The sequence below is a fragment of the Bombina bombina genome, chromosome 4 (genome assembly GCF_027579735.1).
Source record: "Bombina bombina isolate aBomBom1 chromosome 4, aBomBom1.pri, whole genome shotgun sequence".
In the NCBI taxonomy this organism is placed as follows: Eukaryota; Metazoa; Chordata; class Amphibia; order Anura; family Bombinatoridae; genus Bombina; species Bombina bombina.
In genome coordinates this window covers 269,739,525-269,883,703 of record NC_069502.1, presented here as the reverse complement: position 1 = coordinate 269,883,703, position 144,179 = coordinate 269,739,525, and the positions used below count along the sequence as shown (strand labels likewise).

Below are 144,179 nucleotides of genomic sequence, written 5' to 3'. Positions count from 1 at the left end.
TATTTTAGGGGGTTTGGTGGGTTTTACTGTTGGGGGGATTTAGTCATTTTTAAATATAAAAAAGCTGTTTAACTTAGGGAAATGCCCTACAAAAGGCCATTTTAAGGGCTATTGGTAGTTTAGTTTAGGGGTGTTTTTTATTTTGAAGGTTTTTTTTATTTTCATAGGGATTAGGTTTATTTTTTTTATTTTTGATTATTTTTTTGTAATTTAATGTTAGGTTTTATTTAAATGTAATTTAGTATTGGTGTTAATTTAGGGGTGTTAGGTTAGTAATTAAATTACAGCTAGATTACGAGTTTTGCATTATGAGGGGTGCAGTGCTAACTTGCACGTTATTGTAACCGTTCACTTACCTACAGCGCTGGTATTACAGGTTTTCCTAAACCCGGCGTTATTAGGCAAGAAGTGAGCGTAGAGAAAAATTGTGCTCCATACCGCACTACATTACCAGCGCTGCTTAAGTCAACGGTGAGCTGGTTTTACGTGCTCGTCCATGATTTCCCCATAGACATCAAAGGGGAGAGCCGGCTAAAAAAAGCCTAACACCTGCAAAAAAGCAGCGTAAAGCACCCTAACGCAGCCCCATTGATTTCTATGGGGAAACTAAATTTATGTTTACACCTAACACCCTAACATGAACCCTGAGTCTAAACACTTACACTTATTAACCCCTAATCTGCCGCTCCAGACATCACAACACCTACATTATATTTATTAACCCCTAATCTGCCGCTTCAAACATCGCCAACACCTACATTATACTTATTAACCCCTAATCTGCTGCCCCCAACATCGCTGACACCTACATTATATTTATTAACCCCTAATCTCCTGCCCCCAATGCCGCTGCAACCTACCTACACTTATTAACCCCTAATCTGCTGCCCCCAATGTCGCCGCCACTATAATAAACATATTAACCCCTAAACTATTTTAACTAGGTAGAATAGTTACTAAATAGTTATTAACTATTTACTAACTACCTAGCTAAAATAAATACAAATTTACCTGTAAAATAAAACCTATCCTGAGTTACACTAACACCTAACATTACACTACAATTAAATAAATTACATAAATTAAATACAATTACCTAAATTACAAAAAAAAACCCACTAAATTACGCAAAATAAAAAACAAATGATCAGATATTTAAACTAATTACACCTAATCTAATAGGCCTATCAAAATAAAAAAGCCCCCCCAAAAAATAAAAAACCCTAGCCTAAACTAAATTACCCATAGCCCTTAAAAGGGTCTTTTGCGGGGCATTGCCCCAAGGAAATCAGCTCTTTTACCTGTAAAAAAAAGAATACAAACAACCCCCCCAACAGTAAAATCCATTTAGCTCTATTGCTGCCCAAACCCTAACCTAAAAATAAAACCCGCCCAATAAACCCTTAAAAAACCTAACACTAACCCCCCGAAGATCCACTTACAGTTTTGAAGACCGAACATCCATCCTCAATGAAGCCGGGAGAAGTCCTCAACGAAGCGGCAAGAAGTCCTCAACGAAGCCGGGAGAAGTCTTCATCCAAGCCGGCAGAAGTGGTCCTCCAGACGGGCAGAAGTCTTCATCCAGACGGCATCTTCTATCTTCATCCATTCGGCGCGGAGCGGGTCCATTTTCAAGACATCCGGCGCAGAGCATCCTCTTCTTCCAACGTCTAACGAAGAATGAAGGTTCCTTTAAATGACATCATCCAAGATGGCGTCCCTTGAATTCCGATTGGCTGATAGAATTCAGCCAATCGGAATTAAAGGTGAAAAATTCCAATTGGCTGATGCAATCTATAGCATCATTGACCAAACTTCCTTTGGCTCTTTCTTAGGGAACACTCCCAAAGGAGAGATCACTAAGTTTGGCTTTAGACACTCATGAAAAGGCCCGGCCATATGCCCCAAATCCATTTCCTTTTTCAACTTTTCCCAAACTGCTTCTGGAAACTGGTAAGCTAACTTCAGATTTGTATGCAATGTAGAGTCAAAGACAAATGAATTACCCAGGATAACAAAACCTTTCCCGTAACCCAGCAAGAAGCACTGATGGAGCTTGATTATCCAGGTACAATGCCAGCCAAAGATTAAGAGCGCCCACCCTCAGTGGGGTGGGTACTCTTGTACTCATCCTTCTTCCTCTACATCTGGATCCTGAAATCACTAAAGACTCATTCCAGAACCTCTTGGGATGGTGAGAAGAATGCCTGTAACAGTCCATGAAGATGACCACGGCACAACAGCAACTTGTCTCAACAGCAACATGTCTTGAACAGGAAGCAAAGAGGACTAGGAGCTTACTGCAGCTCCTTATAAATGAGCAGGTACGTCCCACCCTTCCGCCTGCAACATTGTTGCCACCAACACTCCATACAAACACACACCATTTCACTACATCCCTACCAATCATTAACCCTTAAAGGTGTTACAAGCCCATGAGGGGCTCTCCACTAACAGTTTTTCAACCCTATTTATGTACCATTTTACAAAGTGAAAAACCCCTTCCTAGAAATATCCAGATTTGCCCTCAGATCATCCATCAATGCTCCTGGACCACTTAAAATCTGCCCCAGGTCTCACTGATCACACTTCCCAGCCTTATGGAAGTTATTCATTAGTTCCAAATCAAGGAAGTTCAATAATTTATAGGACTGTTGGGATATATGATTAATTAACCATCAATGTAACAAACAAAAAAAACATTTATTCTAATATTTACCACACAAAACCTAATCTTGCAAAAGCAGTTTAATATTAATTTGCTTCTTTAATAACTACATTTGATGACCAGCCTGGCTTAACACCTTTCTTTCATAATTCAGATAAAGTATGCAATTTTAAGCAACTTGCTAATTTCTCCAAAGCTTACATTCCTGCTTTTTCAAATTAAGATATGAAGAAAAATTGATAATAGGAGTAAATTAGAATGTTGCTTAAAATTGCATGCTCTATCTGAATCATGAAAGAACAAATTGGGTTTCAAATCCCTTTAATATACTCAACACTCAGATATTGCTATTTCAATATTCTATTGAGATAATCATATATCAAATCTATTTTCTGCCTGCCCTTTAATTTTAATATCAGTTTTATTACACTAAAACAACAGTTCCCTGAGACAACCCCTCGGAATTACTGCACTAATATAGCTATCCTAAAGACAACATGTACCTTATATATAGTACATTGTACCAGCATTTTATTTACTGGTAAGTTGTATAACATCATGACAAAATCTCCAAAAGTTTAGTTATATTATCTTAATAGGGAACCATTTACTCATTTAGGTGTGGAATTGCAAAACACAGCTGCCAAAAGGTGAGGCATCCCCCAAAAAGGCAGTGTGTCCATGTATTAAAATATTTATGTAACCCTTTCTGACCTGCCCTATTTCACCCCCCTCATGCTGACATCTCAATAAGTGTGGCTGACGAAAAAGAGTCTGCTGTTTTTATTCTGTTTATAGCACTTTCCCTTTGGTTGTCTTCTTATCAGATTGCAGCACCAGGGTCCAATGCTGGCAAGTTAACCCATGCAATTCTGGGAAATAGTAACTGAAAGTATTTTTTAAAACTGCTAGAATCAGTCTGTTTCATGACAACAAAAGCTGAGCTATTGTGAGTGGGGCTTGCTCAGGTATATCCTGGATAGTATTATAGAAGGTAGCAAGCAAACCTCCTCTCACCTGAGCTTTACACTTGAGGCCTCATGATCATAAACTCATCGGCATGAGAGAAATCATGAAAAATCTTCAGAGGCTTTTTTGAGTATTACTGTATATTGTATGGTAAGCAGAGGCGTAAGTAGAAACCACAGGGCCCAGGTGCAAGAATCTAAGAAGGGCACATACATTTTTTTTTTTAACATTTAACACAGAAATAAAAATGTGAATCAGATTACATGTCTGCAAAAGGAGGTACCTGTGCCCACAGTCTGTGAGATAGTCTGACCCCTATTACTGTATATAGTGACACTGTTTAACCCACCAGTACTGTATATAGTGAGTTAGTGACAGTCGGTAATCTGCCGGTGAGATGACTGGCCTGACCCTACCCGTCCCAGTACTTTATAAAGTGACCACAGTAGTATGTGACATGGTCCAGCCCCCCCCCGTACTGTATATAGTCGTACTGTATAGTGACACTGTTTACCCACCGCCCCCCCCCCATGCCCCATGCTGTAGTAACAAGGTCTGTAATTTGCTGGTTCAACAAACATACACACACACATCACACACACACACACATATACATGCATAAATACACACACAGTCACATACATACATACACACATACATAAATGCATAAATACACATACAGTCACATACATACATACATACATACATACATACATACATACATACACACATACACATAAATACACACACAGTCACATACATACACATACACACACACACATCACTCACACACATAAATGCATAAATACACACACAGTCACATACATACACATACACACACACACATACATGCATAAATACACATTTTGTCACATACATACACATACACACACACACACATGCATAAATACACACACAGTCACATACATACACATACACACACACACATGCATAAATACACACACAGTCACATACATACATACACACATACACACATAAATAAATACACACACAGTCACATACATACACATACACACACACATCACACATCACACACACATATACATGCATAAATACATACACAGTCACATACATACACACACATACATGCATAAATACACACACAGTCACATACATACACATATACACACACACAAACATACATGCATGCATAAATACACACACAGTCACATACATACACACACACATACATAAACACACACACAGTCACATACATAAACATATACACATACACACACACACACACACATACATAAACACACACACAGTCACATACATACACACATACACACACACACACATACATGCATAAATACACACACAGTCACATACATACACACACACACATAAACACCAATGGGTAAAACAGAAACACTATCCCCTGTAGTCAGAGACACTAGTGAAGCATCATGCCACACTCACATGATATCAGTGCAGGCAGTGGCAGGTCAACATTTTTTATTGAAACATTTTTTTATTTTTTTTAAGATGGGCCCCACCCTCGGGGGCCCGGTCGTAATTGCGACCTCTGCTCCCCCTGTAGTTCCGCCCCTGATGGTAGGTGTCTCTTCTTCACATATAGTACCCATATCAAGATAAACAGCTCACAAGGTAACATTTGCCTTTTCTAAAATTCTATGATGGAGCTTGCAGTACTGACAAGACTCCTTTGTTAAAGAAACATGAAACCCAGAATTATTCTTTCATGATTCAGATAGAGGATATGATTTTAATCAGTTTTCAAATTGACTTGCATTATCAAATGTGTTCATTCTCTTGATATCCTTTGTTGAAGGAGCAGCAATACACTGCTGAGAACAAGTTCAACACATCTTAATAACTAATAAATAACAACACAACACAGTTCTGTGGGTGAAAGACCCGTGGGTCGCATTTATTGGTACCAGCCGTGGAACTGGCAGGTAACTTATCCACGGGTGGCAGCAATCGGGGCCTACATCTAACTATGAATAACCCCTTCTAGAAAATGGCCAAGGGACACCGCTGCAGACCACAAGGCGGAGATACTCACGCAGCTTTCATAATTAGGGGTTTTCCGGCCCAACAATAATCAGCCCGAGCACGCCCAAGCATACCAAGCCTGTGACGTCACCCTGACCGCAATGGCCATTACTCAAACCTCCTTCCAGTCTGCAGCCGTGATCCTGACCACCCGCCAGAGTAGGGTGCAAGCATTATTAACTCCAAACCTGTAGGTCCAGCCTTGACTTGACGAACAGCATGTCAATAACTGGGGAGTTCAAAATTGCCGTCCTTGGTCTTAAAGGGACAGTTTACTCAAAAAAATTCTCCCCTTTAATTTGTTCCCAATGATCCACTTTACCTGCTGGAGTGTATTAAATTGTTTACAAGTAGCTCCTTTACCCTTATATTGGCATTTGAAATTGTTAATTTAGCATGTGGTATCCCCACCTATTCTGAAAGTTTGTGGCCGCGCGTACCAGCTATAGATAAGCTTTGTAAACACAGCCAGCAGAAGAAATTACACTCCCAGTGTGATAAAGCAGAGATAAGGTAATAAAATGTTGATTTTCCATTGTTCTCTCAAAGTTTTGGTGATTGTTTTAAGGACAGATATAAGATAAAGAAGCAGGTATATGTACATAATGTGATACAGTAATGAGATCTGATTATACCTACAAGCTCAACCTATTTTATTAGGTTGTGGCTTCAAAACACAAAATCAGAGCTTTAATATACAGAAATAAACCTTAAAAGGCTAATTTTCATACATTTTTTACTCTGCAGTTGGTAAAAAAAGCAATTGTAAACACATTAAGGGAAAAACTATTTTACAGTATACTGTCCCTTTAAGGAAGTAGTTCGAGTAACCCTCTTCCTGCCTCAGACACCTAGTCTCGAATAGAGACCTAATGACAAACCGATTGCCGCCTGTTATTTCTTTGACTGAATCAATAGAGCATTACCAGTGCCAATCAGTAATGCCTATCATCGAATCAATAATGCATTACAAGTGCCAATCCGTAATGCATAACAAATCCATCCGGGTGGATGACAAAACAAAACAACAGTGCATAACAAATTCAACAACAGTGTATAACAGGGCTGGGAGGGTGGGGAAAAATCTTCTGGGAGTCCACAGGAACAAAGAGGAAGTAGAATCCCTGTACATCCTTCTTATAAGGTTAGTAAACCCCTCCCAACACAATGCAACATTGTAACTAATACACACACACAGCAGCACTCACTCCTCCAGGCCTTAACCCTTAGCTACGCTCCGGGCTATTTGCCCTGCACTTTCTTAAGGGATTAAATGCCCTACATCTCCTGAGTTTCTGCTTGTAACTTAACTTAACTTAACTTAACACTTAATATAACTTAATAACTAATAAATAACAACACAACACAGTTCTGTGGGTGAAAGACCCGTGGGTCGCATTTATTGGTACCAGCCGTGGAACTAGCAGGTAACTTATCCACGGGTGGCGGCAATCGGGGCCTACATCTAACTATGAATAACCCCTTCTAGAAAATGGCCAAGGGACACCGCTGCAGACCACAAGGCGGAAATACTCACGCAGCTTTCATAATTAGGGGTTTTCCGGCCCAACAATAATCAGCCCGAGCACGCCCAAGCATACCAAGCCTGTGACGTCACCCTGACCGCAATGGCCATTACTCAAACCTCCTTCCAGTCTGCAGCCGTGATCCTGACCACCCGCCACAAGAGACTGACCTGCATATACAATGGTCCTGACTCTTGCCGCCACCCTATACTCTTAGGAGTAACTCCTGCCTGATGTTCTGCAAGAACAAATCTACTCCTGCCGGTTCTAAATGAACCCCATCCTGCCTCTACAAACCCTTATGGGCTGCCGAGATGTTCCCGTGCTCTACCACAAAACCCTCGAGTTCAACTACCTGCTTCCTCAGGTCCCTATTGATCTTTTTCCTGACCTGGAAAGCTGCCTTATGACACACCATGTGCCTCCATCTTAATCTAGGGATCACATTCGACCACCCGATTCTCACACCTGGAAACCAGAGTTTGAACTGCCTCAGGTCTGACTGCATTGCCCGGATTAGATCCAATGTGGGAATGGCCCCCACATCATTGCCGCCAGCATGAATTATCAGAATGTGAGGTTTCTCCCACCTTTTCGCTGCGGTCTGGAGCAATGCAGGCAGATCTGACCAAGCCAAGCCTCTGCGCCCTAGCCAACGTAACACAGCCCTGGACGATTGAAATCCTAGCTGCTGTCCTCCTGGCATGGCTGCAGCTCTAATTGCGGCCCAGTGCACATATGAATGGCCGACGATCCACACCCGTACAGGACCTGGACGTATTTCTGAAACAAAGGAAACAAGAGTTAGCCCGCTTGCAGTAGACCAGATCCACACAACCTTGGCCCATAACCTTCTGGTATCACCCCCGCAAGCCCCCCAACTCTTGCATGCATGACCCTTGATCCCCGATCTCAAACATACAGCGGCCTAACGTAAGACTTATACCGCTGCGACCTCCACCGCCCCAATGAGCGGATCCGATCCGAGGACCAACCCAGCTCTGCTGCTGTCGTCGCTGCCCCCACCCTAAAGGAGTGTGGGGCAATCCGAGACCCGTCTAGACCAGCCTTTTGCGCTGCCTTATCCAATACCTTTCCAAACTGGTATCTGGTCAGCGGGTCTCCATTAGCATGTATCAAAAACCTGGAGGAGCCTCCTGGCCGTACTTCCAGGTAAGATGACACTAGCCGCACGGGGCAACAGGCAACACCCTGCTGCCCCGGCAGGGAAAGCCAAGCTCCCCGGCCCTCCTGGTCCGTTTTGGACCTGGGAATGAACAATAGCACGGAGTCCTCCACCAGCCGAACATGACTGTGCATGACCCCCCCTGTGGCCGCCGTTCTGGCTCGCGGTACCAACTCACCCACCCTTAATGCACCATGAAACGCCAAACCAAAGGCTGCCCGAAGAGGCGAGCCTCAAAAGGTGAGGAACATACCTCTGGCAGCACGTCCAGTAATTTTACTAGCCGTTCTGCCGTAATGGGCTCCCTTGTGTCCCGTCGTGGAACTTCCAGACGGTCCCAGCCCCTCAACAGCTGTTTAACGAGAAAGGATCGCGACTCGTCTTTAAAGGCGTATAGCCTGCAGAAAAACGCCACAGCCGATAGTCTTGCTACCACCGCCCCCTTCGTTGCTCGCTTACCTCTCAGCTCCGCCAGCCAGCGCAACAGAAACCCTTGTTCACCCTCACAAGAGGGGAACTCACGAAGGTCGCAAAAACCTACCCATTCACTCCAGTACCTCACATATGCCGACCATGTGTTGGGTGCCAACAATGCCCGCAACACCGGGATCAGTTGCTGTAGTCCTTCGCCATCTGCCACAATAAGAGAGGGCAAGAAAGACCATTAGGAGCCGCGGCAGGCGCCGCAGCCCTAAATGCCCCCCACTGGAAGCGCGACAGTGCATCCGCGACTATATTCTGCCCCCCTGGCACATGCCGGGCCCTAAAGTCAATGTTCAGTTGCAAACATCTCAACACCAGGTGTCGCAAATAATGTACGACCACAGGCGATGAAGCAGAAAGCCTGTTAAACGCAAACACCACGCTGAGATTATCCGTCCAGAAAATCACAGCCCTGTTACTAAACAGGTGACCCCACAATTCCACCGCAACCAGTATAGGAAACAATTCCAGAAAGCAAAGATTGCGTGTAAGCCCTCTGGTCGCCCACTTGGTCGGCCAGGGCTCCGCACTCCAAGCCCCTTCAAAGTAAGCCCCATACCTGGATGCTCCTGCAGCGTCCGTGAACAGATGTAGTGCCTGGTTAGATATCGGCTCCCCTCGCCACATGCAGACGCCGTTAAAGTCCTGGAGAAACCTCTCCCAGACCTGCAAATCCGCCACGAGGTCCCTCGTGATGCGAATGCGCGATGCCGGAGCCCTACCTCCGCCCAAACACCACTCTAGCCGCTTGCTAAACACCTTCCCCCACGGGATCACTCTCCCCGCAAAGTTAAGGAGGCCAAGGAGCGATTGCAGTTCCCGCAGTGAACATGTCTGCGTTGCAACCATGGCCCGTACAGCCGCCAACATCTTGGCGACCTTCTCCTTAGGCAGCCTACATTCACCTGCCACTGAATCGATCTCGATGCCAAGGAACGTCAAGCACATGCACGGCCCCTCCGTCTTATCCTCTGCCAGAGGAACCCCAAACCTGGCCATCATGAACCTCATGACTTTCATTAACGAGGCACATTCTTGCGAGTTGGCCGCCCCTACCAGGAGAAAGTCATCCAAGTAGTGCGCAACTCTATCACTCCCAGCCACTGAGACCACCGCCCAGTGCAGGAAAGTGCTGAATGCTTCAAAGTACGCACAGGATATCGAACAGCCCATGGGCAGACAACGGTCGACATAATAACCCCCTTCAAACCAACACCCCATCAGCCCGAAGGATGATGGGTGAATCGGGAGTAGCCTAAACGCGGATTCAACGTCTAATTTTGCCATTAATGCTCCCGGGCCCCGTTCTTTAACCAGAGCCAGCGCGTCGTCAAACGACTGGTAACGGACCGAGCTCAATTCCTCCGGAATAGCGTCGTTTACCGACCGCCCTTTCGGATAAGAGAGGTGTTGTATGAGCCTGAACTTACCCGTCTCCTTCTTGGGGACCACCCCTAGCGGGGAGACAACTAAATCCGGTAGTGGCAGGTCCCTAAAAGGGACTGCAACCCTACCCAAGGCCACTTCCTTGCCCAGTTTCTCCCTGACTGCCTCAGGGTATTGGGAAGCCGATTTCAGGTTTTTCCTGTCACATGCTCCCCCTACCCGGCCAACTACCGGGATCACAAAGCCCTCACGCAACCCGCTATCCAGAAGCTGAGCAGCCGCCCTATCTGGGTACCTACGCAGCCACTTACAAATGACCTGGACTCCTTTGCCCCCAAACCGATCAGTTTGGGTGTTTCGCTTTTTGGAGCAATCAGCACCGGGGTGCTGCCCGCTGCAGAACTTGCAGACATGCTTGAACGTGCATGATGTGCCCCGCTCGCACGCCTTGTCCTGATATCGCCAGCGTACACCCCCTTGTCGCCGTCCAAAGCGCAAAATCTGCCTACCCCCGGGAGATGCCGCTATGGCGCCCCCTCTCGCCCTCCTTTCCGCATCAAGATGCACCCAGAGGTGCAAATCCATCGTACCAAAATCAAGCGAATCGGCAAACTTTCTGTGTATTGCGTCGATGGTGTCAACGTACTTAAAGAGGGCAGTCCCCTGATCGGGAAACCTCTCCAAGTAGCAAGTGGCGTAGACCCGGAAACACCGATGCCACTCCTCAAGGGTATCAGGCCGCCTAAATTTCTTAGGGCCCGTACCATCCTCCGCCATCTCCTTAAACTTAAAAGCCTCTGCAGACAGCTCAAACATATTTACATACTTACCGTCCTGGATACGTTTCACAGTTTTAGATTTAAGGTGTACATGCAAACTGTGTACCTGGCACGAATAAGTATCCCCGTGTACTGCTGCCTTTCTGTTCACCGCCTGTGGTGACCCCCCAGCAACCCCTAAGAGTTGAGATGACTGCGCCCCACTACTGGCATTGCCATCCCTGTGATTGCCCTTACTCATCTTCCTCAACATTCTATACATCCTCCTATGCCCTTTCGTGTGCAAACCCAGGGACCTTATTCGCAGTCTTAGCCGCGGGGGCCTTTCCTTTACTTTGGGCCGCGGCGCGTGCGGGGGCCGCCTTAGCTTTGCCCCCTCCTAACGTAGGCCGCGAGCGCGAGGAGGGTGCCCTGTCGGCATCCCCCCCCTTATTACTGGGTCCAGCTGCGGCTCTTGTGCGCACACCCTGCTGGACGCCCCCAGCCCTCCGGGGGCCCCTGCTGCCCCGCTGCCACACTCACAGTTGCCCCATGATTCAGCATCTCTGCCCCTCTGTCCGGCCCACCATGCACCCCCCCAGCCTCCTGGGCCCCATCGTTCTTGCCCCCAAGAGCGGGTGTGTCCCCCCGAGGTGCTCCCTTCTTACCTTCGGAGCCCGGGGGGAACGATCCGCTCTGCTCGCTGTCCAGATTGCGACTGCCGCGAGCAGAAATGACGTCACCGGAAGTGACGCGGGAGCGCGCAACGCCGCCGGAAGTCGACGCGGCGGCCATTTTAGATGCCACGAGGGACGATGAACCAGAGGCCCAGAGGCCTGTACATCACCGTAGGCCGAAGCCGGGGCCTCAAGTACCGCCGTACCCGACGACGCACCCGCGAGGACCGATGCCAAGGACTGGAGGAGAGCCACCGCCACCGCCACCGATTCCCCGGAGAGGACCACTGCCGCAGGTGAGGCCGCACTGCTCCCACTACCCGCGCCAACGACACTCTCCCCACTACAGGCCCCTGCCTAAGGCCGACACCGGAACCCCCGGCTATAGAACCGGGACCCCCCGGAGCCGAACCCAGAGCTCCCCTGGGACCCCCTAGGCCCTAAAACCGACCCGCCGAGCGCTCCTACTCGCCCCTCAGGACCAATCTCCCCTGAGGGCCTACATTCTGACTCACCCGACTGATAAGCTGTACCGGGGCCACCATCCCCCTCTAAATTCTCCCATGCAGGAGAAGAGAACAACAATGGGCTACCCCCCCCCCCTAAGGGAGAAACAGGCAGACACAGCCCAGACCCATGGCCCAGACCCACCGTGACAGTTCCAGATGGGGATGGTGCGACCCACTCCACGTCCTCTAAATCCATTTCTTCCCATTCTCCAGATTCGCCTTCCATTGGAAAATGCTGCAAACTGCTAAGCTGAAAAATCTTCTGGGAGTCCACAGGAACAAAGAGGAAGTAGAATCCCTGTACATCCTTCTTATAAGGTTAGTAAACCCCTCCCAACACAATGCAACATTGTAACTAATACACACACACAGCAGCACTCACTCCTCCAGGCCTTAATCCTTAGCTACGCTCCGGGCTATTTGCCCTGCACTTTCTATATGTGCTGCCACCAATAACCAGCTTGCTCCTATTAGTGCATTTCTGTTCTTGCACATACCTAGGTATTATTTTCAACAAAGGATACCAGGACAAAAAAAGCTAATTAAATAATAGAAGTAAATTGAAACTTTATTTAAAATTGCATGCTCTACCTGAATCATGTAAGATTCATTTTTACTTTACTATTCCTTTATTTATCGCTTGAGCTTTAGATTATTAGGCCCTTAACCTCTTAAGGACACATGACGGAATTTTTCCGTCATAAAACAATTGAGCAAACAGAAAGCTGTGTCCTTAAAGGGTTAATAACAGTGCAAGAGCAACAAGTGTCATTCTACAGCACATATTTTATGAGTGAACATTGGAGAATTGTGGGTAATTATACTCTGCAAGCAAACTAAATCCACCCATATAGATTAAATGGCTCTGTGCGCAGTCCCTTAGATTCAATAGGTCTCACTAATACCCATGTTACTTTATGTAACCTTTCACTCTCTCTATTCTTTACTTAGCAGCCTGCAGTGATACTCTGTTTTAAGGAGGGTGGCATCACTTTGTTATACCTGTTTTCAGTTATTATAAGAGATCATTGGGCTCTATTAAAGGGACATTATACAATAGATTTTAGAAAACTGGGTATGGGTGTACCTAGGTACACACAAGCCCAAAAGGGGGCGCTTCCCAATACTAGAATTACAAACAATAAAAACTAGAAATAAAAATTGAAATATAAAATATATATTATAGTAGTGTATATATAAAAACCATACACCAGCAGAACACAAAAGTCCAATGTAATCCAAAAGGCGGCAGCACTCTGTCACAGGACGGTCAAATCCTGGTGTGTGATGATCTAAAGAAAAAAGAAGAAGGAAGAAGAAAGAAGAAGGAAGAAGAAAGAAGAAAGAAGAAGAAAGAAGAAAGATGTATACTATGGGCTTTGTATACATGACATATATAAGTCATTTTGGGTTAAGAGGTAAAAGAGACATTGTAATGGAAAAGTGCCAAGCTGTAATTCATTAGGGCAGACATTTTTGCACTTCTCAACCCTAGAACTCTGTGTTTAAACTCTCCTAAAGGGAAAGGCATTGACAGTCCATATCAGGAAAAAGCAGTGTTAAGAAGGCTTCCCCAAGGGATTTCTGACCGGACACCATTGCTGGTTCTATACAGTGAGCTGGACCACCGCGTAGTTCCAGTCTGCCCTATTAGCACCATTGGGTGCTTCACCTTTGTGAGTATTATTTGACATCTTGCAACTTTATCATACTGTGCCGGTGGTACTAGGCCATGGTGGTGCCTCTGTTCTTCTTTTTTCTTTATACAATAGATTTTTATTTGCATAAATGTTTGGTAGATGATCCATTTATATGGCCCATACAAGTGTCTTTTTCTTCATAAAAATGTATAGTTTTGCTTATTTTTAAATAACATTGTACTGGTTTTCATACTCCTAACCAAGCCCCAAAGTATTAGGAGTATACCGATGTGTACATACTAGAGCTTGCTCCTGTTTGTGTAAAGGGTCTTTTCATATGCAGAGGAAGGGGGAGGGGTGTCTGCTTTCACTGGATGTTCCAGTCAACCTAATCAAAAAGTACTAAACTGGGAGCTTCTAAGTAAGTTTTTAAACGGTTTTACACTGGATTTTTAAATCAGCATCTGTGCATATTATTCTTTATAGTAGTGTCTATTGCAGGCAGTTATATGAAAATTGGTGTAAACTGTCCATTTAACTGATAAAATGTTTAAAGGGACAGTAAAGACTTTGAGGCATATTTATCAAGCCCTGTACGGAGCTTAATGCCCCGTGTTTCCGGCGAGCCTTCAGAAGTTATGAAGCTGCTTCATAACCTGTCCGCCTGCTCTGAGGCCGCGGACAGAAATCGCCAGAAATCAACCCGATCAAATACGATCGGGTTAATTGATACCCCCTGCTAGTGGCCGATTGGCCGCGAATCTGCAGGGGGCTGATAAATGCAGACAGCGTATGCTCTCTGCATTTATTAATGTGCAGCGGACATGATCCGCTATATCGGATCATGTCCGCTCGCACAATCCTAAATATGTCCCCATGAGTTTTTAATATAACATGTTTAATTATGAACTACTTTAAATGGACAGTCAACCCAAAATGTATCCTAAGTTATTCCTATAAAGTAGCAAACGCTTATTATTGCTAACTATAGCCCAAATTTTTAACATATCTCGTTTACAAGTAATAGTACTTACTTTTTGCGCCTCTGTGGGTTTAAAATGTCCGCCTACCCCCTCCCCTTATCTGTCATCAGTGTCGTCATCAAACGTGATTGCAGTTACTTTTCGATCTTACACGTTCCTGTGGTTTTTTTGCGCATGCGCAATGCGCCGATGTTATGGACAGTGTTGCTTGCTTGGATAGTGCTTTTATTTTTGCCCGGTCTAACCTATGTACATGATGTGCTTTACACAAGGTGCAGTTCGCTTTCATTACTGCACAGTCTAACCTATGTACATGATGTGCTTTACACAAGGTGCAGTTCGCCTCTGGAACATATATTACTGCCCGGTCTAACCCAGGTACATGATGTGCTTTACACAAGGTGCAGTTCGCCTCTGGAACATATATTACTGCCCGGTCTAACCCATGTACATGATGTGCTTTACACAAGGTGCAGTTCGCCTCTGGAACATATATTACTGCCTGGTCTAACCCAGGTACATGATGTGCTTTACACAAGGTGCAGTTCGCCTCTGGAACATATATTACTGCCTGGTCTAACCTATGTACATGATGTGCTTTACACAAGGTGCAGTTCGCCTCTGGAACATATATTACTGCCTGGTCTAACCCAGGTACATGATGTGCTTTACACAAGGTGCAGTTCGCCTCTGGAACATATATTACTGCCCGGTCTAACCTATGTACATGATGTGCTTTACACAAGGTGCAGTTCGCCTCTGGAACATATATTACTGCCTGGTCTAACCGATGTACATGATGTGCTTTACACAAGGTGCAGTTCTCCTCTGGAACATATATTACTGCCTGGTCTAACCCATGTACATGATGTGCTTTACACAAGGTGCAGTTTGCTTTTATTACTGCCCGGTCTAACCCATGTACATGATGTGCTTTACACAAGGTGCAGTTCGCCTCTGGAACATATATTACCGCCCGGTCTAACCTATGTACATGATGTGCTTTACACAAGATGCAGTTCGCCTCTGGAACATATATTACTGCTCGGTCTAACCTATGTACATGATGTGCTTTACACAAGGTGCAGTTCGCCTCTGGAACATATATGACTGCCCGGTCTAACCCATGTACATGATGTGCTTTACACAAGGTGCAGTTCGCCTCTGGAACATATATTACTGCCCGGTCTAACCTATGTACATGATGTGCTTTACACAAGGTGCAGTTCGCCTCTGGAACATATATGACTGCCCGGTCTAAGCTATGTACATGATATGCTTTACACAAGGTGCAGTTCGCCTCTGGAACATATATTACTGCCCGGTCTAACCTATGTACATGATGTACTTTACACAAGGTGCAGATCGCCTCTGGAACATATATTACTGCCCAGTCTAACCTATGTACATGATATGCTTTACACAAGGTGCAGTTCGCCTCTGGAACATATATTACTGCCCGGTCTAACCTATGTACATGATGTGCTTTACACAAGGTGCAGTTCACCTCTGGAACATATATTACTGCCCGGTCTAACCTATGTACATGATGTGCTTTACACAAGGTGCAGTTCACCTCTGGAACATATATTACCGCCCGGTCTAACCTATGTACATGATGTGCTTTACACAAGGTGCAGTTCGCCTCTGGAACATATATTACTGCCTGTTCTAACCTATGTACATGATATGCTTTACACAAGGTGCAGTTCACCTCTGGAACATATATTACTGCCCGGTCTAACCTATGTACATGATGTGCTTTACACAAGGTGCAGTTCGCCTCTGGAACATATATGACTGCCCGGTCTAACCCATGTACATGATGTGCTTTACACAAGGTGCAGTGCGCCTCTGGAACATATATTACTGCTCGGTCTAACATATGTACATGATGTGCTTTGTACAAGGTGCAGTTCGCCTCTGGAACATATATTACTGCCCGGTCTAACCTATGTACATGATGTGCTTTACACAAGGTGCAGTTCTCCTCTGGAACATATATTACTGCCTGGTCTAAGCTATGTACATGATGTGCTTTACACAAGGTGCAGTTCTCCTCTGGAACATATATTACTGCCCGGTCTAACCTATGTACATGATGTGCTTTACACAAGGTGCAGTGCGCCTCTGGAACATATATTACTGCTCGGTCTAACATATGTACATGATGTGCTTTGTACAAGGTGCAGTTCACCTCTGGAACAAATATTACTGCCCGGTCTAACATATGTACATGATGTGCTTTGTACAAGGTGCAGTTCGCCTCTGGAACATATATTACGGCCCGGTCTAACCTATGTACATGATGTGCTTTACACAAGGTGCAGTTCGCCTCTGAAACATATATGACTGCCCGGTCTAACCCATGTACATGATGTGCTTTACACAAGGTGCAGTTCTCCTCTGGAACATATATTACTGCCCGGTCTAACATATGTACATGATGTGCTTTACACAAGGTGCAGTTCGCCTCTGGAACATATATTACTGCCTGGTCTAACCTATGTACATGATGTGCTTTACACAAGGTGCAGTGCGCCTCTAGAACATATATGACTGCCCGGTCTAACCTATGTACATGATGTGCTTTACACAAGGTGCAGTGCGCCTCTGGAACATATATTACTGCTCGGTCTAACATATGTACATGATGTGCTTTGTACAAGGTGCAGTTCGCCTCTGGAACATATATTACTGCCCGGTCTAACCTATGTACATGATGTGCTTTACACAAGGTGCAGTTCGCCTCTGGAACATATATTACTGCCCGGTCTAACCTATGTACATGATGTGCTTTACACAAGGTGCAGTTCGCCTCTGGAACATATATTACTGCCTGGTCTAACCTATGTACATGATGTGCTTTACACGAGGTGCAGTTCGCCTCTGGAACATATATTACTGCCTGGTCTAACCTACTGTATGTACATGATGTGCTTTACACAAGGTGCAGTTCGCTTCTGGTACATATATTACTGCCTGGTCTAACCTATGTACATGATGTGCTTTACACAAGGTGCAGTTCGCCTCTGGAACATATATTACTGCCCGGTCTAACCTACAGTATGTACATGATATGCTTTACACAAGGTGCAGTTCGCCTCTGGAACATATATTACTGCCCAATCTAACCCATATACATGATGTGCTTTACACAAGGTGCAGTTCGCCTCTGGAACATATATGACTGCCCGGTCTAACCCATGTACATGATGTGCTTTACACAAGGTGCAGTTCGCCTCTGGAACATATATTACTGCCCGGTCTAACCTATGTACATGATGTGCTTTACACAAGGTGCAGTTCGCCTCTGGAACATATATGACTGCCCGGTCTAACCCATGTACATGATGTGCTTTACACAAGGTGCAGTTCTCCTCTGGAACATATATTACTGCCTGGTCTAACCTATTTACATGATATGCTTTACAGAAGGTGCAGTTCGCCTCTGGAACATATATGACTGCCCGGTCTAACATATGTACATGATGTGCTTTACACAAGGTGCAGTTCGCCTCTGGAACATATATGACTGCCCGGTCTAACCTATGTACATGATGTGCTTTACACAAGGTGCAGTTCGCCTCTGGAACATATATTACTGCCCGGTCTAACCTATGTACATGATGTGCTTTACACAAGGTGCAGTTCGCCTCTGGAACATATATTACTGCCCGGTCTAACCTATGTACATGATGTGCTTTACACAAGGTGCAGTTCGCCTCTGGAACATATATTACTGCCCGGTCTAACCTATGTACATGATGTGCTTTACACAAGGTGCAGTGCGCCTCTGGAACATATATTACTGCTCGGTCTAACATATGTACATGATGTGCTTTGTACAAGGTGCAGTTCGCCTCTGGAACATATATGACTGCCCGGTCTAACCTATGTACATGATGTGCTTTACACAAGGTGCAGTTCACCTCTGGAACATATATTACTGCCCGGTCTAACCTATGTACATGATGTGCTTTACACAAGGTGCAGTTCGCCTCTGGAACATATATTACTGCCCGGTCTAACCTATGTACATGATGTGCTTTACACAAGGTGCAGTTCGCCTCTGGAACATATATTACTGCCCGGTCTAACCTATGTACATGATGTGCTTTACACAAGGTGCAGTTCGCCTCTGGAACATATATTACTGCCCGGTCTAACCTATGTACATGATGTGCTTTAGACGAGGTGCAGTTCGCCTCTGGAACATATATTACTGCCTGGTCTAACCTACTGTATGTACATGATGTGCTTTACACAAGGTGCAGTTCGCTTCTGGTACATATATTACTGCCCGGTCTAACCTATGTACATGATGTGCTTTACACAAGGTGCAGTTCGCCTCTGGAACATATATTACTGCCCGGTCTAACCTACTGTATGTACATGATATGCTTTACACAAGGTGCAGTTCGCCTCTGGAACATATATTACTGCCCAATCTAACCCATGTACATGATGTGCTTTACACAAGGTGCAGTTCGCCTCTGGAACATATATGACTGCCCGGTCTAACATATGTACATGATGTGCTTTACACAAGGTGCAGTTCGCCTCTGGAACATATATGACTGCCCGGTCTAACCCATGTACATGATGTGCTTTACACAAGGTGCAGTTCGCCTCTGGAACATATATTACTGCCCGGTCTAACCTATGTACATGATGTGCTTTACACAAGGTGCAGTTCGCCTCTGGAACATATTTGACTGCCCGGTCTAACCCATGTACATGATGTGCTTTACACAAGGTGCAGTTCTCCTCTGGAACATATATTACTGCCTGGTCTAACCTATGTACATGATATGCTTTACAGAAGGTGCAGTTTGCCTCTGGAACATATATGACTGCCCGGTCTAACATATGTACATGATGTGCTTTACACAAGGTGCAGTTCGCCTCTGGAACATATATGACTGCCCGGTCTAACCTATGTACATGATGTGCTTTACACAAGGTGCAGTTCGCCTCTGGAACATATATTACTGCCCGGTCTAACCTATGTACATGATGTGCTTTACACAAGGTGCAGTTCGCCTCTGGAACATATATTACTGCCCGGTCTAACCTATGTACATGATGTGCTTTACACAAGGTGCAGTTCGCCTCTGGAACATATATTACTGCCCGGTCTAACCTATGTACATGATGTGCTTTACACAAGGTGCAGTTCGCCTCTGGAACATATATTACTGCCCGGTCTAACCTACTGTATGTACATGATGTGCTTTACACAAGGTGCAGTTCGCCTCTGGAACATATATTACTGCCCGGTCTAACCTATGTACATGATGTGCTTTACACAAGGTGCAGTTCGCCTCTGGAACATATATTACTGCCCGGTCTAACCTACTGTATGTACATGATGTGCTTTACACAAGGTGCAGTTTGCCTCTTGAACATATATTACTGCCCGGTCTAACCTATGTACATGATGTGCTTTACACAAGGTGCAGTTCGCCTCTGGAACATATATTACTGCCCAGTCTAATCTATGTACATGATGTGCTTTACAAAAGGTGCAGTTTGCCTCTTGAACATATATTACTGCCCGGTCTAACCTATGTACATGATGTGCTTTACACAAGGTGCAGTTCGCCTCTGGAACATATATTACTGCCCGGTCTAACCTATGTACATGATGTGCTTTACACAAGGTGCAGTTCGCCTCTGGAACATATATTACTGCCCGGTCTAACCTATGTACATGATGTGCTTTACACAAGGTGCAGTTCGCCTCTGGAACATATATTACTGCCTGGTCTAACCTATGTACATGATGTGCTTTACACGAGGTGCAGTTCGCCTCTGGAACATATATTACTGCCTGGTCTAACCTACTGTATGTACATGATGTGCTTTACACAAGGTGCAGTTCGCTTCTGGTACATATATTACTGCCTGGTCTAACCTATGTACATGATGTGCTTTACACAAGGTGCAGTTCGCCTCTGGAACATATATTACTGCCCGGTCTAACCTACAGTATGTACATGATATGCTTTACACAAGGTGCAGTTCGCCTCTGGAACATATATTACTGCCCAATCTAACCCATATACATGATGTGCTTTACACAAGGTGCAGTTCGCCTCTGGAACATATATGACTGCCCGGTCTAACCCATGTACATGATGTGCTTTACACAAGGTGCAGTTCGCCTCTGGAACATATATTACTGCCCGGTCTAACCTATGTACATGATGTGCTTTACACAAGGTGCAGTTCGCCTCTGGAACATATATGACTGCCCGGTCTAACCCATGTACATGATGTGCTTTACACAAGGTGCAGTTCTCCTCTGGAACATATATTACTGCCTGGTCTAACCTATTTACATGATATGCTTTACAGAAGGTGCAGTTCGCCTCTGGAACATATATGACTGCCCGGTCTAACCTATGTACATGATGTGCTTTACACAAGGTGCAGTTCGCCTCTGGAACATATATTACTGCCCGGTCTAACCTATGTACATGATGTGCTTTACACAAGGTGCAGTTCGCCTCTGGAACATATATTACTGCCCGGTCTAACCTATGTACATGATGTGCTTTACACAAGGTGCAGTTCGCCTCTGGAACATATATTACTGCCCGGTCTAACCTATGTACATGATGTGCTTTACACGAGGTGCAGTTCGCCTCTGGAACATATATTACTGCCTGGTCTAACCTACTGTATGTACATGATGTGCTTTACACAAGGTGCAGTTCGCTTCTGGTACATATATTACTGCCCGGTCTAACCTATGTACATGATGTAAAAGAAACAAGGGGTGGAGGCGGCGCCAAAAGAGGCGATCTAGCACTTTGAAAAATTTTTTTTTAAAAACCTGGGTAGGTATCGAATCTAAATAGTCTAATAATAACTATATCTGTTATACATATCCCCAATAAATCAGACTGAATACAATTAGACCTTATGATTAAAATAATTCAATATGTATTTCTCTGGACTAACCCAAACCACTTTTATCAGATTTTGAACTTCTTAGGAAATTCTTAAAAAATTCTTAAAAAAATTCTTAAAAAAATGCAAGGTGCTGCAGGTTTCAATATCAAATAACAAATTTTATTACACAAAATCCTGATAATTCTAGAAAAATTCAGAATATTCAAATAAGTATAAAATCACTTAAATACTGTGACACCGGTGTCCATTAATCTAAAAAATGAAAAATAAAAAAATAAATGAGAATTTAAAATTACTAATGTCCTTAAAAGACTTTCGAGCAAACTTTAAACAAATAAATAAATGTAACGCTCTAATCAGGTTCTAGAACAGTTTCCAACCACTATGTATAGCTGTTAGCAAAAAACCAGTATTTGGAACTCTGTGCATTAATACTCAATGTTGACTGTGAAAAAAAGCCTTAAATAAAGCTATTGTGTTGTTATAAAAACAACCAGACTGGTTAACAATTGCGGTAACTTCTTATGGCAGTAACACAGTTCTTTATATATAAAAGCGCTATTGGGAGTCTGTTTGCAGCAATGTTAGTTTGATCATATAAGTGCTGTTTTATAACATTCTTCCGTGAGGGCTTTTAAAATCTCCTAGGTGGCAATGGCTGTAATAGCTTCCACAGGTGCAAACCAGTGCTTCAGCACCTCAACGGCAATCAGTGAGTCTTTTGAAAATACATTCAGAGTACCTTTAATAAGTGCTGGTAGTCTTCTCTTGGTATCCTTAGTGTGCACACTAGTAGAAGAAACGGTTGATCTGTACTCCTACCGTATAGCCAGGTCCTCCAAGTCTTACTGGCGTGACGGTTCTGGGAGTGAATGTGAATGTGTCTCTGTAGTCTTTTTCCTTTCTGCAGGGCTGGATAATAGACAAGTCTACGCGTTTCAGCTCACCAGGGAGCCTTTGACAAAGGCTCCCTGGTGAGCTGAAACGCGTAGACTTGTCTATTATCCAGACACATTCACATTCACTCCCAGAACCGTCACGCCAGTAAGACTTGGAGGACCTGGCTATACGGTAGGAGTACAGATCAACCGTTTCTTCTACTAGTGTGCACACTAAGGATACCAAGAGAAGACTACCAGCACTTATTAAAGGTACTCTGAATGTATTTTCAAAAGACTCACTGATTGCCGTTGAGGTGCTGAAGCACTGGTTTGCACCTGTGGAAGCTATTACAGCCATTGCCACCTAGGAGATTTTAAAAGCCCTCACGGAAGAATGTTATAAAACAGCACTTATATGATCAAACTAACATTGCTGCAAACAGACTCCCAATAGCGCTTTTATATATAAAGAACTGTGTTACTGCCATAAGAAGTTACCGCAATTGTTAACCAGTCTGGTTGTTTTTATAACAACACAATAGCTTTATTTAAGGCTTTTTTTCACAGTCAACATTGAGTATTAATGCACAGAGTTCCAAATACTGGTTTTTTGCTAACAGCTATACATAGTGGTTGGAAACTGTTCTAGAACCTGATTAGAGCGTTACATTTATTTATTTGTTTAAAGTTTGCTCGAAAGTCTTTTAAGGACATTAGTAATTTTAAATTCTCATTTATTTTTTTATTTTTCATTTTTTAGATTAATGGACACCGGTGTCACAGTATTTAAGTGATTTTATACTTATTTGAATATTCTGAATTTTTCTAGAATTATCAGGATTTTGTGTAATAAAATTTGTTATTTGATATTGAAACCTGCAGCACCTTGCATTTTTTTAAGAATTTTTTTAAGAATTTTTTAAGAATTTCCTAAGAAGTTCAAAATCTGATAAAAGTGGTTTGGGTTAGTCCAGAGAAATACATATTGAATTATTTTAATCATAAGGTCTAATTGTATTCAGTCTGATTTATTGGGGATATGTATAACAGATATAGTTATTATTAGACTATTTAGATTCGATACCTACCCAGGTTTTTAAAAAAAAAAAATTTTCAAAGTGCTAGATCGCCTCTTTTGGCGCCGCCTCCACCCCTTGTTTCTTTTAAATCTTTTTAAATCAATTGCACAATTGTGAGAGGTGCAATTAGGAGGTAGGCAAGTCTGGTTATTCTACCATTGGTCTACACTAACCTTGAAAGTAGCTATGTACATGATGTGCTTTACACAAGGTGCAGTTCGCCTCTGGAACATATATTACTGCCCGGTCTAACCTACTGTATGTACATGATATGCTTTACACAAGGTGCAGTTCGCCTCTGGAACATATATTACTGCCCAATCTAACCCATGTACATGATGTGCTTTACACAAGGTGCAGTTCGCCTCTGGAACATATATGACTGCCCGGTCTAACATATGTACATGATGTGCTTTACACAAGGTGCAGTTCGCCTCTGGAACATATATGACTGCCCGGTCTAACCCATGTACATGATGTGCTTTACACAAGGTGCAGTTCGCCTCTGGAACATATATTACTGCCCGGTCTAACCTATGTACATGATGTGCTTTACACAAGGTGCAGTTCGCCTCTGGAACATATTTGACTGCCCGGTCTAACCCATGTACATGATGTGCTTTACACAAGGTGCAGTTCTCCTCTGGAACATATATTACTGCCTGGTCTAACCTATGTACATGATATGCTTTACAGAAGGTGCAGTTCGCCTCTGGAACATATATGACTGCCCGGTCTAACATATGTACATGATGTGCTTTACACAAGGTGCAGTTCGCCTCTGGAACATATATGACTGCCCGGTCTAACCTATGTACATGATGTGCTTTACACAAGGTGCAGTTCGCCTCTGGAACATATATTACTGCCCGGTCTAACCTATGTACATGATGTGCTTTACACAAGGTGCAGTTCGCCTCTGGAACATATATTACTGCCCGGTCTAACCTATGTACATGATGTGCTTTACACAAGGTGCAGTTCGCCTCTGGAACATATATTACTGCCCGGTCTAACCTATGTACATGATGTGCTTTACACAAGGTGCAGTTCGCCTCTGGAACATATATTACTGCCCGGTCTAACCTACTGTATGTACATGATGTGCTTTACACAAGGTGCAGTTCGCCTCTGGAACATATATTACTGCCCGGTCTAACCTATGTACATGATGTGCTTTACACAAGGTGCAGTTCGCCTCTGGAACATATATTACTGCCCGGTCTAACCTACTGTATGTACATGATGTGCTTTACACAAGGTGCAGTTTGCCTCTTGAACATATATTACTGCCCGGTCTAACCTATGTACATGATGTGCTTTACACAAGGTGCAGTTCGCCTCTGGAACATATATTACTGCCCAGTCTAATCTATGTACATGATGTGCTTTACAAAAGGTGCAGTTTGCCTCTTGAACATATATTACTGCCCGGTCTAACCTATGTACATGATGTGCTTTACACAAGGTGCAGTTCGCCTCTGGAACATATATTACTGCCCGGTCTAACCTATGTACATGATGTGCTTTACACAAGGTGCAGTTCGCCTCTGGAACATATATTACTGCCCATTCTAACCTATGTACATGATGTGCTTTACACAAGGTGCAGTTCGCCTCTGGAACATATATTACTGCCCGGTCTAACCTATGCACATGATGTGCTTTACACAAGGTGCAGTTCACCTCTGGTACATATATTACTGCCCGGTCTAACCTATGCACATGATGTGCTTTACACAAGGTGCAGTTCACCTCTGGTACATATATTACTGCCCGGTCTAACCCATGTACTTGATGTGCTTTACACAAGGTGCAGTTCGCCTCTGGTACATATATTACTGCCCAGTCTAATCTATGTACATGATGTGCTTTACACAAGGTGCACTTTGCTTCTGGGCGATTGTGGCTTTCTAGCTTCACTTCTCTGGGACTGTAGTTACACTGAGGGACTTGCTCTTTGTACACTTTGGGGCATATGTATCAAGCTCCGATTGGAGCTTGATGCCCCGTGTTTCTGGCAAGCCTTCAGACTCGTCAGAAACAGCAGTTATGAAGCAGCGGTCACAAAGACCGCTGCTCCATAACCTGTCCGCCTGCTCTGAGCGAGCAGGAGAAGTCCTCATATCTGCCCCACTTGCAGGGCACAAAGTGCTGCTCCATGTCCTTGTCCTCCCCAGGCATGGAGCTTTACCCATAGCCCAGCTGGGGATACCTGCACTTTGGTGTAGGACAGGGGCTAGGGACAGATGGTGGTACACTGGGCAGCGCCGGGACCCCTTGGCACGGGCACTGTGATGAAGCACAACAGTCTTGGTGCATGTAGCCATTATACACTGTGGTTACAACGTGGGTGTCAAGGTCCAGTACGGTGGTCTGGCTGCAGTGTACCCCACTAGCAGCCCAACCAAAATCCTTAACAGGGAGAGGGGTGTGCGCGCAGGGATGCAGCTGGGGCTTCACTATCAGTGATGACACTGATATCAGGACTTGCAAATAATTTGTTTTTATATTGAGACAAAGTGTATATAATCCTAAAGAAATGTATGTTGGACTTTATTTTTACAAAGAAAATTAAAATGCACCGGGCAGTAATATATGTTCTAGAGGTGAACTGCACCTTGTGTAAAGCACATCATGTACATGGGTTAGATTGGGCAGTAATATATGTTCCAGAGGTGAACTGCACCTTGTGTAAAGCACATCATGTACATAGGTTAGACCGGGCAGTAATATATGTTCCAGAGGTGAACTGCACCTTGTGTAAAGCACATCATGTATATGGGTTAGACAGGGCAGTAATATATGTCCCAGAGGCGAACTGCACCTTGTGTAAAGCACATCATGTACATGGGTTAGACCGGGCAGTCATATATGTTCCAGAAGCGAACTGCACCTTGTGTAAAGCACATCATGTACATAGGTTAGACCGGGCAGTCATATATGTTCCAGAGGCGAACTGCACCTTGTGTAAAGCACATCATGTACATAGGTTAGACTGGGCGGTAATATATGTTCCAGAGGTGAACTGCACCTTGTGTAAAGCACATCATGTACATAGGTTAGACCGGGCAGTAATAAAAGCAAACTGCACCTTGTGTAAAGCATATCATGTACATAGGTTAGACCAGGCAGTAATATATGTTCCAGAGGAGAACTGCACCTTGTGTAAAGCACATCATGTACATAGGTTAGACCGGGCAGTAATATATGTTCCAGAGGCGAACTGCACCTTGTGTAAAGCACATCATGTACATGGGTTAGACCAGGCAGTGATATATGTTCCAGAGGCGAACTGCACCTTGTGTAAAGCACATCATGTACATACAGTAGGTTAGACCGGGCAGTAATATATGTTCCAGAGGCGAACTGCACCTTGTGTAAAGCACATAATGTACATAGGTTAGACCAGCAGTAATATAAGTTTCAGAGGCGAACTGCACCTTGTGTAAAGCACATCATGTACATAGGTTAGACCAGGCAGTGATATATGTTCCAGAGGCGAACTGCACCTTGTGTAAAGCACATCATGTACATAGGTTAGACCGAGCTCATTTCTTTGGGGCAATACCCTGCAAAAGGCTAGGGTTTTGTATTTGATTAATTTAATTTATATTATTTAATTGTAATGCTAGTTTTTAGTGTAAGGCAGGTTAGGTTTTATTTTACAGGTAACTTTGTATTTATTTTAGCTAGGTAGTTATTAAATAGTTAATAACTATTTACTAACTAGTCTACCTAGTTAAAATAAATACAAACTTAGCTGTGAAATAAAAATAAAACCTAAGATAACTACAATGTAACTATTAGTTATATTGTAGCTTGCTTAGGTTTTATTTCACAGGCAAGTTTGTATTTAGTTTTAAATTGGAATTATTTAGGTAATAATTGTAAGGTTTATTTAGATGTATTTTAATTATATTTAAGTTATGGGGGTTAGGGTTACGTTAGGGTTAGGTTTAGGGGTTAATATATTTATGTAGTGATGTGGGAGGCCAGAGGTTTAGGGGTTAATAGTTTAATTTAGTATATTTCGTGGTGGGGGGTTTGCGGTTTAGTGGTTAATAGGTTTATTATAGCGGCGGTGTGGGCAGACGGCAAATTAGGGGTTGATAATATTTAAATAGTGGTTAATAGGTAGTTTATGGGTGTTAGTGTACTTTGCGACAGTTTAGTTATGAGTTTTATGGTACAGCTGTGTAGCATAAAACTCATAACTATTGATTTTAGATGGCAGTACGGATCTTGTCATTTTAGGCTGTACTGCTTACTTTTTGGCCTCACCGCAAAACTCGTAATACCGGCGCTATGGAAGTCCCATTGAAAAATAACTTTTTTAGAAGTGCGGTATTGACATTGCGTGACGGCCAAAAAGGTGTGCGGTACACCTATTCTGACAAGACTTGTAATAGCGGCGTTAGGAAAAAAGCATCGTTATGAAGCATAACAATGCTTTTTGAGTCATAACGCAAAACTCGTAATCTAGCTGTAATTTAATTACTAAGCCCCCTAACCTAACACACCCTAAATTAATCCTTCCCAATTACATAAACTAAATTACAATTAAAACCTAACATTAAATTACAAAAAAATTATTTAACATTACAAACAATAAAAAAGTCTAAATTTACAGAAAAAAATAAACTAAATTATCAAAAATAAAAAACATTAAACCGAATCCCTATGAAAATAAAAAAGCCCCCCAAAATAAAAACACCCCCTAATCTAGACTACCAAAAGCCCTTAAAAGGGCCTTTTGTAGGGCATTGCCCTAAGTTAGACAGCTCTTTTACATTTAAAAAATACTAAGTCCCCCTCTAACAATAAAAGCCTCCCACCCACCAAACTCCCCAAAATAAAAAAAAACTAATACTGAAAAAAAATGAAACTACCCATTGCTCCTAAAACCTGTGATTTTACACTTGCAACGGTAAATGCTGGTTGCGGCTGTAAAACTATTTGCAGGATGGAATTACGTGATTGCATTAGTATGAAGTTTCAGCAATAGCCATTGGTTTGTGTTTGTTATGTAATTTCATGACACTATTGCAGAATTCATTAATATCAGCCGCAAACAGCATTTACCGTTGCAGATGTAAAACCACAGTACATGGCTGCCTATTAAATAATCGAGCATACCTAGCAGACACAGTATGCACAGGCAAGCTAACCCCAGTGCAGCCGAACTCCCGCCTAGTGAGAGCAGACAACCCGCTTAGACACTGGCGATAAAGCAAAGGCATGTACAAGTCCTGCAGGGAGAGCTGTGAGCATTATGCTGCTATCTGTAAAGCACACATATTATAGCCCTATACCGCACTGTAACCTGCCGCTCGGTGCGATGTGTCATTAGTCCCACACATTAAATATAGGTATTGGCTTTTATTATCCCTATGAATCACTCATAGCGCTCACAGCTGTCCCTGCAGGGCTTGTACTTGCTAGGGAGTGAGGGACAAATGCTTGCTCTGTAGCCTAGTCGTGTTACGGACGTATTCTTATGTAGTGACATCTCTTCAAACTTTGTTATCATTTTAAGGAGCTTTAGAGGCTAAATTGATAATACATTTCAATGACAAAGTTTATTTTCTTTATATGCTTTATTTAAATACCCATATTGTTTTGAGTATATATTGTCCCTTTAAAGGGACATTAAAGAGACAGTCTACACCTTGGTCATCTTAAAGTCTTACCTTAGATTAAGCTGCAAATAGCCTCCTGCACCCTTTCTATATCATGCAGCAGGAACGGTAAAAAAGTTATTTAAAAAATTAATAGTGTTTCTGGCCAGTTTGAAATGGCTGCCAAGCTTCTCCCACTGATGACAACATGATCTGGGCTGCATATGGCATCCAATCACAAAAGGCTCACTAGTTGAATTCAACAGACTGTCAATGCTATTCAGCGGAGTGCATAGATGCAGCCCAGATCGTGATGTCAGCAGTGGGCTGAGCTTGTATATATATATATATATATATATATATATATAGATGTATAGATATATACTGTACCAAAATACCATCATATATATATATATATACATATACATATATATATATATATATATATATATATATATATATATATATATATATATATATATATATATATATATATATATAAATATTTATTTATGAATAAATAGAACATTCTGCAATGTGAAGAACATTTCAGTGGGAAATATTTATATTTTGGTTTGGTTAGCGCACATGAAAATATGCAATCAGGTTTGTGTGCTATTAATGCGTTTTTTCCCACTTTTTTTGCTTTATTTACTTTTATGGGGGATCACATGAATGCACACGGGGTATACTAAGCTTTGCTTTTTGCGCTCATCGGGTTAGGACACAAGCAAAAACATTTTACTTTCGGCTCATGATGGGCTAGATTACAAGTGGAGCTCTAAGTTATTGTGCGCCGCAAAGTCGTCTGTTTAAGAGCGTGCAATAAATAACCAGTACAAGTGGCTGGTTATTGCTGCCGCGAGCTTGCGGTAGCAATTAGCGCTCATAAAATTAATCAGGGATCAGATCTCTGGTTAATTTTATAAATGTCCTCCAATTGGCCCCAAAATACAGTGGTGTGTAGTATATAAACATATTAACACATAAATATATATGTATATCAGGGCTTGAAATTTCCACTCACCCACTAGTCATTGGCGAGTAGAAATTGCACTGTGGCGAGTAGTTAAATATAGTGAGTGAATGTTAAATCAACATCTATACACTACCAAATGGACAGCAAATGTATATATTTTTAATAATTGTATAAAAATGAATTAGTTATGGTTTAAAATAACAATTATTAAAAAATTACTAAACAATAAGGTGTTTCAAAATGACTAAACAAATGTAAAGAGGGGGTGGGGTCATGGGTGTGTAGTGGGCAGGTTGATAGGTGGGATCAGTGGCGAGTAAAATTTTGGCCTGGCTAGTCGTTTAGGACTTGAAATTTTGAGCCCTTATGTATATATTCATATACATATATATTTATATTTGCTGCCCATCACTGAGTGATTTACCCTCTTTACTGTGCTAGTTCTCGTGCCGTGTATGACAGCATGAGAACGAGTCTACCATTGGAACCTATGGAAGCACACTCTCGTGAGCACAATGCTTCTGTGCAATGCAAACTTGACGTTGTGTTTGCATTGCACTGTACTTGTAATACCAGCGCACGCAAGCGCAACATCGAGTTTACTAAGTTGAGCGCAAATTTCGCTTTTGTGTAATCTGGCCCGATATGAGCGCAACCCGGTAGGCAAAAAGTGCTGAACTTCTAGCACAGTTAACTCTTAAACGGGAGCAAAATTAGTACTCCACTTGAGAATCGCATTCATTAGAGATGTGCCTGGAATGTACAAAGGTAGTGAGTCCTATACTTTCCTATGGTAGCCACATCACCAGTTATCTGTACAGCAAAGGTAAGCCCACTTTTTTAGACCATTTCACCTGTCAAGAGCTTTTTGAGACTGATTAGGCAGAAATCAACATTTCTTGGCGGACACAGTGATCTTTTGAATACCTGGCCATAAGAAAGGGAAACACCAAGTATGAGATACAGGGAGTGCAGAATTATTAGGCAAATGAGTATTTTGACCACATCATCCTCTTTATGCATGTTGTCTTACTCCAAGCTGTATTAGGTGATGTGCATCTCTGTAATGAGAAGGGGTGTGGTCTAATGACATCAACACCCTATATCAGGTGTGCATAATTATTAGGCAACTTCCTTTCCTTTGGCAAAATGGGTCTAAAGAAGGTCTTGACAGGCTCAGAAAAGTCAAAAATAGTGAGATATCTTGCAGAGGGATGCAGCACTCTTAAAATTGCAAAGCTTCTGAAGCGTGATCATCGAACAATCAAGCGTTTCATTCAAAATAGTCAACAGGGTCGCAAGAAGCGTGTGGAAAAACCAAGGTGCAAAATAACTGCCCATGAACTGAGAAAAGTCAAGCGTGCAGCTACCAAGATGCCACTTGCCACCAGTTTGGCCATATTTCAGAGCTGCAACATCACTGGAGCGCCCAAAAGCACAAGGTGTGCAATACTCAGAGACATGGCCAAGGTAAGAAAGGCTGAAAGACGACCACCACTGAACAAGACACACAAGCTGAAACGTCAAGACTGGGCCAAGAAATATCTCAAGACTGATTTTTCTAAGGTTTTATGGACTGATGAAATGAGAGTGAGTCTTGATGGGCCAGATGGATGGGCCCGTGGCTGGATTGGTAAAGGTCTGAGAGCTCCAGTCCGACTCAGACGCCAGCAAGGTGGAGGTGGAGTACTGGTTTGGGCTGGTATCATCAAAGATGAGCTTGTGGGGCCTTTTCGGGTTGAGGATGGAGTCAAGCTCAACTCCCAGTCCTACTGCCAGTTTCTGGAAGACACCTTCTTCAAGCAGTGGTACAGGAAGAAGTCTGCATCCTTCAAGAAAAACATGATTTTCATGCAGGACAATGCTCCATCACACGCGTCCAAATACTCCACAGCGTGGCTGGCAAGAAAGGGTATAAAAGAAGAAAATCTAATGACATGGCCTCCTTGTTCACCTGATCTGAACCCCATTGAGAACCTGTGGTCCATCATCAAATGTGAGATTTACAAGGAGGGAAAACAGTACACCTCTCTGAACAGTGTCTGGGAGGCTGTGGTTGCTGCTGCACGCAATGTTGATGGTGAACAGATCAAAACACTGACAGAATCCACGGATGGCAGGCTTTTGAGTGTCCTTGCAAAGAAAGGTGGCTATATTGGTCACTGATTTGTTTTTGTTTTGTTTTTGAATGTCAGAAATGTATATTTGTGAATGTTGAGATGTTATATTGGTTTCACTGGTAAAAATAAATAATTGAAATGGGTATATATTTGTTTTTTGTTAAGTTGCCTAATAATTATGCACAGTAATAGTCACCTGCACACACAGATATCCCCCTAAAATAGCTATAACTAAAAACAAACTAAAAACTACTTCCAAAACTATTCAGCTTTGATATTAATGAGTTTTTGGGTTCATTGAGAACATGGTTGTTGTTAAATAATAAAATTAATCCTCAAAAATACAACTTGCCTAATAATTCTGCACTCCCTGTAGTTTAAGAGATTATGGCACAAAGAGGAAAAGCGTGACACAAAGGAGTGAAAGTTGCACTAACCCTCAGAAAACCCTTTGGAGTTCCAACTAAGGCTGGAGGGTAGTATTAGTGGGAAGTTATCAGTTGTCTAACAAGGTGGCATAAACTAATCAAATGCAATATGTGTACTCCATGAGAGTCTTCCAGTTGCTTTGTTTAACTGGTCTGGTACACATACCAACATTAAAGTCCACTACATTTACCAAAAATGTTGTGTTCAACACTTGAATAAAGCAATCAGAAATGTCCTTCAAGTGTTGGAGGGGGACTGCAAATATATAATTATATATTAAATAATACATCAGTATCTTTTTTTTTCAAATCCACTGTTTTCATTATTTTTAATTGATGAATTGCAATTTAAAATGAACTGATACAAACATTAAAACCCATAAAGTCTGTAATTGTTTTTGTTTTTAGCCATTTAATTCATTACAATTTCAGTAATAATAACTTTTTAAATTTAAAGTTAAGTTAATGTATGTTTTGAAATTGGAAAGTCTGCTAAACATATAACCGTGGTAACTAAAGCATCTAATATATTTGTGTTTAAATATGAAGACCACAAGGGCACGGGCAGTATTAAAAAAAAAAAAGATCTGAAATATTTCCATGAAATAAAACTCTTTAATTTCCCATTGATTTGATTTGTGCTTTTTGTTTAGAAGTTATGCAAGTGATGTTTTACAAGAGGTGAGATTAAAGGCCTCACTCAAGAAACGCTATTTATTTGCTGGAATGAATAGGGCTTCTTTACAAATCCTTCTTTATCGTCTCACATTTTTCCAACCATGCAAATCATAATGTGTTATCAGGGAAAAAGTCAGTTCAAGACAGGGTCAGAAGCCAAATTTTTACAATTTGGACATGTTTGGAGCCACTGAGAAATGTAACAAATAGCAACACAGAAAGTGGACTTCAAGGTTCTGAATCAACCTCATTGTGTGTTTTAATATCATGCTGCCAGCAACAGTTTTTTTTCTGCTCTTAATGTCTCCTTTCATATCAACTCTGGTAATTTCTAGTTTATAGCTGACAAATTGCACCACAAATCAACAGGAAAGTCGCCCCCTCATATGAAAAAAGTTACAGCTTAAAAAGAATTCCCAGGTCCCAAATACTCATGAAGCTCTCATGACCGATCAACCAGATCAGTAAATACAATATAGCACAGAACCTTCTAAGGCAAGGGCTTTGCCTTCACAGCACCTATAGAGAAATTTCTTCCATCCGAAAAAAGTGTGATTTACATGACTTACGGATTTTATTGAGAGGAACTGGATGGATTTTCTCCCAGTGCCGTCTGAATTTTATTAGTGTGCTGTTCCTTTTGTGCTCAGCTGTCTAGGTAGACACAGGCCAAAATGTTAACTTGTACAGTGCTGGAGTGGCTGCATGAGGCAAGAACTGACTAAAAAAAGAGGTTATTCACTACCTGTAATTATATGGTGTTCCATTCTCTGACTCTCGGTGCCTGGGAGTTGTGAGAAGATGGAATGAATAATGTGACTTTTCTAAAAACCTGTCTGGCATGGAGAATAATGGCCATTCAATGCCAAGCCTGGGAAAAGTCCCCCCAGACTTCACTGCAGCAGTGTGATTCAAGGCACAGCCCGCTGTCATAAGCACCTACTGCAGACATTAGATATGTTCTTATGCATTACAGACCTTTCCTCTACTCAAACCTCTATATACATTACAATTTATAAAATATGTCACAATAAAGAAGAGGCTACTTTTTGTTGATTATTGTTTTTGTTTGTTTGTTTAAATGTATATGTATTAAATACTTTGAACAAAAAAATATGCTACTGTTTCACACATCTCAGATATTTCATATGAGTAAAGGTATTTTTAATTCAAACTGCTGAAACAGTGAAAAAATTATTTAAAAAAAAAAAACAGATTAAAAATGCCTATCCACTTATTATTATTTTATTATATTTATAACTAACCAATAGGTAAACAATTTTTTATTAGATAAGAACTAGTATTTATTTTGGCTACTAAAATGTTACAGAAGTAAAATTAACTGACTTTCACCAAGATTACAAGCTGTGCGCTAAACCCCGTGCGTAAATAACGCAAAAAAATTAGCTCTGCCGCACATTCAATAGCGCTGCCATTACAAGTTACAGAAAAACCTTCTTTTGTTGTGTGGTATGGTACGTTAAGCTCCATACCGCACAAAAGCCAAGGCCTGACTTGATGTGCTCGTGCACGTATCCCTCCATAGACATAAATGGAGAGAAAGTGCTAGAAAAAAACTAACACCTGCGATCGTTGAATGTCGATCGCTATAACGCAATCCCCATTAATGTCTATGGGGACAAGAAGGTTATGTAAAAACCTAACACCCTATCATAAAACCCTAGTCTAAATACCCCTAATCCGCCGCCCCCCCCCGACATCGCCAACACTAAATAAAGTGATTAACCCCTAAACCGCCCCCCAGCATCGCTAGCACCTAAATAAACCTATTAACCCCTAAACCACTGGCCCCCAACATCGCTACTATTGTAATAAAGCTATTACCTCTAAACCGTCGGCCCCCCTCATTTGAACTACTATAATAAAGCTATTAACCCCTAAACCACCAGCCCCCAACATCGCTACTATTGTAATAAAGCTATTACCTCTAAACCGTCGGCCCCCCACATTTCAACTACTAAACTAAAGATATTAACCCCTAAACTGCTGGCCCCTAACAGCTTCCTAACTTTAAATTAAAGTTACAAAATAACTATCTTAAAATAAATAAAAATTACCTTACATTCAATCTTCAGTGTGAGGCAGAGATTGCATGAAGAGGAGCCTCCACGCCACACCACCGCTGAGAACCGCCGCTCCGGATCCGCGCATCGGGGACGACCACTCCGCACCCCCGGGAAGAAGATGGTCCCGTGTTGGATGAAGATGGAGCAGCCTGTAAGAAGACCTTTACCGCCGGACGTCAGGAACTGTGAGTATCTATTTCGGGGTTAGACTTAGGTTTGTTTGTTTTTTTGGGGGGGGTTTAGATTAGGGATTTTTTATTTTAAAGGGCAGCAAAATAGCTGATTGCCCTTTTAAGGGCAATGCCCATACCAATGCCCCTTTAGGGCCAATGGGTAGCTTAGGTTTTTTTTAGAGTTAGGTTTTTTATTTTGGGGGTTGGTTGGGTGGGGGGTTTTACTGTAAGGGGGTGCTTTATATATTTTTTTTAAGGTAAAAGAGTTGTTTAACTTAGGGAAATGTTTTACAAAAGGCCCTTTTAAAGGGACAGTCAAGTCCAAAAAAAACTTTCATGATTTAAATAAGGAATGTAATTTTAAACAACTTTCCAATTTACTTTTATCACCATTTTTGCAACATCGCAACTCCTATAATAAAGCTATTAACCCCTAAACCTTCGGCCCCCCACATCGCAACTACTAAACTAAAGCTATTAACCCCTAAACCACCGGCCCCTAACACCCCCTAACTTTAAGTTAAAGTTGCAATATAACTATCATAAAATAAATAAAAATTACCTTACATTCAATCTTCAGTGTGCGGCAGATATTACATGAAGAGGAGCCTCAACGCCACTACAAGACCGCCACCACTGAGGACCGCTGCTCTAGATCCGCGCATCGGGGAAGACCACTCTGCACCTCCGGGAAGAAGATAGAAGATGGTCCCATGTTGGATGAAGATGGAGCCGCTTGGAAGAAGATCTTAGCCGTTGGACTTCAGGAACTGTGAGTATCTATTTTGGGGTTAGACTTAGAGTTTCTTTTATTTTTTGGTGTGTTTTTTTTTTTTAGATTAGGGATTATTATTTTAATAGGCAGCAAAAGAGCTGAATGCCCATACAAATGCCCATTTAGGAGCAATGGGTAGATTAGGGTTTTATTATTTTGGGGGGGTTGGTTGGGTGGGGGGTTTTACTGTAAGGGTGTACTTTGTAAAAAAAATTAAGGTAAAAGAGTTGTTTAACTTAGGGCAATGCTTTACAAAAGGCCCTTTTAAAGGGACAGTCAAGTCCAAAAAAAACTTTCATGATTTAAATAGGGAATGTAATTTTAAACAACTTTCCAATTTACTTTTATCCCCAATTTTGCTTTGTACTCTTGGTATTCTTAGTTGTAAGCTAAATCTAGGAGGTTCATATGTCGGATTAGGGTTTAATAGGTTTATTATAGTATTTGCAATTTGGGGGATGGTGGTTTAGGGGTTAATAGTGTAGATTATGGGTGTTAGTGTACTTTGTAACATTTTTGTTATGAGTTTTGTGAAACATTTTTGTTTCAAAAAATCCATAACTACTGATCTCTGATTGCGGAACGGCAGTATAAGCTATAACAGACTGTGCAACCTGTAACACAGGCACAATGAAAATTCCACACTTAAAAGCCATTTTTTGAGTGCAGAATGGAGAGTTGCGGTACAGGCTAAAGCGTTTGTGATATAGCCATACCGTCGCAAATTGGAATACGGGAGACCTGCCATTCCGCGAGCAAAGGTCAATTTTTCAGCGGTATAGCCGTACCGCAAAACTTGTAATTTTGCTTTGATTGTAAAGCTGCAGCAAAAGACCACTATAGGAGCACACATTACTCTTTCATAGTGTTACTTGAAATATATGTTTATCAAAATCATAATAATACAGGTATAAATTTACACTTACATCTAGGACCTGCTGAATCATTTCCAAGACAGTCAATCCCTGAGGAGGCCAAGTGCAAATGCCTAGAGCAAATTACTTTCTTGCGGAAGTCAGGCTATCAAAAGACAATAGCCATTCTGTAAATGTGCTCTAAGTATTGAGCTCTAGGGGTAGATTTATCAAGTGCTGGGTGGACATGATTTGCTGTAGCAAATCATGTCCACCTGACATCACTAAATGCGAACAGCATACGCTGTCGGCATTTATTATAGCACAAGCATTTCTTGTGAAATGCTTGTGCAATGCCGCCCCCTTCACATTCGTGGCCAATCGGCCGCTAGCAGGGGTTTTTAATCATCCCTATTGTATCGGATTGAGATGATTGCTGTCTTCCTAAAAGGTGGTGGACAAGTTGCTGCTTATTAACTTACGTTTCCGGTGAGCTAGACACTTCGGCCGTAGAAAGCAGCATTCGCTGCTTGTTAAATTGACCCCTAGTATCTTCATAGGAGTCTGTAAGATCTTTAGACAGTCCGCTAGTCCTGGAAGAGTAAGACATTTACCCTTTTTTCATATTTATAACTTTAAATGGAATTGTAGCTTTTTCCCTTTTGCTAGTAATTTTTCTCCCCTGACTAGTAAATATTAGATTTTATATATATATATATATATATATATATATATATATATATATATATATATATATATATATATATATATATATATATATACAGGGAGTGCAGAATTATTAGGCAAATGAGTATTTTGACCACATCATCCTCTTTATGCATGTTGTCTTACTCCAAGCTGTATAGGCTCGAAAGCCTACTACCAATTAAGCATATTAGGTGATGTGCATCTCTGTAATGAGAAGGGGTGTGGTCTAATGACATCAATACCCTATATCAGGTGTGCATAATTATTAGGCAACTTCCTTTCCTTTGGCAAAATGGGTCAAAAGAAGGACTTGACAGGCTCAGAAAAGTCAAAAATAGTGAGATATCTTGCAGAGGGATGCAGCACTCTTAAAATTGCAAAGCTTCTGAAGCGTGATCATCGAACAATCAAGCGTTTCATTCAAAATAGTCAACAGGGTCGCAAGAAGCGTGTGGAAAAACCAAGGCGCAAAATAACTGCCCATGAACTGAGAAAAGTCAAGCGTGCAGCTGCCAAGATGCCACTTGCCACCAGTTTGGCCATATTTCAGAGCTGCAACATCACTGGAGTGCCCAAAAGCACAAGGTGTGCAATACTCAGAGACATGGCCAAGGTAAGAAAGGCTGAAAGACGACCACCACTGAAGAAGACACACAAGCTGAAACGTCAAGACTGGGCCAAGAAATATCTCAAGACTGATTTCTCTAAGGTTTTATGGACTGATGAAATGAGATTGAGTCTTGATGGGCCAGATGGATGGGTCCGTGGCGGGATTGGTAAAGGGCAGAGAGCTCCAGTCCGACTCAGACGCCAGCAAGGTGGAGGTGGAGTACTGGTTTGGGCTGGTATCATCAAAGATGAGCTTGTGGGGCCTTTTCGGGTTGAGGATGGAGTCAAGCACAACTCCCAGTCCTACTGCCAGTTTCTGGAAGACACCTTCTTCAAGCAGTGGTACAGGAAGAAGTCTGCATCCTTCAAGAAAAACATGATTTTCATGCAGGACAATGCTCCATCACACGCGTCCAAGTACTCCACAGCGTGGCTGGCAAGAAAGGGTATAAAAGAAGAAAATCTAATGACATGGCCTCCTTGTTCACCTGATCTGAACCCCATTGAGAACCTGTGGTCCATCATCAAATGTGAGATTTACAAGGAGGGAAAACAGTACACCTCTCTGAACAGTGTCTGGGAGGCTGTGGTTGCTGCTGCACGCAATGTTGATGGTGAACAGATCAAAACACTGACAGAATCCATGGATGGAAGGCTTTTGAGTGTCCTTGCAAAGAAAGGTGGCTATATTGGTCACTGATTTGTTTTTGTTTTGTTTTTGAATGTCAGAAATGTATATTTGTGAATGTTGAGATGTTATATTGGTTTCACTGGTAAAAATAAATAATTGAAATGGGTATATATTTGTTTTTTGTTAAGTTGCCTAATAATTATGCACAGTAATAGTCACCTGCACACACAGATATCCCCCTAAAATAGCTAAAACTAAAAACAAACTAAAAACTACTTCCAAAAATATTCAGCTTTGATATTAATGAGTTTTTTGGGTTCATTGAGAACATGGTTGTTGTTCAATAATAAAAGTAATCCTCAAAAATACAACTTGCCTAATAATTCTGCACTCCCTGTATATATATATATATATATATATATATATATATATATATATATATATATATATATATATATATATATTCATACATTTACACACACACATACACATGCAAAGACACATACACATATGCACACACATACACATGCAAAGAAAAACACATGCAAAGACACACACACATACACATGCAAAGATACACACACATACACATGCAAAGACAAACACACATATACACACACATTCAAACACACATACTCACACACACATACACACACATGCAAACACACACTCATACACTCACATACACACAAACACACGCTCACACTTACACATACACACACAAACACATACACTCACACACATACTCACATACACACAAACACACACTCACACTTACACATACACGTGCAAAGACACACATACATATATACACACATACATATACACACAAATACAGGTAGATTACGAGTTATGCACGTTAGAGGGTATTTAATGAATGCAACAAAAGTTGTGTTATTTCGACCTCCATAGCGCTGCCATTACAAGTTTTTCAACAGCCGCCTTGTGTATGTGATATGGTTGCGTTGAGCTCCATACCGCATAAAATACAAGCGCTGTTTTGAGGTGCTCGTGCACGCTTTCCCCAAAGACATCAATGGGGAGAAAGTGTTAGAAAAAAACTAACACCTGCGATCGCGGAATGAAAAGCTCCGTAACGCAGCCCCATTAATCCTATCCCCATTGTCCTAACACCCTAACATAAACCCCACGTCTAAACACCCCTAATCTGCTGCCCCCGACATCGCCGACACCTATATAAACTTATTTTTATATATTGCCACCACTATACTAAAGTTATTAACCCCTATTCACCTGCACCCCAACATCGCCCACACTATAATAAATCTATTAACCCCTATTCCGCTGCTCCCCGACATCCCTATCATAAATAAAGTTATTAACCCCTAAACCTCTGGCCTCCCACATCACTACCACGAAATAAACCTATTACCCCCTAAACCACCAGCCCCCCACATCGCAAAAGCCTAAATTAAACTATATTAACCCCTAAACCTAACCATAATCCTAACCCTAAACCTAACCGTAACCCTAATCCTAAACACCCCCTAACTTTAACATAATTAAAATAGAGCTAAATTAAAGTTACAATTATTAACTAAATAATACCTATTTAAAACTAAATACAAACTTACCTGTGAAACAAAACCTAAGTTAGCTACAATATAACTAATAGTTATATTGTAGCTAGCTTAGGTTTTATTTTTATTTCACAGGTAAGTTTGTATTTATTTTAACTAGTTAGATTAGTTAGTAAATAGTTATTAACTATTTACTAACTACCTAGTTAAAATAAATACAAACTTACCTGTGAAATAAAACCTAAGCTGCCTTACAACAAAAACCTAACATTACAAAAATATAAAAACTACTATTATATAAAATAAAAATCACTTAAATTACCAAAAATAAAAAAACTTACCATTACAAAAAATAACAAACAAAATTATCCAAAACAATAAAAATTATTCCTATTCTAATACCCTTTAAAAAAAAACAAAAAAAAAACCCTAATCTATCTTAAAGTGCCTTTTGTAGGGCATTGCCCTAAAGATAACAGCTCTTTTCCTACAAAAGAAAAACAAACACCCCCTAACAGTATACAAACCCCCACCCCCCCAAACCCACAAAACAAAAATAAAGGGCATAACAATTATTCCTATTCTAATACCCATTTAAAAAAACAAAAAACTAATCTATAATAAATTACCAATAGCCCTTAAAAGGGCCTTTTGTAGGGCATTGCCCGGCCTAAAGAAATCAGCTCTTTTCCTAAAAAAAAAAATACAAAGACCCACTAACATTATAAACCCCCACCCCCCAACCCACAAAATAAACAAAAACTATCTAAAAAAAACTAATCTGCCCATTGCCCTCTTTTTCTTGTCCTTAAAAGGGCATTTAGCTCTTTTAAGAAATGCCCCCTAACCTAACACCCCCTAAGTTAACCCCAATTAAACTATCATTATATAAAATAAAAAATAAAAAATAACTATATTTAAAAATAATAAACATTTACCAAAAAAAATAAATTACCCTATCATTACAGAAAAAAACAAAACCTACCCTTACTCAAAATAAAAAAAACTATGTTTAAATAAAAATTTATCCAAAAATATTTTTTTTTAAACCTAATCTAATACCCCTATAAAACAAAAAAAGCCACCCCAAAATAAAAAAAAAAACCAAGATGACACTATACTACAAATAGATCTTAAAAGGGCTATTGATAGTTTATTGTTAGCTTAAGGTTTCTTTTTTATTTTGGGGTGGCTTTTTTGTTTTTATAAGGGTATTCGATTAGGTTTAAAAAAAATATTTTGGATAATTTTGTTTATTTTTTTCTGTAATCTTAGATTTTTTTTATGTAATCATAGGTTTTTTTATTTTTATGTAAATTTAGATTTTTTATTTTCATGTAAACTTAGGTTTTTTTTATTTTTGGTAATTTTAAGTAATTTTTAAAGGTAGTCTTTTTATTTTATGCAGTTGTAGTTAATTGGGCAAATTGGGGGTGTTGTTAGGTTAGGGGGCTTATTGATTAGATTGATACTTTGTGTTGTTGGGGGTTGGTGGTTTAGGGGTTAATAGATTAATTAGGTAGATTGCGTTGTGATTGGTTGGTGGTTTAGGGGTTAATCACATTCAGCTAGATTACAAGTCTGTGTGTTCGTCTTTTAACAATGAAAATATGGTAATTTCAGCGTTAAAACAGCACCGCAGCCATTACAAGTCTTGCCGGTATAGGTGTACCGCAAGCCTTTTAGTCAGTACCGCACTCTTAAAAATGACGTTTTTTCATGAGTTTCCCATAGCGCTGCCATTACGAGTTTTGTGTTCTGGCTAAAAAAAAACGGCGTTACAGCATAAAACGACAAGATCCATAATGCCATCTAAAAGCAGTAGTTATGAGTTTTACGCTAAAAAACTGTTACATAAAACTCATATCTATACTGCTACAAAGTGCACTAAACACCCATAAACTAACTATTAACCCCTAAACCGAGGCCCTCCCGCATCGCGCACACTATATTAAACTTATTAACCCCTAATCTGACGGTCCCGACAACGCCACCACTAAAAAAAATTATTAACCCCTATTTCCCCGCTCCCCAACATCGTCACCACTATAATAAACTTATCAACCCCTAAACTGCCGCCCTCCCGCATCGCAAAAACACTATTTAAATATCATTAACCCCTAATCTGCCGTCCGCCCACATCGCCCCCACTATACTAAAGTTATTAAGCCCTACACCGCCGCCACTATAATAAACCTATTAACCCCTAAACCGCAAGCCCCCCACAATGAAATATACTAAAGTAAACTATTAACCCCTAAACCGAAAGTCCCCCACATCGCAATAAACTAATTAAAATAGTAACCCCTAAACCTAACGCCCCCTAACTTTAGATTAAAATTACAATTTCCCTATCTTAAATTAAATTAAAACTTACCTGTCAAATTAAAAAAACTTTTGTTTAAACACATAAACTACTATAACTATTAAACTAAAATTAAACTAACTACCAATTAAATTAAACTAAACTACACATTAAAAAAACACTAAAGTACGAAAAATAGCAAACAAAATTATCAAAAATAAAAAAGAATTACACCTAATCTAATAGCCCTAGGTAAAAAAAAAAACTAGTGAAAAACAAAGTGTGTGTAAGCTGTAGATATGTAAGTTTCAGATTGGCCAACCTCCTGATTGCACTTTTCACCACATATGCAATCAATTCGGGATGTCCAAAAATACAAAGTGGGGGGAGGTGGCGCCAAATCAAGGCTATCTGGTTAATATAAAAAAAAAAAACTAGCCTACAATAAACTATCAATAGTCCTTAAAAGGGCCTTCTGTAGGGCATTGCCCTAAGTTAAACAGCTATTTTACCTGTAAAAAAAATACAAAGACACCCCAACAGTAAAACCCACGACCCAACCAACCCCCCAAAATAAAAACCTAACTCTAGCAAAAACCTAAGCTACCCATTGCCCTACACTATTCTAAAATAAAAACCCACCCATAAAACACTTAAAAAAAACTATTACTAACCCCGAAGATCCACTTACAGTTTTTGAAGTCCCGCTTGAACAATCTTCATCCAGGCAGCTGAAGTCTTCATCCAGACGGCCTCTTCAATCTTCATCCCGGTGGCAAAGTCCTCATCCAAGCAGCGAGAGGCCCTGGTATTTCTGAATCTATTTATTTTTGTTTCAGTAGAAAAAAAGAAGGGAAAAAAAGCTTGTGCTTACTTTTACTGTAAGCACTCGGCCTTGAAAGATACTTAGTTCACAATCATTTTTTAATTCCTTCAGAAGAAAGACCCTTTAGCAACAAGATCCTGCTGCAATATTTGCCTACAGAGTTTGTCAAAGAATGATGAAGTTCCTCCTCTGTGTAACTGCCATGATTACTGTGAACTACCTATCTGCCAGTGTTTGCTACACTAACTGATTGAAGCTAATTACTGCTGAATGTATAATCATTGCTTTGTTTGAGTATAAGTTTACAATAACAAAGTGATATTGTGATAAGAGTGGGAGGTGACGTCACCGGATGGGGGCGTGTCTTTTAGCAGTTATAGTCTATGTCGCAGTTACTAAGTTAGATGTGTTGTACAAGATGTTTACTTCTATGCTCTGCAATAAAATAGGGTTGTCAGGTCCGGATTGGGCCGCCGGGATACCGGGAAAAAATCCCGGTGGGCCGGCAGAGGCTGGGCTGGGGCAGCTGCAGAAGTGTGTGGAGCGATAACTCCGTAATGACTCGCGTTCTGACCAATGATAATGGAGCATGCAAATAAGCTTGCACCTAAACCAGCAGCCCGCACCAATGATCATAGCTCTGCTTCTCTACTGCACACGGACTTGCTACCACAACACAGTTTGCCTGAAGTCACAACATTTATTCACTTCACTGCAAGTCACAGGACTGACTCACTACGCCTGAAGTCACAGTGTTGTCTCCTGTGGGGCTGCAAACGAGTATGCGGGTGGCCGGTGACAGTGAGCAGCATGGTTAGGCAAGGATAGCGCAGAGAGCCGTTTCTGGGAGATGCTGAACCAGCATGGAGGATGGGGACTGGAGCAGGTAAGGTTCTGCTAGTTGGGAAACTCTGGGGCCGGACAGGAAAGTCACACATTATTACTGGAAGAGTAAAATTTTGCTGCCCAAAAGCAGCAGTATATGTTGAGGGAGATCCTGCGGGATTTGAGGGTTCGCCACTGCTGAGCATTAGTTGATGGGTCAAGTGCTGAGCATTGGTGTATGTTTGTAGGTGAAAGGTGAGCATTGACTTTGTGTAGGTGAGTGCTGAACGCTGGCATTTGGCAGTAGAGGTTTCGCATTAGTATTTGGCAGGGGGGCTTTGCATTGACATAACTGATGATTGATTATGGAATGTTGCAGACTTAATTGAACCACAATCATTTGTATAAAGGCTAAGTGTTGCAGGATGCTGGTTGCTGGCTTGCTTGAGAAGCTCCCTGCACTGTTTGCTTTATACATGCCCCCCTTCACCGTCTGTGTGTTAACGTGAAGTGGCCTTTTCCCTCCCACATGCACTATTATGCACTCATTATGTGTTAGGAACTAATATGGTTAATATACCAGCTATATGTTCTGCTCCAGCTACCCCTCTACCCACATAGAGGAGGCTGCAGACTGCACAGAGCACACAGACTGACAGGATCCCAAGGGAATAGTTGGCTGGGCTGGGCTAGAGGGGGCAGGGCTGGAGAGGGCGGGCTGGGCCAGTCTATACAAATTTCCAGGGCCGATCTGATTTCCCATTCCGGCCCTGAGCATTTGTACCTTCTATGCTGTGTCCTGCATCTCATGACATGCTGTCAGAAGTACTTGCCTGCGATTCTGTTTCCTGAGTAGTGACCATGTTGAAGTTTACCCCACCTGAGCCTTTTCATTTCTCTCAGCCTGCAGCTTGGCCCACATGGCATCAGTGGTTTCAACGCTTCAGGATTGCTTCCAAGCTGGACAAGAAGAGTGGTGAAGTACAAGTTAAATCTCTTTTACACTTTTACACTCTATGAGGAAAGATGTGGAGCCAGTGTTTAATGCCTTTACATTCCAAGAATGGGAAGAGTTTGACTTTGAAATAGTCATGAACAAACTCAGTGCTCACTTTTTTCCCAAAAGAAATGTGATTCATGAGAGGGCTTGTTTTCATAAACGTGCTCAGCGTGTGGGAGAATCTGTGGAGTCTGTATGAACTAGCTGAATTCTGTGAGTTTGGTGTTGCTAAAGAAGAGTAAATCAGAGTCAGAATAGCCATAGGAATTGCAAATGCTGAGGTCTCACTGAAGCTACAGTTGGAGGCTTAATTAAAGTTAGATGGGGCTATTAGGATGGCCCGCCAGAGTGAACTGGTAAAAAAGCAAAGTGTTGATTTGAGGTCTGAGAGTATTGTGGATAAAGTGCAGCAGTTCAGGAGAGCTGCAGGTGAAAGGCACAGTGTGAGTGGTAGACCAAGGGCAACAGATAGGCCCAGAAGCGGATGGGCGCAGAAGGCTCTCTGCACGTGGTATAAGCATAACCATGATCAGAATGTAATATGCCCCGCTAAAGATAAAAGATGTAGAAAGTGTAACCGAATGGGCCATTTTGAAGTGGCGTGTAAATGGTCTGGTTCAGATGAAGATTGGCTGGTTACCCTTATTGTAATTGGAGCCAAGATTGCCTTCTTGACACGGGAGCAGACATCACTTTAATGTCCCTTGCAGCATTCATAAAACTGGCTTGACAGCCTCAGCTGGCGAAAGTTACAATGAAACGTTCATAGTCCTGGTGGCTGCATCGATTGTGCAGGGAAATCTCTTGCTAGCTGCGAGTACAAGCAGAGGAAATTAGAGGTCAGTGTGTTAACAACCTATTGAGCAGGAAAGCAGCCTGTGGTTTGGGCCTTGTCCCCAGAGTGAATGAGATTTCGGAAGACACGTTTGGTGAATTGGGCCTACCGAATTCCAACCCAGTCCGAATATCACTTAAAAGTGATGCAGTCCCATACAGCATTACCACTCCTCGTAGAATTCCATTCCTGCTCATGCCTAAAGTGGAGAAGGAACTTCTGCGTATGAAGAATATGGGAGTTATTGAAGAGGTTGTTGAAGCAACTGACTGGTGTGCCCCCACTGTGCCTGTTGCAAAGAAAAACGGAAAGCTACGCATCTGTGTAGATTTGAAAAGGCTGAATGAGGTGGTGAAGAGAGAGAGATATGTGCTGCCGACGCATGAAGACATAGCTCCGAAACTGGCTGGGGCAAAGTGCTTCTCTACACTGGATGCTTCCAGTGGCTTTTGGCAGATACCTCTAGATACACAGTGCCGCAAACTGACTACCTTCATTACACCGGTAGGTCAGTTTTGCTTCTGTAGACTCCCCTTTGGGATATCTTCTGCTCCTGAAATCTTTCAAAGAAAGATGAGTTCCCTCCTAAGGGACCACGAGGGCATGGCAGTTGTCATGGACGACATTTTAGTTTATGGGTCTACATTAGAAGAACATGATCAGCGATTGAGCTATGTGCTGCAGACCATTAGAGAGTCCGGGCTGAAATTAAATAAAGAGAAATGCCATTTTAGAAAATCTGAGTTATGTTACTTTGGGCATATCATCAATGGAGATGGCATCAAGCCGGACCCTGATAAAACCCTTGCTATTGAACAAATGAAAAGTCCTTCTGATGTACACTAGCTGAGACAAATATTGAGCCTTGTTAATTATGTGGGCAGGTTCCTTCCAGATTAATCCACAGTACTACACCCTATCACCGAGTTGTTGAAGAAAGATGTTGCCTGGGTCTGGGGTCCTCCACAGGAAGAAGCTTTTGTACAGGTCAAGTCCTTGCTGGGGTCTGCCCCAGTGTTAGGGTTCTATGACCCTTCTAAAAAGACTGTGGTTAGTGCTGATGTGAGCAGTTATGGACTAAGGCCGCCCTCACACAGCTGAATGAAAACAAACTACAGCCCATGGCCCACTGTTCCCATATACTGATGGCTGCTGAGAAGAAATACACCCAGATTGAGAAAGAGTGCCTAGCTGCAGTTTGGGCATGTGAGCCCTTCCAGCGTTACCTAGTGGGTTTGGAGAAATTTAGTCTGGAGACTGACCATAAACCGCTAGTCCCTCTAATCAACTCCTATGATATTAACAAAACACCCCTAAGATGCCAGAGACTTCTGATGAGGCTGCTCAGGTTCAACGTTCAGGCAGTGCATGTGCCGGGGAAACAACTGGAAGTGGCAGATACACTTTCCAGGCTCCCATTGGCTGCTGCTGAAGAATCTTCAACGGAATTAGATGTGAAGGTGTATGTGGATTCAGTTCTGGCATCCAAATCAATTTTGTCAGGAAACTTAGCGCTAGAGAGGAGACACTTTAGATACAGATCTTCAAGAAGTTACTAAGTACATAAAAGAAGGTTGGCCCGAGAGCCGGGCACCCTGGATGTCTTTAAGTTCTTACCAGTCAGAGAGGTCACAGCTCACAGAGCTGGATGGGTTAGTGCTGTTCCAAGATTGCATTGTCATTCCTGTTAGCATGCAACAAGAGATGTTAAGCAGGATTTATGATGGCCACTTGGGCATAACAAAGTGCAGAGAAAGGGCTGCTACGGTGGTATGGTGGCCTCTGATCAGTTCCGATATTGCAAGCCATGTGTCAAAATGTGCCTTTTGTTGGGAACGCCGGCCTACTCAGAGAAGGGAGCCATTGATTTCTACCCCGCTGCCTGCAGGCCCGTGTGAGAAAATAGCTGCAGATTTGTGCGAACTGCATGGGAAAAATTACCTAGTCGTGATTGACTACTATTCCAGGTATTTGGAGATTGCACCCTTGAATGAGATCACCAGTCAAGCTGTTATCACTCGTCTCAAGAGCTTGTTCGCCCGGTGGGACATACAAATGAAGTTAGTGAGTGATAACTGAATGCAGTTTGCTTCCATGGAGTTCAGTTCTTTCAGCAATGAATATGATTTTGTCCATTCTACATCAAGTCCACATTACCTGCAGGCCAATGGAATGGCTGAAAGGACAGTTCAAACAACAAAGTTCATTTTGAAGTAATCTGAGCCATACCTAGCTATCTTGGCCTATAGGATGACTCCCATCCAAGCCACAATCTTTAACCCGGCACAGTTGATGCTAGGATGACAGATCCACACTACACTACCCTCCTACCCTCTGTGGGTGTTTTCCAGTCAGTCCACTCTATTCCTCGGGACAAGGTCCTTAGGAGGGATGAAGAGGCAAAATGGGGCTACCGATTCTTCTACAACAGTGAGGCCCTTGCAGGAGCTGAATGTGGGCAAAAATGTCAAAGTTAACCTGGATGATGAGAAGAAATGGAAGACACCTGCTACGGTAATAGGATACTCTCCAGAACCAAGGTCTTATGTAGTCCTTACTGAAGGAGAGAGTCACACGTTGAAATCGAAGTACCTGAGAGTTTGGGACTCAATGCCTCAGAGCCACAGCCGGTGGTACCTTCCTCTCAGCAAGACCACAGCAGGGATACTTCTTTGCTTCCAGCAGACTCTCAATTACCTTCTTCTGTATCAGAGGACAGTTCATGTAAAATGACATCAAGTGGAAGAGTTGTGAAACTTCCAGCCCACTACCGGGATTAGCACTGTAGTTAGAGCAGTGACCAGAAGAATGGGCAGAATAATAACATGGTCACTGTGGACTAGGGTAGTCTACATCAATTTTCAAGTCAGGATTGTATTTCTTGTTGTTCATATAAATTATCTATACCTTTTTATTTTTTGTATTCTAAATGTATGCTTTGTCCTTTGAAAAAGGGGAATATGTGATGAGAGTTGGAGGTGACATCACCGGATTGGGGCGTGGCTTATAGCCGTTATAGTCTATGTCGCAGTTTTTAAGTTAGATGTGTTGTACAAGCTGTTTACTTCTATGCTATAAAATCACGTTGTACCTTCTATGCTGTGTCCTGCATCTCATGACAGATATTATTACAGCATTTCAGTATCCTCCCTTTTTCTGTACCAATAGATATATTTAGCACTCTCTGTGGTGCAAACATACAATATTTACAATATGTAATATGTTTGTATACTGTGTGCAATTTACTTGACATGTTTTGTGGCAGAACAGAGTGGGTGGAGCTATGAAAACAGTCAGTGAGTGTGGCCAATACACCCATAACCTGTTTTCTTGATTGCTCTGATGGAAAGTTTTTCTAATATTTTTTCTTCAAATGTGGTCAACTATCTCTAATATGCATATGAATATCCTAAAGGATTAATTAAGATAATCTTTACAATAAGAACATAGAATGAATAGCCTCTGGTATTTATCTGCAGCTAGTATCAAAATGTATGTTACAGTGTTTTACATCCACTGTGCTGTTATTTTAATAAGGTCTTAATACACAGCTTGCAATGTATGTATCAATAATATCATGCAGTCATATGCAGCATTGCTGGAGTATTACATCATGAAGCAGACTATATTCAATCCCAGATGAGTTATTACTAGGTCACACTCTATGTACAAGACTTAACTTGCATTAACCCTTGCTTCAAATGATCTGCTACATTTGCCCCCCCCCCCCCCCTTTCTTTTGTTCTTGTTTTCCCTTTCTTTTTTTCACAAGTTGCATTGTGCAAAGGACAGGAAAACAGAGCTCTGTGTTTCTGGCTCAGAAGTGCTTAGATGAGCTGATATCAACAAGGCTTTTGTCTGCTGTCATCAATATAAAATAATGAGATGAATGAGAAGAATTTGGATTCTAAAGATTTAGCCAGATGCTCTCAAGGAAGTTGTAAAGTAGTTTAGCAAAAAGAAACATTGCCTTAAAAATAACTTTCTTCAATGGTAGAAAACTTCCAGATTTTCTACTATGCAGTTAAATGTGTGCTACCTAAAAAATACATTGCCTGAATAAAAAGTGAATGTTTTCTGTAGCACAGTCATGTGTTTCTATTGCTTGAATGAAACATTCTATTATTATTATAATTATTATTATTATTTTTATATTCACCAGTATTACAGTTTGTGGTGAAGTTGGTGACACAGCATTGTTGTAACCTGCATTGATCTATGTTACACAACTGGAGGCGAGCAATATAACTTCAGACACAGTTGACAACAGTCCTTGATTTCCAGGGACAGTGCCTGGATTTTGCTTTATGTCCCTGGAAATGTCCCATCCAGGAGATTTGGATGACTGCAGCTAAGCTGGGGCATGTGTGACACAAATTAAAGGGACAGTCTAGTATAAATTAAACTTTCATTATTCAGATAGGACTTTTAATTTTAATCAACTTTCCAATTTACTTTTGTCATCAAATTTGCTTTTTTCTCTTGGTATTAAACTAAACATAGGTAGGCTCATATGCTAATTTCTAAGCCTTTGAGGGCTGCCTCTTATCACATGCTTTTTAAATCTCTTTTCAACACAAAGAGACAGAAAGTACACATGAGCCATATAGATGACACTGTGTTCAGGCACAGGTGGTTATTTAAGATCTAGCACAAAACAATGCTAAATTTAAGACAATAGATAATAAACAGTCACAGTCATGTGATCAGGGGGCTGGAAGAAGGTTCCTAGATACAAGGTAATCACAGAGGTAAAAAGTGTATTAATATAACTGTGTTGGTTATGCAAAACTGGGGAATGGGTAATAAAGGGATTATCTGTCTTTTAAAATAATAACAATTCTATGGTAGACTGTCCCTTTAATGGCGAGGGGCTGCTGGTGAGGCTCTGCTTGATAACTCAGGGCAGGTCTAGACAGGGACTCCTTGCTGCACCCTCTCTGAGTGTTCAATGTTTAAACTGCTACAAATCAGAAGAAAAAAACACTTACAAACAACTCTTCCACTATAGGTAAGGAGTTGTGCCGATTTCTTGTAAAAGAGGTGGGGGGTTACTAGGCTACTACTGTAGATAATTGTTTGCTTCTTTGCATTATTTACTCTGATAGTAATCTTCAAATTTTAGCACTCATATAATCTACAGCTTACTGATTTTAGCATGAGTTTTAAACATACACCACTTCCTACACACAGTGCAAAAATATGAAAATTGTTGTCAGACTAAATAATACAAAAATATATTTTCCCCCAACAGCTCACCCAGTCCGGTCCTGTACATAATCACATAAGATCAGCTGCATTGAGTGTTTGCTGTGTCTCTCCTCCTGTTTATAGTAATTTGACACACTGCAGCCTAGCTCCTGCCCTGCACTTCTGCCCTCAGAGTGTCATTTGGAGTCCAGGGTAACTTAGGACGAATTGCTGCTGGCTATTACGACAGTAGATCTAAGGTAGTTTTGTGTAACTTCAGTTATGGGTGTCTTTAAACACTCAGCCGAGCCCTGCAATAGTGTATTATATAGGGGAGTGGTAATATATAAGAGCTGGACAGTTACAAATAATTGATTAGGAGAGGGTTTATGTTTCATTACAACTTTACTGCAATAGTGCAAAAATGCTTCTATTTTTATGGCCTTTTGGAAGAATTAATGACTGTTAATAGTAAAAGTTTTGTAAATATATGTGCACATGTATTATTTATTTAAATTAGACACTTTAATTCATTTTGACTAGTGATGCAGACTGTTTTCTATTTACTTGTACAATTAAAGTAAAGGAATTATTTTTTATTCTTTAAACCCCTTATTGCTTGCGTGCAAACGTTTGAACTCCACTCACAATCTGGCCCATAGTGTATTATTTAAATATAGTTAACTCTTACTAGAATATTGCTATTATAATTAAATGAGTTCACATATTTGTCTGCCTAATTGTGATGCTATGTTGTAACAATAACCATATGCCCAGAATGTGTTCCAGAGTCTGGTATTGTCAATATTATAGGGTAGGTGTAAGAGCTTTTTTGCTGTAATCTGTATAATAAGATATGGATATGTCTAAATTATACTATCATTGTCAAATGGGTGTGTTTTGATTGCAGAAATGAGTGGGTGGAGCAGCTGAACAGTAGGTTGTCAGTACTCCGGTAACCTGCTTGCTCTGCTGCAAAGTGTCCCCAGAATAATTTTTTTTCAATGTTGACTTCTTACTATATACAGTATATGGCATGTTTTATTATATAGCAAGCACCTTGTAGGGAAGACAGTGGTAGGGGAGGGGTAAGTGAATGCAGTCAAAGGTACCTCACATGGAACTCACTACATGCTCCACAAACCCATCCAACTACCATGTAATGTTAGGGGACATAATGAAGCAATAAGAAAGCAATCTAATGCTTTAGAGCATTTTCTTATTGTATTGTTTACCTACACGGCACACATAGGTTTAAAGAGACAGTTGAGTCCAAAATAAACTTTCATGATTCAAATATGGCATGTAATTTTAAACAACTTTCCAATTTACTTTTATCCCCAATTTTGCTTTGTTCTCTTGGTATTCTTAGTTGAAAGCTAAACCTAGGAGGTTCATATGCTCATTTTTTAGACCTTGAAGACAATTAATGTATTTTGACAGTTTTTCACCACTAGAGGGCGTTAGTTCATGTGTTTCATATAGATAACATTGAGCTCACGCACGTGAAGTTACCTAGGAGTGAGCACTGATTGGCTAAAATACAAGTCTGTAAAAGAACTGAAATAAGGGGGCAGTTTGCAGATTCTTTAGATACAAGGTAAATACAGAGGTAAAACATGTATTATTATAAGAGTGTTGGTTATGCAAAACTGGGGAATGGGTAATAAAGTCTGGTGTTGGTTCTCTCTTTAACTGTCACTAAGGGCTAGATTTATTAAAGCTGAGGTGGACAGGGGCGTGTATACGTGCCCCTGTATGCCTCAGCTCGCCTGTGGCAGGGCAAAATTACCCACAGGTATTCGCCATTGCACACAAGCGCAATTTTGCGCTCGCGTGGAATCCCGCCCCCTGCCCGCGCACAGCCAATCAAGCGCGGCAAGGAGCTGTCAATCTCCTCGGTCTGACTAGACCAAGGAGATTGAATTTCGCCACCTTAGAGGTGGCGAAGAGGTTAGGGAAGCGGCGGTCTGGTGACCGCTGCTTGATAAATTACGGAGAGCAAGTTCTTGTGAGAACTTGCAGCCGTAGGGCTTTAATAAATCTAGCCCTAAGGGCCCAATGATCTAAAGGGCAGACAAGATTATTAAATAAACTTTTTCTGTAAAGATTTTTACACTGCAGATCTCACAGCTTTTTCTCTCAAACTAAAAGGTGCCAAGCTTTTCTCAAAACACTCAAAATTCGTATAACCCTAATAGAAAAACACATGCTTAGGAAAATATAGGCGAGTGTAAGATGCTATACACAGAAAGCAGCATAATGTAATCTATATTTGCTGCAGGATTTCATTTTTAAAGTGCACCCCTTGCTCACTGCAAGATTCGCTCTATGGAACAAAGTGTCCCTTTCAAGCGAGTTACATTACTTTCAATAGGAGACATTTCGCAACATGCAGGGACTGCCCCTTTTTTAAATGATAATTCCACCAGGGCAGCCCCTGCAAAGGGTCAGAGTTAAAAACCAAGTCTGATCTGGCAAAGTTTAGATCATGGGGCCCTATATCAGCTCCAGAGGGGCAATACACTGATAATCCTGAGCTGCACACGGCTAACTGTACATACACCGCCTCTGGTTGGCTCAGCAGTCATGGCCAGTTATGCATTGTTGGTTCAGAGCTTACTTTAGCTATAGGCCCCAATTTATCAAAGTCAGTCGGACCGGATCCGACAGTGTGGATCAGGTCCGCCAGACCTCGCTGAATACGGCGAGCGATATGCTCGCCGTATTCAGCATTGCACCAGCAGCTCACAAGAGCTGCTGGTGCAACGCCGCCCCCTGCAGACTCGCGGCCAATGGGCCGCCAGCAGGGGGGTGTCAATCAACCCGATTGTACTTGATTGGGTTGATTTCGGGCGATGTCTGTCCGCCTGCTCTGAGCAGGCGGACAGGTAATGGAGCAGCAGTCTTTGTGACCGCTGCTTCATAACTGCTGTTTCTGGAGAGCCTGCAGGTTCGCCAGAAACACGGGGCATCAAGCTCAATTCGGAGCTTGATAGATAGGCCCCATAGTGTGGGTATCCACTTTAAAGGGATATGAAACCGACATGTTTTCTTTCATGGTTTAGAAAGAGTATGCAATTTTAAACAACTTTCTAATTTACGTATGTTTTCTATTTTGCTTCATTCTATTGATATCCTTTGCTGAAAAGCATATCTAGATAGGCTTAGTAGCTGCTGATTGGTGGCTGCACATAGATGCCTTGTGTGATTGGCTCACCTCTGTGCATTGCTATTTCTTCAGCAAAGGATTTCTAAAGAATGAAGCAAATTTGATAATGGAACTAAATTGGAATGTATAAAATTGTATTCTCTATCTGAATCATGAAAGAAATATTTTGGGTTTAGTGTCCCTTTAATAAGCGGCAATAGTGCAATAAGAAAATGCATTATCTCATGATAGTTGTATTTTTGGTACATTGTGCTTCTCAACAGTGCATTAGAAAGATTCCTAAAGAGGGGGCATCTGTCAGCTTGCAGACTTCAAGGAAATCTAATAATTCAATGCCAAGATGTATTAAAGGGACATAAAAATTATAAAAAAAGAATATGTTAGAGCATTTTTTTACTGCATTATTACTTGCACATAGAGATGCAAAAGGATTAAAGGGACAGTAAATAATTACAATTATTATTATGTGATATCTGAATCATGGCCTTGACTTTCATGTGCCTTTAATTCCATCCAAAGTGTTTTTTTACGTGACTCTCGAACCAGTACAGCACTCGAGTACCAATGACTTGCAATAAACTAAGAGCAGATAAATATTGATGTTTGTTTCCTATTTACAGGCTGAAATATTGATTATATATTCTATATCAGGGATGGCTAAATTGTGTTGGACCATAATTCTACAGGAAACCAAATAACAGATCTCAGTGCAGCAATTTTACAAATTAGCCATTTATTTTCATTGGTGTAAATAGGTAAAGACCCTCTTTATTCATTGGTGTTAGCAGGTATATTTCTAAAAAATAAAACACCTCTTTTTTTCATTGGTTTCAAAGTATAACTTTACAACTAAAAGCCCCTCTTGTTCCATTGTTGTCAGTGGCTATATCATTTTTTAAAACCCAAAGCCCCCACTTTTTTCATTGGTGTTAATATTAGAATCTCTCATAAAAGGCTCCTTTTTACATTGTATTGGGGTAAGTTGGTGTCTCTGTGTTAAAAACAAAAAATCACCTTTTTTAGTTGGTGTCAGGAAATTTGGTATCTTGTTCAATGTATACTGTTTCCTGGGTCTGTATCATGGATGATTCTTCCTTTTAGGTCCCCTCCTTAAAAAGCCATGCACATATATTTTGGTCCTTCTTAGCTCCAGCATATTGGGAATTGTAGTTTCCCAAGCATGGAATAGAAGAGAGAATGAAGCTGTCGGCAATTAGTTGTTAGTTTAGCAGCAGGACAGGGGTGGCACCAGACAGGACATGCAATTGGCTGCTCTTGTGAGTATAGGTGTTTGGTAGTTGTTGGGGCTGCAGGACAAGGAAAGGTAGGATCTGTTTTGGTGGTGTTAAAGGGATAGGAAAGTCAAAACTAAACTTGAATGATTCAGATAGAGCATGTCATTTTAAGACACCTTTAACTTCACTTCTATTTTCAATTATGCTTCGTTCTCTTGGTATCCCTTGTTGAAAAATAATATGCACATATCCTACACTAGTGTAAGCTAGATGTTGACTGGTGTCTGCATACATTTGTCTCTTGTGATTGGATAGCTAATCTAGCTGCAAGTAATGCAATGTTGCTCCTTCAGCAAAGGCTAACAAAATAATGAATCAAATTTGAAAAAAAAATGAAAAGTAAATTGGAAAGTTATTTAAAATTGTATGTTCTATCAAAATTATAAAAGGAAAATTTGGGGTTTCCTGTCCCTTTAATCCAATTGTGCTTTCCCATAGTTGATCAGGATGCAATGGACGGTGGGTATGGGGTATTGTCCTTCCTGGTGGAATTTATAATGTACAGGAAGTTGGAGATTCCAATTTTTTACAGTATTACAGAGTTGGTTAGGGCAAATAAGAGGGGTAGTAGAGACAAAAAGTTCTCTGATGTAGTGGAGGAAAATGTAATTTATTTGCACCGATCTGAAACTATTAGGTGTGATTTGGCAGTGTGTTTGTGCTAGTGGTGGTGGCTTTTGCCCCGGTTTCAGTTGTAGCAAGGTTTTCAGAAAAGCATCCGGTTGTCATGGGGCCTATTTTAATTCATGCAAATAAGGAATCTTACTACCAATTTATTTCAGTTTTTAGTATGGATTTGAATTTATTAGGCTTTTCCTGCCTAGTTTGAGTCTCTCGTTTAGTATTGGGGCCACTACTGAATCTAGAATGAAAATCATGGATGAAAGGATAAAGGTAATTGAGAGGTAGGCCTCAGGAAGGTTTAAAGGGACAGTCTACACCAGAATTGTTATTGTTTTAAAAGATAGATAATCCCTTTATTACCCATTCCCCAGTTTTGCATAACCAACACAGTTATATTAATATACTTTTAACCTCTGTGGTTATCTTGCATCTATGCCTCTGCAAACTGCCCCCTTATTTCAGTTCTTTTGACAGACTTGCAGTTTAGCCAATCAGTGCCTGCTCCCAGATAACTTCACGTGCACGAGCACAGTGTTATCTATATGATAGTATGGCAAGAAGAATTTACCTTTGTTACAATTGACGTGGTCTCCTTATATACTTGTATCACTCATGACAAAGGTGGTTTGGCCATTAAATTCTTTTTGGATACATTTTCTACTTATGATGATGCTATTAAGTGGTTCATTGAGGCTTCTGTTGATTATCTGTTGACCCACAACTATTTTTTTTTGAGGGGGATTACTATCTCCAGAGGCGTGGGACAGCGATGGGGGCCAAGTTTGCCCCCTCCTATGCCAAACTGTACTTGGGTTGGTGGGAGCTGTCTCACGTCTATGGAGATGTGAACCCCTTCAGAGAATATATACATTTTTTTGGTCGCTACATCGACGATATTTTGTTGATTTGGAAGGGTCCAACAGACCTCCTTGAACCATTTTTAGCCTATTTACAGAACAATTCCTTAAATCTAAAATTTACCATGGAAAGCAGTAAACACTCAATTCCTTTTTTGGATGTTGAATTACATTCTAACGTTCAGAAATCTTGCATTGATGTTGAATTGTTCCGTAAACCTATTGCTGGGAACACCATTTTAAATGCCAAATCGTGTCATCCCAAACATGCCATCAATTCTATCCCAAAAAGTTAGTACATTAGGGTTAAACGAAATTGTACTAGTCTTAAGAGTTATCAAAGACATTCCAGTGACTTGACTGAGAGATTAGTCCAGAGAGGGTATCCACGCACAGCCTTGGATGAAACAAAGAAAGAAGTTGATCTTTTGGACAGAAAGGATCTGTTTTTGCCCAAGAGATCACAAGAAGTTAATAAATTTAACAAACTTAAATTTATCACTTCCTACAGTTTAGAATATGGTAGGATTTGCAACATTATTAGGAAAGCACTTCCAATACTGACCACGGATGACAGTTTGGCAGAAATTGTCAAAGAGGGAGTTTGTTTTGTGTCTCGTAAGGCACAAACATTAGGGAACATATTATCCCCTTCTATGTTGCCACGGCTACAGTCACAAAGTAATTGGCTCTCTATAAAAACTGGATTTTTCAAGTGTGGTAGTAGAAGGTGTAAGTCATGTGCTTATGCTTGTTTTGGAACCAATTTTGTATCTACCAAGAATAACAAGAATTTTGAGATTCGTGAACATATGACGTGCAATTCTTGCTATGTCATATACCTTTTGACCTGCAGGGGGTGTTTGAAACAGTACGTAGGTCAAACGACGCGTGCTGTAAAGGATCGCTTTCTTGAGCATTTACGATCAATTGAAGATCCGGAGTCTACTACACCCATTTCCCTGCACTTCAAAAAACAACATAATTCTGACAGTTCACTGCTGACATTTCAGACTATCCAACTGATTCCCAGACACCCAAGAGGTGGCAATAGAGGCATTGTTCTCAGTAAAAGAGAAGTGTATTGGATTTTTCAGTTGGACACCAGGGTGCCAGCAGGTTTAAATTTTGATTGGGATGTTAAGTTATACTATATACTATAGTATATATTTTTTAACTCACTTATTTTTAAGTAGTTTTTACACTACATCTATATGCTTTTTGCTAATGGGACTTTATTAATTTAATTATATATTTTCTCATATAGCTTATTTAAAATTTATGCATATATATATATATTTCAAAAATTATTATTTTTTATTTTCATATTTATTTTTTCAGTTTTTTTATCAATATAAATTTATTTTTTCATTTTATATATATGGATAAAATATATATATAATTTATTTATATTGATGTTCCATTTTGACAATTTAAGTCCCCTTTAAGCCTTGCCCACATTACCCTGCCTTATAGGTAAACTTTTACCTTGATTGGAAATTTAATCGCTGGGAGTGACCAGTTTACAGGTTTATAAGGCAGTGCATTGTGGGTAGTAGGCATGGTCACTGAAGATTATCATGCATTAACATGAGGAAACGCGTCTGACCCTGAAATTTTTTCCTTTCTGCTGCCTGTCATATGCTGCTACAGCCTTTTCCTGTTGGATTTAACTGTCAATGATGGTGTGTTTAACCTTTGCAGTATACTACAATAAACAGGTATTTAATTTACTCTGTTGAGTCCTGTGTCTCTCTGCTACTGGGTGCAATAGAAGCTATTGGGACATTATCTATATGAAATACATGAACTAACGCCCTCTAGTGGTGAAAAACTGTTAAAATGCATTCTGAAAAGAGGTGGCCTTCAAGGTCTAAGAAATTAGCATATGAACCTCCTAGGTTAAGCTTTCAACTAAGAATACCAAGAGAACAAAGCAAAATTGGTGATAAAAGTAAATTGGAAAATTGTTAAAATTATATGCTCTATCTGAATCATGAAAGTTTATTTTGGCCTAGACTGTCCCTTTAAGTTAAATGATGTAATTAATTTGTGCTTTGGTTATCTTAAGCAACATTTATAAATAACAGAAAATGTTATAATATTGCAAAGTTTTACTGTAACCCTACAATACTTTATAATGCATATTGGCTGGCAATTCTTTTTGTGGAGAACACTGCCAATGTCCTTAATAGCTGCTGCCTATCTAACTCAGTTGATGTAGGAATGTGTGCTGACCCAACAATCAACAGCACCTGAAAAGTAAACAACAACGAAATCATAACTGCAAGAATGACTGAAGAATTCTCAAGAATGACTTAAAGCAACAGGAAACCCCAACATTTTCTTTCATGATTTGGGTAGAACATACAATTTTAAACAACTTTCCAATTTACTTCCATCATCAAATTTGCTTCATTCTCTTGTTATACTTTGCTGAAGGAATAGCATTGCACTACTGGCATCAAGATGAACACATCTAGTCAGCCTATGACAAAAGACAAATTTGTGCAGGCACCAAATAGCAGCAGCTCCCACTGGTGTAGGATATGTTCATATTATTTTTCAACAAGGGATACCAAAAGAACAAAACACATTTGATAACATAAGTTAATTTAAAAGTGTCTTAAAATTACATGCTCTGGCAAAATCATGCAAGTTTAATTTTGACTTTCCTATTCCTTTAATAATTAGTGAATTAAACAATAATTATATTTAATTTTAGCTTAATACTGATTTTTAGCAGTGTGATCAGTAAAATCAGCTGGGTGATGTGCCCATTAAGGGCTATATTACAAGTGGTGTATTAACTGTTGCACACAAATGAAAAGGGCTTTATCGTAGCTTTTTGCGCACGTCAGAAGTCGATCATATATTACGAGTTGAAAGTAAAATTGTCAAAATGCATTCAGATAAGAGGCAGCCTTTAAAAGTTAAGAAATTAGCATATGACCTACCTAAGTTTAGCTGTCAACTAAGAATACGAAGAGAAAAAAGCAAACTTGATGATAAAAGTAAAATGGAAAGTTGTTTAAAATGACATGCCCTATCTGAATCATGAACGTTTATTTTTTACTAGACTGTCCCTTTAACCCTTTAGTGACCAGACCATTTTTTAATTTTCTTACTGTTAAGGACCAGGGCTATTTTTACATTTCTGCAGTGTTTGTGTTTAGCTGTAATTTTCCTCTTACTCATTTATTGTACCTACACATATTTTATACTTTTTTCTCGCCATTAACTTGACTTTCTAAATATACCATTATTTTCATCATATCATATAATTTACTATAAAAAAATTATCAAATATGATGACAAAATTGAAAAAAAACAAAAATACTTTTTCTAACTTTGATCCCCAAAACCTATTACATATCTACAACCACCAAAAAACAACCATGCTAAATAGTTTCTAAATTTTGTCCTGAGTTTAGAAATACCAAATGCCTCCCTCGTATCCCTCTCACGCCACCAACGATCAGCACCAACGCTGGCCGATGTACAGAGGGCCACAGAGTAGCCCACTCTGCATCGTTGTGCTTAAAAAGGGTATTGCACGATGCCTCAATATTGAGGCATCGCTGTAATACCCTGAAAGCAGCTGGAAGTGATCACGATCGCTTCCACTGCTTGAAACCCCTTAGGACGTGCAGGGTACATCCTTGATCATTAACTACCAGTTTTTGTAGGACGTACCCTGCACGTCCTTGGTCATTAAAGGGTTAAGCCCCTGATCACATGACTATTCATGATCTATTGACATGCATTTTAGCCAATTAGTGCTGTGTTGTGCACAACCCATGGGTGTGAGCACAATGTAAGCTCAGAAGCAACAAATAATCTAGGTTTCATGTCCCTTTAATCATTATTTTGTCAGAGACTGAGGCTAGGGTTGTCTAAAGGGTTGGAAATTGAATGTTTCACAGGAGATTATTAGTAGTTTTGTTACACAATGTGGAGGAATTTCTTTAAGGCACTTTGAGTTTGGATTTTTTTTTTATTAAAAGTGGCCTTCAGCAGGGACACTGACAGCATAAGGACCAGGCTCCCATTAGAGCCTATAGAAGTGCGCTCTTGTGATCACAAAGCTTCCGTGCAATGCAAACGTGAGGTCGCATTTGCATTGCACCTAACGTGTTCTACCCGCGAACATTTGCGTGCTCTGTTATTACTAAGTGAAGGGCAAATATCAGAAAATTTGGGTTAGGGTTATCATCTTGAAATTTGAAAGACTTACAAAATATATTTTTAAAACATATTTTTGTAGGGTAACAGTAACAAGTACAACAAATATCTCCTAAAAGGTAGTGGACAGGTTAAGGAGCAGCGGTTTTATGACCCCTGCTTCTTAACTTTTCAGGCGAGCCGGTAATGATCGGCCTCTGAAGCAGCATCCACTGCTTAATAAATGCAACCCTAGGACACTAGTCTAGATGAATTGCAGGTGAATTGTAGGTGATTTGAAATATTTCATTAACTATGCATTAGCAAGGGCCAAACCCAGTGAGTATCTCCTGCAAGTCTGCGTTAGCCCTGCACAATGCATAGTTAATGCTGCATGCAATTCCCCTGCAAGTCTCCTATTTTAGGTGAAAAGTACACAGCATTACCTCTGCAAAATGCAGAGCTAACGTACAGCTAGATTACGAATTTTGCGTTATGATTGAAAAAGCAGCGTTTTGGCCCATGCCAAAAAAGTATCTAATTACAAAAAATAAAAAATAACTAAATTACAAAAAACAAACACTAAATTACGAAAAAATAAGACACCCCCCAACAGTAAAACCCACCCCCCCCCCAAATAAAATAACTATCTAAAAAAAAAACTAAGCTCCCCATTGCCCCATTTGTATGGGCATTGCCCTTAAAAGGGCATTTAGCTCTTTTGCATGCCCAGTCCCTAATCTAAAAATAAAACCCACACCAAAAACCCTTAAATAAAGCTAACACTAACCCCCGACGATCCACTTACAGTTATTGAAGTCCCCCTTGAAGGATCCATCCAGGCGGCCTCCTATGGTAAAGCCTCAACATTCTACAGCAATAGCTCATAAACCCTGTAGAAATGCTTCAATATTCTATGGTAATAGTTCATAAATCCTGTGGTAATGCCTCAACATTTTTTGGTAATAGCGCATACATCCTGTGCAATGCCTCAACATTCTATGGTAATAGATCATACATCCTATGCAATGCTTCAACCTTCTATATTATAGCTCATACATCCTGTGGTAATGTTTCATACAGCAATGCCTTGTGTATTCCATGTATTCACATCCTCCAGTATTGATTTATGCATCTCATTCACTGATGATTCTACTGGGTTGCAACCCCCCAAATCTTTTAGGTGGCACCCCCATTTTTCTTAGGAAGAGGAGACAAAAAATAGCCCCTCCTCAACATCTAGCCTTGCTCTGAGACTTCCCAGCTCCACATGAACTACCCATGACGCTTCACCCATGCTAACTCCAACCAAGGTGATTCCACTTGCTTGCACCCCTTGTAATTGCTTGCACCCCTCCCACAATTAGGTTGTAAGATCGCCACTGCTCACACCATCTCATGCTAATGTTCTACACATCCAATGGTTTATGCATAATCCATCCTTTTGTTACGAATTAATAACCATTCATCATAATAGTTTATGCATCTAACAGTAAAAATTCTTGAAGTCATAACCCACGAGTTAGTATATAACTGTGTGATGCAATTCAGTTACCACAAAAAAAGTGCAGGGCAAATAGCCCGGAACGTAGCTAAGGGTTAAGGCCTGGAGGAGTGAGTGCTGCTGTGTGTGTGTGTTAGTTACAATGTTGCATTGTGTTGGGAGGGGTCTACCAACCTTATAAAGGGGATGTACAGGGATTCCACTTCCTCTTTGTTCCTGTGGACTCCCAGAAGATCTTTCAGCATCGCAGCTTGCAGCATTTCCAATGGAAGGCGAATCTGTAGAGTGCGAAGAGATGGAGTTAGACGACATCGATTGGGTCGCACCATCCCCATCAGGAAACATTACGGTGGGTCAGGGCAATGTGTCTGGGCTATGTTTGGCGGTTTCTCCCCTGGGAGGGGAGGGTAGCCCTGACTTATTTTCCTCTCCTGCACGGGAGAACCTGGTAGGGGATGCTGAGGCAGGCCGGGTTTATCAGTCGGTCATTTTAGATAGTCGGCCTTCAAGGCCTGAGCAGGCCCAGGGGCAAGCGAGCAGGCAAAGTGCGCAAGGCGGGCCTAAGGGGTCCCAAGGGAGTTCTGGGTTCTGCTCTGGGGGTCCCGGTAATCTATCCGGGGGTTCTGGAGTGGGCCTTAGGCAGGGGCCTGGATTTTCTGGGCCTGGGGAGTCGCAGAGGGGTTCAGCGGGTATCCCTGGGGAGGTTTCCGTTGGCGCAGGTAGTGGGAGCAGTGCGGCCTTACCTGCATAGGTGGTCCTCTCGGGGGAATCCGTGGCGGTGGCGGCGGTCTCCCTCTTGCAGTCCCTTGCGTCGGTCCTCGTGGGTGCGGCTCTGGGGGTGGAGGTACTCAAGGCCCAGGCTTCGGTCCATCGTAGTGCGCAGGCCTCCGGTCCGTCGTCATAGGCTTCCTCGTCCAAGATGGCCGCCGCGTCGACTTCTGGTAGCGTCACGTGTCATGAGGTCACTTCCGGTGACTTCACTTCCGCTCGCGGCACTCACAATCTGGCCAGCGAACAGAGCGGATCGTCCCCCCAGGGCTCCGAAGGTAAGAAGGGAGCACCTCGGGGGGGGGGGACACCCGCTAGTGGGGGCATGCATGATAGGCCTCAGCAGGCAGAGGGGGCGCAGTTTAGGCCGGAGCAAAGTGTGGCAGCAAGGAGTCAGGGGACAGGTGTGAGCGTGGAAGCGAGGCAGCATGGCCCCCCGGGGGGCACCCTTTGGGTGGCACAGCAGGGGGCACGCACAAGAGCGGCATGCAATAAAGGAGGGGAGGCCAATAGGGCACCCTCCTCGCACTCGCGGCCCACTTCAGGAGGGGGCAAAGCCAAGGAGGCTGCCGCACGCACTGCGGCACAGAATAAAGGGAAGGCCCCCGTGGCTAGAGCCACAAATAAGGGGGCCAGTGTGGCACAAGGCTCAAGGGGTGACACCGCTATGGCGGAGCTCCAGGAGTGGGGCCTGCAGAGTACGTTGATGCCCAGCATGACCTCACCGGCACGGTCAGGTCAAATAGCCACAAGAGGGGCTGTGAAAAGAGGGCATGCTAGCATTAGCGATAACCCTGGGGAAAGCCTAGAAAGCCCCGGGAGGGGGGCGGTGAGACAGGCCAGAGGATCGAAGTCTCAAAGTAGGGGTAGGACAGTGAGATTTCAGGAGGATTATACCAGCGGGCAGGCCACCAGTACGGATGAGGATGGGAGTTTAGCATGCGGTGTGAGTGATAGCGACCGGGAAGGGTATCAAGAACTCGGGGTCGGGGGGGATAGGGAGGAGACAGCTTCCCGAGGTACTCCCCTCTTGGCTTCTATTTTGCAGGTACCCAGTGCATCCTCATCCAGCAGGGACATGGCGACTCAGAGTTCCGGAGCTCTCGTGCCTAGAGGCGTCAGCAGTACTTCTGGACAAGGCCATGCCGCATCAGGTGCTTCATCTGGTGAGTTCCAAATTAGTTTACCTAGGGGTCGGTGTGATTCCTCCAGCTCTAGTGGGTCAGGATCAGGGTCTGAGATAGATGGGTCCCTGGGATTGCACACGAAAGGGCATAGGAGGATGTACAGAATGTTGAGAAAGATGAGTAGGGGCAATCACGGGGATGGTAATGTCAGTAGTGTGGCGCAGTCATCTCAACTCCTAGGGGTTGCTGGGGGGTCACCACAGGCAGTGAACAGGAAAGCAGCAGTACATGGGGATACTTATTCGTGCAGGTACACAGTTTGCATGCATACCTCAAGTCTAAGACGGTGAAGCGTATCCAGGATGGTAAGTATGTAAACATGTTCGAACTGTCTGCAGAGGCATTTAAGTTTAAGGAAATGGCAGAGGACGGTACGGGCCCTAAGAAATTTAGGTGGCCCGATACACTTGAGGAGTGTCATCGGTGTTTCCGTGTATACGCCACCTGCTATTTGGAGAGGTTTCCCGACCAGGGGACTGCCCTCTTTAAGTACGTCGACACCATTGATGCAATACATAGAAAGTTTGCTGATGGTGCGTGGAGAGAGTACGATATGTTATATCGTAAGAAGAAGGTGGGCAACCCATTACTTGATTTCGGCACAATGAATTTGCACCTCTGGGCGCATCTTGATGCAGAAAGGAGGGCGCAGGGAGGCTCAACGGCAGTATCGCCGGGGAGTAGGCGGACATTGTGCTTTCGACGGCGGCATGGGGGTGTGTGCTGGCGATATCAGGACAAAGCGTGCGAGCGGGCACATCGTGCACGTTCAAGCACGTCTGTAAGTTCTGCAGCAGACAACACCCTGGAGCTGATTGCTCCAAGAAGCGAGATACCCAAACTGATCGGTTCGGGGGCAAGGGAAGTGCTGGGAGTAAGGGCAGATTCGCCCCTTAGGGTCCAGGTTATCAGCAAACTGTTGGATGGTGGTTTGCGTAGGGGTTTTATTATCCCGGTAGTGGGTCGGGAAGTGGGAGCCCGAGACAGGAAGAACCTGAAATCGGCTTCTCAGTACCCTGAGGCAGTCAGGGAGAAGTTGGGAAAAGAAGTGGCCTTGGGTAGGGTTGCAGGCCCTTTCAGGGAATTACCAATGCCGGATTTAGTTATTTCCCTGCTGGGGGTTGTTCCCAAAAAGGAAACGAGTAAGTTCCGGCTCATACAGCACCTCTCTTATCCGAAAGGGCAGTCGGTGAACAACACCATTCCAGAGGAATTGAGCTCAGTCCATTACCAGTCGTTTGAGGACGCGCTGGCTATGGTCAGGGAACGGGGCCCTGGAGCCTTGATGGCGAAGTTAGACATAGAATCCGCGTTCCGGCTTCTCCCAATTCACCCATCATCCTTCAGGCTGATTGGGTATTGGTTTGAAGGGGGTTATTATGTTGACCGTTGTCTGCCCATGGGCTGTTCAATATCCTGTGCATATTTCGAAGCATTCAGCACTTTCCTACACTGGGCCGTGGTCTCGGTGGCTGGAAATGACAAGGTTGCGCACTATTTGGACAATTTCCTTCTGGTTGGGGCAGCCAACTCGCAAGAATGCGCCTCATTAATGAAAGTCATGAGGTTCATGATGGCCAGGTTTGGGATTCCTCTGGCAGAGGATAAGACGGAGGGACCGTGCACACGTTTGACGTTCTTAGGCATCGAAATTGATTCAGTGGCAGGGGAGTGTAGGTTGCCTAAAGAAAAGGTTATCAAGATGTTGGCGACAGTCCGTGCTATGGCTTCGGCACAGACATGTTCGCTTAGGGAGCTGCAGTCGCTCCTTGGTCTCCTTAACTTCGCGGGGAGAGTTATCCCGTGGGGTAGGGTGTTTAGCAAGCCGAGCAGTGCTTGGGTGGAGGTAGGGCTCCGGCATCGCGCATTCGCATCACAAGGGATCTCGTGGCGGATTTGCAGGTCTGGGAGAGGTTTCTCCAGGACTTTAACGGCATCTGCATGTGGCGAGGTGATCCAATATCTAACCAATCACTGCATCTGTTCACGGACGCCGCTGGAGCATCCGGGTATGGGGCTTACTTTGAGGGGGCATGGAGTGCAGAGCCCTGGCCGACCAAGTGGGCGGGCCGAGGGCTTACACACAATCTTTGCTTTCTGGAACTGTTTCCAATACTGGTGGCAGTGGAACTGTGGGGTCACTTGTTTAGTAACAGGGCTGTGATTTTCTGGACGGATAATCTCAGCGTGTTGTTTGCTATTAACAGACTTTCAGCTTCATCGCCTGTGGTGGTGCATTACCTGCGACACCTAGTGTTGAGATGTTTGCAATGGAACATTGACTTTAGGTACCGGCATGTGCCAGGGGTGCAGAATATAGTTGCTGATGCATTGTCTCGCTTCCAGTGGGAGGCATTTAGGGCTGCGGCACCGGCCGCGGCTCCTAATGGTCTTTCTTGCCCTCTCTTTTTGTGGCAGATGGAGAGGGACTACAGCAACTGATTCCCCTGTTGTTGGCTTCGTTGGCACCCAGCACATGGTCGGCATACGTGAGGTACTGGAGCGAGTGAGTAGGTTTCTGCGACTTACATGAGTTACCCTCCTGTGAAGGAGAACAGGGGTTTCTGTTGCACTGGCTGGCTGACCTGAGAGGTAAGCGAGCAAAAAATGGGGCGGTGGACTCTAGGCTATCGGCTGTGGCTTTCTTCTGCAGGTTATATGCTTTCAAAGACGAGTCACGCTCCTTTCTTGTGAAGCAGCTTATTAGGGGGTGGGGCCGTCTGGAAGTTCCACGACGGGACACAAGGGAGCCCATTATGGTGGAACGGCTGGTAAAGTTGCTGGCGGTCCTACCAGAGATATGTTCCTCGCCTTTCGAGGTTTGGCTCTTCGGGGCGGCCTTCGTCCTGGCGTTTCACGGCGCATTAAGGGTGGGCGAGTTGGTACCGCGCGCCAAGACGGTGGTCACAGGGGGGGTCATGCACAATCATGTTAGGTTGGTGGATGACTCTGTGCTATTGTTCATTCCCAGGTCAAAAACCAACCAGGAGGGCCGGGGGGCTTGGCTTTCCTTGCCGGGCAGCCTGGTGTTACCTGTTGCCCAGTACGACTGGTGTCATCATACCTGGAAGTGCGGCCAGGAGGCTCCTCCAGGTTTCTAATAGATGCCAATGGAGACCCGCTGACCAGATACCAGTTTGGGAAGGTTTTAGGTAGGGTAGCGCAAACGGCTGGTCTAGACGGGTCTCAGATTGCCCCACACTCCTTCCGAGTGGGGGCAGCGACGACAGCAGCGGAGCTGGGTTGGTACTCGGATCGCATTTGCTCATTAGGGCGGTGGAGGTCGCAGCGGTACAAGTCCTATGTTAGGCCTCTGTATGCTTGAGAATGGGGGTCAATGTGACAAGGGTGCAAGGGTTTAGGGGCTAGCGGGAGTGATACCTAAAGAGGAATGGGCCAAGGTTTGATGAGGATCTGGTCCATTGCAAGCGGGCTAACTCTTGTTTTCTTTATTTTCAGAAACACGTCCAGGTCCTGTACGGGTGTGGATCGTCGGCCATTCTTATGTGCACTGGGCCGCAATTAGAGCTGCAGTCATGCCAGGAGGACAGCAGCTAGGATTTCCTTCGTCCAGAGCTGTGTTACATTGGCTAGGGCGCAGAGGCTTGGCCTGGGCAGATCTGCCTGCATTGCTCCAGAATGCTGTGAGAAGGTGGGAGAAACCCCACATTCTGATACTACATGCCGGCGGCAACGATGTGGGGGCCATTCCCACATTGGATTTAATTTGGACAATGCAGTCAGGCAGGATGGGGTTCATTTAGAACCGGCAGGAGTAGATTTGTTCTTGCAGAACTTCAGGCAGGAGTTACTCCTAAGAGTATAGGGTGGCGGCAAGAGTCAGGACTATTGAATATGCAGGTCAGTCTCTTGTGACGGGTGGTCAGGATCACGACTGCAGACTGGAAGGAGGTTTGAGTAATGGCCATTGCGGTCAGGGTGACGTCACAGGCTTGGTATGCTTGGGCGTGCTTGGGCACGCTCAGGAGATGTAGGGCATTTAATCCCTTAAGAAAGTGCAGGGCAAATAGCCCGGAACGTAGCTAAGGGTTAAGGCCTGGAGGAGTGAGTGCTGCTGTGTGTGTGTGTTAGTTACAATGTTGCATTGTGTTGGGAGGGGTCTACCAACCTTATAAAGGGGATGTACAGGGATTCCACTTCCTCTTTGTTCCTGTGGACTCCCAGAAGATCTTTCCCCACCCTCCCATCCCTGTTATGCACTGTTGTTTTGAATTTGTTATGCACTGTCGTTTTGATTTGTTATGCATCATTGATTTGAATTCGTTATGCATTACGTATTGGCACTTGATTTGAATTTCTGCATTACTGATTGGAAATTGTAATGCATTGTCGATTCGTATAAGTATATAGAAGGCGGCAATCGGTTTTTCGTTAGGTCTCTATTCGAGACTAGGTGTCTGAGGCTGGAAGAGGGTTACTCGAACTACTTCCCTAAGTCCAAAGACGGTAATTTTGAGCTCCCCAGTTACTGACATGCTGTTCATCAAGTCAAGGCGGGACCTACTGGTTTGGAGTTTCTAATGTTTGCACCCTAATCTGGCGGGTGGTCAGGATCACGGCTGCAGACTGAAAGGAGGTTTGAGTAACGGCCATTGCGGTCAGGGTAACGTCACAGGCTTGGTATGCTTGGGCGTGCTCGGGCTGATTATTGTTGGGCCGAGAAACCCCTAAATATTAAAGCTGCGTGAGTATCTCCGCCTTGTGGTCTGCAGCAGTGTCCCTTGGCCATTTTCTCAAAGGGGTTATTCATAGTTAAAATGTAGGCCCCGATTGCCGCCACCCGTGGTTAAGTTACCTGCCAGTTCCACGGCTGGTATCAATAAATGCGACCCACGGGTCTTTCACCCACAAACTGTGTTGTGTTGTTATTTATATATAATAAAGTTTTGGTAAGTGTTAAGTTATGGTTAAATTAGGTTACAAGCAGACACTCAGGAGATGTAGGGCATTTAATGCCTTAAGTATTTCAGCACTTGTTTATATTATAGTAGGTATTTTTCCTAGATTTAGCATTAAATACTTGAGGAGGCACTAACCATGATAAAATTCCAAGCAGCAGTTACGCATAGTACTTACAAATCCTTACGTAATTACTACAAGGTACAGTGTAATAAGAACAAAATAATACAAAAAAAATATTGTGCCACATCTCGTGTGTCAGACACTAGAATCCCCTTTTCCAAAATCACACATATTTTACTGCAGCCAAATCAGAGATTCTGTGTTTATTTTCATTTCATTACCCAGAATCCTTGGCTCAGAGTACTGCAGAGTATGCTTTGTATACTTTGCTGTGCAGCAAAGCAGGTTTTTTGAAGTGTCTGAGACGTGAATATGCTTTTAAGTGTACTTTATCATTAGCCAAGCCTTTCTATGATATATGAAGCCAGTTGGAGTCAGCAATCCTATGAAAGACATGCTTGTCCTGTCTTTGTAAGGCTGGGAAATGGATAATATTATAACGTAAAAAAGAAATATATCAAACTTTCTGTAGAGGGACAGCCAGTAAAGATTTAACATTTTAATGTTTTTCGGGTCATTGAATATTCTCCAGATTTAGAGTGAAAGTATAGTGATTCTCCAATAATATTTTAAATCACTTAATATTCTTTCATCCATCATTACAGATATTCAGTTTTAGTTTGCTGTCGTTAAAGAGCAGTTATTTATGGATCCGGCCTGTATCTTTATAGACCAATTATCGGAAGGGGAAAGTTGAGTTTCTCTGCTTTTATTTCTAGGATAAGAATTAATTTTAAGTGATACAGCTGATGTGGAATTTCATTAGCAGAAGGAAAACTTCACGGAATTAAAGCTGTTGGTCTTTGGATTACAAAATATCATGCACAAACTGATCGTTGTTGTCCCGTCACAATGGAAATCAACGTCTTACGAAAAAGTTTGTTCTTATCAGTCAAGTGGGAAAAAAAACTTACTTAAATCACATTAAGCAGTCACCATTAATATTGAATCAATTAGCCACCATGGCTTACTTTTGCTTTGGCTGCATGTATTTTGCTTCTATATATATCTAGGGGCTAATTTATGCAGCTTCTGAGCCCTTAAAGTGCAGGCTCGCACAAGGGAACCTGTAATGGCAATTTAAGAAGCACCAGTCAAAAGATTGCTACTTTATAATCTCTCCGGTACCTCAGAGATGGTAGTTTAAACTCAACCCAGAGTGATCAGATGGGGTGATTGACAACCAATAGCATGAGAACAGGGCAACCATACATTTTGCCAGGTAATGCTGCTTAGCCAATAGTGATTTCTGGCTGACAGGTTCCCTCTCTGGCAACTTGTCCGCCAATTCCTTCATTAGTGTACCTGTTAAAGTGTGAAACACCTGTTTATTATAGTTTTCCAGGCATTTTCCTTTTATATTGTATACATAGAGAGGTTTTGCTAGTTAATGCAGCAATGCTTCTAATAGATCGGAATGGGAGCTAAAAGCAGAGCCCAGCTTGCATACAATGCTTTCACACCATACACATTGAATACAGGGCCTGAGAAAGATAAAAAATAACAGATGGAACCTTAATGAAATTTTTCTTCCAGGTTTTCTAAACTGAGGCATCTACAGGATAGGCAGCAGCTATACATTGGAGACAAATTAGGAAGGTCATATATAGCCACTGCAGTTCTGGAATTGTTCTTACAGTTTGGAGAAGCCTGTTAAAGAGACATTAAACTCAAAGAATATATCAGCATTTAAACGGACATTGTAGATTATATGTTCTCCCTTTTAATGAATTCCCTATGATCCATTTTACCTATTGAATTGTATTAAACTGTTTACAAATTAAAGGGACACTGAACCCAAATTTTTTCTTTTGCGATTCAGATAGAGCATGCAATTATAAGCAACTTTCTAATTTACTCCTATTAGCACATTTTCTTTGTTCTCTTGCTATCTTTATTTGAAAAAGAAGGCATCTAAGTTTTTTGTTTGCTTCAGTACTCTGGACAGCACTTTTTTATTGGTGGATGAATTTATCCACCAATCAGCAAGGACAACCCAGGTTGTTCACCAAAAATGGGCCGGCATCTAAACTTACATTCTTGCAGTTCAAATAAAGATACCAAGAGAATGAAGAAAATTTGATAGTAGGAATAAATTAGAAAGTTGCTTAAAATGTCATGCTCTATCTGAATCACAAAAATTTTTTTTGGGTACAGTGTCCCTTTAAGCTCCTTTATCTTTATTTTGCATTTTAAATAGCATGTTGAAACCACCTGATATACTTAATTTTTCAGTACTTCTGCTATAGGAAACCTGTGTAAACAAGAGGCAAAAGTAGAAATCAACTACTCATTGGGATACCATTTGAAAGGGTGTTAATGTAGCTGCTTTAATTACAATGAACTTTTATCAGCTGTTTGCCCGAGTACCTGTTCCCTTTAAGCACTATGCTGCAGAAATGCTTCAAAATCATTTATTATGCGTTTAATTCACATGCGGCTAGATTACGAGTCTTGCGTTAGCCTTAAAAAGCAGCGTTGAGAGGTCCCAATGCTGCTTTTTAACGCCCGCTGGTATTACGAGTCTGGCAGGTACAGGTGTACCACTCACTTTTCTTCCGCGACTCGAGCTTACCGCAAATCCCCCTACATAAATTGCGTATCCTATCTTTCTAATGGGATTTTCCTAATGCCGGTATTACGAGTCTTGGAAGAAGTGAGCGGTAGACCCTCTCCTGTCAAGACTCCTACCGCATTTAAATGTCAGTAGTTGAGTTTTATGGGCTAACGCCGTAGCATAAAACTCTTAACTAAAGTGCTAAAAAGTACACTAACACCCATAAACTACCTATTAACCCCTAAACTGAGGCCCCCCCACATTGCAAACACGTTAATAAAGTTATTAACCCCTAATCTGCTGACCGGACGTTGTCGCCACTTTAATAAATATATTAACCCCTAAACCGCAGCACTCCCACCTCGCAAACACTAGTTAAATTTTATTAACCCCTAATCTGCCGTCCCTAACATCGCCGACACCTACCTACATTTCTTAACCCCTAATCTGCCGACCCCAACGTCGCCGCAACTATATTAAATTTATTAACCCCTAAACCTAAGTTTATCCCTAACACCCCCCTAACTTAAATATAATTTAAATAAAACAAAATAAAATTACTACAATTAAATAAATTAATCCTATTTAAAACTAAATACTTACCTATAAAATAAACCCTAAGATAGATACAATATAACTAATAGTTACATTTGTATCTATCTTAGGGTTTATATTTATTTTACAGGCAACTTTGTATTTATTTTAACTAGGTAGACTAGTTACTAAATAGTTATTAACTATTTACTAACTACCTAGTTAAAATAAGTACAAATTTACCTGTAAAATAAATCCTAACCTAAATTAAAATTACACCTAACACTACACTATCATTAAATTAATTACATAAACTAACTACAATTAACTACAATTAAATTAAATAAACTAAAGTACAAAAAAACCCCACTAAATTACAGAAAATGGCCAACTAATTACACCTAATCTAATCCCCCTAATAAAATAAAAAAGCCCCCCAAAATAATAAAATTCCCTACCCTATGCTAAATGACAAATAGCCCTTAAAAGGGCTTTTTGCGGGGCATTGCCCCAAAGTAATCAGCTCTTTTACCTGTAAAATAAAAAATACAATACCCCCCAACATTAAAACTCACCACTCACACTCCCAACCCTACTCTAAAACCCACTCAATCCCCCCTTAATAAAACCTAACACTACCCCCTTGAAGACGTCTTCACCCAGCTGGGCACAAGTGGTCCTCCAGAGGGGCAGAAGGCTTCATCCGATCCGCGCAGAAGAGGACCTCCAGACGGGCAGAATGCTTCATCCAGGCGGCATCTTCTATCTTCATCCATCTGGAGCGGGTCCATCTTGAAGCCATCCGATGCGGAGCATCCTCTTCTTCCGATGGCTATGGGGGGTAGTTATCAAGCCGTCTACTTTTCTGGCTTCGCCGGCCCAATACGTCCGCCTAAGCTCGCCTACCTTCGCCGCCGTGGACCTTGAATACGTTCGCCTAAGTTATCAAATAAAGCTGTCAAAAAGCCGCGGGGCGATGAGCAGCGGACTGTGACAGTTATCACTCATCCGATCTCGCTGCCCTTCGGCTTTTTCCCAGCTTTATTGCTAGCCTGTCACTAAGCACTCACACTAAACTACACTGTTCTACCCCCTATACCGGCGCCCCCGGAGGCCCCCGCAACTAAATAAAGTTACTAACCCCTAAACCGCCGCTCCTAGACCCTGCCGCAAGTCTTATAAATGTATTAACCCCTAAACCGCCTCTCCCGGACACCGCTGCCACCTACATTATACCTAGTAACCCCTATCCTGCCCCCCTATACCGTCGCCCTCTATTATAAAATTATTAACCCCTATCCTGCTGATCCCGCACCTCTCCGCAACTAAATAAATAGTTTAACCCCTAAACCGCCGCTCCATGAACCCGCCGCAACCTATATTAAACCTATTAACCCCTATCCTGCCCCCCCTACACCGTCCCCACCTATAATAAATTTATTAACCCCTATCCTGCCCCCCATTACGCCGCCGCCACTGTAATAAAATGATTAACCCCTAAACCTAAGTCTAACCCTAACCCTAACGCCCCCCTAACTTAAATATTAATTAAATAAATCTAAATAAATTAACTCTTATTAACTAAATGAATCCTATTTAAAACTAAATACTTACCTTTAAAATAAACCCTAATATAGCTACAATATAAATAATAATTATATTCTAGCTATCTTAGGATTTATATTTATTTTACAGGTAACTTTCAATTTATTTTAACCATGTACAATAACTATTAAATAGTTATTAACTATTTAATAGCTTACCTAGCTAAAATAAAGAGAAATGTACCTGTGAAATAAATCCTAACCTAAGTTACAATTACACCTAACACTACACTATACTTTAATAAATTATTCCTATTTAAAAATAAATACTTACCTGTAAAATAAACCCTAAGATAGCTACAATATAATTAATAATTATATTATAGCTATCTTAGGATTTATATTTATTTTACAGGTAACTTTGTATTTATTTTAGCTAGTTAGAATAGTTATTAAATAGTTATTAACTATTTAATAACTACCTAGCTAAAAGAAATACAAAATTACCTGTAAAATAAATCCTAACATAAGTTACAATTAAACCTAATACTACACTATCATTAAATTAACTAAATAAACTACCTACAAATAACTACAATTAAATACAATTACATAAACTAACTAAAGTACAAAAAATAAAAAAAGCTAAGTTACAAAAAATAAAAAATTAAGTTACAAACATGTTAAAAATATTACAACAATTTTAAGCTACTTACACCTAATCTAAGCCCCCTAATAAAATAACAAACCCCCCCAAAATAAAAAAATCCCTACCCTAATCTAAATTAAATAAATTTCAAAGCTCTTTTACCTTACCAGCCCTTAAAAGGGCCATTTGTGGGGGCATGCCCCAAAAAGTTCAGCTCTTTTGCCTGTAAAAGAAAAATACAACCCCCCCCCAACATTAAAACCCACCACCCACATACCCCTAATCTAACCCAAACCCCCCTTACAAAAACCTAACACTAATCCCCTGAAGATCATTGCGGCGCTGAAGAAGTCTTCGATCCAGCCGATGTCATCCTCAAAGAGGCGCTGAAGAGGTCTTCTATCCGGGCGAAGTCATCTTCCAAGCCGGGTCTTGAATCTTCCTTCCGCCGACGCGGAACCACCTTCTTCACCGACGGACTACGACGAATGACGGCTCCTTTAAGGGACGTCATCCAAGATGGCGTCCCCTCAATTCCGATTGGCTGATAGGATTCTATCAGCCAATCGGAATTAAGGTAGGAAAATCTGATTGGCTGATGGAATCAGCCAATCAGATTCAAGTTCAATCCGATTGGCTGATCCAATCAGCCAATCAGATTGAGCTCGCATTCTATTGGCTGATCGGAACAGCCAATAGAATGCGAGCTCAATCTGATTGGCTGATTGGAATCAGCCAATCAGATTCAAGTTCAATCCGATTGGCTGATCCAATCAGCCAATCAGATTGAGCTCGCATTCTATTGGCTGATCGGAACAGCCAATAGAATGCGAGCTCAATCTGATTGGCTGATTCCATCAGCCAATCAGATTTTTCCTACCTTAATTCCGATTGGCTGATAGAATCCTATCAGCCAATCGGAATTGAGGGGACGCCATCTTGGATGACGTCCCTTAAAGGAGCCGTCATTCGTCGTAGTCCGTCGGTGAAGAAGGTGGTTCCGCGTCGGCGGAAGGAAGATTCAAGACCCGGCTTGGAAGATGACTTCGCCCGGATAGAAGACCTCTTCAGCGCCTCTTTGAAGATGACATCGGCTGGATCGAAGACTTCTTCAGCGCCGCCTGGATGATGACTTCATCGGATGGAAGATTTCTTCAGCGCCGCTTGGAGGATTAACTTCTTCTGCTCCGGATGTCCTCTTCAGTTCCATCGGTGGCTCGGCTGAGTGAAGACGACTCAAGGTAGGATGATCTTCAGGGGATTAGTGTTAGGTTTTTGTAAGGGGGGTTTGGGTTAGATTAGGGGTATGTGGGTGGTGGGTTTTAATGTTGGGGGGGGTTGTATTTTTCTTTTACAGGCAAAAGAGCTGAACTTTTTGGGGCATGCCCCCACAAATGGCCCTTTTAATGGCTGGTAAGGTAAAAGAGCTTTGAAATTTATTTAATTTAGAATAGGGTAGGGATTTTTTTTATTTTGGGGGGGTTTGTTATTTTATTAGGGGGCTTAGATTAGGTGTAAGTAGCTTAAAATTGTTGTAATATTTTTAACATGTTTGTAACTTAATTTTTTATTTTTTGTAACTTAGCTTTTTTTATTTTTTGTACTTTAGTTAGTTTATGTAATTGTATTTAATTGTAGTTATTTGTAGGTAGTTTATTTAGTTAATTTAATGATAGTGTAGTATTAGGTTTAATTGTAACTTAGGTTAGGATTTATTTTACAGGTAAGTTTGTATTTCTTTTAGCTAGGTAGTTATTAAATAGTTAATAACTATTTAATAACTATTCTAACTAGCTAAAATAAATACAAAGTTACCTGTAAAATAAATATAAATCCTAAGATAGCTATAATATAATTATTAATTATATTGTAGCTATCTTAGGGTTTATTTTACAGGTAAGTATTTATTTTTAAATAGGAATAATTTATTAAAGTATAGTGTAGTGTTAGGTGTAATTGTAACTTAGGTTAGGATTTATTTCACAGGTACATTTCTCTTTATTTTAGCTAGGTAAGCTATTAAATAGTTAATAACTATTTAATAGTTGTTGTACATGGTTAAAATAAATTGAAAGTTACCTGTAAAATAAATATAAATCCTAAGATAGCTAGAATATAATTATTATTTATATTGTAGCTATATTAGGGTTTATTTTAAAGGTAAGTATTTAGTTTTAAATAGGATTCATTTAGTTAATAAGAGTTAATTTATTTAGATTTATTTAATTAATATTTAAGTTAGGGGGGCGTTAGGGTTAGGGTTAGACTTAGGTTTAGGGGTTAATCATTTTATTACAGTGGCGGCGGCGTAGTGGGGGGCAGGATAGGGGTTAATAAATTTATTATAGGTGGCGACGGTGTAGGGGGGGCAGGATAGGGGTTAATACATTTAATATAGGTTGCGGCGGGTTCAGGAAGCGGCGGTTTAGGGGTTAATACATTTATTATAGTTGCGGTGGGCTCCGGGAGCGGCAGTTTAGGGGTTAATATGTATAGAGTAGCTTGCGGTGGGCTCCGGGAGCGGCGGTTTAGGGGGTAATAACTTTATTTAGTTGCGGCGGTGTAGGGGGGGTCAGATTAGTGGTGTTTAGACTCGGGGTACATGTTAGGGTGTTAGGTGTAGACAGCTCCCAAAGAAATCAATGGGATGTCTGTCAGCAGCGAACTTGTACTTTCGCTATGGTCAGACTCCCATTGATTCCTATAGGATCCGCCGCCTCCAGGCTGGCGCTTTGAAAACCAGGTACACTGGGCCGTAAAAGTGCCGAGCGTACCTGCTAGTTTTTTGATAGCTAGCAATAGTAGTGAGAATGTGCCGCACTTGTGTGCGGAACATCTGGAGTGACGTAAGAATCGATCTGTGTCGGACTGAGTCCGGCGGATCGATGCTTACGTCACAAAATTCTACTTTTGCCGGTCTCGAGCCTTTGATAACTAAGGCGAATCAGCCTCGCCACAAATACGCTGCGGAATTCCAGCGTATTTGAGGTTGACGGCTTGATAACTAGGCCCCTATGACTGAATGAAGGTTCCTTTAAATGACGTCATCCAAGATGGTGTCCCTTGAATTCCGATTGGCTGATAGAATTCTATCAGCCAATCGGAATTAAGGTAGGAAACATCCTATTGGCTGATTGGATCAGCCAATAGGATTAAAGTTCAGTCCTATTGGCTGATCCAATCAGCCAACAGGATTGAGCTCGCATTCTATTGGCTGTTCAATTCAGCCAATAGAATGCAAGCTCAATTCTATTGGCTGATTGCATCAGCCAATAGGACTTTTCCTACCTTAATTCCGATTGGCTGATAGAATCCTATAAGCCAATCGGAATTCAAGGGACGCCATCTTGGATGACATCATTTAAAGGAACCTTCATTCAGTCTTAGCCGTCGGAAGAAGAGGATGCTCCGCGTCGAATGGCTTCAAGATGGACCCGCTCCGCTCCAGATGGACGAAGATAGAAGATGCCGCCTGGATGAAGCCTTCTGCCCGTCTGGAGGTCCTCTTCTGCCCGGATCGGATAAAGACTTCTGCCCCTCTGGAGGACCACTTGTGCCCAGCTGGGTGAAGACGTCTCAAGGTAGGGTCATCTTCAAGGGGGTAGTGTTAGGTTTTATTAAGGGGGGATTGGATGGATTTAAAGTAGGGTTGGGTGTGTGGGTGGTGGGTTTTAATGTTGGGGGGTATTGTATTTTTTTTTTACAGGTAAAAGAGCTGATTACTTTGGGGCAATACCCCGCAAAAAGCCCTTTTAAGGGCTATTTGTAATTTAGTATAGGGTAGGGAATTTTATTATTTTGGGGGGATTTTTTATTTTATTAGGGGGATTAGATTAGGTGTAATTAGTTTAAAATTCTTGTAATTATTTTTTTATTTTCTGTAATTTAGTGTTTGTTTGTTTTTGTACTTTAGTTTATTTAATTTAATTGTAGTTAATTGTAGTTAGTTTATGTAATTAATTTAATGATAGTGTAGTGTTAGGTGTTATTGTAATTTAGGTTAGGATTTATTTTACAGGTAAATTTGTACTTATTTTAACTAGGAAGTTATTAAATAGTTAATAACTATTTAATAACTATTGTACCTAGTTAAAATAAATACAAAGTTGCCTGTAAAATAAAAATAAACCCTAAGATAGATACAAATGTAACTATTAGTTATATTGTATCTAGTTTAGAGTTTTTTTTATAGGTATTTAGTTTTAAATAGGAATTATTTATTTAATTGTAGTAATTATATTTCGTTTTATTTCAATTATATTTAAGTTAGGGGGGGTGTTAGACTTAGGTTTAGGGGTTAATAAATTTAATATAGTAGCGGCAATGATGGGGCGGCAGATTAGGGGTTAATAAATGTAGGTAGGTTACGGCGACATTGGGGGGGCAGATTAGGGGTTAATAAATAAAATGTAGGTGTCGGCGATGTTGGGGGCAGCAGATTAGGGGTTCATAGGGATAATGTAGGTGGCGGCAGTGTCCGGAGCAGCAGATTAGGGGTTAATAATATGATGCAGGTGTTGGCGATGTCGGGGGCGGCAGATTAGGGGTTAATAAGTGTAAGATTAGGGGTGTTTAGACTCTGGGTTCATGTTAGGGTGTTAGGTGTAGACATTAATTTTATTTCCCCATAGGAATCAATGGGGCTGCGTTAGAAGCTGAACGCTGCTTTTTTTCAGGTGTTAGGTTTTTTTTCAGCTGAATCTGCCCCATTGTTTCCTACGGGGAAATTGTGCATGAGCACGTTTAGCCAGCTCACCTCTACCGTAAGCAACGCTGGTATGGTATGTGGAGCTAAATTTTGCTCTAAGCTCATCGTTTTGCGGCTAACGCCGGGTTTAAAAAAACCTGTAATACCAGCATTGTCTTAAGTGAGCAGTGAAAAAAAATGCTCGTTAGCAACGCACCCCTGTTACCGCAAAACTCGTAATCTAGCTGATGGTTTTGGAAACCAAAAGCAATTACACCTCTTGAAAGGCCTAATGTAAACCATGTTCCTGGTCTCATTTGCTGTGGCCCGTTAGAGATAGATGTAAATGAGCTTTGTCTATGAGCTAACCAATCTCTTTTTAGTATGTTACGGGCACTGATAAATGATACCATACTAGGGACATGAAACCCAAAAATGTTCTTTCATGAAAGAGCATGCAATTTAAAAAAACAACTTTCCAATTTACTTCTATTGTCAATTTTGCTTGATTCTCTAGATTATATGCAGCCAATAATCACCAGCTAGCTCCCAGTACTGCATTGCTGCTCCTTTGCCTACCTAGGTATGCTTTTCAACAAAGGATACCATAGGACACAAAAAAGCAATTTAGATAATTGAAGTACATTGAAAAGTTGTTTAAAAGTGTATACATTGGCCCCAAGTTATCAAGGTCTGTCGGACCTGATCCGAGAGTGTGGATCAGATCCGACAGACCTCGCTGAATACGGCGAGCAACACGCTCGCCGTATTCAGCATTGCACCAGCAGCTCACAAGAGCTGCTGGTGCAACGCCGCCCCCTGCAGACTCGCCGCCAGCAAGGGGGTGTCAATCAACCCGATCGTACTCGATCGGGTTGATTTCTGGCAATGTCTATCCGCCTGCTCAGAGCAGGCGGACAGGTTATGGAGCAGCGGTCTTTGTGACCGCTGCTTCATAACTGCTGTTTCTGGCGAGTCTGAAGACTCTCCAGAAACAGAGGCCATCAAGCTCCATTCGGAGCTTGTTAAATAGAGGCCTCTATCTAAATAATGAAATAAACATTTTGGGTTTCATATCCCTTTAAGTATAATAGTATGAAGAGAATTATTCAGAAGTATTAACGGCAAAAGCAAGAACGATAACTAATGAATGTGTGATGGAAAGTTGTTTTATTTTTCTTAATTTATCATATGAGAAACTTAAATACGAAGTTCACATTTTAGTTCACAAAATATTAACTTGTCTCCCATTCTCTTTGAGCACTGTCAGAATTCTGGCAAACAACAGGTTTTTTGTCAGCCAACAACTTTTCTTTGATACAGACGCCAACGATTATTAATCTTTGTATTTCTTCTTTTTCTATCTTGATGGTGAAAAGGGGAAGGGATTTGTATCTGTCCTTCCCATAGAGTACAAAAATAATGAATTGCTCTGTTTTGGTTCTGAGTATGTTGTTGGCAAAACTGAAATTCAAAAGTGTTTTAACTGAGTGAAGTGCTGCAGTGCATTTGTTAAATGTGCAGCTGTTGAATGTGCAAAATAGCTTATACTGCATTAGATACTACTGCTGTTTTATTCCTTAGGGGATAATGGGGTACTATAACCCTCTATATAATAAATGGAGCACCCCAAAATTTAAAGGGGATGGGGGATGGGGCATGTGTTATCTGGGGCATAGTTTGATAAATCTAAAAGTTAGGTCTGTGCCTAGTTATTTGGGTGGGCGGTTTTAACAATGTTGGAGGGATTTGGGTGTTCAGGTATTATAGTATTAAAGGGACAGTCTAGTCCAAAATAAACTTTCATGATTCAGATAGAGAATGTAATTTTAAACAATTTTCCAATTTACTTTTATCACCAATTTTACTTTGTTCCCTTTGTATTCTTAGTTGAAAGCTAAACCTAGGAGGTTCATATGCTAATTTCTAAGCCTTTGAAGGTCGCCTCTTCTCTCAGGGCATTTTGACAGTTTTTAACCACTAGAGGGTGTTAGTTCACGTGTGTCATATAGATAACACTGTGCTCATGCACGTGGAGTTCCAGTGAGCCAGCTCTGATTGGCTAAAATGGATGTCTGTCAAAAGAAATGAAATAAGGGGGCAGTTTGCAGAGGCTTAGATACAAGGTAATTACAGAGGTAAAAAGTGTATTTATTTAACTGTGTTGGTTATGCAAAACTAGGGAATGGGTAAAAAAGGGATTATCTATCGTTTCAACAATAAAAATTCTGGTGTAGACTGTCCCTTTAATGTTAGGTAGTGTTGAAAAGAGAAATGGGAACTTACCTCATGGTGAATTGCTAGATGATTCTGAGTTATGTAAATATTACAATACAATGGAATTTTTGCAGTTAAAGTGGGAGTAGGATTTTTTATTAAAAGATTTGAGCTCTTCAAAATAAGGGAGACATTTATGCACATAAAGCAGAGGCAACTGGGAGGTGTGTACATTGTACGGTTCCTGGTCACATCCATTGTCTGGTAAAGAATCACATGACATACATGAGTATCCTGTTCTGGAAGGCAGAGAAGCGTGCTTTTGTCTATTTAACCCTTAAATTGTCGTTTGTGCTCCCTTGTACCTGTATGCTCCTGTTTTACTTACAATGTCTTATGTCCCAATGTATTGTTGTAATCATTATTATTATTTATTTTAAATAATCTCTAAATTCCATAGCACTGGAACCACAAGTGGCAAACAAATAACTGCACTGATTCATGGTTAAAAAAAAAATGCAAACACATCAAACAGACTAAACAAGACAAACACAAGAGGAAGTGGACGGCCCTGCTCTAAACCCCTACACCCCTTAAACTCCAAATCTGCAGTTGACTTCTCTTAGCCCCTTCTAATATTATGCAGAGATTAACCTGTCAAATGAACAGCGTTGTGTCAAAAACAATTGTTCTTATATTTTTTTATTTATCAAATTCATATCAGTGTTTAAAGGATATTAAACAGCATGAATAGAAAAAACTGTGTAACAGCAAAGGTTAGCCCGAGAAAAGTATTATGTATAAAATATACTTAAGTTTCTATAATGTAATGGACACAGCATGCTGGAGCCTAGGTTTTCACTTAACTATCGCTTCTGCTGTGGTCAATTAAGAACAGATATGACAGATGATAAAAGATAGTGTGGATTACATGGTTACAATATTACATGGTTTATTTCTGTCCCTAATTGACCTCAGCATAATAGATAGATAAGGGGAAAACCTAGGTTCCAACATGGAAACAAACATTATTTCAGAAATCAGAGTTAAATTAAAGGAAAAAGTCCAAGTTATTTCTTAGTGCTCAAGCAATAGTCTATGATCGTTCACATAACAGCTCTTCTATGTGAGTATGCTGTAAAATTAATGTTGGATGGTGCCTAAGTAGTGGAATTTGTCATGTAATCCTGTGCTATACTATTTTAATAAAAGTCCAAAATACTTCATACATACGTAAATACATACACACATACACCTTCCCAGTCCCGTCTCACAGTATATTCCGTTAATTCTTCCTCAAAACATTTTTTTTAATAATGAACCCCTGTTTTATAAGTCTAAATATAACTTTTTTATATCTGTAGCATTTTCATGTGTTTTGTATTTCAAAAATAGCAAGTAATAAAGGTTTACTTTTGGGGGTAGATTTATTAAAGGGACACTGAACCCATTTTTTTTCTTTTGTGATTCAGATAGAGCATGCAATTTTAAACAACTTTCTAATTTACTTCTATTATCAACTTTTCTTCATTCTCTTGGTATCTTTATTTGAAAAGCAAGAATGTAAGTTTAGAAGCCGGCTCATTTTTGGTGAACAACCTGGGTTGTTCTTGCTGATTAGTGGATAAATTAATCCACCAATAAACAAGTGCTGTCCAGGGTCTGAACCAAAAATTGTCTAGCTCCTTATCTTAGATGCCTTCTTTTTCAAATAAAGATAGCAAGAGAATGAAGAAAAATGATTATAGGAGTACATTAGAAAGTTGCTTAAAATTGCATGCTCTATCTGAATCACGAAAGAAAACATTTGCGTTCAGCGTCCCTTTAAGCAGCGTATGCTGTAATCTACCCCCCGAAAGTGAAAGTCAATCCTAGCGTTGTACAAACGCTAGGATTAACTATTGAAACAAATAAAGGGGACTTTCATTCATGAAGTATAAGATACTTCATGTAGAAAGCTCCTTTATTTGTTTCAATCGATCGCCGTTCTTACCTGGTACAGCAGTTCACGGCTAAAAAAAATTTTGGCTAATAGGTGACGTTTTCACCTCTTAGCCAATAGCTGTGCGGTAAATCCGGCTCCAATGGGCGCCAAGCCAGATTTACCGCACGGCTATTGGCTGGAAACGTCACCTCTTAGCAAAAAAATTTTTTAGCCTTGGGCTAAAAACGGCAATCAATTGAATTAAATAAAGGAGCTTTTTACATGAAGTATCTTATACTTCATGAATGAAAGTCCCCTTTATTTCACTTTAAAGTGAAGGTACACTATGAGGAATGAAAGCCCGTTTTTTTAAAAAACTATTAAACACAGGGGCACTTTCATTCATCAAAGTTTAGAAGGCAGCCGTTTTGATTAAAAACTTACCTTTGTTTTTTTCACAGTCAGAGCAGCTTCCCCCTCCTGGAGATCCTCTCTTCACACATTATCAATAACTAATCCAGCTTCCTCCAATCATGGCATGGCCTCAGGCAATGACTAACCTGGGGGGAAAGCCGTGATTGGACGAAGCTGGATTAGTCATTGATAACATGTGAAAAGAGGATCTCCGGATGGGGGAAGCTGCTCTGACTGTGAAAAAAACAAAGGTAAGTTTTTAATCAAAACGGCTGCCTTCTAAACTTTGATGAATGAAAGTGCCCCTGTTTAAATAGTATTTTTAAAAAACGGGCTTTCATTCATCAAAGTTTACCTTCACTTTAAGTAAAGAACTACAGATAATCATGTCTGCCTGCCATTTGATAATTTGGCCCCCAGGTCTCAACAAGTGCTACTTTTACAGCGCCGTTTTGGATTGTGCCTAAGCACAACATTTAACTCACCACTTTTAAAACAAGCGAAATGAGCACTCTAATAGCACTCCCTACACTATGCATTAAAAGTATAGGGTGTGCTAAAAAAAATTTGCTTGCCTTGAGATACTTTGGTTAAAATATTTAACCACCACTTGAAATAACAGCATGTTAATCTATTGATTGTTCTCCACTTTTAATGTAGTCCTTTATATTATAATCTCAAACTGTTTAATATCCCTTTAAGCACTAACAATTGTTCAGTGAGACCTTAAAGGGATACAAAACTCAAATATTTTCTTTTGTGATTTAGACGGAGCATACCATTTTAAAAAAGTTTCCAATTTACTTCTATTATCAAATTTGATTTGTTCCGATGATATTCTCTGATACCTAGGTAGGCATCTGGATCACTACATGGCAGGAAATAGTGCTGCCATCTAGGGCTCTTGCAAATGGATAGCATTCTTGCAAAACTGCTGCAATATAGTGCTCCAGAAATGGGTCAGCTAATAAGTATACGTCCCTGCTTTTCAACAAAGGATATCAAGAGAACAAATAAATATTGATAATAGAAGTAAATTAGAAAGTTGTTTAAAATCACATGCTCTATCCGAATCATGAAATAAAAAATGTGGGTTTCATATCCCTTTAAGGGAGACTTCAATGCCATTTGGGTAAAATATATATACAGGCAGTTCCCCGGAATATATATATATAGTGAAGTCCGGTGATATAAATAAACTGCATTAATACCCAAAACCAGAATTTGTAGGCATTTATTATACATCCCATAAAACATTTTGATTACATATCATTTGATATCCAAATGCAGCTACTGAAAATTCACAGAAACAAAGTAGCATATGGGATGCGCATACTTAGTTTTTTTTTAGGGCAATCTTAATAAATCCAGCTTAATATATGTTCTTTTCCCTCTCTTTTTTTCTCAACGACTGTGCAACACCGCGGATGGCTTTGACAGTCTGCAATATAATTAGGAACACACGTTATTTTGTGTCTGCAGAAAGCTGCAATCCTGGCTTCCTGCTGGCTTGTTGATTACCAGTTATCTAACTCTTACTTTCACAACTTGGCTATCCATAATTTATTTATAATATTTGTATTCAACAGTTCTCTTAACTTGTCTGTTTTTGTCTTGCTGGCCAGAGGGAGTGTAATTAAATGGATATTAAAGTCAACAGAAACAGCTTTGGCTCATATAAATAGGAAACTGATCCATATCGACTTTTAGCTCAGATGTAATATTTTTCATAAACCCTCTAATCTGCATTCTGCTTCTAACATTTTTACCTAACACATATTGTAGCGCTAAAATTAGCAAGGGCATATTTTGGCCTAAACAAGCTAGGCCTGTGCCTATGGCAGCAATATTTAGGTGGGAAAGCAAATTATAAGGGCTATTTCTATGGTGTGATGACATCCTACTACTATGATCTGCAAATGTTTTATTAATTACCTTTTCGTGCAGCTCTGGCCTCAAATTGTGAGAAATATAAAGAAAATATAAGCAAAAAATATTTGGCTCCTGGGTTTGGGCGCAGGAGTGTGCACGAGTCTTCAACACTGTAATTGATTAGGAGATGGTTTATGTTTCATTATAACTTTACTGAAATAGTGCTAGAATGCTTTAGACACTTTAATAAATACTGACTAGTGATGCAGACTGTTTTCTGTTTACTGGAACAATTTATAAAGTAAAGGAATTATTTTAATTGTTTAACATTTTTAAAAGTCATGTGACATCTCTTCCTATGAGGTCTCATACTGTGATGTCACTGAATATAAAAAATTACTTAAAATGATGAAGTTCAAAGCTGGCAGGATTGCACTTTCTATGGTTGGAGATATCTGTATTTGCAATACCATTCTGTCTAGGAAGCTTTACCTCTATTTAAAGTCATATACATAACATGTTTTGTATTGCTGTGTTATTAACCCTCTACTGGCTAGACAGCCATATAAAATGCTACGTCTTGTGCCCAACATTGTGCCTAATTTTGATGCCGTGTTGTAACAAGAACTATATGCCCAGAATATGTTCCAAAGACTAGTATTGCCAATATTGTGCCAGATTACGAGTGGAGTCCCAACGTTTGCAAGCAGTTTTTCGCGACTGTTTGCGCGCAGGTTAAATTTCGCTGGTATTATGATTTGAAAGTAAACAATATTGCTTGAGTGCAATCCAAGTTAACTATTAACTATTTCACGAAACATAAAAGTTTCACAAAACACATGAAAAATGCATTACAAAGTACACATACACATAGAGATTCCTATATATACATTTCTAAAGATTATATATATATATATATATATATATATAAAAGTAAATGAAAACATGTAAAATCATATTTATGCAATATTTATTTGTGTATGTACTGTAAATATTTCACATGTTCTACATATAGCATAGTATTTTAAAATATATATTCATATCATATATATATATATATATATATATATATATATATATATATATATATATATATATATATATATATATATATATATACAGTATAATATATATATATATATATATATATAAATTCATTAAGATTATGGTGGAGATAAAAAACTGAGATTAAAATCCTCCATGTCTCAAAGTTAAATCAATACAAATATTTGCATAGGAAATTATTAGCACATCTAGGAAAAGTAAGCGGGGAATCTTGCCTAGATGTGCTAATTTCCTATGCAAATATTTGTATTGATTATATATATATATATATATATATATATATATATATATATGTATATCTATACCTATAAATAATCAAAATTTTGTACCAAAATACCATTATATTTATATATATATATTTATTTATATATATATATATATATATATATATATATATATATATATATATATATATATATGTGTGTGTGTGTGTGTGTGTGTCTGTGTCTGTGTTTATGAATAAATAGACAATATTGATTCTTCTATGTGAAGAACATTGGAATGTGAAATATGAATCTTAATGTCGGGTCAGTGCCCTTGAGAACATGAGTTTGGGTTAGTGTGCGAGTAGGGTGTTAGGTTTTTTCCACTTTTTTTTGCTCCATTGACGTCAATGGGGGAATAGGTTATCACATACGATATTCTAATTGCGCTAGAAGTAACTGTTTGCGTGCATTAGGTTAGCGCAAGAGCAATAACTTTTTACTTTCAAATTACAATACGAGCGCAACCAGACGCTTCCAAAAAGTTTACTTCTAGCTCAATTAGCATTCTAGCGTAAACACTAAATAGCACTCCACTCGTAATCTGGCCCATTACAGGGTAGATGTAAGAGTTTGGGGCTGTAATCTGTATAATAAGATAAATCTAAATTATACTATTACTATCAGATAGGTGTGTTTTGATTTTTTTTTAAATGTTGGCAGCAATGCATAAGTAAAATCCACAAGTATTGCAGTTTTAAAGAAGGAATCCACTGGTCAATGGTGAATAAATGTGAGTGCAAGAGAAATGGTGAATAAATGTGAGTGCAAGTGACTAAATCTCCTGATTTTATCGTCAGATTCCTGCTTGGGAGCTGCTTGGTGCTCTTAAAAAGAACTTTACCTATGTGTTTAACTCACTTGCATGAGGTGGTGAACACATATTTAGGTAGAAGCAGAATTGTAAAAAGTATTATGCTAAATTGAATTAGAGCATGTAATTTGTTCATCAAAAATCACTTTAATGATTCTAGAATGTTTTACAGACAGCATTTGAACAGTTCTTGACCGAAAAAAATTGCTGAGTAATATATAAAACTGGGGAAAATTTTTCTGTAATGACAATATTATAAATAAAGTCATAATGCATATATTTCACTAATCATCTGTGTTTTTATTTCCTCTGCTCACGAAAACTGAAGAAGTTTTCATGTTTTGTGATGTGGGTGAATTTATTTCACAGCAGTGTGACCCCAGTTTGACTGTACGAGTGTACTTTGTACCATCATTTCCATTAACAATCCTGCATTAAATGAATCATGACCTTTCCATGACACTTATCCATTCAAGTTTCCAATTTAACTTTCATAAACATGAAACCGGATTGAATTTCTACAGTCCATATGGTCACAGAGTAGTGTTAAGTGACTTAGGCTGTGTATTCTAGTCTCTTGTGCTTACAGCAGATTATCAGTGCAAAGATAATTATTCATTCAGTTCCCATTTAGCTTATTAATATGGATGAATTTTAACCCTTTCACTTCCAAAGAGGGTGCAAAGCATTGTGTATCAGTGCCCTGAAGCTCTCTTGTCAACCAAGGGGTTAAATACCATTTCATAGTAAAGTATTTCATATGTAATTCAAAGTTACGTCTTTCCTCATTTCTGTTGTCTGAAACTCTACAACATTAAGCACGAATGATAATATTTTATTTATTACACAATGCCAATTGTCAGAGCCAAATAATAATTAAAATATGAATTACTTACCTCAAGAGATGGACCACTACATACAATGTAAAGAGAATTATTATTTATATTTATTTATTACTAAAATAAAAACTTTTGTATCTTTCATAATCAGAACTTTACAGAGTTGTTCTTATTTTCTCTAATATTTTATCTTACATTATCTTATATTTTAGGTTCTACAAACTAGCAGCTGATAGAACTTCCGTAGAGTGCAGCCAGTGAGTGATTCACCAACAAAAGTGGCTAATGGTGATTTTTTTTAGCATTATTTTGTCATTTAGGCATCTTTCTTTTAAATCAAGAATACAGCATATCAAAATAAACAGCTCTCACATGTGAGGGGTATTGTATGTATGTGTGTGTATATTCTGTGTAAGGGATAGGACTTGTTTGGAGACACTGTTAGCCAATCATCTACTAATTTGAAATAATTTTATGGGGGAGACTCAATAGGTGCCCAATTCCCTTGTCAAAAAGCACACAAGTGTACTTGGGGCAGGTTACCCCCATTAACAAAATGTTTACCTAAAACGTAGAGTGGGGTAGGACTATTCATTTAAAAATAGAAAATACCTGTTTCCCATGGGGAGTCTCATACCCCTCTAATTAAATCAGGGGTGAAAGGGGCTATATAGTATCCCCTGCCCACCACTAGAAATTACTTTCTTTAGTGGTGATCAGCTGCATCTTAGGGGGACATGTGGCTCCCTCATATGAAAGGGGAGATGTCATGAGGTGCAGAACACAGCATAGAAGGACCAACTCAGTTTTATTGCAGAACATAGAGGTTTACAGACTGCACAATACATCCAGCATAGTAACTGCGACATAGACTATAACGGCTAAAGGACACGCCTATAACAAATAACAAGGTATACAAGAAGCATACAATTGTTTTATTTTTTTTAGTGTACAACAAATAACAAGGTATAGAAAATATATATATATATATATATATATATATATATATATATACATATATAAACGACAAGAAATGCAATCCTATCTTGGTTATCGGGGTAGACTACCCTAGTCCACAGTGACCATGGGATTATTCTGCCCATTCTTCTGGTCACTGCTCTAACTACAGTGCTAATCCCGGTAGCGGGCTGGAGGTTTCCCCACCCTTCCACTTGACGTCATTTTACATGAACTATCCTTTGATACAGAAAAAGGTAAATGAGAGTCTGCTGGAAGCACAGAAGTATCCCTGCTGTGGTCTTGCTGTGGGGAAGCCACCCCTCTTAAAACAGGGGATCCCACCGGCTGTGGCTCTGAAGCATCCAGTCTCAATCTCACAGGTACTGGATGAAGATGTCTTCTATTTCTACGTGTGAATGTCCCTCCTTCAGTAAGACCTTGGTTCTGGAGATCATCCTATTATAGTGGATGGCGTCTTCCATTTCTTCTCATCATCCAGTTTAACTCTAACATTCTGGTCCACATTCAGCTCCTGCAAGGGCCTCACAGAGTGTTTTCTGTCGTAGCCCCTTTTCGCCTCTTCATCCCTCCTAAGGACCTCCTCCCGAGGAACGGGGGGGGGGCTGGCTGGAAGACACCCACAGAGGGTAGAGTGGTGCGGATCTGGCATCCTAACATAAACTGTGCTGGGCTAAAACCTGTGGCTTGGATGGGAGTCGCCCTAAAGGCCAAGAGAGCTAGGTACGACTCAGATTGCTTCAAAATGAACTTGGTTGTTTGAACTGCCCTTTCGGGCCATTCCATTGGCCTGCGGGTAATGCGGACTTGAAGTAGAATGGATGAAATCATATTTACTGCTGAAAGATCTGAAATTCATGGAAGCAAACTGCATTCCGTTACCACTCACTAGCTCCATCTGTATGCCCCAGCGGGCGAACAAGCTTTTGAGAAGAGTGATGATGGCCAGACTGGTGGTTTCATTCAGGGGTGCAATCTAAAATATCTGGAATAAAAATCAATTACAACCAGGTACTTCTTCCCATGGAGTTCGGACACATCTGCTGCTATCTTCTGCCACGGGCCTGCAGGTAGCAGGATTGAAATTAATGGCTCTCTTCTCTGAGTAGACCGGCGTTCCCAGCAAAAGGCACATTTTGACACATGACTTGCAATGTCAGTACTGATTCCAAGCCACCATACCGCCGTAGCTGCCCTTTCTCTGCACTTTGTAATGCCCAAGTGGCCATTGTGAATCCTGCTTAGCATCTCCTGCCACATTCTAACAGGAATAAGAATGCGGTCTTGGAACAGCACCAACCCGTCCAGCTCAGTGAGCTGTGACCTTTCTGACTGGTAAGAGCTCAAAGACATCCAGACTGGCCCGGCTCTCATGCCAACCTCGCTTTAAAAACTTGTTAACTTCTTGAAGATCTGTGTCCTAGCGTGTCTCCTTCCTTATTTGCTCTAGCTTTTCTGACGAGATGGATTTAGATGCCAGAACTGAATCCATGTACACTTTCACATCTGATTCAGTTGAAGACCCTTCAGCAGCAGCCAGCATGAGCCTGGAAAGTGTATCTGCCACTACTAGTTGTTTCCCCAGCACAAGCACTGCTTGAACCTTGATCCTGAGCAGCCTCATCAGAAGTCAATGGTATCTTAGGGGTGTCTTGTCAATATCATAGGAATTGATCAGAGGAACTAGTGGTTTATGGTAAGTTTCCAGACTAATCTTCTCCAGGCCCACTAAGTAACACTGAAAGCGCTCACAGGCCCAAACTGCAGCCAGGCACTCTTTCTCAATCTGGGCATATTTCGATTATGCAGCCTTCAGTGTATGAGAACAGTAGGCGATGAGCTGTAGTTTGTTCTCATTCAGCTGCAGGAGAGGCCCCTAACCCATAGCTGCTTGCATTGGCGCTAACCACAGTCTTTTTAGAAGGGTTGTAGAACCCCAGCACTGAGGCAGACCCCAGCAGGGACTTGACCAGTTTGAAAGCTTCTTCTTATGGAGGTCCCCAGACCCAGGCAACATCTTTCTTCAACAAATCGGTAATGCGGTGTAATACTGTAGATAAATCTGGTAGGAACCTGCCCACATAATTCACAAGGCCCAATATTGTCTCAGCTCATGTAAATCAGAAGGACTTTTCATTTGTTTAATAGCAAGGATTTTGTCGTGGTCTGGCTTAATACCATCTCCAAAATGTCATCCATGATGACTGCCATGCCCACATGGTCCCTCAAGAAGGAACTCATCTCTCTTTGAAAGATTTCAGATGCAGAGGATATCCCGAAGGGGAGTCTGCAGAAGCACAACTGACTCTCCGGTGTAATGAAGGTAGTCAGTTTGCAGCACTTCGGGTCTAGAGGTATCTGCCAGAAGCCATTGGAAACATCCAGTGTGGAGAAGAACTTCACCCCAGCCATTTTCGGAGCTATATCTTCAAGCGTCGGCAGCACATATCTCTCCCTTTTCACCACCTCATTCAGCTGTTTCAAAGCTACCCAGATGCGTACCTTCCCGTTCTTCTTCGCAACGGTCACAATGGGGGGCACACCAGTCAGTTGCTTCGACATCTTCTTCAATAACTCCTATATTCTTCATATGCAGAAGTGCAGGAATGGAATTCTAAGAGGAGTAGTAATGCTGTATGGGACTGCATCAACTTTAAGTGCTATTCAGACTGACTCGCAGTTTAGCAGGCCCAGTTCACCAAACATGTCTTCGCTAATCTAATTTACTCTGGCGACAAGGCCCAGACCACAGGCTACTTTCCTGCTCAATAGATTGTTAACAAACTGTCCTCTAATTACATGTACCCGCAATTTCTTCTGTTTGTACTCGTAAATAGCGAGAAATTTCCCTGCACAACCAATGCGGCCTCTAGAACTGTGAACTTTCGTCGTAACTTTTGCCAGCTGAGGCTGTGTAGGCAGTTTTTTTTATTCAATAATTTTTATTGGTATTTTTGTTTCAAAACATTACAATCGAAAAAGTTTACATTCAACATTTGAAACACAGTGGTATCGCAAGATCAGTAGTTATTAATCAATGGCTTGTTTGTGAAAGATTTCCATACAAAATAAAAAGAAAACGGTAAAAAACATAAGATTTAAGGGAAATGCAGTCAACTTTTGGTTGTTGATAAGCTGTCCGATAATAATGTCTCTTATCTAAGGGAGAGTGGGGGGAAGAAGGGGGAGGGAGAGGGGAAGAAAAGGGAGGGCGAAAAAGGTAGATTGACAAATAAGTTTATAAGGAGTTCAGGAGTTTGGGGACACTTCTGGTCTATCGCTAGCTTATGCTTTATGCTTCACTGTCCTCACTCAGGTTAGAGAGGCCCTGTTCCCAAATAAAAAACATGTCAATGAAAGAGTCTTGTTTCCCCACGTAGTAGGAATGTTATTTTTCTAGTTCCAGTATATGTCCTACTTCTGCTATCCACTGTATGTGTGTCGGAGTGTTTTGTGTCTTCCACATTCTAGGTATCAATCTCTTTGCACATGCTAACATCAATTTAAGAAGTCTCATGCGATACATGCAGTGTATTGGTGGGATCATATTAAGCAATACAAATTTAGGGTTAAAGGTGATATCCAGGCCTAGAATTTTATTAGTACAACTCTCTATTTTTTGCCAGTATTCCGACAAGAGGGGGCAACCCCACCAAATGTGGGTCATGGTCCCCAGCCCTCCGCAACGCCTCCAACAGGCCGATGAAGCAGTAGGATAAATATATCTGAGACGCTGGGGCGTTAGATACCACCGGGCGAGTATTTTGTAATTCAGTTCAGATATGAACAGCGAGGTTGAGGCAGAGTGTGACATTGTGAAGCTATTTATCCAGTCCTCATCTATAAAATTGTCTATTATTTCTGATTCCCATTTCATAATGAAAGAGGGACGCTGATCCGGGAAGGAGCTTCTTAGCAATTTATAAGTTAGCGACAAATGAGCTTTTTTGCTCCCAGGATTTGTACATAGCTTCTCGAAAGTAGTCAATGTTCTAAGTGTATTAGCTTTAAATGTGTTATCTGAGAGCGCATGCCTTATCTGCAGATATGAATACCAGCTATGGAAGGGTGATCCTAGTTCCTCTTGTAATTTTAATCTATCCTTAATCTTCCCCGACTCCACCATAAGGTAGATTGGTAAATTATGTAAGTGTTCCTCTTTGTTCACATGGGAAAAAGAGGGATTCTGTAGGAAAATCTGGTTGTTCAATATAGGGGAAAGGGGGGAAATTGGGGTGGAAATGCCTACAAAGTGTGTTATCACATGGTCCCATACATCTAAGGTGGCTTTAACATAGTTATTCCGATATGCCAGCTGAGGTCTGTGAGATTTGGGCAACCATGCCACATCTCTCATAAATCTAGTCTCCAAAAGAGAGCTTTCGATTTGCACCCATAGGGCAGAATCAGCGGAGTGGGTCCAAGAGATCACTCGGGATAAGTGCACAGCTCTATAGTAGTTTAGAAGATTTGGAACGTTGAGTCCGCCGTCTTCTTTGTGCATGTATAGTGTCTGTTGGGCGACTCTAGGTTTTTTGTAGGACCATATGAATGAGTTGATCATATTTTGTTGGGCTTTTAGGTATGAGACCGGCAGGGCCATCGGCAGTGTCTGGAATAAGAATAGATATTTTGGTATGATCATCATTTTTACAGTATTGATTCTACTCATCCACGATAGATGACCCTGCCTGTGCCATCCTTCTAATAGGTTGTTTACTGATTTTTGGAGGCCAAGATAATTAATTCGGAATAAATCTTGGTGATTGTGTGGGATCAATAGTCCTAGATATTTAAGTTTATCAACAATTCGAAATGATGTCTGCTGACTTACAAAGTCTATGTCACTGTGAGGAGAGTTTAATAACATGATGCCCGACTTCTCCATATTGACGGAGAAGTTAGACACCCGCCCATACTCCTTCAGGGTTTGTAATAAGGCGGGTAAGGTGGTAGAAGGGGCTCGGAGGGTGAGGATCACATCATCTGCAAATAGCAAACATTTCTGATGGATTTGATTAAATTGTAGGCCTAGTATGTCTTTCTAGAGATCGTTAATATCATGGGTTATGTTGGGGTTAAGGTTATATAATTTAGTGTAATAGGATACGAATGTTTCCGCAATTTCTTCATGCTTGCTAACCATTTTGCCAGAGGGATGTGAAATGGATCTGATAAACAAGTTATACTTTTGCTTTTTAAGCGACCTCGCCAGCAGCCACCCAGCTTTGTTGCTTTCTGCAAAGAATTTGGCCTTAGTAGTTAAGGCCCTCAGGTGTTCTTTTTGGGTTAGAAATTTATTTAGACATTCTCTAGCTAAGATAAGGTCTGCGAGTTTTTGGGTTGAGGTCGGGTCGGTCTTATGTAACCTGTCTGCTGTGGCCAAGGTGTCAGTTAGGGATGTTGCCTGGGCCTTCATCATTTTTCGTGCTTTAGCCGTATGCTTTATTAGGAATGCCCTAATATAACATTTGTATGTTTCCCAATTGTTTCCTGCAGATGTATCTTCAGGTTTGTTATTGAGAAAAAATTCGTCAGTCGCCTCTGTCAGCTTTTCCAATGTTTCCTGGTTCGTCAGGATGGTCTCATCCAGTCTCCAGTTTAGAGTGTTTATCGGTTTAGTAGACCACTGGAAAGTGGATAAGACCATGCTATGATCCGACCATGGGGTATGTGATATTTTAGATTGAACTAGGTTAGTTAAGAGTGTCTGGCTGCATAGTATGTAATCTAGCCTGGAGTAGGAATGTTGCGGGTGGGAAAAGAATGTGTAATCTTTCTGTGTGGGGTGCGCTAATCTCCAGGTGTCGAACAGAGAGATAGAGCATAAAGCAGCACAGTTGGCTTTTAAAATTTTGTTACTGAGATATGACTTCCATGTGGAGTTGTCTATGGAGGGGTGCATAGTAAAATTGAGGTCCCCTCCCAAGATGATTGGGCCTTTTGAAACATCTAGGATGGTATTTATGACCGATTTATAGAACCTGGGTGTAGGTCTATTTGGGGCATAAACATTGGCCAAAGTGACTAAGGTGCCATAGCACAGTCCTACCAAAATTAGCAGTCTTCCTTCTTTGTCTGAGTGTTTTTGTATTAATTCAAAGGGGACATTGCGCTTAATTGATATACATACGCCATTTTTCCTACTTAACCCTGAGCTAAAAAAATGCTTGTCAAAGTAGCGCATAGCTAGATGGGGATCATTTTGTCTCTTAAAGTGAGTTTCTTGTAACATAGCTACGTCAACGCCCTTCTTATAAAGATCGAAGTATGCTATAGAGCGTTTTTCAGCAGATAGAAATCCTTTTACATTTTGGCTTGCTATAGTCACAGTGTTCATTTTTACTGTAAAGGATCTGTGGGCCAGTTAAATGGATATAAGGGTCTCTTCTCCTGAGCGTTTATGGGTAGAGGGTGAGAAAAGGAAAGAAGGAAGGGGGGAAGAAGGAGGGAGCTTGGAGGGGCAGGGACGTATAAGTAAACTGTAAACTGTGGACAGAGCTCAGTGCTTTACAGTGTCTATCAGTTTCACAAACAATAGTATAGAAATAATTGAATACAATAATAAAATATAAACTTGAAAAACTTTCAACGGGTGAGGCAGGTTAACAAGCCTGGTGGCTACCTACGATGCACATCTTGTGTTCAGCTCAACATAGAAATAACAATAACAATTAAAAGTTAATTATAACTTAAGTACAGATTATACATTTATTAAAGACATTTCTAATTAGGGGGCATTTCCATATGTCATGGTTGAACGTTTTGGGAGTATACATTCCCTTACTGGTTTTTAATATTCAACACCGGCATTTCATGTTTAGGCAGTTTTATGAATGCTACAAGGGACATAACGGTAATGTCTGCTCCTGTGTCAATCTTGAAGGCAACCTTGGTTCCCATTACTGTAAAGATAACCGCCAATCTTCGTCTGAACCAGACCATTCAACAAAAGACCCTACAAAGTACACTTCTTGAACTTCCTGGTGACTGTCTACCTGCATCTCTTTAATGGACTCAGTTTTACACACCACTTTGGGCCCATTTAGTTGCACTTTCTACATCTTTTATCTTTAGTAGGGCATATGGCATTCTGATCACGGGTACGGTTACATTGTGTGCAACGAGCCTGCTGCACCCATTCGCTTCTGGGCCTATCTGCTGCCCTTGGTCTACCGCTCACATTCTGCCTATCACCTGCAGCTCTCCTGAACTGCTGCACTTCATACACAATACTCTCAGACCTCATTTCAGCACTTTGCTTTTTTACCAGTTCACTCTGGTAGGTCATCCTAATAGTCCCATCTAACGTCAATTCAGCCTCCAACTGTAACTACAGTGAGACCTCAGCATCTGCAATTCCTATAACTATTCTGTCTCTGATTTGCTCTTCTTTAGCAACACCAAACTCACAGAATTCAGCTAGTTCATACAGGCTGCGCACAAATGACTCCACAGATTCTCCCACACTCTGGACGCGTTTGTAAAAACAGGCCCTCTCATGAATCACATTACGTTTGGGCACAAAGTGAGCACTGAGTTTGTTCATGACTATTTCAAAGTCAAACTCTTCCCCTTCTTGGAATGTAAAGGCATTAAACACTGGCTCCACATCTTTCCCCATAGAGTATAAAAGAGAATTAACTTGTACTTCACCACTCTCCTTGTTCAGCTTGGAAGCAATCCTGAAGCGTTGAAACTGGTGACGCCATGTGGGCCAAGCTGCAGGCTGAGAGAAATCAAAAGGCTCAGGTGGGGTAAATTTTGACATCGTCATTAATCAGGAAACAGAAGCGCAGGTAAGTACTTCTGACACCATATCATGACACAGGACACAGCATAGAAGGTACAACTCAGTTTTATTGCAGAACATAGAAGTTTACAGACTGCAAAATACATCCACTATAGTAACTGCAACAAAGACTATAATGGCTATAGGCCACACCCCCATCCGGTGATGTCACACTCCCACTCTCATCACAGGAGAGTCTGCTCTTTAAAATGAAAAGGGGGAGATAGGGTTATGGTTAGAGCTGCTGTAGGTTTTAGCCTTCCCTGAGCCAAATCAGCAGTTTAGCTGCTGCTTCAATAAATTGCCATTGCTGCAGTATACTAGAGGGGCATGTGACCCCTTGTTTGAAAGTCTCCTTCCCCAGGTCCCCAGTATCCAGATATGAAGTGGGATGTCCTAGGCAAACAACACGTCGCCTTCTACACTTGTTGTCCTTCACACTCAAGGGGTTAAAGAAACATGAAAATCAAAAGTAAACTTGATTCATGATTCAGATTAAAAAACACTATCCTCTTGATTTCTATTACCATATTTACCTCTTTCTGTTGGGATGCTTTGTTGAAATGTAGGTTCTTTCCATGGGAGCATACTAAGGTATGCTCACATGTACTTGTCTTGAGCACTATATGTAACAACCACTGATGCCTATAGTGCTCAAGAAACATGTATGCTCCTGAGCCTACATCAGTACACTCTCATGGAAATGATACCAAGAGAAAAAGTACATTTAATAATAGAAGTACACTTATTTTTTAATTGTATGCTTTGTCTGCATCATGAAAGTTTTATTCTTGCTTCCATGTTCCTTTAATAAGAATATCTAAAAACAGCATTTAATGCTCAAACTTCCTTGGTGATATAGGAATCTGATTTCTGCCAGTTCTTTCTTATAGGCCTGGAGACCTCTAAAGCTCTAGGGAATATTTACAACTCTGTGATTCTCTTTTCTTTTAATCTTTTCCCATACAACATACCTCATAAAGCTGACTAGACAGTTTAAAGGAAATGAAGAGTATTAATAGGATGCTCAATGTGATTTTATCAAATAATACATTCTGCTTGTTTCTGACAGAGGACATTGTCTTATCTTGCAGACACCGTTCTTGAACTTCCTGAGCCATTTAATTAGTACATAGTAAGTACATTTACTCCTCATGATCTGTTTGCTTTCAATTAAATGATTTCCCTGACATTATTAAAACCTTTTCTAACTTATAATCAATAGTTTATTTTCATTAGTTTAGTCTCTTGGTGTGCGTTTCTATTGCAGCTGGTTTAAGAGGATGTCATTAATATTAAAGAACTATTTCTGTCCAATACTCTAGGTTTTATCACAAAGGTCTTTTAGTGACTATGGCAACAGGAACCCCCTATCACATCAACACTTTACCAAGGTAAAAACATGTGATGGGCCCTCAGTACTTTTAATACATGGAAATACATTGCTGAATGATTTTTTTTTTTCATTACCTTCAAATATTTATATGATACATTTGACATTCAGTTTACATTTGAATGTTATATTCCATATTTAAATTATATGGGAATTGTTAAATACTGGTTATCAAGTATTTTTTGTACTTTTTGGTTTACAAATAAAAGCGGATTTTAGGAATTACTATCTTTGCATTGCTTTTCTATATCAAGAATTGAACATTTGTCTAATGCTTTCTGGAGAATTGAGACCTATAATGAGTGGGGGAGATTTGTAGGCTTAGTGGCAGGTAATATGTAGCCATGACAGGTGGGGTGGTGTCATGGGTATTTTGTGGTCAAGATTGGGCTAGTCATGGACAGAGCTAGAAACTCATGGGCAGGGTTGGGCGGTCCCTATAATCACTTTAAAAAACGAGATATTTTTAGATAAGAGATAGACTGTTGGGAGTTCTAGTTTCAAAGCCAAAAATTACATAAATATATAAATACACTTCCAGAGGTAAAGCACAATTACAAAATCATTTAAATGATTTATCTCTACTCCTGACTTTATATATGCAATTCAGACAAATGTATTTCTGTTGGGGCTGTTGGGTGTTGGTATCGAAGCTAAAAAAATAAATAAATAATTAAATAATTAAATAAATATACAGAGATTAAATAAAATTACAGAAATAAAATAAAGTATTTATTTCTACTCAAATAAAGATATTTCTTGGTGTTTAATTGCTATTTCATCTTGGAGGGGTTTCTGGTTTATTAAACTTAAATTTATTTATTTTTTATTTTCTCCAAACCTCTCCCTACTACCACATTTCACAATAAAGTCAGAGTGAGATATCACAATTCATAATGTAAAGCAAGTCTTCTGTTATACTTGACTTCTATCTTATATTTTCCTTTGTCATTCTACTGCATAAACTCTTATTTAGGCCCTTGTTACTTAATTTAATTTTATCCTCGGACCCAAGCAGCACAATATCTTAAGCCTGCCCTGAAACCAAGGGTAGACAAAATGGCAACTCCAGTTCTTAATGCAGGAAAATATACTGTGGATCCTGCCTTATAACAACTATTTTATTCATGTACATATATGTTTATATTTGCAGCCATCGCTGTGCTACTTACCCGCTTCACCACCTTCTCATGCCGTGTCTGATGGCATGAAAACGAGGCTCCAATAGGCATGCACTGGCATTACTCAGCACTCCACTTGTAATCTGGCCCTTAATCTAAACTGATCTAAAAAATATCTATTAGCCTAAATAGTTTTTGTCTGAAATTTGTAAGCGGGGGTTAGCCCCTCCAAATGTAATACATATTTATCACCTAGATTATGAGTTATGAGCGCTATAGAGAAATTAACGAACGCAACAAAAGTTACGTTATTTAATTTCCTATAGCGCTGCTATTACAAGTTTGCCAACATATGCCTTTTGTGTGCAATATGGTTGCATTAAGCTCCATACCGCACACAATCAGAGCGCTGCTGAGACATGCTTGTGCATGATTGCTCCATAGACATCAATCGGGAGAGCCGTCAAAAAAAACAACTAACACCTGCGATCGCGGAAACAAAAGTTCCGTAACGCAGCCCCATTGATGTCTATGGGGAAATAAAAATACAGTTTAAACCTAACACCCTGACATAAACCCCGAGTCTAAACACCCCTAATCTGTTTCTCCCAACATCGCTGATGTCTGCCTACAGTTATTTACCTCTAATCTGCCGCTCCCGATATCGCCGCTACCTAAATAAAATTATTATCCCCTAATCTGCCGCTCCCGATATCGCTGCCACTATACTACATTTATTAACCCCTAAACCGCCAGACCCCCACATCACAACAAGCTAAATTAAACTATATTAGCATCTAAACCTAACTGTCACAGATACCAGACAGTTAAGGCTACCCCCCACCCCACTACAACCTCACCCCTGTTGTTTCTCAGTGGTTTTGGGCTCCTCAGAGCAACCACAATCTCTGGAAGCTTTTGTTTGCTTGTCTTGTGAAGAACTGGTGTATGACCAGGAAAACCCTCCTAGGCTGGCCGGGCTTCTGGAACTACCGGTCAGCCGCCTCACAACAACCACAAGCCTAACTTCTCTCAGGCTGGCCGGGCTCCTGGAACTCCCAGTCGGCCACAGGACAGCAGGACACCCACTAAGTTTACCCCTGGTCGCTCCAGCAGCCCTTTGTTCCAGAGCTCCGCTCTTTTGGGGATTGGTAGCCCCTAGGGAGGACAAGAGCTGGGGGAATTATCGGAGGGGAGCTCCTTTTGGAACCTGGGGTTTTGGACACCCCTACCCCCCATAACTTCAACGGACTATAACTCTGGTCCCCAGTAACGAATCACGTTTATTTTTGGACTGTGGCATCTGGGGACCAAAAACCGCCACCCCTAGGTACTGGGATTATGTGGGACTGTGGCTCCTATGGAGGTGTCGGGCTGTCTGGAGGGGCGGGAATGGCGGGAAAATTGTGGGATTGTGCTTTGTCTTATCAAGATGAGATGTGTGTATAAAAGGAGTGTGTGTTTTCAATAAAATTGTTTCACCTGAATGCTAGTCTGTCTAGTTATTTAGGTGTGCTCCAGCTAAAATCACTTTCCTGGGCTACATAGCAGCCTGTTCCAGGCAGAGGAAGGACCCTCTGGGTAGCTGGAGTCTGCCACAGGGTGGGACCCTGACTACTGGTGCTGTCAGGCATCAGGGGTGGCTACAGACTGTGGTCACTTGCCAGCTACATAGCTGCAGTCGGCAGGGAGGAAGCAGGACCCGTTTGGCGGAGCTACCCAGTCGGGGTAGCTGGGGTATCCATCACACTAAACCTAACGTAACCCTAACCCTAACGTAACCCTAAAACTAACTCTTAGCGCTGCGGAATCTGTTGGCGCTAATAAAAGTAATTTAAGCAGCTCTCATTCTATTGCCTAATTCGAATTAGCCAATAGAATGAGATATGCTTAAATCCTATTGACTGCTTTGAATAGCCAATAGGATTTTAGCAGCCCTAATTCCTATTGGCTGATTCAAATTTCTCAGCCAATAGGAATGCAAGGGCGCCATCTTGAATCACGTCCCTTGCATTGAAGATTCAGTGTATTGCGGCGACCGTATGAAGAGGATGCTCTGTGCTGGATGTCTTCAGGATGGACCTGCTCCGCACCTCCAGGATCAAGATAGAAGATGCTGCCTGGATGAAGATTGAAAAGCCCGCCTGAATGAAGATTTCTCTCCGCTTGGATCAGGACGTCGCCGCTGGGATTAAGATTGAAGAGGCCGTCTGGATGAAGACTTCGCCGGGATGAAGATCAATCAAGCGGGACTTTAAAAACTGTAAGGGGATCGTCAGGGTTAGTGTTAGGCTTTTTAAGGGTTTACTGGGGGGGTTATTTTTTAGGTTAGGGTCTGGGCAGTAAAAGAGCTAAATGCCCTTTTAAGGGCAATGCCCATACAAATGTCCTTTTCAGAACAATGGTTAGCTTAGGTTTTTTAAATAGTTTTTTATTTAGGGGGGTTGGTTTACTGTTGGGGGGGGGTTTTGTATTGTGTTAGGATTTTTTTATTGGTATTTTTATTTAATTGGTAGTTAGTTTAAGTTTAGTTTAATAATTATAATAGTTTAATTGTTAGTTTAAAATTATTTTTTTTAATTTGTCAGGTAAGTTTTAATTTAATTTAAGATAGGGAAATTTTAATTTTAATATAAAGTTAGGGGGTGGTTAGGTTTAGGGGTTACTAGTTTAAATTAGTTTATTTTGTTGAGGAGGGCTTTCGGTTTAGGGGTTAATAGTTTATTTTAGTATATTTCGTTGTGGGGGCATGTGGTTTAGAGGTTAATAGGTTTATTATAGCAGCGGTGTGGGCAGACGGCAGATTAGGGGTTAATAATATTTAAATAGTGTTTGCAATGCGGGAAGGCGGCGATTTAGGGGTTAATAAGTTTAATATAGTGGCGACAATGTCGGGGAGTAGTGGAATAGGGGTTAATACATTTTTTTAGTGGTGGCGATGTCGGGAGCGGCAGATTAGGGGTTAATTAGTTTATTATAGTGTTTGCGATGCGGGACTGACGTGGCATTTAAGGACTAAAAGGCGTGCGGTACACCTTTACCGACAATTGTAATAGCTGCAGTGCATATTTTCAGCGTTAAAAGCCACAACGCAAAACTTGTAATCTAGCTGTATGTTTGATCTAGCAAAAAACTGAATGATCATACCTGATCTAACAAATATCTATAAAATTGTATAAATTGTTGTTGTCCAATTGTTTGTTATGAGGGGCTGGCACCATTTTAAAACATATAGGCTCCCACAATATGATTATTAAAGGGACATGATACCAAAATTACAAAGCAGCATAGCTATAAAAATCTCACTAGAAAATTTCACCATATCTCTATATAAAAAGGAAGATATTGTACCTAATAATTTCCTCAGTAACCAAATCCCATTGCAAAAGGATTTTAAGCAGCCAATCAGGATGCTAGTCTCGGGACTGGCAGGGAATCATGCATCTGGGATGTGCAGCATAGTCATGTTTACTATGAAATCTCGCAAGATTACAGTAAAGCCAAGTGTGACATGAGCAATGATGAAGCTGGTTGACTATTTTATTTCGGGGGGGGGGGGTTCAAAATCCAGCTGACAGCAGTAGGATTACTGATGACAAAACACTTACTAAACTTGTAAACTAAAAAAAATGTGAGGTAAAATATGTTCCTTTTTTACATAGAGGTATTTAGGTGATATATTCTAGATTTTTACAGTTGGGCTGCACCACGTTCAAGAGATTTAGCATATGGGTATTATGTCACTTTAATAGCACCTTTGGCACGTTAGATCTAACATAATAAACACGTGATCCAACCTGATTTTTTGCCTGAAATCTTTAAGTGGGAGACAACCCCCCTAATGTAGTACCTAATATATCTGTAATTATGTCAGATCTAACAAAACAACTGACTGATCATACCTGGCCTAACAAGTATCTATCAAATTTAATAACTTTTTATTTTTATTTATGGGGGCCTGGCACTCCCATATTGGATACATAGAAGCTCCCACAATATGATTATTAACCTTTTGCTTCTTAGATCTAACGTAATAAACACTTGATCTAACATGATCTCACCAAGATCTACTAGCCTTAATGATTTTTTTGTCTGAGATTTCGAATTGTTGGACCAGCCCCCCTAATTTAGTATAGAATATCTCTGTAACTATGTTAGATCGAACAAAACAACTGACTGATCATACCTGATCTAACAAATGTTTATCAAATTAAATAGCTTTTTGTCCAATTGTTTGTTAAGGAGGGGTCTGATGACAGGTTAGCCCCTCCAAATTATTGTTACTACCAGCTTTAGCTTGAACGATCTAACATAATAAACACTTGATCAAACCTGATCTAACAAATATCTATTAGTCAGAATAATTTTTTGTCTGAAATTTTTATTTAGGGGGGGCAGCCCCCAATAATTGAATAGTCCAAAAATAATAGTATAGCTGCACCACCAATTGTATTAAAACATCATGTCTTTATTTAGCCACTTTAAAACAGACTGTTTTAAAGTGGCTAAATAAAGACATGATGTTTTAATACAATTGGTGGTGCAGCTATACTATTATTTTTGGACTGTTTTCTTGGGACCTTGGTGCAGGTCCAATAGTTGGCACACCTGCAAACAAGTTTTGCTACACCCTTGGTGCTTGGGCAATTTCTGACTTTCCCAATAATTGAATACCTAATATCTCTGTAATTATGTTAGATCTAACAAAACAACTGACTGGTCATACTTGACCTAACAAATATCTATCAAATGAAACAACTTTTTTGTTTGGGGCTGGCTGATAACGGGTTAACCCCCTCAAAATAATTGTTAATACCAGTTTTTGTTTTTTTTATGTTGTTTTTTTTTTAATCTAATGTAATAAACACTTGATCTAACAAATATCTAATAGCTTGAATCATTTTTTGTCTGAAATTTTTATGGGGGGGAGCCCCCCAATCTAATTACTGATATAATGTTAGATCTAAAAATGCAACTGACTGATTATACCTGATCTAACAATCATCTATAAATTAAATCACTTACGGCTAGATTACGAGTCTTGCGTTAGCCTTATAAAGCAGCTTTGAGGGGTCCCAACGCTACTTTTTAACGCCCTCTGGTATTACGAGTCTGACAGGTACAGGTCTACCGCTTACTTTTTTTCTACGATTTTAGCATACCGCAAATCCCCTTACGTCAATTGCGTATCCTATCTTTTCAATGGAATTTTCCTAACGCCGCTATTACGATTGCTGGAAAAAGTGAACGGTACACCCTCTCCTGTCAAGACTCCTAACGCATTTAAAAGTCAGTAGTTAAGAGTTTTATGGGCTAACGCCGTAACATAAAACTCTTAACTAAAGTGCTAAAAAGTACACTAACACCCATAAACTACCTATTAACCCCTAAACCGAGCCCCCCCCCCCCACATCGCAAACACTTAAATAAAGTTTTAACCCCTAATCTGCCGAGCGGACATCGCCGCCACTTAAATAAATGTATTAATCCCTAAACCGCCGCACTCCCGCCTCGCAATCACTAGTTAAATATTATTAACCCCTAATCTGCCGTCCCTAACATCGCTGACACCTACCTACATTTATTAACCCCTAATCTGCCGCCCCAACTTTGCCGCCACTATACTAAATTTATTAACCCCTAAACCTAAGTCTAACCCTAACACCCCCCTAACTTAAATATAATTTAAATAAAACAACATACAATTACTACAATTTAATAAATTATTCATATTTAAATCTAAATACTTACTTACTAATAGTTACATTGTAGCTATCTCAGGGTTTATTTTTATTTTACAGGCAACTTTGTATTTATTTTAACTAGGTACAATAGTTATTAAATAGTTATTAACTATTTAATAACTACCTAGCTAAAATATGTACAAATGTACCTGTAAAATAAACCCTAACCTAAGTTACAATTACACCTAACACTACACTATAATTAAATTAATTACCTAAACTAACTACACTTACAATACAATTAAATTAAATAAACTAAATTACGGGGGGGGGGGGGATTCTAAATTACAGAAAATTTAAAAAAAAATACAAATTTTTAAACTAATTACACCTAATCTAATCCCCCTAATAAAATAAAAAAGCCCCCCCAAAAAATAAAATTCCCTACCCTATACTAAATTACAAATAGCCCTTAAAAGGGCCTTTTGCGAGGCATTGCCCCAAAGTAATCAGCTCTTTTGCCTGTAAAAAAAAACTACAATACCCCCCCAACATTAAAACCCACCACCCACACACCCAACCCTACTCTAAAACCCACCCAATCCCCCCTTAATAAAACCTTACACTAACCCCTTGAAGATCACCCTACCTTTAGATGTCTTCACCCAGCCGGGCCGAAGTCCTCCAAGAAGCCGGGCACAAGTGATCCTCCAGATGGCCAGAAGTCTTCATCCGATCCGGGCAGAAGAGGTCCTCCAGAGGGGCAGAAGTCTTCATCCAGATGGCATCTTCTATCTTCATCCTTCCGGTGTGGAGCGGGCCCATCTTCAATCCAGCCGACGCGGAGCATCCTCTTCCAACGAAGTCCACCAGACGAATGAAGGTTCCTTTAAATGATGTCATCCAAGATGGCATCCCTTCAATTCCGATTGGCTGATAGAATCAGCCAATCGGAATTAAGGTAGGAAAAATCCTATTGGCTGATGCAATCAACCAATAGAATTGAGCTTGCATTCTATTGGCTGATTGGAACAGCCAATAGAATGCGTGCTCAATCCTATTGGCTGATTAGGGGTTAATAAATATAATGTAGGTGTCGGCGATGTTAGGGGCGACAGATTAGGGGTTCATAGGAATAATGTAGGTGGCGGCGGTGTCCGGAGCGGCAGATTAGGGGTTAATAATATAATGCAGGTGGCGACGATGTCAGGGGCGGCAGATTAGGGGTTAATAAGTGTAAGATTAGGGGTGTTTAGACTCGGGGTTCATGTTAGGGTGTTAGGTGTAGACGTAAAATGTGTTTCCCCATAGGAAACAATGGGGCTGCGTTAGGAGCTGAACGCTGCTTTTTTGCAGGTGTTAAATGTTTTTTTCAGCCGTCTCAGCCCCATTATTTCCTATGGGGAAATTGTGCACGAGCGCGTTTAGCCAGCTCACCACTACCGTAAGCAGCGCTGGTATTACAGTGAGATGTGGAACTAAATTTTGCTCAACGCTCACTTTTCTGAGGCTAACGCCGGCTTGCAGAAAACTCATAATACCAGCGCTGTCTTAAGTGAGCGGTGAGAAAAAAAGGAGCGTTAGCACTGCACAGCCTTACCTAATCTAGCCGTTATTTTTTCCAATGTTTTGTTAAAAGGGGCTAATGATGGGTTAATCCCCTCCAAATAATTGTTAATACCAGCTTTTGTTTGTTAGATCTAATGTAATAAACACTTGATCTAACTTGAGCTAACAACTGTCTGTTAGCCTGAATATTTTTTGTCTGAAATTTTGATTTCGATGGGCAGCCCCCCTAATCTAATATCTAGTATCTTTGTAATTATGTTAGATCTAATGAAAGAACTGATTGGTCATACCTGATCTAACAATTATCTATCAAGTTAAATTACTTTTTGTCCAATTTTTTGATAAGGGGAGCTCCAAATAATTGTTAATACTGCTCCTTGTATGCTAGATAGGTAATAAAAAAAACAGATCAAACCTGTTCTAGCAAAGATCTAACCAACTAAATTAATTTTGATATGGGGGGGCTAACTCAGCTGAGGTAATAAATATTCTTAAAGTAAACACATGCAGTTTGTATCTTTTTTATGTAGCTCAAATATATAATAATTATTTCATAAACATTTGGATTCATTTTTCTCGCTATGGATGCCATATTTACTTAACTATACGATCCAGAAACCTCCATCCTATATTTCTATGAAGTGGAATTACTTATCTGAACATTAGAAGTGAAAAAAATAGCCCACACAAACTGACCCAGAACATTATAGTAATACATTATAATTATTTGATAGATTCAATTCTTCAAATAAACCACACATATCATATTCTGGAATAGTAGCTCCATCAAAGAAAATAATTTCATGCTGAAAGTGAGCCCATATGTCAGTTAATATAGAACAAGATAAGGACTGTTTTCTTAGATGTAATTCATTTTATTATTTATTTTAACAAGTCTTGAGACTTTTATTTACATTAACTGTATACAATGAAGAAGCTATGTGTGATTGTCTAAAGAATTCAAACAAACTTCAGAGGAATGAGAGCATCTCTGTTACACAATAATATCACAAACTGTGAAGGGCTTAGCACCCCCGTTAACCTTTAGACTCAGGCTATTTTTCAAGATAAAAACAAAGTTGATAATCTGTGAGCAAGAGAAATAAAGCTAGGTGCCTAATTCTGTTGGTGGGAAAACTGCAGTCAAATCCAAATTAACACATTTAATATGTGAACTGTCACAGTTGTGATAGGAACATCCAGATTAAATTGCTTCTTGGAATTTTCAGAAAGGCATATTTCGGATTTATCTTATTACTAATAGGATAGTGCCAAGACAGGCTTGTTATGCTAGGCATATTTATTCAAATGATTGCATACACTGGGCCAGATTAAAAGTGGCGCACTAATTTTTTTTTTCGCTCGCCCACTTTGTTTAAAGTAAAAAATTAATAAGGCTGCATTAGCGTGAGTATTACAAGCTGAAAGTGAAAAGTTAGCGCAAGAGCAAAAGACAGAGGTGTGCTAACTTCAGGACTTCAGATACCACGACCACGCTAACTTCTTCTTCCCATAGACATATATGGGGCCCGTTTAAAAAAATATTAGTTATTGCTCGCACACCAATCTGAAACCGCGCTAGACCAGCTGTGCTAAATGGATGAATATAGTATATGCAAACAAAAAGATACATACTTCTCTGTATGAGCAAACGCCAGTTGTCTATATATAAAAGATATAATATATCCAGCACATACATAATGATGCCAAAACTCAGATTATACCCAAGCTCTAGATTAAGATTACAAATTCAAAAAACATTTTTACTTCTCACACTCTCTCGCTCATGGTGTTATAGAGCATATTATCCTTTACAGCAACATATCCAAAATTAAGCATGCTAAGTGTGTAGAGATTGGAGCAGTGTTTGCCTATTATTTCTTGTTTCATTTATTTATATCTATCATTCCCAATAATTAATTACATCAAATTGTGAATTAATCTCCAATGGAACAAGTGTTTTGAGTTTGTGGATCCAATAGATATCCTGTCTTTCAAGAATCTTTTGTTTACTACCACCCCTACGTGGTGTACTCACCACCTCGACTGCATTCCACCTGAATTTATCCACATTTTTGTTATGCTCCTGAATAAAAAAAAATTGATAGTGCTGAACAGTGTATATCATTGGATATGTAACCTAAGTGTTCTTTAATTGTGGTACGTATGTCCCTGGTAGTTAACCTGACATATTGTTTCTGGTGCTCTGAGCACTCAATAAAATAAATTACAAATGTTGAAGAACATTTTACACAGCCCTGAGTCGTGAAGGTCTCACCTGTCATGAAGGATCTAAATCTATCACCCTGTTTGAGGTAGATACAGGACTTACAGCGAGGCTTCCCACACTTTTAGGTACCTACAGCATCCAACCATGAGTTGCGAATCCCTAAATCTGGTAACATACTTGGTGAAAGCTTATTACCTATAGTCAGATTTCTGGAGTATACAAAGTCAGAATTAGTTAGGGTGTCATCTCTATATATATATACTGTAGCCGGTGGCCTAGCACTCCTTCCACACTTGTGTAGTGAATGCCTGGGTGCTGTCCTCAATGGGGAATATAGAGCAGATATGTAGTGGAGGGCACTCACAGGACTTTAAACAATATATATTTTTTATTCACACCTTCAATTTCACATATTAAAGAATGTCGACGTTTCGGCCTTTCCAGAGGCCTTCTTCAAGACAATTCATGATCTTCAATAGTGCGTATCGCACTGTCAGAGGAACTCCCAACAATGAAAACGGAGATATCTCAGTTTGTAAAACGCTAGGAGTTACTTTCACTTTATTAGTGCTGCTTCAAAATACTTCATAGTTTCAGCACATAGTGTTACCTCGTGTATTTGACGAATGCTACATATTATTAAATGTTAGGTATCGTTATTTACTGAACTCCTCTTTTACTTTTGCAGCTACTATTGTCCATGCTTCAAACCATTGCAATAACTATATTTCTCATACACACTCTTGTTTTTATATTGACAGCAGAATGGCCCAACACAGCATTTTCCTACTGTCATATCCCGGGTAATATTATTCTCAATAACAGCTTTTTCCTGCTGATGCAGCAGAATCCCTGATACTGCTTCTAATGACAGCTATATAATGATATCTATATAAAAATACAAATGAAGCGTGAGATGTAATACATTTTTGGACAAAATATAAATCTTGTTTCATTTTTAGTTTCATGAATTTACGCATTAATGTAATTATAATTTACATATTATAATTAGTCTGGATGATGTAAAATTGAAAATGATTAAGCTTTTCCACTGCATATTTGTAGATCTACTGCTTTGTATGTCAGAATTAAAAACTCTGGGCTCCTTTTCAGTCAATAAGTATTTTCTAGCTATTCGCAGTGCATCACATTGCTTTTTCTGGTTTTCAGTTTCATACTCATTTGAAATGATTAGAAAATCCATAATGGATTAAATTACCTGTTTGTTCTTCGAATACCCACTTCCTGCAGGGCCTTAAAACAGGCAGATGAAAACCCACCCCATTCCCTTGCGATAATGTAAGGTCCTGTACAGCACAAACCCACTCACTCACATCACTTAGGTTTTTAACCCTTAAGCACTTCAGACCCACAGGGGGTCTCCACTGTCAGTAATATCCGACTTACCTTACATGGGCAGCATATACTTTAAGATTTTAAAGGGGCATTATAATCATTTTAAAACTCATCCTTTTTCAAAAGTACACAACTGGCAGGAATTTTTATCATTACACATAAATTAAAAGTTTGTGCTGTTTAAGATATTTACCCAACAGATATTTATTGCTTACAAAAGATCCGCTTCAGCCTCCAGAACTCATTGAGTCGCACAACCATCATGTAGGTCACAGAGTGCGCAATTAATCGTTTATGCATCTTCTCTCCACCACTTTTAACAAGGTTAGGCTGCAGTGTTAGAACAATCACTCCAACGCTGCTCCGGAAAAAGGAAGAAAAATATAACAGGACACTCTCCCTTTAATATACACATTTGGTGACAATAACATATATATTTAAAGCTTGAGAGATTAATGGTATTTGTTCTTCAAAATAAAAAATAAAAATGGTTTAATCAGTTTAAGTTGGGGCTTTCTGGGTATACAGTACATGTGTGTATGATCAGTAATTTGAATGCATTATACTGTAAAATTGTTCTTTATATTTTTTTTTGTATTGTAAAAAAAGAAGAAAAAAAAGTTTTTAATTTAGCAAAGTTTTGGTCTAGAAACAAGACTAACCATATGGGATATTAATATAATACATAAAAAGATGGCCGGGGCTATTCCCATTTACAATAGTGACCTTTTAGACATCTTGTAAAATGGTGCCATTTCCACAACTGAAACTAATGAGCCACTTCATTCTCACAAAACTGTAATTTCTTACTATACACACCTGGTTCCTGCAATCCCAGTCTGTTCAGTGAGAGATTACAAAGTGAGCAATCTGCATTTGTATAGTGTGTAACTGGTAGGAAAACTGCGAGTGCTCAGATGCTCGGGATATACTTGCAGTAATTTGTTAGAAACCGAACACAAAATAACACACAATTTGTAATCTTGGCATTTGTGTTTATTGTTCTTTTACATTTCGAGTATGAAAGCCACAGGATTTATATGTTTCTGTACAATTACTCTCTGAGGTAGGATTGTGACATGTTCTATCAATGTAAAAACATTAATTTTTCAAACAACAAAAACTTTAATACACTAAAAAATCCTTGCTTAAATTGAAATAATCCACCATCTCCAGTTCTAGCTGACAAATAGCATATTTCTGTTTATGTAATGATTCTAAAACAAGCTATAAAAGAATTAAAAATGAATCCCTCTATGTTATTCTACAGTAATTTTTGTGCGTGCTATTTATCTTAGGGTGGTAAGATGTATGCTGTTTCCTTAACGTGCTTCATAATATACAACTGCCTTAAAGTTAAGTTAATTAATTTTCATGATTTAATTCCAATTATAAATCTTTTGGATAAATAAATATCTGTGTGTTTTCTAAAAGAAAAAAATTAGTTAACAATTTTTGTTTATTGAACTCCCACAAAGTTAAATTACATCTATGACTACATTGAAAAAAAGAATCCCAAAACAGTTGAGAAAGTTCTTTTAAGTGAATAGAAGGTTACAGAGTCACAAAACCATACTGTAGAAACTGATGTGGCTATACAGGGTGAGTAACTCAGAACATGAGTACAAAGACCTTTAATATCAGAGATTGGAATCACAATGAGGACCAGGCCAGTCAAGTGAACATTTCAATATACTTTTATTCCTGACATACGGTTGACCCCAAGTGTCCTACCCTTCTTATGACTCAACAAGTCTTGTCTGACCTCAGCTGTGTTGGATTAGAAGAAGAGCTGAACAAAATTAATTCTATTCATTGCCTGGTACGGTAGAGCCAGAGAGAGATCTATTTAACGAGTTCTGGCACATCACTGCTGTGCAAAACAGATTATAATAATACACTTGTAATATTGTGTCATTTTCCCTAATCTAGCCAAATCCTTTGAGATCAGCCTCTTCTTGGTCATAAATTTGTTAGAGATTTCCAGTGATAGATTGTTTAGCTATGTTTATTCAGTCCCACAACAATGCATAGTACAAATGCTATCAGTGTACTTTCTATTCTAAGTAATAGCAAAAGTACACGGTAGTCAAGTTGTTGCAGATTTGCTTAAAATGGCCGGTTAAAATAAACACAGCTCACTTTTAATGATGGAACTTTTATACTTTTAATATTTTAATAAAATTGCTCCAAAACCGAGCTGTGAAGCATTCCGTAGCATGACAGCTAGGGGGAGAAAATGTGTTAGCAGCAGAGATATGTCTTTATCTGAACTGATACCCAGGTTTTAGGCATTGATTCTTTATGCTTATTATTCATTATTAACATCTTCAAATGTATTTTGAATACTGAAAATAACATTTGGATGTTTAAATATAATTAATTAAAATGGGTAATGGAAATCATTGATGGTTATCCGTCTTAGGGCCAGATTAAGTGTGGCGTTCTATTGTAGGCGCACAAGCGTTATCAGGTTTTTCGTGGCCCTTTGTGTGCAAGTTAAATTCTGCTTGTATTATAAGTTGAAAGTAAATGTGAACGCGCAAGTGCAATCTCAACTTATGTTAGACTGATTACTGCGACTTCAGAGTTCTGGTTAACTGTTACACAAGCCAAAAGTGTCACTAAACACATCAAAACTACATTTAAAAGTATATTTGCACTCATAATAACACTATCTAATAAAAATTCTAAAAGAAAATAACAACAATTTGCACAAAAAAGCTATAAGGGTTTAAAGATATGAGGTCTCAGGTGTTAGAAAAGAAAGGACCTCAAAGGGCTTCAACATAGAGATACATACATATGCATGTCTAAATATGTATATTTGTGTGTATGTATATATATATATATATATATATATATATATACACACACACACACATACATATATATACACACACACACATATATATATATACACACACACACACACACATATATATATATATATATATATATATATATATATATATACACACACACACACATATATATATATACACACACACACACACATATATATATATATATACACACACACACACATATATATATATATATACACACACACACACATATATATATACACACACACACACACACACACACACATATGTATATATATATATATATATATATATATATATATATATAGTTGTAGATTCCAAATATCAGCGCTCATAGAATGGAGAAAACAAAAGAAAAAACAACTTATGGTTCGGTATGTCAATACTAAATATCAATCACTGGTGTACATAAGAAAGGTGCTCACCTTTTTTAACCTCAAACTTATGAGGTATGTTGATTACATGGAGGGGATGTAAATCCCTGTCTGTGTTAAATATGTATTTTCTTCAACCTTGTGGAGTATGGTGATTTTTCTTGTGTGCCTCTCAGAGTATGATACTTCTGTCAGTGGATCTCTCAGGTTATGATGTAAAAATTATTCTCCTTTTGAGGTATGGTATTTAAACCTCCTCTCAGCTGGAGTATGGCATTTTCTTCCAACAGCCTCTTAAAGTATGGTTATTTATCTTCTCCTCTGTGGAGCATGGTATAATTTCCGGAGTGGTATTTTTCCTTCTCCTCTCTGAAGTATGGTGCAAAACTTATTAGTGAATAAGTGATAAGTGACTGGAAACTGGGTTCTCTTGGTATATGATTGATGATTGAGAAATATTCAAAAATATATAAAAACTCCTTTATTTGTTACAATTATAATTATAAAAAAAAACACAGTTGTTCAGGTTATAGATGGGCTTGCAAATGTCCCAGAAACAAAGTAAGCGTGATTATTGTAGTTTCTGTACCGTGCCCAAATTATAAAAGGTGCAGGTTAAATGGAGATGAAAAATGAAAAACCTCTCTCCGCGTTTCCAATTATCACAGTGAAGAAGTGCCTGCGCTCCTTTATTTAATAAAATGTGACAAAAGTAGGATGCGCCTCAAATAAAAAATGTGTGTATAAAATATATCGATCTTATTACTATATTGCTCTATAGTGATAGAAACCTATTCTATTGTTATACAAGTGCAAATATCTCTGATGCTCAATGCAATTCAAAGAGCAAAAACAAGGTGTGTCCAAAAATAAATAAATCACATATAAATAACATATAATGCAAACAGTGTTATTAACAAATCATACAATTGTATGATAATGATCCAAGCAAAAGTCAGTGCAAAGTTTGTGTAAAAATAAAAGTTCAAAATCAATTATCCAAAGTGGAATGGATCCCAAGACGACAAAGGATATTATCTCATAGGTGTCCAAACATGGCTGTGGCAAGCTGCTCCTTCCAAAAGCTGTTGATGTTCGAGATTTGTTACTATAAAAAATACAAAGAAGGTGAAGGCACCACCATAGTGCACAATCAGTAATGCAGTGTAATGCCAGCGCACATTAGTACGTACTTACAGGATTGTAGGCACTCGAGAAGTATTACAAGGGTTTCCTGGACTCTTAAAGTCCTCCAGACAACTTTCCCCGTATTCTCCAGGCCAAACAAACCTCTTATTCGGCTGTCACACACGGGATTCAAACAGTATGAATTAGAAAAGCTGCAGTTTCCAAAAAACTTTCCAGCTCCGTATCAACCTCCACACACTCTGTGTGTTGTAGAAGTGCTGTGCTGGTATACAATATTAAAAATGTATATAAAATAAAGCTTGTGGAAAAAGTCAATTATAATAAAAAGACTTTAATCTTAAAGACACAACGTTTCACGATCCAACATGACCGTTTGACTGTTTTTAGCTGCTACAGCAGCCCACTGCTAAAACATTTTTTTGCTAAGAGGTAACGTTTTCACAACTTAACCAACAGCCAGATTTACCGCATGGCTATTGGCTAAGAGGTGAAAACGTCACCTATTAGGAAAAAATTTTTTAGCCGTGGGCTGCTGTAGCGTTATACATGAAGTATCTTATACTTTATGAATGAAAGACCCCTTTATTTGTTTCAAAAGTCAATCCTAGTGTTTGTAAAACGCTAGGATTTACTTTCACTTTAAGTCCTAGTAAAGTCCGGATTGTAATTATAAAGCGTGGATGATTTAGGATTCAAAATGCTGTCAGTGACAGAGTCCGTTGCAGTTCTGTGTTAGCACAGGAAATCTCTGTTGGTCTCGCCGGACCAGAAGTGACGTCAAAAATTGGGTGTGCCCTTACGCGTTTCGTGAACAGATGTTCACTTCATCAGAGGGATTGCCCAGGTTTTCTATTGAAAGGTTTAAATAGGGAACAAACAGTAATCTCTTAAAGAAACAATGCTTGCAGTAATTGAAGGCTAATTGATTTTCACAAGCAGCTTGGAAAAAACAAGTGTCTAATACTGGTAAAAGAATATATCTTCTTGTTGGCACTCTGTTAATTAGGTAGAAGATAGAGACAGACATTGTACATAATGTCATTATATTGCTGACTGTTTGTGCACACTTTTAATAATAACACTGACTGTTTTTGCACACTTTAAATAATAATTCAGAGCGCAATTTATGTTTACATGTCATTGCATAATTAATACAAAATTTTCAAAATACAGATAATTTTACATATATATCTGATTGTAATGTACATGCTGTGGAATGTTTTATTCAATGCATCAAAACTTATGCATTTAAATGAACTTACAACAATATTAGCTGATAACAATATAAAAACTATTTTGTCAGTGCTTATGTACATTGGATTTTACATCGAAGCCTGATACATTATCCCTAGCATCTATTTGATTAGAAAGGCTTATAGGTGGTATTTATATTGTTATTAAGATACTTACTGTAATTTGAGGGCTAATTTATTTTTACAAGCAGCTTCGAAAAAAGAGTATCTAATAATGGTGTAAAAACCTTATTGGCACTATGTTATTTTCATGGAAGATAGACATATCTAATACAGAATGTCACTATGTCGCGGACTGTTTGTGCATACTTTAAATGATAGCTTATGTATTTAAACAAATTTTCAACAAGATAAAAAAAACTCAGTTATCTTTAATATCGCAGTAGATACATAAAGGATTTAAGATACAATTGTTTTATCTATTAGTATGTTAGCATAAAATACCTGATTGGGAAAATGATTAGATTTATATTGATTAGAATGATTAGATTTAATTTTAGAGGTAGTTTTAGACCTAGTGGTTTATGTGATTGCTTAAAAACTCAGGGATGTTATGAGTGATCTTATTATGATATTTAACCCTTCAAAGAAAACATGATTTACATGCTATAAAAAAGCAGCTAAATCTATGTCTTTGTTTAGACTTAGCGGATGTAAAGTTTTCAACCTATGGATCCAATAGGTCTCTCTCTTGCGAAGTTCAAGTAATCTTTCCTTGCCTTTGAATTTTGTTATTTGTTTGATAGCTTTTATCTTGAAGTCCTTGCTGTTTTTGTTATGACAGTGTTCAAAATGTTTCCCAATTCCATATTCAGAGTCTGTTTCCTCTATATTATTTATGTGTTATAATGCCCGTCTTTTGAGACTCCTTTTAGTGCGCCCTATATATAACTTTTTGCACGGGCACTCTAAAAGGTATACTACAAATTCGGATTTGCAATTTAGAAAATCTTCTATCGGTACTTGTTCTGTATCATTGTTTATGATCCATTTATTTGTTTCTTTATGTTTGCTAGTATGGCTACAACAGGCACTGTTTTTTGTTTATTTTGGTTTCTCCGTAATGTTGTTAGGGCAAGGATGTTCTTAATATACTTATTTTTTCTATATGTAACCTTTGGTGGTTCAGTTAAAATACGGCTAGATTTAGAGTTCTGCGGCCAAAGGGGTGCGTTAGCTACGCGTGTATTTTTTCCCCCGCACCTTTTAAATACCGCTGGTATTTAGAGTTCACAGAAGGGCTGCGTTAGGCTCCAAAAAGGGAGCATAGAGAATAATTTATGGCCACTGCAACTCTCAATACCAGCGGTGCTTACGGACGCAGGCAGCTTCAAAAACGTGCTCGTGCACGATTTCTACATAGGAAACAATGGGGCCGTTTGAGCTGAAAAGAACCTAACACCTGCAAAAAAGCAGCGTTCAGCTCCTAACGCAGCCCCATTGTTTCCTATGGGGAAACACTTCCTAAGTCTGAACCTAACACCCTAACATGTACCCTCAGTCTAAACACCCCTAACCTTACACTTATTAAACCCTAATCTGCCGCCCCCGCTATCGCTGACCCCTGCATATTATTTTTAACCCCTAATCTGCCGCTCCGTAAACCGCCGCAACCTACGTTATCCCTATGAACCCCTAATCTGCTGCCCCTAACATCGCCGACCCCTATATTATATTTATTAACCCCTAATCTTCCCCCCCCAACGTCGCCGCTACCTACCTACACTTATTAACCCCTAATCTGCTGACCGGACCTCACCGCTACTATAATAAATGTATTAACCCCTAAAGCTAAGTCTAACCCTAACACCCCCCTAAGTTAAATATAATTTTTATCTAACGAAATAAAATAAATCTTATTAAATAAATTATTTCTATTTAAAGCTAAATACTTACCTGTAAAATAAACCCTAATATAGCTACAATATAACTAATAATTATATTGTAGCTATTTTAGGATTTATATTTATTTTACAGGCAACTTTGTATTTATTTTAACCAGGTACAATAGCTATTAAATAGTTAATAACTATTTAATAGCTACCTAGATAAAATAATTACAAAATTACCTGTAAAATAAATCCTAACCTAAGTTACAATTAAACCTAACACTACACGATCATTAAATAAATTAAATACAAATACCTACAAATAAATAAAAATAAATACACTAACTAAAGTACAAAAAATAAAAAAAGAACTAAGTTACAAAAAATAAAATAATAATTTACAAACATTATAAAAATAGTACAACAATTTTAAGCTAATTACACCTACTCTAAGCCCCCTAATAAAATAGCAAAGCCCCCCAAAATAAAAAAATGCCCTACCCTATTCTAAAATAAAAATTGTAAAGCTCTTTTACCTTACCAGCCCTTAAAAGGGCCTTTTGCGGGGCATGCCCCAAATAATTCTGCTCTTTTGCCTGTAAAAAAAACATACAATACCCCCCAACATTACAACCCAGCACCCACATACCCCTACTCTAACCCAGACCCCCCTTAAATAAACCTAACACTACCCCCCTGAAGATTTTCCTACCTTGAGTCGTCTTCACTCAGCCGAGCCGAATTCTTCATCCAATCCGGGCGATGTCTTCATCCAAGCGGGGGCTGAAGTGGTCCATCATCCGGCTGAAGTCTTCATCCAAGCGGGGGCTGAAGAGGTCCATCATCCGGCTGAAGTCTTCATCCAAGCAGGGGCTGAAGAGGTCCATCATCCGGCTGAAGTCTTCTATCAAGCGGCATCTTCAATCTTCTTTCTTCTGGCTCCATCTTCATCCCGCCGACGCGGAACATCCTTCCTCCACACCGAACTCCCAACGAATGAAGGTTCCTTTAAGGGACGTCATCCAAGATGGCGTCCCTCAAATTCCGATTGGCTGATAGGATTCTATCAGCCAATCAGAATTAAGGTAGGAAAATTCTGATTGGCTGATTGAATCAGCCAATCAGATTCAAGTTCAATCCGATTGGCTGATTGGATCAGCCAAACAGATTGAGCTCGCATTCTATTGGCTGATCGGAAAGTGAGCGTTAGACCCTTTCCTGACTGACTCTAAATACCAGCGGGCGGTAAAAACCAGCGTTAGGACCCCCTAACGCTGGTTTTGACGGCTAACGCAGAACTCTAAATCTAGGCGATAGGGTTTAATATAGGATCTTTTTTCAGAATTCCCCAATGTTTGTGAAGAAATTTTTCTATTTGTCGTGCTCCAATTGTGTATGTTGTATTTTGTGTGTTGGTATTATTTTTGGCATTTTCCTTGTTTTTTGTTACTAAAAGAGTGCTTCTATCAGTACTTTTGACTTTTTCGTATGCCCCTTCTACTATTTTTTCTGGGTACTTCTTTTCTTTAAATTTTTGTTTTAAAGATTTAGCTGCTGCCTTGAAGTCTTGTTCTTTGCTGCAATTGCGCTTGATTCTCTGGAATTGGCAAAAGGGTATGTTGTTGATCCAGTTTGGATGGTGGCAACTAGTGGCATGTAAATAACCGTTTGTGTCTGTTTCCTTTCTATAGGTCTTGGTGTGTATTTAAATTCCCTCACAGTAAATTGTAATGTCCAGGAAATCTATACTTTTATCTTACCATGTATTGGTAAAAGAAAGGTTCATATTATTAGTATTAAGGTGTATAGTGAAGTTCTTAAATTCACTTTCCTCTACATCCCAGATGATGATAATGTTGTCTATGAACCTTTTCCAAAATTTGAATTTAGCCAAATAAGGATTATTTTTCAGTATATATATTTCTTCATATATACAAGTTTGCAAAATTGGGGGCAAATTTTGTCCCCATTGCCGTTCCCCATTTTTGGAGGTATATAACTTTGTTAAAACTAAAATAGTTCTCTAATATAAATTTTATTGCTTCCTCAACAAATTTTATTTGGGTCTTTTATCATCCTTGTGAACTTTCAGTAGATGATAAAAGACCGCCATGTGTCAAATTTTAAAAAAAATCAATTTGTCCTCATTGAGGATAGTTTCCCTCTTTGCTTTCCTTATTAGGTAAAGGTATTGTTGTAAATACATGTCTGTAGGGTCTTTTTCTAGGACTTTATACGTTTGACTATTAGAAAGTATGTGATTGGCTTCTAACATGTAGTCCCCATAATCTTGTACCACAATACCTCCTCCTGCATGTCTTTCTTTGAAACTTAGGTTTCTATTTCTCATATTGGAGTTTTTACACATCTCCTCAATATCCTGTTGCACTAAGTATTCAAAGAGAGAAAGTTGTTTCCCCTTAGAGTGGACTGGATAGAAAATAGATTTGGGTTTCAAAGTACTGTGTTTTAAAGGTATTTCACATTCTATTTCATCATGGATATCACTTTCTAGACCTATTTGGTTAGATTCTCTTTCTAATTCCTGCATATTTGCTAGTGTATCATTATCGCCCAGACTTAACATTATTGTGTTTTCACTTACTTTGTTATTTTTGCCTATTTTAGTAAAATGTTCTGTAAAGTCAGTTTCCGTATGAATTTACTAGTGTCAATGAATAAATCAAAGGAATTGGGTTTGGTTGTAGGTGCGAAAGACAAGCCTTTTTTAAGGAGACTTTCTTCTACTACTGTTAAAGTGTGGCCTGACAGATTGAAAATGTTTATATTCTCATTTAGCGATGTGTTTGTGTTTATAGTGGGGTTTGTTACCATTTGGTCTTTTTTCTTTGTTTTTTCTGTCCTCCCCTACACTCTCTCCATCTGATTGATCTAGTTGCCTTTTTTTGTGGCCTGTGCAGGGGGTTTGTGTATCTTGGGGACCCGAAAGAAGACTCTCTTCTGTCTCTTAGCTCTAAAAAATAAGGCTTAATAGTTTCAACATTTTTGCCTTTGTAGTTATTATATGAACTATTTCTATGTTGTTGTGGCCTCCAATTATCTCACTCATCATTTCTGGGGTTATTAAATTTCACATTTGAAGTTTTAACCATTTGATATTCCCTTGATTGATAGTTATAGTTGGAGCATTCTGGGGGATAGTCATAATTATAATTTCTGTTTGAACTATAATTTTTCTTTCCCTTCTGATTCCCCTTTTGTGTATATTTCCAATTTTTAATATTTTTATTATTATTAAAAGGGTTACTCACTCTACTTAGTGTTAACGAGTGTTGTGGGGAAGAAATGGTTAGTGGTGCTTGTACTAGGTAATGGTGTTTTTTCTGGGGCTGGTGTGTCAATAATATCAACAAAATCAGTATCTAAATCTTTGCTCTCAGAAATCTTTCCTTGCATGTCGATTTCTAATTTCTTCTTTTTTCTTTTGATAATGTCTCTTTCTAATTTCTCTACTCTCGTAGCTATTTCAAAGTTAAGGGTTTTATAATATATATCACTATTAAATGGTTGTAACTTGTAACTAGATTGAACTTTAGGTAATTTTCTAGGCCTATAATGTCGTGCCAGTTCTTAATTTCAAGTTTTTTAAGTCTTTCTAACTTTCTAAGTAATGTTTTTGTGTCTATTTTTACTTGTTCTTCTATTTCAACATTTGTGGGAATAGAGTTGGAGCTATCAGACCAAGACCTTTTTTTATTTGTAGTGTCTACAAAATTGCCAAAAAATAAGGAATCTGTCATATTGAATAAACATTTAACCCCAATACACTGCAGCAAATCAAAAGATGGTGATAAACAAAAACGAGTGTCAATAAGGTCTTTAACGTGCGCAGTATATAATGCAAATAGTTAATCTGCTTGTATGATTCCTCCTGATGTGTTTCAATGGCTGCTTCGTCTCGGAGTTCCACTATCACCAATTGAACAGAGGGGTGAAAAATGTAGCTGTAGATTCCAGATATCAGCGCTCATTGAATGGAGAAAACAAAAGAAAAAACAACTTATGGTTCAGTATGTCAATACTAAATATCAATCACTGGTGTACATAAGAAAGGTGCTCACCTTTTTAACCTCAAAATTATGAGGTATGTTGATTACATGGAGGGGATGTAAATCCCTGTCTGTGTTAAAGATGTATTTTCTTCAACCTTGTGGGGAATGGTGATTTCTCTTGTGCGCCTCTCAGAGTATGATACTTCTGTCAGTGGATCTCTCAGGGTATGATGTAAAAATTATTTTCCTTTTGAGGTATGGTATTTAAACCTCCTCTCAGCTATGGCATTTTCTTCCAACAGCCTCTTAAAGTATGGTTATTTATCTTCTCCTCTGTGGAGCATGGTATAATTTCTGAAGTATGGTGCAAAACTTATTAGTGAATAAGTGATAAGTGACTGGAAACTGGGTTCTCTTGGTATATGATTGATGATTGAGAAAATTTAAAAAATATATAAAAACTCCTTTATTTGTTACAATTATAATTATAAAAAACAAAAAAATACGGTTGCGTAATGAAAAACACTCATAAACCAAAAACTGTCTTAAAAGTAATGTCCTCGTAGTACAATTCAGGTTATAGATGGGCTTGCAAATGTCCCAGAAACAAAGTAAGCATGAGGATTGTAGTTTCTGTACCGTGCCCAAATTATAAAAGGTGCAGGTTAAATGGAGATGAAAAACGTCTCTCCCCGTTTCCAATTATCACAGTGAAGAAGTGCCTGCTTAAGTCCTAGTAAAGTCCGGATTGTAATCCTAAAGGGTGGATGAGTTAGGATTTAAAATTCTGTCAGTGACAGAGTCCGTTGCGGTGATGTGTTAACACAGGAAATCTTCGTTGGTCTCGCCGGACCGGAAGCAACGTCAAAAAGTGGGCGCACTCTTATGTCTTTCGTGAACAGATGTTCACTTCATCAGAGGGAATGCCCATGTATTCTATCGTAAGGTTTTAATAGGGAACAAACAGTAACCTCTTAAAGAAACAATACTTGCAGTAATTGAGGGCTAATTGATTTTTACAAGCAGCTTGGAAAAACAAGTGTCTAATACATATATATATATTTAGACTTGCTTAACACAGGGTTGACACAAACCTTCAATTTGTAAAAATAAAACGAGGTATGCCTGTATGTGTATTAGTTTGTGATTGGTTCTGTGGGGCAGAGAAATCAGTGCAAAGAAAAAACGTATACATTAAGCTTATTTGACCAAATTTATCTATATTATTCATTGAAAGATTCCTCTCAGATAAGAAGGTAGATTATCATGCAGCTTACAAATGGTGTTTAAAGTCCCTTTTTAATTTATGTTTATTTATTTAGGCTTCTATTTCTATCTGCAGCCTTTAGTCTGGCTACCTGATTGGACATTTTCTTTCTATATTTACCTTTAAATTGTCAATACAGCCAATCACAGGGCACTGCATTCTTGTATTCTTCAATCAGAGCACACTCCTTTCCTTTGCATTTGGTTATATTTAAGTGCATAATAAGCTTTCCGTGCTTGCCCACTAGATCTACTAATATCACTTCCAATGCATGAACTGTCAATACAACCAGAGACATATCTCTTCTTAGGTTGACAGAGTGCTGGACTACAACATCAGCTTTCATGGGAGTTGCAATATTTGTCTCCTATTAATTATACAATAAATAAACTCAAATAAAGCAAACTATTCTCTATTGCTCTTTGTTTAACCCCCCCCCCCAGCACACACACATGCACATACACAAAACAAATTAATACAGGAATACAGAGCTTACAATCTACTGGTTGAGGAGCGAAGAGACAGAAGGTGTGGGGTATCATGGCATTTGCTTTTTAGCTGCAACAGTGAGACAAAGCAGTTCACAATTTCTATCTTTTCATATATTAAAGATAAATGGTTTATTGGTGCTGTGTGGTGATTTGCAGATAAGTCTAGAAGATACTAGACATGTGCGATTCATTTCAGATCGATTCGGAAATTCGGCCGAATTCGTAAAATTCAGGATTTGGATTGATCCGAATTTCCGAATTAAAATAGTGCAGAATCTACCGAATAAATCCGAATTAGTTTGGATTTATTCGGATTTATTCGGTAGATTCGGATGGCCATGGATTACACTAGTATTGTTCAGTATATTAGGTTATATCACTTTGCTATGGGTTACACCTAATATACAGTACATAATACTAGTCTAATCCCACCTAACACTTACCGAAATTCCAAATTTCCGAACCGAATCAAACCGAATCCAGCCGAATTTATTCGAATCCGAATGAATCCAAAACGAATCTGAACGAATTTATTCGAATTTTTCCGAATCCGAACCGAAATTCGAAAAAATCCGAATCGATCCGAACCAAACTGAATTTTTTCGAAATGCACATATCTAGAAGATACTGTAATAAAAGAAAAGATGCTGGTGTTTTATTGTAAATGTTTGTGTTAGTCAGCATTTAACCAATCATTTATATTTCCAAAATCTGAGTAAATGACCAATATTTTTTTCTTTTCTTTTGTAAGCTGTCACATTTATAGTGCTGAAAAGCAAGGACAGAAGTCTCCAATGAGGAATGTAACACCACAGCAAAGTTCAGGATCCGGGTAGGAATCTGTGTGCTGAGCCAGAACAGCCAAAGCCTGCAAAGTCTGAGATGATAGCTGTGCTGTGATATCATTGTTGAATGTCTTATCTCTTGGAAGCCTAACACCATTATCGCTGTTCTAGTTTGGAACGCTTTGGCGTCTGCATTTCTATTTCTCTGCTTCAGTCTATGACAAGGCTTTAGACTGCAGGAGATCTTCATAATAGTCTGTTTACAGTAAAAGAAAATAGAAAACCCGGCCTATGCTATTCAAATCTATTTGTTTTAAACAAGAAGGTTCTATATTTATAGAAATATCTACCCATGTATCCATCTGAAGTGTAATCTTTATTAATTCTAGGATAACCTTGGGTATATCTCAGGTGTACCTAAATTAATTTACAGTTTATGTTCCTACCACCTCTGAAGGAAGTCTGTACTAGGAAACAACCACCATTTATTTAGACATGCTTCAGAAAATGTAGGTTTTACAAGGCTCATAAGACAGCCTTCCATAGCATTTTAAATAGCTATCCTGTATCTTAATAATTTTACTTTCATGTAATTTCTCTTCTTATTCAGGTTGTATAGTTACACAGTTATAGGTTGACTTCCTTGATTTGTATCAGATACAGGTATACATTTGTACCACATTTTCGGGTTGATAAATACTTTGTCTAAAATAAAGCAGTGAAATAGATCTAAATAGTTTTCATATAAAAGTATTGTGTGTATGTACAGAAGAAGTTATGAGTTTGCTGGACTATTAAACACTGCTTGTATCCCTGGATTAGATTTATTTATTTGAAATAGTTTTGTTGGCACCCTCAGTAAAAAAGAAATGTTGAAAAATCAAACAAATTAAGTAATTATTGTTTTTATTTATTAAAATGCGCTTTTCAGTATAAAGATATAGGGACCAAATTATCATTGTGCGAGCGGACATGATCCAATATTGCGGATCATGTCTACTGCACATCGATTAATGCCGACAGCATATGCTCTCGGCATTTATCATTGCACCAGCATGGGGCGTCAATCAACCGATCATATTCGATCGGGTTGATTTCTGCCGATGTCTGTCCACCGCCTCAGAGCAGGCAGATAACTTGTGTTTCGGTGAGTCTGAAGGTTCGCCAGAAACACGGGGGCATCAAGCTCTGTACAGAGCTTGATAAATATGCCCCAATAGAGAATTTTTTTAGCTAAAACTACAGCAAAAAACACTGCAGCTATTTTTATGAAATTGTGCAAGTAGTTTTTTTTGTATAATAGAGTAGATGCTTTTTTTAATTTGTTGAAAAGCAAACAGTGATTGCTGAGATATAAAGGTTTAAACATGCCACATTTGCTGAAAACATAAATGAAGACATGCTCAATGGTGATTTGGCAGCAAAGGTTTCAGAAAACGCCCCAGATATTGGTCTGTATGATGCTGTAGCCTAGAGGGCAGGAACAATCAAACATTAAATCCCAAAATGAAACTTCCCCATACTACAGAAGTTAATAATATAATATATATTATTTGGTGGTAGAGTTTAATATTGGAATTTTTTATGCTTTTTATCATTTAATTAAGAACATAAACTCTGTAATTCTTTTACCTATATATATTTTTCTAAGTAAAATCATATGTTTAGAGTATTGGATGTATAAAGTTGTTATGTGCGTTGTGCCACTTCTATAAAGGATTCTAGTAATCTGTTTGTATACCGTAGTTCAATAAACACGTTGCTGCTCTTGTATTATATAGTTGTGTGCTATTTCTAAACCATGTGTGTTTAGCTCATATTGAAGTACGTTGCTAAAAGTATCTGGCCTGCCTGACATTTTTCTGTCTCTGTCACAAAACAAAAGGCTCCAGTTCTCTAGGCTGCCTGTTATTTTCATAATCTAATTACAAAATGAGAAAAGGGTGCTAGGGTCAAATAGCTACTTGATGGCAGAGGAAGACGTGGTTTCCATCATGTTATGTGCAAAAAAACACTCTTGGCATAAAAGCTGCAAATGGCTTTCTCTAGAGAAATTCATAATCTTACATATTGTTTTTTCTTCGCTTGGTTTAGAGTTGGAGAAACCAGAATATAAATATTTAAAGACCAATTTAACTGTTTAATATGCACCAGCTCTTTGATCATCGTGAGACAATTAACAACAAATACTTCTTCCAAGAGAAAAACCACATGTAGAAAAAGCGCTATAAAAACTGCTATAAAAATTTTAAACAAATTTTATGGAATCCAATGCTGAGTTTATACTGACAGAATATTTCACTGGAAGAACAAATTTAACATCAAGTGAAATTTGTTAGGAACAAGAAATACCACTAAACCACTATGCACTATCTAAACCTATGGAAATAGAATGATTGTGAGAGTATTAGACTATAACTATCATCTTGCTGTCTATCACAATTTTAAGAACCAGAACTCCGTTTTTAGAATTAGTTTTTTTTAGAAATATGAACTATGCATCCAATTTCAACAGATTGTCTCAGAAAATGATACGGTTTGTGACATTTGAGAATATGCCATTCATTAGTAATCAGATGAAACAACTAGTCAATGTGCACTTAGGCCCACCACTTATGTTTCCCATTGGAGAAAAGTGGAAATCAATGACAAATCTATGTCAAACACAGAGAGACAAAAAAGCTATTAAGTAGACAATCCATGTTTTATTTGCATGTAATTGAAAAAATAATATTTTCTGAGAACAATAAAAACATTTGCAATATTGGTCACCCTTAGTGTTTGAATAGAAGAGAGTAACCTAATTCTTTATTTAAAAAATGAATCCAGTGATTTAGCCACAAACATCCCCATGTACTTTAATGGGGAGTTTGTAAATGCTTTTTAAAATTATTAGAACATATCCCAAAGGTTGTCACGCATCATGTACTAGATTACAACTGGAAGGGTATTTAGCAATCCCACTCAAGCATAAACACCGCTAGAAGTAAGCTTTTTGCACGTGTGGGTTACTGCATGTATTACAATTTGAAAGTAAAATTTTGTGTGCAAGCCAAACCCTATCGCCTAGATAACGAGTCTTGCGTTAGCCTTAAAAAGCAGCGTTGAGGGATCCCAAAGCTGCTTTTTAACGCCCACTGGTATTACGAGTCAGGCAGGTATAGGTGTACCGCTCACTTTTTTCCGCGATTTTAGCTTACCGCAAATCCCCTTAAGTCAATTGCGTATTCTATCTTTTTAATGGGATTTTCCTAACGCTGATATTACGATCGCTGGAGAAAGTGAGCGGTAGACCCTCTCCTGGTAAGACTCCTACCGCATTTTAAAGTCAGTAGTTAAGAGTTTTATGGGCTAACGGCGGAACATAAAGCTCTTAACTAAAGTGCTACAAAGTACACTAACACCCATAAACTACCTATTAACCCCTAAACCGAGGCCGCCCAACATCACAAACACTATAATAAAATTATTTAACCCCTAATCTGCCGACCGGACATCTCCGCCACTGTAATAAATATATTAACCCCTAAACCGCCGCACTCCTGCCTAGCAAACACTAGTTAAATTTTATTAACCCCTAATCTGCCATCCCTAACATCACCAACACCTACCTACATTTATTAACCCCTAATCTGCCGCCCACAACGTCGCCACTACTATATTAAATGTATTAACCACTAAACCTAAGTCTAACCCTAACACCCCCTAACTTAAATATAATTTAAATAAATCTAAATAAATTTACTATTATTAAATAAGTTATTCCTATTTAAACTAAATAATTACCTATAAAATAAACCCTAAGATAGCTACAATATAACTAATAGTTACATTTGTATCTATCTCAGGATTTATTTTTATTTTACAGGCAAGTTTGTATTTATTTTAACTAGGTACAATAGTTATTAAATAGTTATTAACTATTTAATAGCTACCTAGTTAAAATAAGTACAAATTTACCTGTAAAATAAACCCTAACCTAAGTTACAATTACACCTAACACTACACTATAATTAAATTAATTACCTAAACTACCTACAATTAAATACAATTAAATTAAATAAACTAAAGTACAAAAAAACCCCCACTAAATTACAGAAAATAGGGTGGGCGGGTCTGCAGAACGGTCGCATGCAGAAGGAGCTCCGCTCCAACATCAGTAAAAACTCTGCTTTTTCCCCTAAAAACGGACCGTTCTAGTACCCCACGACTTTTCCTCACTCTGGGAGGGCTAATAATAGCTATCGCCAGCAAAAGGTATTTTGTGAAGGGCTTTTCGACCCGCCCTTTCCACCGGACGCAACAAACGGCGGAGCCGTTACACGGAGTGGCAAGGCGCAACATTCCTCCACACTGTACACACCGAAAGACCGGGCTCTTTTCGATCACCCTCACAGCAGGACATCCCGGCTCTGGGTTATTTCGGAGAGGGACTCTGGACAACAGAACCACTGGTAGCAGAGAAGGAGACACGCTACATGAGGCCTAACTATGTCCGGTAAAACCGCATCGATCCTGCTTTGTTACGGTTAGTGAGAAACACTGATTCTGCCTTAACGCTGTGCCTTATACACTGAGACCTTAGTACATAGGCTGGGGGAGACATACCAAAGTTTGAGGCCCGTGGAGGTCGCGGCCCACCACGTGGCTGTGTGCACCACTTGCTTAAACTGCCCAACTTGCCCGGAGGCCATATTTTATTTAGACACCAGCCACCTAACTGCTCAGACTCACCAGCACATTAACTGTTTGCGGGCCCCACGGCCACGAACGAAGGACTGTACAGCTTGTTCTGGGGATTCCCTCACCGTAAACAGGGCCTATTCCCATCTTCTTGCGCACCGCCAGGGCCCTCATAGCCACAATATTAATCTGTTCAGGTCCTCATACTCGGAATTGGTGGCATACTATAAATCAGAACTCTTGTCACGCACCTTCAATAACCCCTAACGAGTGACACTTTATCAGGGTACATGAAAGTAGATAAATATTTCCAGAGACTACCTCCCTCCACTAGCGAAATCATGAGTCAAAGGGCAAGAGCAGATAAAAAACAACAAAAGCACAGTGTAGAAGTGCATAGTGAATTTCACACAAACACATTGGGCCTAACATCGCCTACTCAGGACCACAAATCTCTGCTGCAGGAGCTTAAATCTTTCTTTCTCCCAAAAATGGACTCCCTGCAATCTGGGGTAGACACGCTCACAAGCGAGGTCCGCCAGTTCTCCTCCCGCATAAGTGCAGCTGAGACCCGCATCTCAGATGTCGAAGACAGGCAGGTCACCTCTGAAGCATCACTTAAGCAATTACTAAAACAAAATCAAATTCTTCGTGAGAGGGTTGACGACTTAGAGAACAGAAGTCGGCGCAACAATCTGCGCATTGTAGGGGTCCCTGAGTCGGTGAAAGGGAAGGACCTCTTGGAGTTTACTGCCCTCACATTCCCCAAGTTGCTGGGATTACCCCCTGATATCCTGCCTATCGACGTGGAGAGAGCCCACAGAATAGGGCATGAAAGGACTCTTGAACATGCTAATCAGAAACCCAGACAGGTTATTTTTAAATGTTTAAACTTCCAGGAAAAACTTAGAATCCTCAGGGCTTACAGATCTCACAAAGAAGTTATCTTTGAACATTCCAAGCTATTGTTGTTCCAGGACTTCTCTGTTGAAGTAACAAAACAAAGAAAGGATTTTGCCCCCTTGTGCTCACAATTACACGAACAGGGACGCCAGGTAGCCTTACTCTACCCTGCCAAGCTGCGCCTTCAAACGCCCCATGGCATAAAATATTTCCACTCTCCACTAGCCCTACGCAGCTATTTGGCCACTGAAGACCATCAGCCAGCTGCTTGAGTAGCAATAGGAGTTCTGATCGATCCTGGACTTTCCCATTGAACTGTATTAAAATAATGGAGAGATTATTGACCTACTCACTGTATGTCACTTTGGTCATGATAATAGCTGAGGACTGGCTCCTAAAGGAGCGTACCTGTTTGGATAAGAACGCTAAGTTTAAAAAGTTAAAAAAATTGGTATTGTGCATTGTTTGTTGGGCCCTTACTTGCTTTTGTGTTGTTCTGCCTTTTCTTTTTTCACCCCAGCTAGTGAAAGCGGTTTTTACAACAAGTGTTCTGTTTGACATTTTGACCGCCTATAATTTTGCCAATGGGCCCGATTGCAATGTGGGGGGGGGGGGGGAGGGGGGAAGGGATATGTTAATGTTCATGTTCTCTTTGACAGGTTTAGTTGCCACTATATCTCAGGCACAGATTCACCTGCTGTCACACGAAAAGGATTCGCAAGTATATTTAAATTATTTTACTCTAGTGCCAGGTTTTCTAAAACAGCTCTTACAAGTTTTGCCCATGCATACTGTTGGGATGGGGGTGGGTGGGATCAGAGGGACTTACCCTTGCTGCTTTTCATGTATCTTGGAAAAGGATTACTTAAACATATTGCTTTTCTCACCAACCTGCTGCTTGCTTGGTTGTCTCCTGTGACCCTGCACTATAACACAATAACTCTGATGTTTGCACTGTTGTTATTAACCTTTCTTTTTTTCAGGTGTTATAGAAAAAGGTTGTCTAAATGTAAAGTTTTTCTAGCCATTTCAATGTTTGTTGGGTTGTCACCCTTGCACTTATGTTACAAGCCTATGACACTGCTGGCGGCTCAGCCGTTTGATTTATGCACTCTGTTAGGAGGGTTTACACGGGTGTTGGTATTGTGTGTTTTGTTTTGCTTTGTTTTGTTTTGCTTTGTTTTGTTTTGTTTCGTTTTGTTTTGTTTTGCTTTGTCTTTTCTTTCTTTTCTTCTCTCTCTCTCTTCCTCTCTCCCTCTTCCAACCCTCCCATCCCCACCTTTTCTTTCTTCCCCCCCCCCCTTCGGGCTCTGTCCCGGTTTATCAATCCCCCATGCTATCTTAATTTAGTCTCCTATGCCCCTTAAAATTCTGACCTGGAACGTGGGGGGCATCAACTCCCCCGTTAAGAGGCGGGCAATTCTTACGCACCTCAGGAGATTAGGTGCGGATATAGCCCTATTGCAGGAAACTCATCTGACAGATGAGGAACATTCTAAACTGCAGAGGGATTGGGTGGGTCATGTTCTCTATAATTCACACACTAGTGCCAGTAGAGGTTTGGCTGTCCTATTTGGCAAACGACTTAAGGTGACTGTTAATCATACATATTTAGATAGTGATGGCAGATTTATGATCCTGCAGGCAGACATCAACGATGATAAGTATGTATTCTGCAACATTTATGCACCTAATCATAGATCAACGTATTTTTGGAGGCACTTAACCCAAAGACTTTCCCCGTATATGGATTCAAGATTGATTATAGGTGGAGACTTTAATATTTCCCCCTCACACTCACTGGATAGAGCCTGGCTGGGCACTCACCTAGTGAGAGATCCTAAGAAAAATTACAAAGCGAGATATGAATCCAAGATCTTTGATATGCTTGAGACACACCTTAATACGTGTGATATCTGGAGATTACACCACCCAGAGAGTAAAGATTACACATGCCTAGCCAAGGCCAAGCATACTTTATCGAGGATTGACCTGTTTTTGGTCTCTAAATCCCTGATTGCTCAGGTCCAGACCTGTGATATACATGATATTATTCTGTCCGATCATGCACCAGTGGCGCTGATTCTGGGCGCACGCGGTCCAAGAGCAAACAGGAACACTCTTAGATTCCCTACATACCTAGCCTCCTCGGAGGCCTTTGTCAAATTTCTACATCAGGCCTGGACTGACTACTATACAGACAATAGGGCACATATAGATAATGCCCAGCTTTTCTGGGAGACAGCAAAATCGGTCCTATCCGGCTCCATAATTTCATACATCTCAAAAATTAAATACAAAACGCAACTCAGATACCTGGACCTTAACAAAACGCTGTCCCGGGCCTACCAGGCCCATTGCTCTTTTCGAACATCTGACACGTATGAGAGATACGTGGCCAGCAAGGCTGAACTGGAAGCGTTCATGAGACATCAGGCGGCTTCAGGTTTGCTAAAGATGGCTGGTAAATACTACAGATTTGTAATAGACCAGGCAAAATGCTGGCGGCACTAACTAAACCAAAGTCTTCAAGGTCTAACATTGCGGCACTTAAACATAACTGGCGCACATACACCTCCCCTGAGGAAATTGCAGATTGCTTCGCTCAGTATTTTACTCGGCTCTACGCGTGTCAGGACTCCCCCGACCCGGTCTCCAAGGAACACTTCTGGCAATCTCTTAATCTACCCCAACTAACTCAAGATCAGGTGGATGCTATGAATGCTCCCATCACGTTGGAAGAGGTCTCGTTTACCTTGAAGTCTATCCCTGTTGGGAAGGCTCCGGGCCCGGATGGTCTTCCTGCCGATTTCTATAGAATCCTTCTACCACAAATTGGCACCTCATTGACCAAACTCTTCAATGCTTTCTTTCAAGAAGAGGCATTGCCTTCACGGGATTTCACCTCTGCGCACATCACCCTGATTCCCAAGCCGGGTAAAGACCATTCTCTTCCTGAATCATATCGACCCATCTCCTTGCTTAACACGGATTACAAACTCTTTATGAAAATAATGGCCAACAGATTAAAAACCGCCCTCCCCCAGTTAGTACATCCAGACCAGACGGGTTTCGTGTTTCAAAGATCCTCGGTAACTAATCTTCGCAAGGTGCTTCATGTAATTGATCACTACTGGTCCCTGGGCAAGAGGGGAGAGGGATCCAGTGCGGCGGAGGCCTTCCTGTTATCGCTTGATGCGGAGAAGGCCTTCGACCGTGTGGAGTGGCCCCACCTGATAGATACGATGCAACGGTTCAACTTTAGGGGCCCCTTTTTAGATATGATTCGTAAGGTGTACCACACTCCAGTGGCACGCGTTCTGGTTAATGGTCTCTTCTCCCCAGACTTTCGACTGCAGCGGGGCACCAGATCTGGCTCTGGAGCCTCTGGCCATCAAATTGAGGGATTCTTTTCCGGGCATTGTGCTGGGAAACAATCCGGTTCAAATAGCTCTATATGCGGATGACATGCTACTCTTTGTAGACTCACCCTCTAAACACATACCGCGTATAATGCACACTATCTCCGAGTTTGGAGACTTTTCGGGATATAAAATCAACACATCCAAATCGGAGATCTTGTGGCTTAACAAACATCCCGACTCCGGATATTCCTTCCCGTTTGTGGAGGTACCGGGGGCACTAACATACCTTGGTATCAAGGTTCATAAAGACCCTCACAAGATGTACACACTCAACATCTCTGAGAGATGTAAGAGTATAGCCACACAACTTCATAGTTGGAACACTCTCCCACTGGTATTATCGGGCCGGGTCAGCCTGGTCAAGATGACCCTACTACCGAAAATATTGTATCCTCTGTTGATGCTGCCCTTCCTTATGACCAAGGGCGATTTAGCCATATGGAACAAAGCTATGTCCGCCTTCATCTGGAGAGGTAGGAAACCCCGCATAGCCCTGGAGAAGCTTCAACTTCCCTTTCTCAGTGGAGGTCTGGGCGTTTCCAGCTGAAAGCTTTATAACTGGGCGGCCCTGGCCAGATTGGTAACTGATTGGCAATTGGGCACCTCCCACTTTTGTGTGGCCCCATTGGAGGAAGCGAACCTAGCTCCCATCGCTCTAGCATATCTCCCTTATGCCCCACTGAAAGATGTTCCACAATCAATAGCTTCCAGTGTCCTATATAAGGACCCCCTAAGAGCGTGGCAATTAATCCATAGACACATGGGACTTACCCACCCCCCCTTAAAGTTTCTGCCACTTGTAGGCAACCCGGAATTCCCGGCAGGGAACGAGCATAAACCTTTCCGTGTTTGGAAATCTCTGGGCCTCGGCACGGTGGGTGATGTGGTGGACCCATTGCTACACACGGTTAGATCTTTCCAAGAACTCAAAACCAAATTTTCCATTCCCAACAAGCACTTTTATGCGTATTTGCAGGTGCGACATTATGTCTCGAGCCTCATGCTCGCCAACCCGGGGTTCTGGAATAGGTCTCCCTTTGCTGTCTCTCAGACGATGTTTCAATTGGGCTGCTTCTCAATGTCAGACTTTTATAAACAACTAATAAAGCGTAAAGAACCCATTATACAGACACAGACCCTAATTAACCTACATTTAGACACTGCCCCGACGTTGACGATACAAAATATGATGGATAGTATAGAAGCAGCTAGATCAGCTACACTAGCAATGCCACTTAGAGAGGCCCAGCTCAGGATGTTACACAGAGACTACATCACCCCTCACAGACTGTCGAAATGGAAACCTGAGCATCCTGATATATGTGTTAAATGTAGTGGGGTGTCCCCCTCATTACAACATTATTTTTTCCTCTGCCCGCAGATTAAACAGCATTGGTTAAGAGTCACATTTAAAATAGAGATTGAGATAGGGGTGAATAATGTGTTTGTTTTTGGTTGGGAGACTGAGCATAAACTGCTTCACAAACTACTCACCCTATGTACACTTCTGGCCCGCAGTTGTATACTAGATAGATGGCTTTCTAGAAAACCTCCCACGATAGCCCAGTTCAGGCTTCGCCTGATGAAACAGCTTTTCGTGGAACAGCATGACACTAAACTTAACACTAAGCTTAGATTACAACCCTTCCTTAAAAAATGGAAGCCCTTTATTATGACCTTACAACCAGCCCTGCAACGACAGGTTCTCGGGCCTTTTGTTCAGCTAGAGTTTATGTGGTGGGTGGCAGGAGCTCATGGAACCCCCTACAGGTACACCTGGTGCGGTTTTCCAGGAGGAGATGTTGTTCTAACCTGACACACTTTACCCTAGTGGGTCATAATACCCCACAACCCGCATTGCCTCGACCGTTTGGTGTTTGGATGGGGGACACATGCTTCCCCACTCCCTTCCCTTGCTACTTCACTCCCTACCTGTTTCCCGCCCTCTCCCACCCCCCACCCCTTTCTTTCTTTCTTTTTTTTTTTTTTTTTTTTATTAGGGTTGGTTTGACTATAGTTACGGTAAGCATTGTTTAATTTGTTAATATGTTAATTTAATTGTTTTGATGTCTTAAACAAAAAATGGGGAGAGATTGCGTCACATAGATGAAAGCTCAATTTACTATACTACAATCAATTTTCTTTTATGATATGGTAAACTTACACCTATAGGCAACTCTTCGCACAGTTGGTCATTTATGTGTGGATTGGTTAAAAACTGCGGTCTGCGCACCGCTCTTGTTTGCTTCACTACAATGTCTGGTGATTGTGTTATCTTTCCCTGCTAATAAAGACGAATTTAAAAAAAAAAAATTACAGAAAATAAAAAAGAAATTACAAATTTTATTTTTTATTTTTTTTTCAAATAATTTTTATTGAGGTTCAATTAGGTGCATACAGGCAATAATTGTCAAACAACAAAGAAAAAGAAAAAAAATTTCACAGTGCACAACCAAAATAAATAGGTAAATACATCACATGTTCATATGATAACTTTCATATTGAGTACAATCATTATATGTCCCCCAGATGACGTATGAGGCCACTTTTGGACCTCTCAATGATGCCACTTGTACAACACTAAAGGGGGCAATCTCAGATAAAAGGAAACCACTCTTGGGTTCCAAATTATGAACCTCTTTTTGTTTTTAACCTTAATTCTTTTTTATAAAAGAAATTCAATTCTAACAGTAACAATAACAATAGTGTCTCAGTGCCCATTACAATACGCTCATTATTCTACCTTGAAAATTATTCAAGAACTGTACTCAGGTATGAACTAGATCAATGTGAATTACAGTCTATAGTGCTCTAAGAGCTGTCACGTAGGGTAAGCTAGGACTTTATGTTTTTAATATAATTTTCCCATGTATTTTCCAATTCAATGAATTGCTCCCGCTTGTCAGACAGGTAAGACCCATATTCCTCTAGTTCGATCAGGTCTGTGACCTTATTACGCCATAATTTTAGGGAAGGGACCTCTGATGATCTCCAGTTTTGTGCTATCAAAACTTTTAAACTCTTTGTCATGATTTTTAGTAAGGGTCTAAAGTGAGATTGGGGTAATTTGAATGATTTATTTAACAACCATATAAGAGGGTCCAAGGGGAGAAGGGTTTGGAAGATGTTTTCTATCTCATTAATTATTGTTCGCCATAGCGTATTTATCTGGGAGCACCACCACCACCTATGACTCATACCACTTCCAACATGTCCACATCGCCAGCAGCGATTATTGGTCTGTGGGAATAATTTGTGTAACCTCCTGGGGGTCAGATACCAGCCATGTAGTATTTTGTAATTAATTTCCTTGATGGATGCAGATGTGGAGGTGGATTTAATATTGTAAAAGATGTTTGCTTCAACTTGAGGAGTAATAATTACCCCCAACTCCTTCTCCCACATTTCAATAAAGCGCGGTAGATTGCCTGGCAGCAACTGGGTAATAATATTATAGATGTGTGAGAGTCTATGTTTAATTGGAGGCGTGGATGTATATAATTTTTCAATGTTGGTTAGTGAACGTGACATATTTATGTAATGTTGATGGGATGTGATATAATGATGTGCTCTCCTGTAGGAAAACCAATTGCTAGCCCAGCCATGGCTCGCATCTACCAGCCATTCTTGGGAGCTCATCTGATCATTATTAATGAATAGCATAATCTGGACCTCCCTGCCGGGAATTTGTGTCTCTATGTTCCTATTTAAGGATAGTAAGGAGAACTCGCTGTTATGGATAATTGATGTTAGTGGACCTGGACAAGAGGATAGATATGGATTCATTTTATTAGAATAATCCCAAACTCTCAATGTTTCATGTGTGATTGGGTTACTAATTTGTTTGTATAATGTATGGAATTTTGGGTGCCAACTGATCGAAGACAGGTTAGTGTCAACATTTAGACTCTCCTCTAGTGAGATCCATCTCTTATGATCCCTATGTATTCTCCAGTCAAGAATTCTCTGGAGAAATATGGACCTCCGATAAGAATCGATATCTGGGACACCCAGACCTCCTTGAGTTGTTGGGCATGACATTGTGAGTTTATTTATCCTAGGATGATCCAAGCAACTGCATCTGTGGTATATATGTACTGGGAAGCTGTATAGGAAGGGTTTGCAGAATATACAACAGTCGAGGAAAGATGTTCATTTTGATAGTATTGATCCTGCCTAGCCAGGACAGGTGTTTCCTAGTCGAGGATGAGAGGTCTCGCATTAGGAGAAATTACAAATTTTTAAACTAATTACATCTAATCTAATCCCCTTAATAAAATTAAAAAGGCCCCCCAAAAAAAAAATTCCCTACCCTATACTAAATTACAAATAGCCCTTAAAAGGGCCTTTTGCGGGCATTGCCCCAAAGTAATCAGCTGTTTTACCTGTAAAAAAAAATACAATACCCCCCAACATTAAAACCCACCACCCACACACCCAACCCTACTCTAAAACCCACCCAATCCCCCCTTAATAAAACCTAACACTACCCCCTTGAAGATCACCCTACCTTGAGCCATCTTCACCCAGCCGGGCACAAGTGGTCCTCCATAGGAGCAGAAGTCTTCATCCGATCCGGGCAGAAGAGGACCTCCAGATGGGCAGAAGGCTTCATCCAGGCGACATCTTCTATCTTCTTTCATCCGGAGCGGAGCGGGTCCATCTTGAAGACATCCAACGAGGAGCATCCTCTTCCATCCGACGGCGACTGAAGAATGAAGGTTCCTTTAAGTGACGTCATCCAAGATGGTGTCCCTTCAATTCTGATTGGCTGATAGAATCCTATCAGCCAATCGGAAATTAAGGTAGGAAAAATCCTATTGGCTGATGCAATCAGCCAATAGGATTGAAGTTCAATCCTATTGGCTGATCCAATCAGCCAATATGATTGAGCTTGCATTCTATTGGCTGATTGGAACAGCCAATAGAATGCGAGATCAATCCTATTGGCTGATTGCATCAGCCAATAGGATTTTTCCTACCTTAATTCTGATTGGCTGATAGGATTCTATCAGCCAATCAGAATTGAAGGGAAGCCATCTTCAATGACGTCACTTAAAGGAACCTTCATTCTTCAGTCGCCGTCGGATGGAAGAGGATGCTCCGCGTCGGATGTCTTCAAGATGGACCCGCTCCGGATGAAAGAAGATAGAAGATGCCGCCTGGATGAAGCCTTCTGCCCATCTGGAGGTCCTCTTCTGCCCGGATCGGATGAAGACTTCTGCCCCTCTGGAGGACCACTTGTGCCCGGCTGGGTGAAGACGGCTCAAGATAGGGTGATCTTCAAGGGGGTAGTGTTAGGTTTTATTAAGGGGGGATTGGGTGGGTTTTAGAGTAGGGTTGGGTGTGTGGGTGGTGGGTTTTAATGTTGGGGGGTATTGTATTTTTTTTACAGGTAAAAGAGCTGATTACTTTGGGGCAATGCCCCGCAAAAGGCCCTTTTAAGGGCTATTTGTTATTTAGTATAGGGTAGCGAATTTTATTTTTGGGGGGGGGGCTTTTTTATTTTATTAGGGGGATTAGATTTGGTGTAATTAGTTAAAAAAAATTGTAATTCTTTTTTTATTTTCTGTAATTTAGTGGGGGGGGGGTTTGTACTTATAGTTTATTTAATTTAAGTGTAGTTAATTGTAGATAATTTATGTAATTAATTTAATTATAGTGTAGTGTTAGGTGTAATTGTAATTTAGGTTAGGATTTATTTTACAGGTAAATTTGCACTTATTTTAACTAGGAAGTTATTAAATAGTTAATAACTATTTAATAACTATTCTACCTAGTTAAAATAAATACAAAGTTGCCTGTAAAATAAATATAAATCCTAAACTAGCTACAATGTAACTATTAGTTATATTGTAGCTAGCTTAGGGTTTATTTTATAGGTAAGTATTTAGTTTTAAATAGGATTAATTTATTTAATTGTAGTAAATTTATTTAGATGTATTTAAATTATATTTAAGTTAGGGGGGTGTTAGGGTTAGGGTTAGACATAGGTTTAGGGGTTAATAAATATATTATAGTGGTGGCGAGTGGCGACGTTGGCGGCGGCAGATTAGGGGTTAATAAATTTAATATAGTTGCGGCGACGTTGGGGGGGCAGATTAGGGGTTAATAAATATAATGTAGGGTTCGGCAATGTTGGGGGCAGTAGATTAGGGGTTCATAGGGATAATGTAGGTGGCGGCGGTGTCCAGGGCGGCAGATTAGGGGTTAATAAGTGTAAGATTAGGGGTGTTTAGACTCGGGGTTCATGTTAGGGTGTTAGGTGCAGACATAAAATTAATTTCCCCATAGGAAACAATGGGGCTGCGTTAGGAGCTGAACGCTGCTTTTTTGCAGGTGTTAGGTTTTTTTCAGCCTGCTCAGCCCTTATTGTTTCCTATGTGGAAATCGTGCACGAGCACGTTTAGCCGGCTTACCTCTATCGTAAGCAGCGCTGGTATTACAGTGAGATGTGGAGCTAAATTTTGCTCAACGCTCACTTTTCTGAGGCTAACGCCGGCTTGAAGAAAACCTGTAATACCAGCGTTGGCTTAAGTGAGCGGTAAGAAAAAAAGGCTCGTTAGCACCGCACAGCCTTACCGACAAAAACTCGTAATCTAGCCGTATGTGCACTAACTTTAGGACTTTGGATAACTTATTCTCTCCACAGGCTTTAATAGAGAGCACAGAATTAAAAAAAAAAAAACATGTATCGCTTGTGCGCTAACCTGACAGTTATTAATATTTCACATTCCAATGTTCTTTACATACAGGAAAATTTTATTTTTATTTTAAATATATATGTATCTTTATATATCTATATAAATATGTATATCTATACCTTTCTATATATTTGTTTTTTATATATATATATATATATATATATATATATATATTTACATATATATATATATATATATATATATATTCATATAGATATATAGGCATATTGATATAGCTCACATTAACATTATCAGATATATATAGAATTATATATTAAAAATAGAAAAAAAAATTCAAATATATATATATTAATATAAAATTGTTTAATATAATATAATTAAAACCATAAAGTCTTATGGGCACAAACCCAAAAGGAGTACACTAATTCTTCATGTACGCTAACCCAAAATGAGTTATAAGGTTCATTATAGCATTATATATATATATATAAATGTACCCCTATATGTTTCTGAACCATAGAGGCATTTATCAGTACTTAGGTCTTAAAGGGATATGAAATGCATATTTTTTTCTTCATGATTCAGACAGCAGAGAGCATGCCATTTAAACAACTTTTCTAATTTAATTCTATTATCATTTCTTGTTCTCCTGTCTTTTTTGAAATATATATTTATCTTTATATACTGTATCTATATAAATATGTATACCTATACCTGTATATATATAGATAGATAGATAGATAGATAGATAGATATATTCATATAGATATATAGGCATATTGATATATTTTACATTAACATTATCAGATATATATAGAATTATATATTAAAAATATAAAACATTTGTTTCAAATATATATATATTAATATAAAATATTTTAATATAATATAATTAAAACCATAAAGTCTTATGTGCGCAAACCAAAAATGAGTACACTAATTCTTCATGTGCGCTAACCCAAAATGAGTTATAAGGTGCATTATTTAAAAAAATAATTATAATATATATGTATAATTACAGTAACTATAATAATTAATAATTATTATCAATATTTTATTCAATATTTCATATTGAATATTTACATAACATGTCTTAAAGGGATATGAAACCAACATTTTTTCTTTCATAATTCAGATAGAACATGCAATTTTAAGCAACTTTCTAATTTACTCCTATTATCAATTTTTCTTTGTTCTCTTGGTATCTTTATTAGAAAAGCAGGAATGTAAGCTTAGGAGCCAGCCCATGTTTTATCCAGCACCTAGGTAGCGCTTGCTGATTGGTGGATAAAGTTAATGTAAAATATATACCTATATATCTATATGAATATATATACAGGTATAGGTATATATACTGTAGATATATATTTAGAAATATCTATTTAAAATAAAGATAACATATTCCTGTATGTGAAGAACAATGGAATGTAAAATATGTGTAATGCGCTTTTGGGTTTCACACTGTAGGTCTAATGTGTTTCGGGTTAGCTTAGCGCACATACAGCTAGATTACGAGTTTTGAGCGCTATAGGGAAATTAATGACCGCCACAAAAGCGGCTGTATTTAACCTCCCTATAGCACTGCTATTACAGGTTTTGTAAAACCCGGATTGCGCTCTATACCTCACCCAAATACAAGCGGTGTTTTGACGTGCTCGTGCACAATTTCCCCATAGACATCAATGGGGAGAGTCAGCTAAAAAAAAGCCTAACACCTGCGATCGTGGAAACAAAAGCTCCGTAATGCGACCAAATTGATGTCTATGGGGAAAGAAAAGTTACGTTTAAACCTAACACCCTAACATAAAATCCACGTCTAAACACCCCTAATCTGCTGTCCCCAACATCGCTGCAACCAACATAAATGTTATTAACTCCTAATCTGCTGCCCCTAACATCGCCGCCACCTAAATAAAACTATTAACCCCTAATCTGCCACTCCCAATATCGCCGCCACCTACATTACAGTTATTAACACTTAATCTGCCGTCCCAAATGTCGCCGCCACTATACTAAAGTTATAAACCCCTAAACCTCTGGCCTCCCACATCACTAACACTAAATAAATATATTAACCCCTAAACCTAACCCTAGCGTAACCCTAAACCTAAGCATAACCCTAACATAACCCTGAGCCTAAATCTAACCCCCCCTAACTTAAATATAATTAAAATAAATCTAAATTAAATTTACAATTATTACCTAAATAATTCCTATTTAAAACTAAATACTTACCTGTAAAAAAAAAAAAAACTAAGATAGCTACAATATTATTATATTACTAATAGTTATATTGTAGCTATCTTAGGTTTTATTTTTATTTCACTGGTAAGTTTTTATTTATTTTAACTAGGTAGACTAGTTAGTAAATAGTTATTAACTATTTAATAACTACCTAGTTAAAATAAATACAAAGTTACCTGTAAAATAAAACCTAACCTGCTTACACTAAAACCTAACATTACAATAAAATAAAATAA

At 40.0% G+C, this 144,179-nt stretch overlaps 1 long non-coding RNA gene across 1 annotated transcript; it reads left to right on the top strand.

The window, feature by feature from the left end:
- The first annotated feature begins 51,660 nt into the window (after window positions 1–51,660).
- LOC128655344 (uncharacterized) lies at window positions 51,661–126,037 on the top strand. The gene is made up of 3 exons (XR_008401763.1): window positions 51,661–51,718; window positions 90,103–90,178; window positions 125,990–126,037. It is a non-coding gene; the product is annotated as an uncharacterized LOC128655344 (long non-coding RNA).
- Window positions 126,038–144,179: the final 18,142 nt, after the last annotated feature.